Below are 125,185 nucleotides of genomic sequence, written 5' to 3'. Positions count from 1 at the left end.
AACTCTATTTTTTGCGACTTATGTTCTATCCCTGCAGTACAGTTGATAACCATTACTATAAATGCCAAAAATCCAATCTTACTGAAACATATATTACTTGATGGTTTATCCCCCTGTACTGGTACACATCTACTACTCACACCACTCCTCTCACCACTCCTCCTCCCTCCCCCTTGACCCCTCTTCATCTACTTTCTTCACTGCCTCAGCATATGACAACTTCTGCACTACTCTAACCCTGGAAACCTCAACCTGACTCTCTTACACCAGACGATTCTGATCCACAGCCCCATGGGCACCCTTACAACTTACACATACCACTACTTTCCCCAATGCTACACATTCCTTTGTCTCATGCACTTCTGTACAATTTTCACACCTAGGAACCTCCCTCCAACACACTGCTTCCACATGCCCATAAGCTTGACACCTGTAACAACGTAATGTATTCAGCACAAAAGCTCGTACAGGATAACTTATATATCCTAACATCACTTTGTCGGGCAAAGACTCAATATCAAAACTCAAAAGTACAGACAACGACTCACTCACGCCACCCTGTCTGTGTCACACCAAACGACGAGCATCACATACACTGGGAATCTTCCCCTTCCTTTGTTCAGCTTTCACATTTACCGCTACCCCCATTAATCACTCCTTTCAATGGCACCCTTTTCTTGAGAGCAAAATAATTCACATCTCTTGTCCCCATTTGTTTAACATGGAGCGCCTGCTCCCTCTGACCAGCAGAAACACAAACAATTATTAAAATACCACTTCTGGTTGCCCTCACTGATTCCACAGCCCCCAACTCTGTATTCACCTACCCTGAAACCTCAAATGGATCAGCCAAAAAGCAAGGTTCCACTTTTTCCCAAAACTTCACTCCTACTGTCACAGACTCATCTTTATCCTGACCTTCGGTGCAAGCCTCGGGCTCCGAGAACTTCACCACACCTACCACCTCCAATACTTCGCCCTCATTCACTTCCATTTCTCCTCCTGTCTTCAACCCACTCTGCTTACACTTTCTACCATTCTTCTTTGACAAACCATCTCCCTTTTTTCCGCTATTCCTCCTCTGTATTCCAGGTATAACTCTCCTTATGATAATACTGCACTTCTCCTGACATACATCTTGTTATTGCCTTGTCAAGGGACGCCATTTAACCGACTGTCACAATCTCCATACAATCAGCACGTACTCCTCAGGATGTAGCACTCAACAGTGCATCCCACTTGTAAAGCCGGGTGGGGGGCAAGCGCTCAGGTCTTCTTCTTCTATGGTATTATGGCGGTCCGCAAACAAACGTTAGATTTGTATGCCCCCACCAACTGGACGGGGGTGAAAATATTCAATCGACACGGTAGAAGAGTGTGTTTGAAGTGGAGGAAGTACATGGCTTAGTATGTCTCTCGAGGAGGCAAAAAATAGATTTTTTGCTTGAAAAAGTTTAATATTTTCAGAAGGAGTCAGGTAATTGGTTAAGGGAGGAGGATTGGAGGTAAAGAGAGTGGAGGTTGAAAAGACTGAGGTTGGCGCAGAGGATGGGCTTGAATCTGTTGAAGCTAGCAATAACAAGGGAGAGGGTATATAGAGGAGATTGGTGTAAAGTTCAGAGTGAGCCGGACGCCAGTTCTAGCTCTGGAGGTGAAATGGTAGGGGTAGAAGGTCTTGTGAGGAGCTCAGAGCCTACATTAATGGTTATGCTAAGATACGTTTTGTCCAGTGGGAGTGAGATTTTTGAAGAGGGTGGAACCAGGCCTTTTGGCTGATCCATGAGTGGTTTCAGGTTGGGTGGAAAAGGAGGTGGGTGCTGTTGAGCCAGTGAAGGTAACCTAAAGTTGACTTGTGATGTTTGTTTGTGTTTCATCAGAGGGAGCAAGCGCTCCGTGCGAGGCAACTTGGCTAAATACCAGTTTTTTGCTTTGCTCTTAGGAACAGGGCACCATTGACAGGAGTGATTTCTGGGGTAGCGTTAAGTGTGGAGGTGGAGCATTTGAAGTTGAAGATTCCTGGTATTTGTGACGCCCGCCGTTTGGTGCGATGCAGACCCAGTGGTAAGCGTGGCAAAATAGGGAAGTCACTGTCAACCTTTTGAGTTTTTTATGTAAAAAGGTCAGGAAATATCAGTTATCCTGTTAGAGCGTTTGTGCAGAAACCACTGCACTGTTTCAGGGGCAATGTTTATGGTCATGTCACAGTAGTGGGTAGAAGGGAGAGTCCAAGATGTGGGAAGTGTGCAGGAGGGCATGGAAAATAGGATTGTGTAGTTTTGGTGGATAAAATTGTGTGGGTCAACTGTAGGGGTGTGCATGTTGCTTGGGATCAGAAGTGTGCGGTTCGAGAGAGGCAGGTCGAGGTGGCTAGAGTCAGAGTAGTGCAGAAGGTGTCTTATGCTGAGGCAGTGAAGAAAGTAGAGGACGATGGGTCAAGACCGAGGGATTCTGAGAGGATTCCTGTGAATTGTAGATCTGTGACAGCAGAGGAATAGAGCAATGAGTGATACAGTGCCTTTGGAAAGTATTCAGACCCCTTTCCACACTTTGTCACGTTACAGCCTTACACTAAAGTGGATTACATTGTTTTTTTCCATCACTAATCTACACACAATACCTCATAAAGACAAAGCAAAAACAGGTTTGTAGAATTTTTTGGGCAAATTAATTACAAATAAAAAAAAACTGAAATATCACATTTACATAAGTAATCAGACCCTTAGGCTAAGGTCCATTTTTCTCCACTTCCTGTCTGACTGACGTGCCCAAATTAAACTGCCTGTTACTCAGGCCCAGGAGCCAGGATATGCATATAATTGGTACCATTGGATAGAAAACACTTTGAAGTTTATAGAAATTGTAAAATAATGTATGAGACTATAACACAATTGATATGGTAGGAGAAAATCCAAAGAAAAACCAACCGGAAATGGTTTTCTTTTGAGAGCCCATGCTCTTTCAATGGAAAGCTATGGGTCCTATGCAATTCCAGCTTCCAGATTGCAATTCCTATGGCTTCCACTAGATGTTCAAGGTTTCAGGCTTGTTTCTTCCCAAACATGGAAGAATTTTGAGTTTTAGTACTGGGAGTCAGAGTTGGAAATCAGTCTGTGCACGCGACGAAGACGATGCGCACTTGCTAATTTTACTTTTCTATTGAACATACTTCTTTCCGTATAAAATATTATAGTTTAATTACATTTTAGGGTACCTGAGGATTAAGTTGAAATGTAGTTTGACTTGTTTTAACAAAGTTTAGCGGTAGCTTTTTGGATTCCTTTCTCTGCATGTTGAACGAGTGGATTACTCAAATCGATGGCGCCAACTAAACTGACTTTTTGGGATATAAAGAAGGATTTTATCTAACAAAACGACCATGCGTGTTGTAGCTGGGACCCTTGGGATTGCAAATCAGAGGAAGATTTTCAAAAAGTAAGTGAATATTTAATTGCTAATTGTGATTTTACGAAGCCTGTGCTGGTTGAAAAATATTTTGATGTGGGGAGCCGTCCTCAAACAATCGCATGGCATGCTTTCGCTGTAAAGCCTATTGTAAATCGGACAATGTAGTTAGATTAATAAGAATTTAAGCTTTTAACTGATATAAGGCACTTGTATGTACCTAGATGTGTAATATCCATAATTTGTATGATTATTTATTTGAATTGCGTACCCTCCAATTTCACCGGAAGTTGTCAACAGCGGGACGCCTAGCCCTAAGAAGTTTTCAGAACCTTGTTGAAGTGCCTTTGGCAGCAATTACAGCCTCAAGTCTTCTTGGGTATGATGCTACATGCTTGGCACACCTGTATTTGGGGAGTTTCTCCCATTCTGCTATGCAGATCCTCTCAAGCTCTGTCAGGTTGGATGGGGAGTGTCGATGCACAGCTATATTCAGGTCTCTCTGGAGATGTTCGATCGGGTTCAAATCTGGGCTCTGGCTGGGCCACTCAAGGACATACAGAGATTTGTCCCAAAGCCACTCCTGCGTTGTCTTGGCTGTGTGCTTAGGGTCGTTGTCCTGTTGGAAGGTGAACCTTCGCCCCAGCCTGAGCTCCTGAGCCCTCTGGAGCAGGTTTTCATTAAGGATCTCTCTGTACTTTGCTCCATTCACCTTTCCCTCGATCCTGACCAGTTTCCTTGTCCCTGCCGCAGAAAAACATCTCCACAGCATGATGCTGCCACCACAATGCTTCACCGTAAGGATGGTGCCAGGTTTCCTCCAGACGTGACGCTTGGCTTTCAGGCTAAAGAGTTCAATCTTGGTTTCATCAGACCAGAGAATCTTGTTTCAAATCAAATCAAACTTTATTTGTCACATGCACCGAATACAACAGGTGTAGACCTTACCGTGAAATGCTTACAACCCCTTAACCAACAGTGCAGTTCAAGAAAGGGTTAATAAAATATTTACCAAATAAACTAAAGTAAAAACGAATAAAAGAGTACCAAAAAAACTACCAAATACTAATTAAGTGTATATAAATGTCTGACACACTGGAAATGTGATGAAAGAAATAAAAGCTGAAATATATAATTCTCTCTACTATTATTCTGACATTTCACATTCTTAAAATAAAGTGGTGATCCTAACTGACCTAAAACAGGGAATTTTTATTAGGATTAAATGTCAGGAATTGTGAAAAACTGGGTTTAAATGTATTTGGCTAAGGTGTATGTAAACTTCCGACTTCAACTGTAATTATCAACAGAAATGTTCCCACACCTTCAGTAATTTGCAGGCTCTGGGGCCTGAGAGGCTGGGACCGCTCCAGATTGTAGGCGTACTCCATGTAGCTCTTCAGATATGAAATATTTTAATCTCAGATATCGTTCAGCTGCAGAAACAATAATGTAGATCTTTCGTGACTTATTTTCAACTTGAGAAGTGCCGTTTATCACTATTGTTATAAACGAGACTAAATCCAGCTTTACATGAACCATTTCTGGATCCTGTTGATTTCAGGCTGCAGTGTCGGCCTACAGGTATTCACTACCATGGGAAAGCGCTCATGTCAAATGAGGTCTCGTGCATTGAGTGTGTGCAGTAATGTATATCACCACGAGGGGGTGCAATTGTCCTACAAGTGATAAACGGTTGTTCGCATGATCCTGCAGGGTCTGTGCAATCTGAGTTCCTTGGGACATCCCTACCTTAAACCCTAATCTTAACACCTACCCTTACCCGAACCATTTTACATTTTCAACCTCAATGAGGTAGGGACATCCAAAGGATCTCGGTAGCTCTGCCGTTCCTGCAGTGTATTTGATCTGCGCATTTGCTATCTCAAGAAGCGCAGACTCCCTCGTTGGCGTAACTGAGAGTTTTCAAATGTATATTCTCTTTGGCTAGTGTAGACTAAACATATTGGCTAAACCTCCAACTTCAAGTCACTTTTTTGCATCTTTGACAAAATTCCAGGTAAAAAGATATAGGATGAGTATACAAAATGTACATGCGTTTATTATGGTCTCTTAGCTTTGGCTTCCAGGATGCGGCAGAGGCAAGCTCTCTCAATATAGTCCCTATTCCTCTTTCTTCTTCTTTGGCATTTATTTAATCTAGCTATTTAGCCCTTTCCCCTTTCCTCTTCCGTGCTTTTAAACTGCAAAGGGAGAGAGGGAATCGATGGATATTCCTCCATTTAATTATTTGCTTAGTCTCAGTTGCTTCTTTACCCTAAAGTAGCAGAAATTGGATCTTGTTGTTGTGTTGTTTTGTAGGTTGCGGAGAGAATGGTTCTGTCTCAATTCCTGAAAGAGAGTAGGCCTAACAGGAGCAGCCCTCACAAGGAGTAACCTCTGATCCATTCACAGTCCGACGTAAATGTCATTCATGTCATTGATATATTAGTAGATAGACTGTAGCCTATTTGCTCAATGTGTCTTCTGTAAGTCTCTGTGTACACATTGACACTTTCTGCATTTCTTTTCTGCATGTTCTGATTCTACTTTCATCCTATTCCCCAAGGACCAGCTGAGGAACCTCCACAGACAGAACTTGGAAGTCCATGAAACATCCTCCTTCTGGCATATGACAACAGCTTCCACTGGCACAAGAATAGAGTGTGTGTGTGTGTGTCTCTGTGTGTCTCTGTGTGTCTCTCTGTGTGTGTGTGTGTGTGTGTGTGTGTGTGTGTGTGTGTGTGTGTGTGTGTGTGTGTGTGTGTGTGTGTGTGTGTGTGTGTGTGTGTGTGTGTGTGTGTGTGTGTGTGTGTGTGTGTGTGTGTGTGTGTGTGTGTGTGTGTGTGTGTGTGTGTGTGTGTGTGTACATGCATGTGGTCATGTGTACGTGCATGATTAATATTTATGCACAATTGTACTGTCCTGTTTACATTACATATGTCTCGGCTCAGACATGAGAAGTATGTTTCAGGGACTCCAGACAATCACAGATTATAAAGAGAAAACCAGCCACATCGCCGACGCCTTGCTCCCAGATAAGCTAAACACCTTCTTTGCCCGCTTTGAGGATGACACAAGGACTGTGAGCTCTAGTTCTTCGTGGCCGACGTGAGTAAGACATTAACGTGTGTTAAGCCTCGTAAGGCTGCCGGCCCGGCATCCCTAAACGCGTCCTCAGAGCATGTGCAGACCAGCTGGCTGGAATGTTTACGGACATATTCAATCTCTCCCTATCCCAGTCTATTGTCCCCACTTTCTTCAAGATGTCCACCATTGTTTCTGTGCCCAAGAAAGCGAAGGTAACTGAACTAAATGACTATCGCCCCATAGCACCCACTTCTATCATCATGAAGTGCTTTGAGAGGCTAGTTAAGGATCATATCACCACTTTACCCGACACCCTAGACCCACTACAATTTGCATACTGCCCCAACAGATCCACGGATGACGCAATCGCCATCGCATTGCACACTGCCCTATCCCATCTGAACAAGAGGAATACCTATGTAAGAATGCTGGTCATTGACTACAGCTCAGCCTTCAACACCATAGTGACCACTAAGCTTGGGTACCTGGGTCTGAACCCCGCCCTGTATAGCAGGGTCCTGAACTTCCTAACGGGCCGACCCAAGGTGGTGAAGGTGGCAACAACACCTCCACTAATCCTCAACACAGGGTGAGTGCTCAGCCCCCTCCTGTACTCCCTGTTCACCCATGAGGCTGAAGAAATCCAGATTGGCCCCTAAGACACTCTTCTACAGATGCACCATTGAGAGCATCCTGTTGGGATGTATCACCACCTGTTACGGCAACTGCACCGTCCACAACCCCAGGGCTCTCCAGAGGGTGGTGTGGTCAGCCTAATGCATCACCAGGGGCACACTGCCTGCCCTCCAGGACATCTGAAGCACCGGTGTCACAGGAAGGCCAAGGAGATTATCAAAGACCCCTGCGCCCCCAACGGCCTGTTCAGCTCACTACCATCCAGAAAGCGGAGACAGTACAGGTGCATCAAAGCTGGGACCGAGAGACAGAAAAACAGCTTCTACAGTGCCTTGCAAAAGTATTCATCCCCCTTGGCGTTTTTCCTATTTTGATATATTACAACCTGTAATGTAAATGGATTTTTATTCGGATTTCATGGAACGGACATACACAAAACAGTCCAAATTGGTGAAATGAATGTTTAAAAAAACAAATACAAATAAAAAACAGAAAAGGGATGTGTGCATATGTATTCCACCCCTTTGCTATGAAGCCCTAAATAAGATCTGGTGCAACCAATTACCTTCAGAAGTCACATAATGAGTTAAATAAAGTCCACCTGTGTGCAATCTAAGTGTCACATGATCTCAGTATATATATACCTGTTCTGAAAGGCCCCAGAGTCTGAAACACCACTAAGTAAGCGGCACCACCAAGCAAGCGGCAATATGAAGACCAAGGAGCTCTCCAAACAGGTCAGGAACAAAGTTGTCACGACTTCCGCTGAAGTCGGCTCCTCTCCTTCTTCGGGCGGCGTTCGGCGGTCGTTGACGTCACCGGCTTTCTAGCCATCGCCGCTCCATTTTTCATTTATCCATTTATTTTGTCTTGTTCCCTGCACACCTGGTTTTCATTCCCCAATCACACTACATGTATTTATTCCTCTGTTCCCTCTCATGTGTTTGTGTGAGATTGTTTTGTGTTATGTGTCTATTTTGACGCGCTATACTGGTGTGCGTTTATTCCGTGTTTTATTTCACGAGGTATGTTTATTTGTTTGTACATAATTATTGTGACTGTTTACGCATTTTGCACTTTTGCCAATTGGCTGGAGGTTTCGACACAGTGGCGTCTGTTGGTTTCTCCTGCCTAAATAAAGTGTGCGCCTGTTCACAACTCTCTGCTCTCCTGCACCTGACTCCGCTACCAGTACGCACATCATTGACAGAATCTCACACCTACCATGGAGTCAGCAGGAGCAGGTACCCCGGTCAGAGGAGTCGAGGAGCGCGTCCAGGAACACTTGGCAATGCTGCATCATCTCGGTGCCATGATGGATCGCGTTGTCCAGACCATGGACTGCTGGGAGAGACAGGAATTCTCTCCAGCGGCTCGACCAGTGCAACCGGGGTTACCTCTACCCGTCCCATCCCGTCCGGATCCAGTTCCAGTGGGATGTGTCTCTCCCTTCCCAGGGAGTATGATGGGACGGCAGCACAGTGCCAGGGGTTCCTCTTACAACTGGACCTATACCTGGCCACCGTTCACCCAGCTCCCTCGGGAAGGGAGAGAGTGTCCGCCCTCGTCTCATGCCTCTCAGGGAGAGCTCTGGAGTGGGCAAACGCCGTATGGGGGGAAGGAGACACGGCGTTGGACCACTTCGAGGAGTTCACCCGCGGCTTCCGGGCCGTCTCCGACCATCCACCCGAAGGAAGAGTGGCAGGGGAACGACTCTTCCATTGGAGACAGGGGACGATGAGCGCACAGGAGTTCGCACTGGAATTCCGGACCTTGGCTGCCGGAGCAGGATGGAATGACAGGGCCCTCATGAACCACTACCGATGCAGCCTGCGCGTGGACCAGCCTCCTCAAGTTTCTTTTTTGTGAAGAAGAAGGATGGAGGTCTGCGCCCGTGCATTGACTATCGAGGTCTCAATCAAATCACGGTGAGGTACAGTTACCCACTACCTCTTATCGCCACGGCGATTGAGTCAATGCAAGGGCGCGCTTCTTCACTAAACTGGATCTCAGGAGTGCATGCAACCTGGTGCGTATCCGGGAGGGAGACGAGTGGAAGACGGCGTTTAGTACCTTCTCAGGGCATTATGAGTACCTCGTCATGCCGTACGGGTTGATGAATGCTCCTTCAGTCTTCCAATCCTTTGTAGACAAGATTTTCAGGGACCTGCACGGGCAGGGTGTAGTGGTGTATATCGATGACATTCTGATATACTCCGCTACACGCGCCGAGCATGTGTCCTTGGTGCGCAAGGTACTTGGACGACTGTTGGAGCATGACCTGTATGTCAAGGCTGAGAAATGCCTGTTCTTCAGCAGGCCGTCTCCTTCCTAGGGTATCGCATTTCCACATCAGGGCCGGCCAGGGGAGTGGGTGGCGTTCGTGCCCTGGGCAGAGATGGCACAGAACTCCCTCCGCCACTCCTCCACTAACCTCTCCCCCTTTCAGTGTGTATTGGGGTACCAGCCAGTTCTGGCACCGTGGCATCAGAGTCAGACCGAGGCTCCTGCGGTGGACGATTGGTTCCGGCGCGCGGAGGAGACATGGTAAGCCACCCATGGTCACCTCCAGCAGGCCGCGCTGCACCAAAAGACCAGCGCGGACCATCACCGCAGTGAGGCCCCGGTGTTCGCACCGGGGGACCGGGTCTGGCTCTCGACCCGAACCCTGCCCCTCTGTCTGCCTTGCCGGAAGCTGGGCCCGCGGTTTGTGGGGCCATTTAAAGTCCTGAGGAGAGTGAACGAGGTATGTTACAGGTTACAGCTTCCCCCCGATTACCATATTAACCCCTCGTTTTATGTGTCTCTCCTCAGGCCGGTGGTGGTTGGTCCGCTCCAGGAGTCTGAGGTGTGGGAGGTTCCTCCGCCCCCTCTGGACATCGAGGGGGCCCCGGCGTACTCCATCTGATCCATCCTGGATTCGAGGTGTCGGGCGGGGCGCCTTCAGTACCTCGTGGAGTGGGAGGGGTATGGTCCGGAGGAGAGGTGCTGGGTCCCGGTGGCGGATGTGTTGGACCCTGAACTGCTGCGGGAGTTCCACCGTTGCCGGCCGGATCGCCCTGCGCTTCGCCCTCCGGGTCGTCCCCGAGGCCGGTGTCGGCGCACCGCTGGAGCCGCGTGTCAAAGGGGGGGTACTGTCACGACTTCCGCCGAAGTCGGCTCCTCTCCTTGTTCGGGCGGCGTTCAGCGGTCGACGTCACCGGCTTCCTAGCCATCGCCGCTCCATTTTTCATTTATCCATTTGTTTTGTCTTGTTCCCTGCACACCTGGTTTTCATTCCCCAATCACAGTACATGTATTTATTCCTCTGTTCCCCCTCATGTCTTTGTGTGAGATTGTTTTGTGTTACGTGTCTGTTTTGACGCGCTATACTGGTGTGCGTTTATTCCGTGTTTTATTTCACGAGGTATGTTTATTTGTTTGTACATAATTATTGTGACTGTTTACGCATTTTGCACTTTTGCCAATTGGCTGGAGGTTTCGACACAGTGGCGTCTGTTGGTTTCTCCTGCCTAAATAAAGTGTGCGCCTGTTCACAACTCTCTGCTCTCCTGCACCTGACTCCGCTACCAGTACACACATCATTGACAGTTGTGGAGAAGTACAGATCAGTGTTGGGTTATAAAAAAATATCTGAAACTTTGAACATCCCACAGAGCACCATTAAATCCATTATTAAAAAATGGAAAGAATATGGCACCGCAACAAACCTGCCAAGAGAGGGCCGCCCACCAAAACTCACGGACTAGGCAAGGAGGGCATTAATCAGAGAGGCAACAAAGAGACTTAAGATAACCCTGAAGGAGCTGCAAAGCTCCAGAGTGGAGATTGGAGTATCTGTCCATAGGACCACTAAGCTGTACACTCCACAGAGCTGGGCTTTACGGAAGAGTGGCCAGAAAAAAGCCATTGTTTGAAGTAAAAAATAATCAAACATGTTTGGTGTTCGCCAAAAGGCATGTGGGAGACTCCCCAAACATATGGAAGAAGGTACTCTGGTCAGATGAGACAGAAAGTTAGCTTTTTGGCCATCAAGAAAAATATTGTCTGGCGCATACCCAACACCTCTCATCACTACGAGAACACCATCATGCTGTGTGGATGTTTTTCATCGGCAGGGCCTGGGAAACTGGTCAGAATTGAAGGAATGATGGATGGTGCTAAATACAAGGAAATTCTTGAGGGAAACCTGTTTCAGTCTTCCAGAGATTTGAGACTGAGACGGAGGTTCACCTTCCAGCAGGACAATGACGCTAAGTATACTGCTAAAGCAACACTCGAGTGGTTTAAGGGGAAATATTTAAATGTATTGGAATGGCCAAGTCAAAGCCCAGACTTCGATCTAATTAAGAATCAGTGGTATGACTTAAAGATTGCTGTACACCAGCGGAACCGATCCAACTTGAAGGAGCTGGAGCAGTTTTACCTTGAAGAATGGGCAAAAATCCCAGTGGCTAGATGTGCCAAGCTTATAGAGAAAGACCCCAAGAGACTTGCAGCTGTAATTGCTGCAAAAGGTGACTCTACAAAGTTTTGGCTTTGGGGGTGAATAGTTATGCACGCTCAAGTTTTCCGTTTTTTTGTCTTATTTCTTGTTTGTTTCACAAAAAAATATATTTAGCATCTTCAAAGTGGTAGGCATGTTGTGTAAATCAAATGATACAACCCCCCCAAAAGGAAAAATGTGAAGGGGGGTGAATACTTTTGCAAGCCACTGTATATCCAGGCCATCAGACTGTTAAATAGTAACCATCTCCGCCCAGTCCCCTGCCTTGAACTTTAGTCACTGTTACTAGCCGGCTACCACCCGGTACTCAACCTTGCACCTTACAGACTGCTGCCTTATGTACATAGTCATGGAACACTGGTCACTTTAATAATGTTTACATACTGTTTTACCCACTTCATGTGTATAGTACATATTGTATTCTAGTCAAGCCTCATCCTATATAACTACTGCTGTACACAGATTTTCTATTGATATACTTTCCATAATGTATACTGTATACACACCATCATATACATATATATTTATATTCCAGACTTTGGCATTGCTAAATAATTTATTTCAAATATTTTGATTCACATACATTGTTTTGTATTGTTAGGTATTACTGTACTGTTGGAACTAGGAACATAAGCATTTCGCTACACCCCCAATAACATCTGCTAAATATGTTTACACAACCAATACAGTTTGATTTGATTTAAGCACATTTTTGCATAGTGTATTTATGCATGTAACATCAAAGACTTAGAAGCAGTGGTGGAAAAAGTACCCAATTGTCATACTTGAGTAAAATTAAAGATACGTTATTAGAAAATGACTCAAGTAAAAGTAAAGTCACCCTGTAAAATCTACTTGAGTAAAAGTCCAAAAGTATTTGGTTGTAAATATACTTAAGTATCAAAAGTAAAAGTATACATCTTTTCAAATTCCTTATATTAAGCAAACCAGACGACACCATTTTCTTGTGTTTTTAAAATTTACAGATAGCCAGGGGCATGCGCCAACACTCAGGCATTATTTACAAACTAAGCATGTGAGTCCGACCAGATCAGAGGCAGCAGGGATGACCAGGGATGTTCTGTTGATAATTACGGGAATTGGACCATTTTCCAGTCCTGCTAAGCATTCAAAATGTAACGAGTCCTTTTGGCTGTCAGGGGAAATGTATGGAGTAAAAAGTACATTATTTTCTTTAGGAATGTAGCGAAGTAATAGTAGTCAAAAATATAAATAGTAAAGTAAAGTACAGATACCCCAAAAAACGACTTAAGTAGTAATTTAAAGTATTTTTTACTTAAGTACTCTACACCACTGCTTAGAAGCATGTTGTGGTTGTGTGTATTTGCTCTGGGATGAAAGACACAGTAGTTACAGGAATGGAGGTCTGCTGTAGCAGTTCCTTAGGGGAGAAGCTGATGACAGGACAGGATGGAGAGAGGAAGAAAGAAGAATTGAAGAGGGAGGGACAGAGAGTGACAGAGAAATAGAAGGAGGAAATGAGAGGAAGAGAGGAAGAAACAATAAATGAAGAGACAGAGGAGTGACAGAGACATAGAGAGGGGATAGAAGCAGGAGGAAATGATTAGAGAGAAGTGTTACTGACTGTAATGCTGAGTGACTTTTGAAAGCCTCCTCTGATTAGGGGTTTCCTTGAGCACCATGTCAGACAGGCTTTTATAAAATCCACAGTACGTGTGTGTGTGTGTGTGTGTGTGTGTGTGTGTGTGTGTGTGTGTGTGTGTGTGTGTGTGTGTGTGTGTGTGTGTGTGTGTGTGTGTGTGTGTGTGTGTGTGTGTGTGTGTGTCTCTGTCTCTGTCTCTGTCTCTGCGTGTGTATGTGCGTGTGTGTGTGTGTGTGCGCGTGCGTTTAACTCTGTGTGTGTAGCTGTGATTGTGTATTTGGGGTGGATAAAGAGATGGATAGATGAAGATGGAGAGATTGTGTCTCACCCTCTATCTGCGTGTCTTCATTCCTCTCTCTTTCTCTGTGATGATGACCCTTGCACTGTTTTGTAGAATAGTAGTGAGATAACATACTGCAGAATGAACTCTAGAGCACTATAATAGAATGTGACACTCACTTATGAGGAGTTAAACATATTTTATAACATCTTTGAATGTCAGTCGTTGATGACTGAGTAAACAACAATGCAAAGCCAATTGCTTGCAGGGAATGCAGCTGTCAAAAAGGGGAAAGGTAATTATAGGAAACGATAACAGATCATGTTTTTCCCCCATCCAACACACACACACACCCACACACAGACAAACAGTTCCCCATTGTTCCTCCACAGCCACAGGTTGTGTTTCCCAGGGAGAGATTCAGGCCAGTTTAATTACACTGTAATAAGTTGCTGTGGAAATATGTTACCACGGGAAATAAGAAGTTGTGGCATCGCAATTAACGCTCAAAGGACAGCCATGTGTAAGCACACAAACACAGAAATGGGCCAGGGAGACTGGGACTTCTCTTTTGCAGGAAGTCTTGTGTGTGACAAAGAGAGTTGATTGAGAGGCTGTGGCTACAGTACATACATTTTTATGGGTGTGTTTCTGTCAGTGTATCCTTGCTAGTGGGGTATTTAAACACATACATGTATTTTCACAGAGGAAGCACAGCCAATGACAAGCATTTAAGACTCCAAAGAATAATAGATTAGCAAAGCAACAAAAGACAACATATTACTACTACTGGTACTGACAGTTGTGAAAAATCATGCATCTGTGTGTGTGTGTGTGTGTGTGTGTGTGTGTATTTGTGTGTGTGTGTGTGTTAGTATCTATGTCTCTCTTAGTCTCACTCATTTTCAGAAATGATGGAGATGAATTTCTCTGCCGAATAAATGGATTAGAGACAGAAACAATGGAGGGAAAATCCAACGAGTGTTTTTTCTTTTGCCACCATTTCAGAAATCAGGGATTAGTGGCACATTGGGACTGTGCTGAGTAGGAGAGGCCGGTGTTCCAAAACCCATCAGGGATTTGACTGCATCTGTTCCCCTCTCTGCTCCGGCTATGTCCATAACTCACCGAGAAAATTCCTGAAAAGCTTTACAACTGTTTGCCTTATCCAGCCACCGCAGAGCTGTCCAACAACACTCAGTGATGTGTGTGTGTGTGTGTGTGTGTGTGTGTGTGTGTGTGTGTGTGTGTGTGTGTGTGTGTGTGTGTGTGTGTGTGTGTGTGTGTGTGTGTGTGTGTGTGTGTGTGTGTGTGTGTGTGTGCATGCATGGCTGTGTCTGTACTGGACCAAAAAGACAGCAGACTTTATAAGCCCAAACTAATTTCTAAAAAGACCCAACTTTTCTACTTCGTGTGGCGATAACTCTTAAATGTGTTTGTGCACTGAGGCTGCAACCTTGCCTCATCCTCTGACTCAGCTGAAGCTGTTTTGGTGTGTTTGAGAGAGAGGAGAATCGGACGTTTTCTGTTATTAACATCTGTTTGTTTGTTCCTAATATTGTTTCTAGCTGCATGCACCTCTCCGTGTGTGTGTGTGTGTGTGTGTGTGTGTGTGTGTGTGTGTGTGTGTGTGTGTGTGTGTGTGTGTGTGTGTGTGTGTGTGTGTGTGTGTGTGTGTGTGTGTGTGTATATATGAGTGTGTGAGTGAGTGTGACCTATCCCTTTTGTTTGAAGCAATAGCAAATCTACTCAGGGGAGAATAGCTAAATATGGACCCCAATCTTAGCAGCTTGTCTTTTCCCCCATCTCTCGCTTCCCTCTCTTCCCTTTTTCTTTCTGAGTGAGGAACCATTGTGGGGGAGGGAATCAGAGTGGACTCTATTTCTCCTGTACTGTTGTCAGCAGTTGGCTGCTTTGGGATCAAAGTAGTGTGTGTGTGTGTGTGTGTGTGTGTGTGTGTGTGTGTGTGTGTGTGTGTGTGTGTGTGTGTGTGTGTGTGTGTGTGTGTGTGTGTGTGTGTGGTTTGGTGTTTTTTTGTGCTTAAAGAAAACTAGAGTGAGTTTAATTAAAGATGAAAGTGCGGATGATTAATTGATGGAAGTCAGACTGTTCCATTTGGTACTAAACCAGGGGTGTCCAGACTTCCCCATACAGTGAAAAATGTGGACAGCTCCAAAAGATTATACATAAAATGTGATGCATTACCCAAGAAACTGAAGGTTTTCACAAAAATATATATTTAAAATAAATATGTAACAACGTAATGATTACTGTGTTGTCCGTTTAAACCTTTAAAGACCAAAACAAGCCTGGTGCATATTTGTCATTGTCTTTTAGGACTCTGGACATTCCCAAATATATATATATAACACAGGGAAATGTGTCCACCAACTGGAGTGTCCTAAATTGCTCTGTCTGCAAATCCGGGATGTGCGTGTAAGTAGTGAGGCTCAAAGGCTCAGATGGAGCTGCTGAGGCAAAAAAACAGTTTTTCTTGTAGTGATACAGTAAGTAAACTTTCAATTAATTTGTGATCTCAAAGGTGTGTTAGGCTGTTATGGTAGGGCTAGTCTACTAGCAGGAGGTGCTGGAGAATGGCTGTTTAACTCCACTCATATACCTCCCCTCAGTCACTCATCTCCTCCAGCCTCGACCCACTCAGTGTTCCTAGTGTGCCATAGAGACAGATGAGTACCTCTGAAAGTTTTCATCTATGAAAAATGGAGTGTGCAGGCTCCCTCCATCAAGCTGCCTTTCAACAGGAGATTAGAACAGCGAGAATGGAGTGCTCAGGGAGATAACGCGCCTGCTCACAACATCTGTATTGGAACTGTTATCTTCATAGGAAACACATTATGCTGGCAAAGAAAAATAGCCCTCCCTTGCTTGGCCAAGATAAAGTCTTCATAGAAACAGATTTAACTAGGCATTTATAGAGATGTATAGGCTGATATAGAAGTTTTGCAGACTGAGCTCCCATGGTTTGGATAGAGACAGTTTGGCCCTGTGGTTGTGAGTAAGGCAAAGACATAAGTGATCATCAGCTATATTTATTGATGCTCTCAATAATTTCTCCATTAAAATAGTACGAGCCTAAACCCAATTCAAAAACAAGGCAACAGACTGAAACGAATAGTAAGGGACGGGGCATTGAGATTGGAGGTAAATAGAAAAAGAGAGAAAGAGAGATTTACAGGCAAACTGTAAAAAACAAAAAACAAAGAGTAGGCTAAGGGAGTACAGTATAAAGGACATTCAGGCAAAATGTATATGCATTCAAATAAATAGTCATATCATATATTCCTTCTATTATTTCCATATGTAATGGTTAACTCACTACAGAATTGCATGTAAAAAATAACAAAAAAGCTGCAGACGCTGATGACATCATCAGGTAGCGCCACGCTGCGATAAGGGGTGGAGGGGAGGTGGGGCAAAGTAATGGACAGGTATTTAAACAGAGTCGGGCAGTTGGGCTGAGGGTCTTGCTTATGCCTTCAAGTGGACATTCACTTCCACTCTACAGATATTGGAGTGGAGGAGGGGGTCATTCATGCACCTGGTTATGCCAGGATGGGGACAGTGGGGGGTTGTCTGGGGTCAGAGGTGAAAGATCACAGTGGGGAGTCGCGGCAGAGGACGATCTCCAGCTCGGTGCGGTAGAGCTTCCCCGCGTCGGACAGAGCCATGATACTCTTCTTATAGCCCACCAGACCGGTCGAGTCCAACTCCTACAGCAAACGGGGGGCGAAACAGATGTGAGTGCTAGTGCCTCAACCAATGATGTCATTAACTATGGTGTCTATCCTGTAAACAATCATGAGTCATTAGGATGTCCCCAGGATTTCACGAAATGGTCGCCTGAAGTCGTCAGGACTTTGTGTCATGGTCCCCTGGAGGTTTTGTCTAGTTCCTGGGTGGTCCCGGAGACGTCCGTGAGGACATTTTAAGGTTGTTCTTGGGACTTTGTCTCATGGTCCCATGGAGGTTTTGTCTTGTTCCCGGTTGGTCCCGGGGATGCCCGAAGGACTTTTTTCTAGGACTTTCTTGGGATGTTGGGTCATGGTCCCATAAAGGTTTTTGCCTAGTTCCCGGTCGCAAAGAAACATTTCCTCCCCCCCAAAAAAAATCTATCTTGGGCACACGCAACCTAGTTTCATTACACATCACTTCTTGTTACTGTTGCCAAGACAATAAAGGCCCTGATTGGTGAACCACTGATCCAGGCACAGCTGTTTGTATTTTGGCAATGCTATGGATTTACTTATTTCATGACACAACGTCCCAAGAACATGTTAAAAACGTCCTTGGGGACATCCCCAGGACAAACCTGGAACTAGACAAAACTTCCAGGGGACCATGACACAATGTCCCAAGAACGTTCAGGTGACCTTCGGGGGACCATGACACAACGTGCCAAGAACATCCTAAAAACATCCCCAGGTCAATCTGGGAACTATAAAAAGGTCCACCAGAGAATGTTCCCTTGGGAACATCATTCGACATCCTAAGGACTAGTAAAATGAAAGTCCTGAGAATGTACTAAAAAGGTCCTGACATGGTCCTCAGTGACATTCAGGAAACTAGAACATTCTCAGAACGTCAGTGGGATAACATCGCGCAGAAACCTTTAAGAGACCTAATGGGAAAGTCGCCAAATATCCTCAGGACGTCCCCTGTCTGCTGGGTATGGCCCTAACAGTCAATGCAACAACACATCCTGATCCAACAAAAGCTCAGAAGACCATAACCTGTACAAGACCACAATGTTCTGCCAATCATTCTGATCTTGTACACATTCCAGGTGCAGTATGACATAATCAACCAATCAACTAATCAAAAGATGAGTCAGTAAATAAGTGAAGTCTCTTGTTCTTTACCATTTTGTTCTTGTCATGGAGGTCCTTCAGCAGTGCGTCCAACTCCTGCTCATCGATGTAACCGTTCCCATCCTAGTGGAACAGTGAAAAACAGTGAAACAGCAGGAAGGGGCTGGGCATTTCATATTATATTCTCATTACAAGAACAATCAAACACTCAGATATCCTCCCACTCAGACTAAACACAGGCAAGATCAATCATTCACAGACCAACTGCCAATTCAGTCATTACAAAGGCATTAGTATGAGACTCCTGTACACCTGTCTTTCCTACTGTACTGTTTTCTTTGTGGAAGGTTCAGTGGCGTGTATTCATGGGTGCCAAGGGAAGCCAGGCTTCCCCAAAATATTTATATTTTGTCGCTCTGTGTTACATTACATTTCCTTCAATAAGGCAAGAGGCTGAAAATAATGTATCTCACCGGAGAAAGCATCCGACCAAACAAACAACTCCCCTCTGTCTCAATATGTGTAGCGTATCTATCTGATGCTCTCTGGTCAGAAAGAGTATGACATTGTTGCCGCCCATAGCATTGAATTCAAGGGAAGCCAGCGAGCATTTGGCCTCCATTAATAAAAAATAAATTTAATTAAAGTCAATCAGCTTGAGCTAAACTGAGTGAGCTCAGCAGTGAATGGTCCTGGCGCACCAAAAATAAAAGTGTCAAGGGAAGCCAGTTTGGATTTGGCTTCAGACCAATCACATCACAAGGCAAATGTCATTATTGACAGAAAGAAACTTGAATTGTTGCATCTCGTTGTGTTCGGCCCTTTCATAAATTAGGGATTTGGACTCGTGGTTTTACATAATTCTCTGTACTGGCCAATGATTATAACAGCGATTTTGATCCAACCATAAATTCATACATTGTGCCCCTGGCCTGATAGGATGGAAGTTCAACATGTAGCTAGATGTACGCTCTTAGAAAAAAGGGTTCCAGAGAGGTTCTTTGGCTGTCCCCACAGGAGAACCATTTTTGGTTCCAGGTAGAACCCTTTTGGGTTTCATGTAGAACCCTTTCCACAGAGGGTTCTATATAGAACCCTCTGTGAAAAGGGTTCTACATGAAACAAAAAAGGGTTCTACCTGGAACCAAATAGGTTCTACCTGGAACCAAAAATGGTTCTTCAAAGAGTTCTCCTATGGGGATAGCCGAAGAACCCTTTTAGGTTCTAGATAGCACCTTTTTTTCAAAGAGTGTTGTATGCTAATGTTAACTAGCTGGCCTGGTGTGTTGTTGCATATGAAAGGAAGCTAGCGAGCAAGTATTTTAGCAAGATAGCCTAGGACAACAAAAAATAAAAGTGTGTACTGTATGACAGAGTCATAGACTGTTTAGGCAACATGAAAGAGGATGGCATTGGCATTTCTCTACAAGTAGGTTGAGTCAACATGTTTTTTTCTACTCACACACACACACACACACACACACACACACACACACACACACACACACACACACACACACACACACACACACACACACACACACACACACACACACACACACACACACACACACACACACACACACACACACACAAATCAGTAGCCACATCATATTTAGCTTACGATGATTGGACTAAATCGTTTTTGGTATCTTTTAGTTGTCACTGTATTAGACTAAGAATAGGTTATTAGATGACGTTGAAGTTGAAATGGTGCTGGAATAGTGGAGGCAGCTCCTGTTTTCTTTGTGACTTGCGGTATCTCTGTGGTTCTAAATCAATAGTTGTTTAGTAGTCCAAAAATTTCGGAAACATTACCTTGCTTGACCATGCTGTAGGCCATGTAACTGTTACATGCAATGTGTTTCTGGACTTCACTGGACAGATGTTGCTCTCCGGTTTTGTAACGAAACAAATGTGTGGTTGAATTTATTCTGCCACTGTGTCTTCTTATTGTCTCGGCATTAGGCCTATATATCACGGTGGCAAGGCATATGAACTAACAAGTTATAGAGCAAACAGTGCAGATATCACAAAACATAGGTTGTAATATGGCTTTTTTTCCTGGATTGGCTTCCCCCCTGATTTTACCCACGCACCGCTACTAGGAAGGTTACCAAGGTAACACTAACAAAATAATTGATACAGACGCAGGTGTGTCTCTGAAGTATTTACCTGTGCAAGAGACCATTTGCATGGAGCTAGTAGCTTGAGTGACAGGGATACAAGCAATCTCTCTCACACACTCTCCCACCTACACACCGTCCCTGCAAATATGTCTATTGTGCTCATTTACCTTGTCATAGAAGGTGAAGATTACATTGAACTGCTCTGCTGAAAGCTTGCATCCCTGGAGAGACAGAAAAGACAGGGAAGGGAAAATAAAAATATCATATATATTGTACATGATATACAGTTGAAGTCGGAAGTTTACATACACCTTAGCCAAATACATTTAAATTCAGTTTTTCACAATTCCTGACATTTAATCAGTAAAAATTCCCTGTTTTAGGTCAGTTAGGATAACCACTTTATTTTAAGAATGTGAAATGTCAGAATAATAGTAGAGAGAATGATTGGTTTCAGCTTTTATTTCTTTCATCACATTCCCAGTGGGTCAGAAGTTTATATACACTCAATTAGTATTTGGTAGCATTGCATTGAAATTGTTTAACTTGGGTTACACATTTCGGGTAGCCTTCCACAAGCTTCCCACAATAAATTGGGTGAATTTTGGCCCATTCCTCCTGACAGAGCTGGTGTAACTGAGTCAGGTTTGTAGGCCTCCTTGCTCGCACACACTTTTTCAGTTCTGCCCAAAAAATGTCTATGGGATTGATGTCAGGGCTTTGAGATGGCCACTCCAATACCTTGACTTTGTTGTCCTTAAGCCATTTTGCCACAACTGTGGAAGTATGCTTGGGGTCATTGTCCATTTGGAAGACCCATTTGCGACCAAGCTTTAACTTCCTGACTGATGTCTTGAGATGTTGCTTCAATATATCAACATCATTTTCCTACCTCATAACGCCATCTATTTTATGAAGTGCACCAGTCCCTCCTGCAGTAAAGCACCCCACAACATGATGCTGCCACCCCCGTGTTTCACAGTTGGGATGGTGTTCTTCGGCTTGCAAGCATCCCCCTTTTTCCTCCAAACATAACGATGGTCATTATGGCCAAACAGTTCTATTTTTGTTTCATCAGACCAGAGGACATTTCTCCAAAAAGTACGATCTTTGTCCCCATGTGCAGTTGCAAACCGTAATCTGGCTTTTTTAAGGCGGTTTTGGAGCAGTGGCTTCTTCCTTGCTTAGCGGCCTTTCAGGTTATGTCAATATAGGACACATTTTACTGTGGATATAGATACTTTTGTACCTGTTTTCTCCAGCATCTTCACAAGGTCTTTTGCTGTTGTTCTGAGATTGATTTTTACTTTTTGCATCAAAGTACGTTCATCTCTAGGAGACAGAATGCGTCTCCTTCCTGAGAGGTATGACGGCTGCGTGGTCCCATGGTATTTATACTTGCATGCTATTGTTTGTACAGATGAAAGTGGTACCTTCAGGCGTTTGGAAGTTGCTTCCAAGGATGAATCAGACTTGTGGAGGTCTACAATTGTTTTTCTGAGGTCTTGGCTGATTTCTTTTGATTTTCCCATGATGTCGAGGAAAGAGGCACTGAGTTTGAAGGTAGGCCTTGAAATACATCCACAGGTACACCTCCAATTGGCTCAAATTATGTCAGTTGGGTGAATTTTATCAGACGCTTCTAAAGCCATGACATCATTTTCTGGAATTTTCCAAGCTGTTTAAAGGCACGGTCAACTTAGTGAATGTAAACTTCTGACCCACTGGAATTGTGATACAGTGAATAATAAGTGAAATAATCTGTCTGTAAACAAATGTTGGAAAAATGTCCTAACCGACTTGCCAAAACTATAGTTTGAGTGGTTGAAAAACAAGTTTTAATGACTCCAACCTAAGTTTATATAAACTTCCAACTTCAACTGTATATAGTTGACTTATATCCACAGTAAAACGAGTCCTATATCGACATAACCTGGGGGTGGGGGTGGGGTGTGGGGGCGGGGTGTGTGGGTTAGGTCTCACCTCGAATTTGAGCAAGAAATTTTCCTGAACTGGCAGCAGCCTTAAATTAGATAAAAAACAATTGTTCACATTCAGATTCTTTAGTTCAAAATGGATTCAAGTATAACACAGAGAGTCTCTCTAGTGAACAAGACACACATACACTCACCTGGCCATTTCAGACAGGCCCAGTTTCCCATCACCGTTCAGATCAAACATCTTCAGCTGGAGAGTGAAATACAACAGTGAGTGGCGTAACATTACTACACGGTGTTAAACCTGTGTGTTTGTGTACACATGTACAGTGTGTGTGTCACACTCACGATTGTTTGTGTGTATTCGTTGAGTTTCTTGTCATCGTAGTGTCTGTTGGCTTTCTTCAGAAGATCTGACAGGAAACCCTGAGGAAGACAGATCCTCGTTACCCCACTGGTAACTGGCTCAATGACCCAAAATTCAAGTTTTAAGATGAGTGCTCAGGGGTCCTCCTCTGACAACAAGCACAAGTCCTTGGAAATTGACTAATGAAGGTTATGAATGTTTAAAAGCTTGACACATTTGTTTACCTTCAGTTCATTGGCTTCGATGTATCCACTGCGATCAGTGTCATACCTTCGCCATGCCTGTAGACAGAGCATTTTTAACATTTCATTACAGCACAGTACACATGCATTTAAACACAGAGATTAAGAACTCTAAAGCCTTAAAACCCTCTTTACTTTAACAACAAGTGGAAAAGTCATAATGCTATAATTGGTAGAGAGAATGTAGCCAGACGGAGATAGAAGAGGATGAGAGTGAGACAGAAAAGTATATAATTTGTGTTTTAATCTACCAGCTGTCCCATGTCTAGAGCGGAACCTTATCAAAGATGTATGCCCAAACCACATCACCCCTCCCCCCACCCCCCCACTCTCCTGCAGTAAGCCTGCAACCCATCCATAATGTATGGCAGTCTGAGAATAGCTCCTGTGTTCCCCTCCCCCCCACCCTCCACTTTTAACACGGGGTAGCCAGCACACTGGACCACTGCAAAACTCCTTCCTTCTGTCTATCCTCCCTTCTCCTTACTTTGCGTGTCTCCACCAGCAGAGAACCCCCCTCCCTCTCTCTCTTTCTCTCTCTAGTTATTTCTAGATATAAAATGCTTTAGACAAGGAGATGCCTGTTTCCCTGATATTTCTAAGCTCTCTTGGGATTGATTCTGTGTATGTGGATGGATGTGTTTTTGTGTTGATTTTTGTGTATGGGACGAAGTGATCAGACTTTGCAAAACACCAAAAAGTTATCTGTGTCAGAGTGCAATGATAGCAGGAGCCATCTTTAGTGATTGATATACTGTACAGTGCAGTGGGCTTACACACACACCCACCCACCCACCCACACAGACAGACAGACAGACAGACAGACAGACAGACAGACAGACAGACAGACAGACAGACAGACAGACAGACAGACAGACAGACAGACAGACAGACAGACAGACAGACAGACAGCACACACACACACACACACACACACACACACACACACACACACACACACACACACACAGACACAGACACAGACACAACTTACCGCCATGAATTCTGCACTGGATCCCACAAATGTTCTGAAACAAAGCAAGAAATTCTCCTCTGTGGGCAGAATCTGAGCTAACTGGAGAGAAAAAGGGAGAGAGAGAGAAAATATATAGAGAGAGGATTAGTACACTTGGCTAGTAACTCAATATTAAAGCGGATTTCAACAACAACACTGTGTTTACAAAACAAAGAACATATATGCAGATATACAGTTGAAGTCGGAAGTTTACATACACTTAGGATGGAGTCATTAAAACTTGTTTTTCAATCACTCCACAAAATTCTTAACAAACTATAGTTTTGGCAAGTTGGTTAGGACATCTACTTTGTGCATGACACAAGTAATTTTTCCAACAATTGTTTACAGACAGATTATTTCACTTATAATTCACTGTATCACAATTCCAGTGGGTCAGAAGTTTACATACACTAAGTTAACTGTGCCTTTAAACAGCTTAGAAAATTCTAGAAAATGATGTCATGGCTTTAGAAGCTTCTGATAGGCTAATTGACATAATTTGAGCCAATTGGAGGTGTACCTGTGGATGTATTTCAAGGCCTACCTTCAAACTCAGTGCCTCTTTGCTTGACATCATGGGAAAATCAAAAGAAGTCAGCCAAGACCTCAGAAAAAAATGGTGAATTGTGAAATTGTGGAAAAACTTAGTTTAAATGTATTTGGCTAAGGTGTATGTAAACTTCCGACTTCAACTGTAGCATCAGAGGAAAACATAAAAAGTAAGCAGACATTTCAACAGAGGAGTTTGAATGTGCTTGTGTCCAGTATCAGTCTTACTTCTGACATCTCGATTCTTCCGTCTGCATTCTTGTCAAATTTCATCATGAACTCCTTCATTTTCTCTCTAAACGCAGCATGTGTGGGATCCTTGAATAGACAAACACACAAACACACACAGAATAAATCAAAAACAGATAAAACAGAGACTTCCTACCTAACGACTCTCTATGAGGATGAGTTGTTAGAGCATACTAGATCAAATTGTCATTATCCAGTCTATCAGCCTATCTAGAAGTCTGAATACACTGTGGATGATGACAGTCAAGTGGACAATTTTATCATTTAAATACAATGTTTAAGGTTGCCTCGACTAGGATGGAGTCAGTCACTCACTTTAAGGCAGGAAGGAAGGAAGGGTACATTTTCAAAGTATTCAAACCCACTCACCACGCCTGTTCCTCTCCGTGCGGTCTCTAGCTGCCGGAAGAAGTTCTCCAGCTCCTTTCCCTCGATGTAGCCATTTCCTGTAGAACATACCCAAGGGTTAAAGGTCATTCCTGGGATCAGTAAACATAATAGTTAATTATGTCTTAATTAATCTTTCTTTGATTCCTCGCATCCTCTCTCCTCACCTCCTTCGCAAATCCCATTGAAGAAAAAAGTCAGGGGAGGGACCTTGGACCTTCTTCTCCAATACAGTTGAGAAGGAAGTGAGGGGAGGGGATAAGATGCTTGGTATATCACCAAATGTGAATTGAAATAGAACCCTGGTATGTAATGTGTGTTCCATTACTGTAAAAAAAACAGGGTCCAAGATTGAGGCATTTTTTTAAAGCCCTTTGCTCAACATGTAGCTCAATGAAAGTCCAGAACAACGAGTCCACAAGGAGTCCAGAGAGAATGACTGTTTGCATACTCTAAACGATATGGAAACCTGCTGACAAAAACACTCTCATTATCTAGCCTAATGCTACAGTCACACGATATTGTCCATCTGGCCAACACGACGCCCACAGGAGTACACTAACATAACATTGAGTCACATATATACAGTATATCCAACACACACACACGCACGCACACTGCTGAGCTCCCTGGTCCTCACTAGGATTAGTCTGATATCCCAGCAAAACCATCAGGCCCAGTATCTGATGGGGATGAGATAGAGGGAGGAGGAGAGAAAGGGAGAGTAGGTCGGAGGGAGGGATTTGAAAGGGCAGGGGCTTAATGTGACTTATTGTGTCATAGCACCATGGGAATAAAATGATAGCTGACCCCACGGGGAAGAAAATCATTGAAAGGGGAAAGAGAGAACTTGATAAGTGTGTGTCTGTGTATGCGTGTATGTGTGTGCGTGCGTGTGTGTGTGTGTGTGCAACCCACATGCTGTAGATATTTAAGGCTGATTGAGAATATAACAAGTTCATAATTGTCTTGGCTGATCAGATCTCTAACGATCTGTGCTCTGTGACTTCCCCCAGGTCTGTGCTGTGTGAGTTCCCCCAGGTCTGTGCTCTCTGAGTTCCCCCATACTCTCTCTCTCTCTCTCTCTCTCTCTGAGAGAGAGATGTAGAACAAAGGACCAGCTCTAACATCCTTGTAGTTTAGCTCAGTGTTGGGAGAAGGTGGGGGTTCTGCATTAGTCATATGACCAAGGCACTGCCCGCATCTGGAGCCTTTAGGCGGATAAGGATGGCATTTACGAATGGGAAGTGTGGAAATTCTCTGGTAATGCTGCTGCAGAACGATATTTAAAAACAGGAATCGCCTGCAGCTCATATTCACAGTGGAATTGCTTTGTGCCTGGGGGACTGACAGTGGGGGGGTCAGGTAGATGTTTATTGGGGCACTAGATCTTCTGTAGCGACATTCACAAACATGACAGGCATGTGACTGACTACGCATGGGGTACAGCAAGTTTGCTGATGACACCACGGTTGTAGGCCTGAGAACCAACAACGACCAGTCCACTTATAGGGAGGCGGTAAGTGACCTGGCATTGTGGTGACATCATGACAACAACCTCTCCCTCAATGTCAGCAAAACAAAGGAGTTGACTGTTGATTTCAGGAAGCAGAGGAGGGAACATGCCCCGATCTACATCAACGGGACTATAGTAGAGAGTCACTAGTTGTATCTTCCACCAACTCTCAGTTGAGAGTTAGAACAGTAGAAAACACAAAGCGCAATTTCTAAATGTGGTTGTGCATCAGCAGTTTTCCTCTTGTTATGTCAGTCACTGACAGCACTCCATTAGCCCATGAAGCTACGTATTTTTAGATTGGTAAATTGGTCTACCCTGTTATATAAATTTGTAGTAATAATGACCAAATGAGCATACGGGAACGAAGGGCACGTGCGCAGTGGCCCTGCCCTCTAGGGGGCTCCTATTGATTTTGTTTGCCACTCTCACTCACGAATAGAATTGCATGAAATTAGTTAGACATTTGCGATAGTTTCTTTTTCACCCTATGGAAAAATGTGTAGAATTGCAGAAAACCTGCTTTAAAACGGCAACATTTTCTCTATGCCCCATGGTAAAATGTGTAGAATTACAGGAAATGTACTTAAATAAATATCTCTGTGGTCAAGTGGGGAGCCACTCAAATATGTTGCTAGATAGGTGGTAGGCCCCCCCAACCAAATCTATAGGGCCCCAAAAGGCTAGGCCCTGTTCATACAGGCCCCCCAAACAAATCTTGTATAGGGCCCCAAAAGGCTAGGCCCTGTTCATACATTTTCCAGTTATGTTAGACATAGATCTTGTTTCCTTGCATGGAATAATATTTGGTGTGAAGAGTGGAATAATGTATGCACTTCCCAAATATCATAGGCCTATTCTCCAGTCCACACACAGACACATTCTGCACAAACCATAACACACATGCACCATACAAGTCCTGTCCTAAGAGTGAAACATCTAAGGTTTTAAGTCTGAAACGCATCATTGACATTGACCCAAAAATAAAATCTATGATTCTTGAAAAGCATGCTCCACTACCCCAGCTCTAGTCCCACTTCATCATGTATGAGACTATGGACACAGATTGGCACCCGCTTGGCGCCCAATATGTTTCTGTTAACCACCTCTGCCTCCCACAGATGGATCACTGGCACGACATCTCTGTATTCACAGCGAACAATGAGACCTACGTTTACATTCCACAAACTATAATTTGTTGAATGAGAGTGTGTGTTAACTCTACTGTTCTGTCTGTGTGTGTGTGTGTGTGTGTGTGTGTGTGTGTGTGTGTGTGTGTGTGTGTGTGTGTGTGTGTGTGTGTGTGTGTGTGTAATTGCACTCATTCCTCATCCCTGGCTCTACTACTTCTAGGTCCTTCCAGCCCAGTGCACGCCAGGGATGGGTATGGCTTAGTTTACCCGGTGGGCGGATTTAACCCACGGGCTCAGAGAATCCCTGCGCTTGCTCAGGTGTGACTGTTTACACGCTCTAGGTGAGAGGCTGCAGAGCTCAGAGTGAGCGCTATGGGGCGGAAACATGTCAAGTCTGCGCAATGTCACAGACTTTTTGACACATCTTTACACACTTCAACAGGGCGTGTTTAGTAGCCCTAGGTAAGTCTAAACGGGCCTAGTCCAGCGTTTTGCTGCCAAGCAGAACGTCTCCAACGGCCCTAAGGGACCACCATGGGATGGGGGAGAAGGATTCAACATGCTTTGCGCAGTGCAGAAATGAACGCATGGATGGATTAAAGAAACAGAACGCAGTGCTATACCATGCAATATATTTAAATCCAAAGACGTAAATGAGAGATACTGGGGGTCATGGGATTCAGCAATTCGTATAGCTGTTATAATCACAGTTTATAACCTTTCATGATCACCTTTGAGTGCTGTGTAGCGGAGACCAGCTCTGGCGCACAGTGACGCACACCATACCCGCTACTGGGCCCTCGAGCTGCACTACCCCATCCCTCCCCCAATGACTATAAAGGCTATATGGCTATTCCCTATATTCATTCCATCGCTCTCCTTTTCCCCACTTCCACGTTTCCCTCCTCTCTGTCCTCTCTCCCCATCTTCTTCACACACTGCTCCCCCTTCTCCTATCCCCCTTTCCCCCTACTCTCTCTCCATCTCCACTCCCCCCATTCCCCGACCTGACACGGCAAGCTGCCTGTCAATACACGCGCGCCTGGCAGAAGCCCCGGTGATGACATATGCTACTGTAAATTCATTCATAGGAGACGCGCGAATCCGGTTGCCTCGTGGGGATCGCTACAAGCCAGAAACATATATAATTCACAGTGAACAAACAGCTTTAAAAACAGCCACTCCGTAATACACACACGTCACCACATAATATAATAAATGATCACGCAAGAACGCATGTTCAGTCTCAAAGAATGTAATGCTGTATTAGACTTTCGTGTTTTACGCACAGAAAATAGTGACACAAATGTGGTCCAAAGCAGCGCTCTTCTGTTCCATAGCTTGGCGCGGTTCTTACTGATGCGTCATTGAGGAACTAAAAGAAAATGATGATTAACAAACATGGTTCTAGGTGATTATATGTAGCCTACGTGTCGACTGAAATCTCACATAATGCTCGTGTGGGAAAAATGCACAAACTGAACTATTTGAAAATGCTTTTCTACTTTGCTACTTTAAAATATGTTTCCTTATCTGACAGTTCTGCAACAAATATCTACAAATCCCACAAATGCCCCTAAATACAACTTCAATATGCTAATTTTGTAATTAAAGTTAATAAACAAGTGTAACGTTCCAAATCTTTCCAGAAGTGCATGATCACGGAACAGGGCACAGGACACACTCTGACTGACAATCACTGCCAAGATTCCCAAGACGCTGTCCAAATAACAACCCATATTCTCCTGTCCCGCAGCACAACACACAGGACTTCCTGGCCTCGTCTATCACATCTTCTCACTTCCTCTGTCCCGCAGTACAACACACATGACTTTCTACCCTCATCTATCACATCTGCTCACTTCCTCTGTTCCACCAAGCACGAGTCTATCAGTTTAACAACTATCCAACCAGTTCTGAATTTACAACCAGCCTACTCCTATGATATGCCCATAGCACAGTCCTGCCCAAGTTTAACCCCCTGGCCGCAGTACTGACCGTCTGCATCGAAATGTTTCCAGACGTCAAGAAACTGCGTTGCGGTGAGCTCTGCCAGGTGGAGATGAGGTGGCTGCTGTGCTTGAGTCGCCATCGTTCAGTTGCTACTGCTTTTTTTCCTTCTTCCTGGAGCAAGTGGAAATCCCGAGTTAACTTTGTCCCAGTCGGATCTAAAGGCTCTCTAAACTGTCAACAGCTCGCGCTCAGCCGGGGCTTTTAAACCCACCCGCGGCGCATGCACTTCTAACGCTGACAGAACGAGGGCGCAGCGGCTCTGAGCCTGCATGGAGTGTGAGAGCCTGCAGGAGCTGTACGGTTCTCAGCCAGTCCTCTCAGAGGGATGAGAGATGCTCAATGGCACTGTCCATGCAGGCTCCTCGCTCTGGGGGCAGTTCTCTGTCTTGATTGAAATGATGTAAATAGAATCATATAGAGAAAGGCCCCATATACTTGCACTCATGAGCCCAAAATTATATCAAAACATTCCATCACATAGTCTGTCCCATCAAACAGCCAACACCTCAGGAAGACAGTAGGAATCCAACTAAGTGTGTGTGTGTGTGTGTGTGTGTGTGTGTGTGTGTGTGTGTGTGTGTGTGTGTGTGTGTGTGTGTGTGTGTGTGTGTGTGCGTGTGTGTGTGTGCGCGCATGCTCCAGTAACGAGTATTTTGGGTATCAGAGTCACTCCAGCATCTATCTCTCTGCTCTACCAAATGCCTCACTATTGATCTTACTGTAGGTATCAAGTATAACTTTGAAAAAATACTGTACTACCCCCCCTCTCACCGTTCTTCATTTACTCCCATTTTCTCCCCCCATCCATCCATGCATCCCTCTCTCACTGCCTCATCTCCCTCGCAGTAAGCCCAGCTCTTCTATAGGGTCTGTTTAGATTTAAGCTTCTCCTCAGACTCCTTGGCCATTCAACCCCATAGCTGGCATAAATCATATCACACAGTTGGAGAACTATATTGTACTGCCACTAAAGTATGATAAAGCCTCTTTAGGCTCTGGTATGGGGGATATCCCCACTCCTCATTTATCTATTTTCTTCTCACTTTTCTCCCATTCTTTCTATTTGGGGCTCCAGCAGCTTTGATAAAGCTTGAAGGTGTGTGTGTGTGTGTGTGTGTGTGTGTGTGTGTGTGTGTGTGTGTGTGTGTGTGTGTGTGTGTGTGTGTGTGTGTGTGTGTGTGTGTGTGTGTGTGTGTGTGGAGAGAGAGAGAGAGAGAGAGAGAGATAAAGAGAGAGAGAGATAAAGAGAGAGAGAGATAAAGAGAGAGAGAGATAAAGAGAGAAAGATAAAGAGAGAGAGAAATTTGAAGGGGGAAAGGGAGAGAGAAAAGCATTTTATCTCCACGTAGCAGTGTTGTGTGTTGATTAGATATAAATTAAGTAAGCAATGGGAGTGGGGAGTGTGTGTGTGTGTGTGTGTGTGTGTGTGTGTGTGTGTGTGTGTGTGTGTGTGTGTGTGTGTGTGTGTGTGTGTGTGTGTGTGTGTGTGTGTGTGTGCATGTACGTGTGTGTGTACGTTTAAGAACGATTGGGTTAGGCAGTGCTCTCCCTGATGTAAAAAGAGAGTTATTCCAAGCTAGGGGGATGAAGGGGATGGAGAGAGAGAGAGAGAGAGAGAGAGAGAGAGAGAGAGAGATGTAGAGAGACAGACAGTGTGTGTGTGTGTGTGTGTGTGTGTGTGTGTGTGTGTGTGTGTGTGTGTGTGTGTGTGTGTGTGTGTGTGTGTGTGTGTGTGTGTGTGTGTGTGTGTGTGTGTGTGTGTGTGTGTGTGTGTGTGTGTGTGTGTGTGTGTGCGGACCCCTGTTGTGAAATCTATAATGTATGAATAATAATTACAGACAGTGTATATAGGAGTGTTTCCCTCTGCTCTGATCTCTCTGGGGAGAGGAGAGAGAGAGAGAGTCGGAGAGGGGGAGGAGAGAGAGGGGGGAGAGGAGGGAGAGAGGGGAGGAGAGAGAGGGGGAGAGGAGGGAGAGAGGGGAGAGGAGTCGGAGAGGGGGAGGAGAGAGAGAGGGGGAGAGGAGAGAGAGAGGGGGAGAGGAGAGAGAGAGGGGAGAGGAGTCGGAGAGGGGGGAGGAGAGAGAGGAGAGGAGAGAGAGAGGGGGGAGAGGAGGGAGAGAGGGGGAGGAGAGAGAGGGGGAGAGGAGAGAGAGAGGGGGAGAGAGAGAGGGGAGAGGAGTCGGAGAGGGGGAGGAGAGAGAGAGGGGGAGAGGAGAGAGAGAGGGGGAGAGGAGGGAGAGAGGGGAGAGGAGTCGGAGAGGGGGAGGAGAGAGAGAGGGGGAGAGGAGAGAGAGAGGGGGAGAGGAGAGAGAGAGGGGAGAGGAGTCGGAGAGGGGGAGGAGAGAGAGAGGGAGAGGAGAGAGAGAGGGGGAGAGGAGAGATAGAGGGGGGAAGAGGGAAGAGGGGGGAAGAGGGAAGAGGGGGGAGAGGGAGCGATAGAGAGATTGGAGGAGAGAGTAGGGTGTAGTAGTTAGAGTAGATGGACCACTGATCAGCTCTCACGTGAATATACACCTGAACACAACAATGCCCCCACACACATGTATGCACGCACCCACACACACAGTGACCCAAACACACATACTGTACAGTGACCCTCAGACCTACTCCCTTTATTTAACCATCCGGTCTTTAGAAAGGCCATTTCATTTAAAAGAGGAGGACATCTGCTGATAAGAATGTGAGGGTATTATTTTAGCATGCCACTCTCACTGCACCCCCCATGGATCATTTGAAAGTAATTTTTCAATCTGGGTAATGTCATAAAAATAAAAAAAATCTGTATATTTAGCATTTAAATGCAAATTAAAGTGAGGATGAAATGGCTAGAATGTGATAGATATTAATAAAAGATAATGTGCACATTTTAACACAATAGGGGATATGGGGGAGGGAGGGGGCATAAACGTTGTTGGCAGGTGTTTAAGAGGCTTTTCAGACCATTTTAATTTCATTTCTGAAATGGATAAACAAAAAAAACAGCGTAGTTGAGGTAGAGCTATGTGGGATGAGAGTATGCATGATGTGTGTGTTTAGGGTGGGTGTTCAGGGAGTTCCTTCTAAACCAAGAGGTTCATTTTGCTTACTGTAGATCCTGCTCCAGTCATCCCCTCTATGCAGCTGAAAAACTCTCCTTTTCTCCCTTCATCATTTCTCTCTAGTCCCTCACTATCCTTCTATCTCCATCCCTCTCTCCATTTGGTTATTGATCCATGTTATTGATGATGATACCTTTCTTGTCTTCTGTAGTTTCACCACAACATCTCCTGTTTGGATTAATGTGATGTATTCTAGCATCTCTCCATCTCCCCATTCCCACTCTTCCTCCATTCCCACTCTTCCTCCATTCCCACTCTTCCTCCATTCCCACTCTTCCTCCATTCCCACTCTTCCTCCATTCCCACTCTTCCTCCATTCCCACTCTTCCTCCATTCCCACTCTTCCTCCATTCCCTCTCTTCCTCCATTCCCTCTCTTCCTCCATTCCCACTCTTCCTCCATTCCCACTCTTCCTCCATTCCCACTCTTCCTCCATTCCCTCTCTTCCTCCATTCCCTCTCTTCCTCCATTCCCTCTCTTCCTCCATTCCCACTCTTCCTCCATTCCCACTCTTCCTCCATTCCCACTCTTCCTCCATTCCCACTCTTCCTCCATTCCCACTCTTCCTCCATTCCCTCTCTTCCTCCATTCCCTCTCTTCCTCCATTCCCACTCTTCCTCCATTCCCTCTCTTCCTCCATTCCTACTCTTCCTCCATTCCCTCTCTTCCTCCATTCCCACTCTTCCTCCATTCCCACTCTTCCTCCATTCCCACTCTTCCTCCATTCCTTCTCTTCCTCCATTCCCACTCTTCCTCCATTCCCTCTCTTCCTCCATTCCCACTCTTCCTCCATTCCCTCTCTTCCTCCATTCCCTCTCTTCCTCCATTCCCACTCTTCCTCCATTCCCTCTCTTCCTCCATTCCCACTCTTCCTCCATTCCCTCTCTTCCTCCATTCCCACTCTTCCTCCATTCCCACTCTTCCTCCATTCCCTCTCTTTCGATGTAGCATGATCAGAGAAGCAATATTGGTTTAACTTACCAAACCATTTGATGAATAGATTGATGAACTTAAAGGCAGTTGAACATAGAGGTAGACACACATGATCGGAACGGTGCCTTTTATTTCACAAGAGTGTTTCAGAAGAGATGCAGGGTTATAAGCAAGGCAACAACAGCAAGAAAGCAGAAAGATACATTATGTTCATAGAATAATAAACTTTTATATAAATAAATTAAAACTGTCCATACTGTCTGTACTATAACAGATAACAGTATTATAATATAATATATTCATTTATTTTTACAAAGATAGTTACAAAAATGACTTTGGACTGAATGGAATATCAGTGTCAGCTTTTAAAAAAAAATAAGATATTACTTAAGAAAGATTTATCAGTTGTGGACAATAATAAGGTGGAGTTGAGTTCACTGTATTCCAAGTCCTCTCTCTCTCAGGTACATAATAATAACTCAGTCACACACATCTGCACATATCAACATGGCTCTCTGGAGAAGTAAACCCTGAGTTTCTCACATAGAGTGGGGTGTGTAAAGTAGTGCTGTAAACATCTAAACTCACAAATACTGATTTGGATACAGTGTGTGGAATCAGATACACTCGTTCCTCTCGGATTCAAGCTGCCATTGGTTTTTATTGAACATCACTATAAGATAGTGTGTGTATCTATATTCAGGCCAGGAGGTTGATGATGAGTTTCTGCAGGTCCTGTGTGCGTCGCTAGGGGATTTCCAGCACCTCCTCATGGTTGACGCGGTCCTGGCTGCCGTACTCTGACACCACGTGGATGGTGATGAGAGACAGGCCAAACACACGCAGACCACTGTGACGAGCCACTATCACTTCTGGCACTGTACTCATACCTGAGTGAGAGGGAGCGAGAGCCAGGGAGCAAGACAGAGATAAAAGGGAGAGGTCAGAAGGAGGCAGAGGGAGAGAGAGAAAGTGATATAGGAGGGTGTGTGAAGACAGGGGATAAAGAGGGGAAGGGAAAGATAGGGGGAAGGGGAGACCTAGAAAAAGAGTCATGTCAAAGGATAACATGTACAGCTTCCTCCCCTGTCAACCTGTTACCCTCTAACTGACACCACTCAGGGTTCAGATCAATTGAACTGTGACCCCTGAAGCTGACCCCATTGGCATAGATATCTCACTGGGCCTAGACGTTAATTCAACGTCTATTCCACGTTGGTTACATGAAAATGACATGGAAACACTGTTGATTCAGCCAGTGTGTGTCCAGTGGGATGGGCACACCGGGTTTTATTGATTGTGTCATTGGTTAGATAGTATTACAAATTCCAGTGACTGGTATTAGCACCTCACAACCCTGAGCTTCACACTCCACCACCCATCACCCACAACTGGAGCCTGAGAGTCTAGGGGGCCCCATAAACCTGGGGGGGCCCATAAACCTGCCTCTCAAACTCTCCCTGACCTGCATGAGATGTGCCCTGGTTGGTTGCTAGGGAGGTTAGTAGGGGGCCGGACATTTGCCCATCCTCTTGACTATACAGGTCGCACAATACTTGTAGTATCCCTCAAGCAGTGACAGACATCTCTGTCTCTGCCCATCAACAACTGGACTCAATAATATCTCTGGACTTGTGGGATGGTGTGCGTGCCCAAAATCCACTACCATTCCACTACCTCTCCAACGTTTCATCCCCATGTACATTACCATATGCATCAACATACTCCTCTTCCTCAGTGTGTTTAAATAAAGTTCCTATGTGTTCATTCTTGGGCTGCTTTATTCCCCTCTAACCGAGGGCCGGTGTCAGTGAGTCACAAACTAGTAAAATATTTAGAGCCGCGTTGCTCTCTTTCAGATAATAGTGCTCTTCGGGAGAGCCTTCTCCATTTTCTCAGTCAGAAGACAGTATACACGTCAGAGGCCCGATGTGCTCCCTGAAGGTACAAGTTGCCCTTTGGCATAGATCTGAAAGCTGACCATAAATCAGTGTCTTGTACTCACCCACAGCGTCTGCCCCCAGGCTTAGCAGAATCTTGGTCTCTGCCACTGTCTCAAAGGCGGGGCCGCCCACATTGCAGTACACCCCCTGTTGGAGGAAAGAGGAACAGCCCTGCTCCTCCGCCACCTCTCGAGCCAAACGGCACACACACACACACACACACACACACACACACACACACACACACACACACACACACACACACACACACACACACACACACACACACACCTTCAAGCTTTATCAAAGCTGCTGGAGCCCCAAATAGAAAGAATGGGAGAAAAGTGAGAAGAAAATAGATAAATGAGGAGTGGGGATATCCCCCATACCAGAACCTAAAGAGGCTTTATCATACTTTAGTGGCAGTACAATATAGTTCTCCAACTGTGTGATATGATTTATGCCAGCTATGGGGTTGAATGGCCAAGGAGTCTGAGGAGAAGCTTAAATCTAAACAGACCCTATAGAAGAGCTGGGCTTACTGCGAGGGAGATGAGGCAGTGAGAGAGGGATGCATGGATGGATGGGGGAGAAAATGGGAGTAAATGAAGAACGGTGAGAGGGGGGTAGTACAGTATTTTTTCAAAGTTATACTTGATACCTACAGTAAGATCAATAGTGAGGCATTTGGTAGAGCAGAGAGATAGATGCTGGAGTGACTCTGATACCCAAAATACTCGTTACTGGAGCATGCGCGCACACACACACACACACACACACACACACACACACACACACACACACACACACACACACACACACACACACACACACACACACACACACACTTAGTTGAGTTAACACACACTGAACCCTCTCAAACATACACCCCAAAACCTCACATGCCAAAGTGTCCTTTTTTAAAGTCCACACATACCTTCAACAATCAAAGTACCTAATGATGATAATAAGACCTCATCACAGCTAAATGACTCATTATCGTAATAACTCCACTTAGGTTATCGACATCTCATTATCAGTGGCTTAGCGATGACTGCTTAGAGGCACTTGAATTGCTAGTTCAGACTCAAACATGACAAATCTCAAATGACACTCTATTCCCAATACAATAGAAAGTGCATTAGAAAGAATCCCATAGAATAGGGTGTCATTTATGGTCATTTGGCCTCAGTGTTTGGGTGGCTCACTGATGATCAAAGGCACCTGTTTGACTGTCTCAAAGTTTAGGTGTCTCACCTGTCATCGTTGTGTCCCCTCAGAGGCCTGGCATATTGATGTGGTGTCCGATCAACATGATGTCACCAACATTGAACTTAGGGTTCAGTCCTCCTGCAGCGTTGGTCAATATCAACGTCTCCACCCTAACTAGAGTAAACACACGCACCGGGTACGTCACCTGCACAACACACAGAATATACAGTATATATAAACACACGCACCGGGTACGTCACCTGCACAACACACAGAATATACAGTATATATAAACACACGCACCGGGTACGTCACCTGCACAACACACAGAATATACAGTATGTATAAACACACGCACCGGTACGTCACCTGCACAACACACAGAATATACAGTATGTATAAACAAACGCACCGGGTACGCCACCTGCACAACACACAGAATATACAGTATATATAAACACACGCACCGGGTACGCCACCTGCACAACACACAGAATATACAGTATATATAAACACACGCGCCGGGTACGTCACCTGCACAACACACAGAATATACAGTATATATAAACACACGCACCGGGTACGTCACCTGCACAACACACAGAATATACAGTATATATAAACACACGCACCGGGTACGTCACCTGCACAACACACAGAATATACAGTATATATAAACACACGCGCCGGGTACGTCACCTGCACAACACACAGAATATACAGTATATATAAACACACGCGCCGGGTACGTCACCTGCACAACACACAGAGGTCCTGTAGAGTAGGTCCTGCTTAGACAGTATCAGTTGCATATGTTTATTGCACATCTTTATTTTACAGCAATTTGTCTTCAAAATACTTTTTATGGAAAGCATAGCATACACAGCATGGTATGTGCTGTATGTGTGTTGCATTATGTTTCAGAGCGGAAGAGGCAGTCGAACCATGGCAATGCTGTAGCACTCATAGTAATGGAACCTGCCCTGCATACAAACACAGGCCTTCCCTTGCAGCTCCCCAAACACCAGATTCCCAGCACTGATAGAAAGAGAGAGAGAGAGAGAGAGAGAGAGAGAGAGAGAGAGAGAGAGAGAGAGAGAGAGAGAGAGAGAGAGAGAGAGAGAGAGAGAGAGAGAGAGAGAGACAAATACGTGCACAGCACAGGAGGTTGCTGAGGGGAAGACGGCTCACAATAATGGCTGGAATGGAGTGAATGAAATGGTATGAACAACATGGAAACCATGTGTTTGATGTGTTTGATACCATTCCATTATTCCATTCCAGCCATTACTAGCAGTCTGTCCTGCACAATTAAGGTGCCACCGGCTGGTTGTGGTACACAGGCACATTCACACTAAAATGCAACAACTTCCCTGCCAGACTTGGGTCCGACGAGGTGTTGCACACACACGCACACACACACACACACACACGTATGTTACCCTGCATGGGATGGGATTAAGGGAGACAGATGAGGAAACAGGGTCAAGTTGCAGGTCAAAGCACTAACAGACCAGTCTACCTGGTGTGCAGTATGGTGGAGTTTGGTGTGTGTGTATAGTAGGTGGGCCTCTCCCTGTGTGTCTCAGTGACAGAGCCAGTTCCCCTACCGCCTGAGGGGTGATTAAGCCCTGTCCCCCAGAGCTTACGTCTGAGTAGGAAAACAACCCAGCAACCCCCCCCCCATCTACCCACCATGGTCCCTCATTAATGATGTCACCTGGGACCAATGTTGATGACATGGCTTTAGAAATTTATTATGCAATGTAGTCATGTGCTTTGAGGTGAATGAGATGTTAAGCTACAGACTCACAACACTGTGTCAGAGATAAGAAGTCTTCAAGGTTATGCGTGTATACTGTACCTGTGCTCTGAGGGAAGCGAGGGATGTCTTTATAAGGGAAGGCTACACTATTCTCCAGTAAGTCTGCCAGCCCTCCCAGTCCAGAACCACAGATGATGGCCACCTTGGGCATGTGCTGCGTACGCTCCAGCAGCCAATCAGCTGTCTCCTTGTACTGCTTATAGGTGTACCTGCGAGGTGGAGAGAGATAGTGAGAAAGAGAGAGAGAGAGAGAGAGAGGGAGAAGAAAGAAAGAAAGAAAGAGACAAGAGTGAAGGGTTAGGGGCAAAGGGAATGATCTGGGGTGTGTAAATGCAGTTTTGTCCCACTCCTGCAGTGGAGTGTTTAGCTCAGGCCCTGGGCAGGGTAACTTGGCAGGATGGTGAGGAATCACAGGCTGAGAAGCCTCTATAAGCAAATCCACTGGAGCACAGCAAGCAAGCAGTCCCTTACACACACATCAAAATGCGATACTCAACACACATGCGTGGGTGGTGATGTGTGAGTGTGTGTGTGTGTGTGTGTGTGTGTGTGTGTGTGTGTGTGTGTGTGTGTGTGTGTGTGTGTGTGTGTGTGTGTGTGTGTGTGTGTGTGTGTGCCTGCACACACATGCACTTCCAACAAGTGGCCTCTGAAGCCTGATTGGAGGGTTAGGATGCGTAAGTAAACCCCCATCCTTCTGGCCCTGTCAGCCAGCAGGGATAAACGTGCTTGTGATAGCCTTGGTCATGGAGGGTGGGAGGTGGGGGTGGAATGGCTTGAGCAATTCATCAAATTTGATTAATTCAATTCACTGGGTGAGTACACATCTCTCACTCTGCTCTGAAGGCAAGAACAGAGAAAGAGAGCGAGAGAGAGAGAGAGAGAGAGAGAGAGAGAGAGAGAGAGAGAGAGAGAGAGAGAAAGAAAGATGGTCTGTGGGGATGGAGTGGACTAGTTCTCTGACATGAGAAGCCATTGAAGAGAGCGATCAGTGTGGTTAATGCTCTCCCTCTCTCTCTGTGTATAGAGCTCTTAAAGGCAGTAATGGATCAGTGTGGTTAATGCTCTCCCTCTCTCTCTGTGTATAGAGCTCTTAAAGGCAGTAATGGGTCAGTGTGGTTAATGCTCTCCCTCTCTCTCGGTGTATAGAGCTCTTAAAGGCAGTAATGGGTCAGTGTGGTTAATGCTCTCCCTCTCTCTCGGTGTATAGAGCTCTTAAAGGCAGTAATGGGTCAGTGTGGTTAATGATCTCCCTCTCTCTCGGTGTATAGAGCTCTTAAAGGCAGTAATGGGTCAGTGTGGTTAATGCTCTCCCTCTCTCTCGGTGTATAGAGCTCTTAAAGGCAGTAATGGGTCAGTGTGGTTAATGCTCTCCCTCTCTCTCTGTGTATAGAGCTCTTAAAGGCAGTAATGGGTCAGTGTGGTTAATGCTCTCCCTCTCTCTCGTTGTATAGAGCTCTTAAAGGCAGTAATGGGTCAGTGTGGTTAATGATCTCCCTCTCTCTCGGTGTATAGAGCTCTTAAAGGCAGTAATGGGTCAGTGTGGTTAATGCTCTCCCTCTCTCTCGGTGTATAGAGCTCTTAAAGGCAGTAATGGGTCAGTGTGGTTAATGCTCTCCCTCTCTCTCGGTGTATAGAGCTCTTAAAGGCAGTAATGGGTCAGTGTGGTTAATGATCTCCCTCTCTCTCGGTGTATAGAGCTCTTAAAGGCAGTAATGGGTCAGTGTGGTTAATGCTCTCCCTCTCTCTCGGTGTATAGAGCTCTTAAAGGCAGTAATGGGTCAGTGTGGTTAATGATCTCCCTCTCTCTCGGTGTATAGAGCTCTTAAAGGCAGTAATGGGTCAGTGTGGTTAATGCTCTCCCTCTCTCTCGGTGTATAGAGCTCTTAAAGGCAGTAATGGGTCAGTGTGGTTAATGCTCTCCCCTCTCTCTCGGTGTATAGAGCTCTTAAAGGCAGTAATGGGTCAGTGTGGTTAATGCTCTCCCTCTCTCTCGGTGTATAGAGCTCTTAAAGGCAGTAATGGGTCAGTGTGGTTAATGCTCTCCCTCTCTCTCTGTGTATCGAGCTCTTAAAGGCAGTAATGGGTCAGTGTGGTTAATGCTCTCCCTCTCTCTCTGTGTATAGAGCTCTTAAAGGCAGTAATGGGTCAGTGTGGTTAATGATCTCCCTCTCTCTCGGTGTATAGAGCTCTTAAAGGCAGTAATGGGTCAGTGTGGTTAATGCTCTCCCTCTCTCTCTGTGTATAGAGCTCTTAAAGGCAGTAATGGGTCAGTGTGGTTAATGCTCTCCCTCTCTCTCTGTGTATAGAGCTCTTAAAGGCAGTAATGGGTCAGTGTGGTTAATGCTCTCCCTCTCTCTCTGTGTATAGAGCTCTTAAAGGCAGTAATGGGTCAGTGTGGTTAATGATCTCCCTCTCTCTCGGTGTATAGAGCTCTTAAAGGCAGTAATGGGTCAGTGTGGTTAATGCTCTCCCTCTCTCTCGGTGTATAGAGCTCTTAAAGACAGTAATGGGTCAGTGTGGTTAATGATCTCCCTCTCTCTCGGTGTATAGAGCTCTTAAAGGCAGTAATGGGTCAGTGTGGTTAATGCTCTCCCTCTCTCTCTGTGTATAGAGCTCTTAAAGGCAGTAATGGGTCAGTGTGGTTAATGCTCTCCCTCTCTCTCTGTGTATAGAGCTCTTAAAGGCAGTAATGGGTCAGTGTGGTTAATGATCTCCCTCTCTCTCGGTGTATAGAGCTCTTAAAGGCAGTAATGGGTCAGTGTGGTTAATGCTCTCCATCTCTCTCTGTGTATAGAGCTCTTAAAGGCAGTAATGGGTCAGTGTGGTTAATGCTCTCCCTCTCTCTCTGTGTATAGAGCTCTTAAAGGCAGTAATGGGTCAGTGTGGTTAATGCTCTCCCTCTCTCTCTGTGTATAGAGCTCTTAAAGGCAGTAATGGGTCAGTGTGGTTAATGATCTCCCTCTCTCTCGGTGTATAGAGCTCTTAAAGGCAGTAATGGGTCAGTGTGGTTAATGCTCTCCCTCTCTCTCGGTGTATAGAGCTCTTAAAGGCAGTAATGGGTCAGTGTGGTTAATGATCTCCCTCTCTCTCGGTGTATAGAGCTCTTAAAGGCAGTAATGGGTCAGTGTGGTTAATGCTCTCCCTCTCTCTCGGTGTATAGAGCTCTTAAAGGCAGTAATGGGTCAGTGTGGTTAATGCTCTCCCTCTCTCTCTGTGTATAGAGCTCTTAAAGGCAGTAATGGGTCAGTGTGGTTAATGATCTCTCTCTCTCTCGGTGTATAGAGCTCTTAAAGGCAGTAATGGGTCAGTGTGGTTAATGCTCTCCCTCTCTCTCGGTGTATAGAGCTCTTAAAGGCAGTAATGGGTCAGTGTGGTTAATGATCTCCCTCTCTCTCGGTGTATAGAGCTCTTAAAGGCAGTAATGGGTCAGTGTGGTTAATGCTCTCCCTCTCTCTCGGTGTATAGAGCTCTTAAAGGCAGTAATGGGTCAGTGTGGTTAATGATCTCTCTCTCTCTCGGTGTATAGAGCTCTTAAAGGCAGTAATGGGTCAGTGTGGTTAATGATCTCCCTCTCTCTCGGTGTATAGAGCTCTTAAAGGCAGTAATGGGTCAGTGTGGTTAATGATCTCCCTCTCTCTCGGTGTATAGAGCTCTTAAAGGCAGTAATGGGTCATTGTGGTTAATGATCTCCCTCTCTCTCGGTGTATAGAGCTCTTAAAGGCAGTAATGGGTCAGTGTGGTTAATGCTCTCCCTCTCTCTCGGTGTATAGAGCTCTTAAAGGCAGTAATGGGTCAGTGTGGTTAATGCTCTCCCTCTCTCTCGGTGTATAGAGCTCTTAAAGGCAGTAATGGGTCAGTGTGGTTAATGCTCTCCCTCTCTCTCGGTGTATAGAGCTCTTAAAGGCAGTAATGGGTCAGTGTGGTTAATGATCTCCCTCTCTCTCGGTGTATAGAGCTCTTAAAGGCAGTAATGGGTCAGTGTGGTTAATGCTCTCCCTCTCTCTCGGTGTATAGAGCTCTTAAAGGCAGTAATGAGTGAGAGGTTGCAAGAAAAGGTAGCTAGAGGAAGGGCTATAGGAAAGGGAACAATGGCCTACTAGGTTTAGGGGAACTAAACAAGCAAAAGAAGCAAGTAGTCTATTCTAGTCTAGTTCATCCTATAGAACGCAGGAATTGACATTCAGGTCTCAAAGGCATTTGCCCGTCGGGCATGTCAGTCATATATTTTGGTTGCCCAAAGATTATGATTACTTGCCCGAAAATGTAAAATAACTATTTTTCACTACATACAGGGGATGCACACACACACAAACACACACACACTCACAGACATCACCACTCACGTGTGTGTTGAACCAGAAAGACCAGACTACTGGAATTCTTTGCATCTACAGTAGTTGTTATTAGGGAAAAAAATTGCCTGCCACATGGGGCATCCACAGGCTCAACTTGCACGAATGCTCATGTCACTTGTCCTGGGAAATAGGGCAACCCCCGTAACAACAGCCATCTTACCAATGACATAATTGACATAATGGCTTTAGGCCTAGGTGTTTTGCAAGTGTGTTTTTGCGTGAATTTGCTAACATTTCTGTAAAATACATTCCTTGCAGAAAATAAAAGGCTGATTGTATTCTTTAGTATTAGTACTGAGAAACCAGAAAACAAACGATCATTACGGAGTGCGCAACAGGGTGAAACTAGATTGCCCAACATTGCCCCATGCCTTCACTCCCGCACAGAGAAGTCGAAGGTCCTGACGGTCACTCTGGCAACGTTCCTGTCCCTTGCGCTATGAATACGGAAGCGGGACCGACCACAGCACTGCAGCCTCGTTCAGAGCATTTGAATACCAAACAGGCCTAGCCTAATGTAGGCTACAACGAAAAGCCCTGATATATAGTATTTCTTCTCAGGAGCAGCCTAGAGAGGCATGTACTCTGAATTCTAATCTCTCCCTAGCCTAGTCCCTCCTGTAGTTGTGCAGGAAAACAACTCCGTGACTGATGAGTTTTCAAGTTTGAATCTTGAAATTATGCAGCGGAATCCAGCATGTTTTAGCATTGTTTTTTGTAGGGTGAGCAGCTTCTGTAGTTTTTATGCTAAATAGACAGTTACACTTTAATATGGTCCATATTCAACTATTTATAAGGCATTTACAAAAGGATGACACATTATTAAGGATTAGGGTTAGGTTAGGTTAGGTTAGGTTAGGTTAGGTTAGGTTAGGTTAGGTTAGGTTAGGTTAGGTTAGGGTTCTGTAGAAGCCTTTCTACAGAGGGTTCTACATGGAATCCAAAATGCTTCTACCTGGAACCAAAAGGGTTTTACCTGGAACCAGCAAGAGACAGTGGTGGAAAAACTACCCAATTGTCATACTTGAGTAAAAGTAAATATACCTTAATAGAAAATGACCCAGTAAAATACTACTTGAGTAAAAGTCTACAAGTATTTGGTTTTATATATACTTAAGTATCAAAAGTAAATGTAATTGCAAAAATATACATAAGTATAAAAAGGAAAAGTATAAATTATTTCACATTCCTTATATTAGGCAAACCAGACAGCATAATTTTCTTGTTATTTTAATTTATGGATAGCCAGGGGCACACTCTTAACACTCAGACATCATTTACACACGAAGCATTTGTGTTTAGTGAGTCTGCCAGATCAGAAGCAGTAGGGATGACCAGGGTGTTCTCTTGATAAGTGTGTGAATTGGACCATTTTCCTGTCCTGCTAAGCATTCGAAATGCATTGAGTACCATTGGGTGCCAGGGAAAATGTATGGAGTAAAAAGTTGCCAACATTATTTTCTTTAAGAATGTAGAGGTGTAAAAGTTGGCAAAAATATATAGTAAAGTACAGATACCACAAAAAACAACTTAAGTAGTACATTTAAGTATTTTACTTAAGTACTTTACACCACTGCCTATAGGGTCAACCGAAGAACACGTTTGAAACCCTTTTTCTAAGAGAATAGGTTTATAGCCTAATCTTGTGCCTGCATAGCATGCAGTGTTTTGGCTGCAGCGTTGTTTTATTGTGTGCAATATAGGCAAGCTCTCATCGAATTCAAACTGGCTATCTGTAGTCTATTTCATTCCATCCTCCTTGAATCATATGGGAAGGACGTTTTGGCTATCTTCCTGTCACATTGACCGGGGGCGTTATCAGAAACGAGAGCTACTGCCGCCACATAACTCTTGCGCTTTCTCACTGTAATGTCAAGTTCTCTACCAGGAATGATCGCCGTTGCTATGGCAATGATCTGGTTGTGCCCGAGTTAATGGTTAATTCGAATAGGCGAAACAAGTTTATGAGGAGATAGATGAAGGTTTGTTCCTTCTGACCGAGCATAATATCATGTAGTTTATTTATCGTACCTGCTCTCGCTGGTGGATGACATGCGGCGTTTGAGGAAATTGTTAGATTTATTTCTCTCGCTGTCTTGATGCGAAGTGATACAGTTTTTGAAAGATGGGGGTGAAGTGATTTGCTCACTGGGTGGATTGACAATAGTGCAGCACGCGGACTGGTTTGAGGGCCAGGGCCGGTTTTAATGCAAGGGCTTACTGGGGCTGAAGCCCCTTAGCCCAGGCCTGTGGGGGGCCCAAGAGGCCACAAAAAAATAATAATAACAAAACAAAAAAAACAAAAAAATTAATATATACATTGCTCAAAAAAATAAAGGGAACACTTAAACAACACAATGTAACTCCAAGTCAATCACACTTATGTGAAATCAAACTGTCCACTTAGGAAGCAACACTGATTGACAATACATTTCACATGCTGTTGTGCAAATGGAATAGACAACAGGCGGAAATTATAGGCAATTAGCAAGACACCCCCAATAAAGGAGTGGTTCTGCAGGTGGTAACCACAGACCACTTCTCAGTTCCTATGCTTCCTGGCTGATGTTTTGGTCACTTTTGAATGCTGGCGGTGCTTTCACTCTAGTGGTAGCATGAGACGGAGTCTACAACCCACACAAGTGGCTCAGGTAGTGCAGCTCATCCAGGATGGCACATCAATGCGAGCTGTGGCAAGAAGGTTTGCTGTGTCTGTCAGCGTAGTGTCCAGAGCATGGAGGCGCTACCAGGAGACAGGCCAGTACATCAGGAGACGTGGAGGAGGCCGTAGGAGGGCAACAACCCAGCAGCAGGACCGCTACCTCCGCCTTTGTGCAAGGAGGAGCAGGAGAAGCACTGCCAGAGCCCTGCAAAATGACCTCCAGCAGGCCACAAATGTGCATGTGTCTGCTCAAACGGTCAGAAACAGACTCCATGAGGGTGGTATGAGGGCCCGACGTCCACAGGTGGGGGTTGTGCTTACAGCCCAACACCGTGCAGGACGTTTGGCATTAGCCAGAGAACACCAAGATTGGCAAATTCGCCACTGGCGCCCTGTGCTCTTCACAGATGAAAGCAGGTTCACACTGAGCACGTGACAGACGTGACAGAGTCTGGAGACGCCGTGGAGAACGTTCTGCTGCCTGCAACATCCTCCATCATGACCGGTTTGGCGGTGGGTCAGTCATGGTGCGGGGTGGCATTTCTTTGGGGGGCCGCACAGCCCTCCATGTGCTCGCCAGAGGTAGCCTGACTGCCATTAGGTACCGAGATGAGATCCTCAGACCCCTTGCGAGACCATATGCTGGTGCGGTTGGCCCTGGGTTCCTCCTAATGCAAGACAATGCTAGACCTCATGTGGCTGGAGTGTGTCAGCAGTTCCTGCAAGAGGTAGGCATTGATGCTATGGACTGGCCCGCCCGTTCCCCAGACCTGAATCCAATTAAGCACATCTGGGACATCATGTCTCGCTCCATCCACCAACGCCACGTTGCACCAGAGACTGTCCAGGAGTTGGCGGATGCTTTAGTCCAGGTCTGGGAGGAGATCCCTCAGGAGACCATCCGCCACCTCATCAGGAGCATGCCCAGGCGTTGTAGGGAGGTCATACAGGCACGTGGAGGCCACACACACTACTGAGCCTCATTTTGACTTGTTTTAAGGACATTACATCAAAGATGGATCAGCCTGTAGTGTGGTTTTCCACTTTAATTTTGAGTGTGACTCCAAATCCAGACCTCCATGGGTTGATAAATTGGATTTCCATTGATTATTTTTGTGTGATTTTGTTGTCAGCACATTCAACTATGTAAAGAAAAAAGTATTTAATAAGATTATTTCTTTCATTCAGATCTAGGATGTGTTGTTTAAGTGTTCCCTTTATTTTTTTGAGCAGTATATATAGTGAGGGAAAAAAGTATTTGATCCCCTGCTGATTTTGTACGTTTGCCCACTGACAAAGAAATGATCAGTCTATAATTTGAATGGTAGGTTTATTTGAACAGTGAGAGACAGAATAACAACAACAAAAATCCAGAAAACGCATGTCAAAAATGTTTTAAATTGATTTGCATTTTAATGAGGGAAATAAGTATTTGACCCCCTCTCAATCAGAAAGATTTCTGGCTCCCAGGTGTCTTTTATACAGGTAATGAGCTGAGATTAGGAGCACACTCTTAAAGGGAGTGGTGCGATTGGTGCGATTATTCGCAAATGGAAGAAACACAAAAGAACTGTCAATCTCCCTCGGCCTGGGGCTCCATGCAAAATCTCACCTCGTGGAGTTGCAATGATCATGAGAACGGTGAGGAATCAGCCCAGAACTACACGGGAGGATCTTGTCAATGATCTCAAGGCAGCTGAAAATGGGTTATGGATGGGTATTCCAGCATGACAATGACCCAAAACACACGGCCAAGGCAACAAAGGAGTGGCTCAAGAATAAGCACATTAAGGTCCTGGAGTGGCCTAGCCAGTCTCCAGACCTTAATCCTATAGAAAATCTGTGGAGGGAGCTGAAGGTTCGAGTTGCCAAACGTCAGCCTCGAAACCTTAATGACTTGGAGAAGATCTGCAAAGAGGAGTGGGACAAAATCCCTCCTGAGATGTGTGCAAACCTGGTGGCCAACTACAAGAAACGTCTGACCTCTGATTGCCAACAAGGGTTTTGCAACCAAGTACTAAGTTATGTTTTGCAGAGGGGTCAAATACTTATTTCCCTCATTAAAATGCAAATCATTTTATAACATTTTTGACATGCATTTTTCTGGATTTTTTTGTTATTATTCTGTCTCTCACTGTTCATGGGCAGCTGTGAGGAGGAGGGTTTATTCTCCAGCTCTTTAACCATTTTCCCGAACTTCTTGGGGTTAGACCCATAGAGAGAGAACTGCTCCTTAAAGTAATTAACTTTGTCATTCCAGATCGCCTGAGTGCACTTATTTCTCATTTGCCTGAACGAGAGCCAGTCAGCATGAGTATGAGTGTGCCGAGCCTTTCTCCAAATGCAATTCTTGAGGTAGAGTAACTCTGCAAGATCACGGTCAAACCAGGGGCTGAACCTGTTTTTAATTCTCATTTTCTTTATGGGGGCAGGTTTGTTAACAATACCACTGAAAATATCGGAAAAAAAGAAGGTCCAAGCGTCTTCGACAGAGGGGATCATGTCACGGATCCCTCCGGAACTGTCATTACGCACACCTGGTCCCTATTCCCTTTGATTAGTAATTGTATATGTGTGCCCTTTGTTCACCATTGTCCTGTTTGATTATTATTCCCATGTTCGTTGGTCGTGTGAGTACCTATGCGTTGGTGCAGCTGTTATGTTGCGTGCTTTATATATTGTGTATTACGGGTATCGTCCTGTGTCGTTCAACGAGGTTTACCCTCGCTCTTTTGTTTGGGTACAGCTCAGTGTTTTTGTATACGTGTTTGTTTTGGGTGTATTAAAAAAACCTATTGTGTATTCCTGCGCCTGTCTCCAAATCGTACATACCAGCGTGAGAGATCAAGCTGATTCTATACCATTTAACAGAGGCCAGTTCATGAAGGAAGGCTTGCTCATTAAAGTTTTTTAGCAAGCGTCTATGACAAATCAGGACAGGTCATTTCACTGAGCAGCCATTACGAACACAGGCTGTAAAACAGTGATCACTAAGGTCATTACAGAAAACACCAGACTGATACCTATCAGGATTATTTGTGAGGATAACATCAAGAAGAGTAGCCTTTTCTGGGTGTTTGGAGTCATACCTTGTGGGATTGGTAATAATCTGAGAAAGATTTAGGGAGTCCCATTGCGTTAGGACTTGGTCAGTTGGTTTAAGCATGTCCCACTTTAGGTCACAGAGCAAGACAAATTCAGACTTAGTTTAAGGGGCCAGGAGAGAGCTTAGGGCAGGTAGGGTACAGGTCGGTGCTGATGGAGGACGATAGTACCTAGCAACAGTCAACAAAGAGCTATTTGAAAGTTTAATACTTAAAACCAGAAAATCAAATTGTTTGGGGACAGACTTGGTGGAGACAACCGAGCACTGAAGGTGATCCTTGGTAAAGATTGCACTCCCCCACCTTTGGAAGATCTGTCTTGCCGAAAAAGGTTATAACCAGAAAGGTTAACATCAGTATTAAAAACATTCTTCCTTAACCACGTCTCAGTAATGACCAACACATCTGGATTGGAGCTGTGAACCCACACTTTCAATTGATCCATTTTAGGTAATAAGCTTCTAGTGTTATCGACTTGGGGCTAGCCATTGTATGTTCAGAGTCACTCGCCCCAACAGTGCCTGTGTGCTGGAGATGAGCGAAAGCTCGGGAGAGAGGAAGGGGGGTGTGGTGGGGGTACCTGTACCAGATAGGGTGAGAAAACCAGGGCAGACAGTGAGCAGATCGCCAGCTGGAATCCAAGCAGCAGTGCAGCAGGCAACGGGAGTAGGTGTCACCATCCAATATACCATCCAAAGTGATACACCTTCCAAAGTGTAATTAATAACTTCACCATGTTCAAATGGATATTCACTGTCTGCTTTTTTACCAATAGGTGCCATTCTTTGTGAGGTATTGGAAACCTCCCTGGTCTTTGTGGTTGAATCTGTGTTTGAAATTCATTGCTCGACTGAGGGACCTTACAGATAATTGTGTGTGTGGGTTACAGAGACGAGGTAGTCATTCAAAAATCATGTTAAACTATATTATTGCACACAGAGTGAGTCCATGCAACTTATTATGTGGCTTGTTTTTACTCCTGAACTTATTTAGGCTTGCCATATCAAAGGGGTTGAATACTTATTGACTGAAGACATTTCAGCTTTTCATTTTTTATTAATTCTTTTTTTTAAATCCACTTTGACATTATGTGTAGGCCAGTGACACAAAATCTCAATTTAATTCATTTTAAATTCAGGCTGCAACACAACAAAATCTGGAAAAGACAAGGGGTGTGAATACTTTCTGAAGGCACTAAGATACTAAATACTATTTGCATATTAATATGTCTAATGGACATAAATTATTATGTACTTTTGTATTATTTATGTTTCCATCTGATACTGTTCCATACAGTTCACTCCAGCCTTTATGATGATGAACATGTGATTTGCAATTAAGCTCTACTAGCTGCCCCTGCATACACTACGTGGCCAAAAGAATGTGGACACCTGCTCGTCAAACATCTCATTCCAAAATCATGGGCAGTAATATGGAGTTTGTCTCCCCTTTGCTGCTATAACAGCCTCCACTCTTCTGGGAAGGCTTTCCAATGCATGTTGGACACTGCTTTGGGGACTTGCTTCCATTCAGCCACAAGTGCACTCGTGAGGTTGGGCACTGATGTTAGGCAATTAGGCCTGGCTCGCAGTCAGCGTTCCAATTCATCCCAAAGGTGTTCGATGGGGTTTAGGTCAGGGCTCTGTGCAGTCCAGTCAAGTTTAGTCCGTCATTGTAAATAAGAATTTGTTCTTAACTGACTTTCCTAGTTAAATAAAGGTTAAATAAAAACTATTTAAAAAAAGTTATTTCACACCAATCTCGACAAACCATTTCTGTATGGACCTCGTTTTGTGCCCGGTGGCATTGTCATGCTGAAACATGAAAGGGCCTTCCCCAAACTGTTGCCACAAAGTTGGAAGCACAGAATCGTCTAGAATGTCATTGCATGCTGTTGCGTTAAGATTTCCCTTCACTGGAAGTAAGGGGCCTATCCCGAACCATGAAAAACAGCCCCAGACCATTATCCCTCCTCCACCAAACTTTACAGTTGGCACTATGCATAGGGGCAGGTAGCGTTTTCTTGGTGTCCATCAAACCAAGATTCGTCCGTTGGACTACCAGATGGTGAAGCGTGATTCATCACTCCAGAGAGCCCGTTTCCACTGCTCCAGTGTCCAATGGCGACGAGCTTTACACCACTCTAGCCGACGCTTGGCATTGCGCATGGTGATCTTTGCCTTGTGTGCGGCTGCTCGGCCATGGAAACCTATTTCATGAAGCTCCTGACGAACAGATCTTGTGCTGATGTTGCTTCCAGAGGCAGTTTGGAACTCGGTAGTGAGTGTTGCAACCGAGGACAAACAATTTTTACTCGCTATGAGCTTCAGCACTCGGCGGTCCCATTCTGTGAGCTTGGGTGGCCTACCACTTCGCAGCTGAGCCGTTGTTGCTCCTAGATGTTTCCACTTCATAATAACAGCAATTACAGTTGACTGGGGAAGCTCTAGTAGGGTAGAAATTTGATGAACTGACTTCCTATGATGGTGCCACGTTGAAAGTCATTCTACTGCCGATGTTTGTTTATGGACATTGCATGACTGTGTGCTCGATTTTATACGCCTGTCAGCAACGGGTGCTGAAATAGCCGTCCAGACAAACATACCTATCTGGTCGGCCGGATCTATCTGGCTGGCCGCTCGGCCGAACATACCTATCTGGCCTGCCGGCCAACTTGGCCTACCTATCTGGCAGGCCAGCCGAACCTACTTATCTGACCGGCCTGACCTATCTAGCCAGCCTGATCTATCTGGGCGGACCTACCTATCTGGTTGACCTGACCTATCTGGCTGGACTTACTTGTCCGAAAGGACCTATCTGGCCGGACCTACTTATCTGGTCGGCCGGACCTATCTGAATGAAATGCACATATATTTATTGATATATGCTTCATGCTTGTTAAAACACTATGATTGAAGTGTATATGTATTTAGGAAGGGTTGATTTATTGCTGGAATATGTTTATTGTGCATTTCATGCCTTTTTTAAAGTTAATTCTACAAGTGATTTCTGATTGGCTAAGAATGGTATGGTCCAGGTGAATGCCATGTTTGAAATGTATGTCTAGGCCAGAAAGAGGTACGGTGCCATGCTAGCAGTCTACAGGCATGATTGAGGCCTGGTACATTTTTTGAGCTCTATGTTTAAATTTACTTTCAGTTTTCCCCCAGTTTATGTTACCTGTCCAGTCTATGTCCTGTATGTTATTTTGTTGTACATACACGCACATAGTGTACAGTCTTCGATGCCATGATTTCACTTAAAAAGCCCTCATCACGGGCACTGCACTGGATCCATTTGCGTGCCTCCTCACTGAAGCTTCCACTGTAAGGGTGGCCTCCTTTACTCTCTTTTAAAGTTTAATTGGCGGCCATCTTGAAAAATCTGCCATCTTGAATTTTCAACTGGGTCCATTAGAAATAAAAAATACACGTGTTAATGTCTGTTTTTATAGTTGTTACATGATTTAATAACCTACAATGCTCTCAAGGCTGACTACTATAGTTGCTTTATTGAATTATGGCGGCCATCTTGGATATTCATTGTATAGTTATTTTCGCTGTGTTAAAATTCTTCGTCTCAAAATTGTGAAAATAATTATGTAAAGGTTTCCAAACTTATAATACAGTGCATTCGGAAAGTAGTCAGACCCCTTGGCTTATTCCACATTTTGTTACGTTACAGCCTTATTCTACAATTAATTAAATAATTTTTTCCCTCATCAATCTACACACAATAATGACAAAGCAAAAACAGTTTTTTTGGCATTTTGCCTAATTTATAAAAAATAAACAACTGAAATATGACATATATTAGGACCCTTTACTCAGTACATTGTTGAAGCACCTTTAGCAGTAATTACAGCCTCGAGTCTTCTTGGGTATGACGCTACAAGCTTGGCACACCTGTATTTGGGGAGTTTCTTCTCTGCAGATCCTCTCATGCTCTGTCAGGTTGGATGGGGAGCGTCGCTTTTCAGGTCTCTCCAGAGATGTTCGATTGGGTTCAAATCCGAGCTCTGGCTGGGCCTCTCGAGGACATTTAGAGATTTGTCCCAAAGCCACTCCTGCGTTGTCTTGGCTGTGTGCTTAGGGTCGTTGTCCTGTTGGAAGGTGAACCTTCGCCCCAGTCTGAGCTCCTGAGCCCTCTAGAGCAGGTTTTCAGTAAGGATCTCTCTGTACTTTGCTCCATTCACCTTTCCCTCGATCCTGACCAGTCTCTTAGTCCCTGCCGCAGAAAAACATATCCACAGCATGATGCTGCCACCACAATGCTTGGTGCCAGGTTTCCTCCAGACGTGACGCTTGGCTTTCAGGCTAAAGAGTTCAATCTTGGTTTCATCAGACCAGAGAATCTTGTTTCAAATCAAATCAAACTTTATTTGTCACATGCACCGAATACAACAGGTGTAGACCTTACCGTGAAATGCTTACAACCCCTTAACCAACAGTGCAGTTCAAGAAAGAGTTAATAAAATATTTACCAAATAAACTAAAGTAAAAACGAATTTAAAAAAAAGTAACACAATAAAATAACAATAATGAGGCTATACCGAGTCAATGTGCGGGAGTACAGGTTTGTCGAGGCAATTTGTACATGTAGGCAGGGGTGAGGTGACTATGCATAGATAATGGAGGGGGGGTCAATGTAAATAGTCTGGTTGGCTATTTTTTTAATTGTTCAGCAGTCTTATGGCTTGGGGGTAGAAGCTGTTAAGGAGCCTTTTGGTCCTAGACTTGGTGCTCTGGTACCGCTTGCTGTGCAGTAGCAGAGAGAACAGCCTATGACTTGGGTGACTGGAGTCTTTGACAATGTTTTGGGCTTTCCTCTGACACAGCCTAGTATATAGGTCCTGGATGGCAGGAAGCATGGCCCGAGCGATGTACTGGGTCGTATGCACTACCCTCTGTAGCGCCTTACGGTCAGATGCCGAGCAGTTGCCATACCAGGCAGTGGTGCAACCGGTCAAGATGCTCTCGATGGTGCAGCCATGCCAAATCTTTTCATATCTCCTGAGGGGGAAAAGTAGTTGTCGTGCCCTCTCCCCGACTGTCTTGGTGTGTTTGGACCATGATAGTTTGTTGGTGATTTGGACACCAAGGAACATGAAACTCTCAACCTGCTCCACTACAGCACCGTCTAAGTTATTAATGGGGGCCTGTTCGGCTCGCCTTTTCCTGTAGTCCACGATCCACTGTCCGGGCACCACACTCAGAGGTCTCTGACCTCCCTATAGGCTATCTCATCTTTGTCTGAGAGTCATTTAGGTGCCTTTTGGCAAACTCCAAGCGGGCTGTCATGTGCCTTTTACTGAGGAGTGGCTTCCGCCTGACCACTCTACCATAAAGGCCTGATTGGTGGAGTGCTGCAGAGATGGTTGTCCTTCTGGAAGGTTCTTCCATCTCCACAGAGGAACTCTGGAGCTCTGTCAAAGTGACCATCGGGGTCTTGGTCACCTCCCTGACCAAGGCCCTTCACCCCCGATTGCTCAGTTTCACCCCCGATTGCTCAGTTTGGTCTTGGTGGTTCCAAACTTATTCCATTTAAGAATGATGGAGGCCAGTGTGTTCTTGGGGACCTTCAATGCTGCAGACATTTTTTGGTACCCTTCCCCAGATCTGTGCCTCGTCACAATCCTGTCTCGGAGCTCTACGGACAATTCCTTCGACCTCATGGCTTGGTTTTTACTCTGACATGCCCTGTCAACTGTGGGAACTTATATAGACAGGTGTGTGCCTTTCCAAATCATGTCCAATCAATTGAATTTACCACAGGTGGACTCCAATCGAGTTGTAGAAACATCTCAAGGATGATCAATGGAAACAGGATGCACCTGAGCTCAATTTCGAGTCTCATAGCAAAGGGTCTGAATACTTATGTCAATTTGGTATTTCTGGGGGGTTTTTTTATACATTTGCAAACATTTCTGATCTCACTTTGTCATTATGGAATATTGTGTGTAATTTAATCCATTTTAGAATTAGGCTGTAACGTAACAAAATGTGGAAAAAGTCAAGGGGTCTGAATACTTTCCGAGTGTTGGTCATATGGCTTGTGCCATTAGATTAGTCATATTCCTGTCATGAAAGAACCAACCACGTTTCAGAGTGTATATTCAAGAATTTAGGACAAGTGATGTGCTTAGTAGGCCATAAAGCATAGGCTATAGGGAACTTTACGCATAGGCCTTTTGAGCGCATTGATCTGAACCAGTGTGAGTGAGCAAGGCCCGCACATCAAAGGGGATTACTCACCCCAAACCATTTTTTGTCACGTGCGCTTATAGAAAAGGGCGAGTAGTAAAGGAGTGGGTGTATAAATGCAAGGAAATTAAAAAGTCTTGTGGCTCCATGGAAACTGAAGTAGTGTCAATTAATGGAGCCCAATTGGAGCTCTTAAAAGCATTAAAAGCATGAATAAAAGACCCCTTATATGGGGTCAATAAGCGCACTAATGGCCATACTGTAATGCATGAGAGAGGCTTCATGGCAGTAGTTTACACTTTACAGTGACAGGAAGAGAAAAGCCACTTGATGGCTTCGACCCACACACCCTCACTCTGAGCTGGGCTGGGGCCTATACAATCACAACCCTTACTGCAAGGGGAGTGTAAGGCCTCCACTTACCAAGAGAAATGGAAATACAATCCAGCCATATAACAACACAATGAACACACACAACACAGGTTGGGGAAAGGAAGATGTGGAATTTACAGACACATCATCAAAGCTGCACATTCATCCATTTATCACACACTGACACTGAGTTATGACAGTAAATTGTCATGTGAGAAGGAGGAGCGAGACTGCAATAAAACTGAGAGGGGTATTTGCATCAGTTTCTCCAGTTTACAGCACAGAAAACATAAATACAGAAGACTGACCTCAGACCAGTCCCACCAGTACCATTCCTCATCTAATCATATACACAAACACTGAAGCATCTCCATTATGTTGATGGGTGTTAGCTTAAGAGGGATGACTGCAGTAGAGTATTAGAGTGTCAGACTATGCAGGCTCCACTTGGTTGTTAAGAGTGTTTGAATTTCATTCCCAAATATTTGGCTCTGTTCCCAAATACGACCAGTACAGAAGTTCACCTAAGGCACTGTGTGTGTTATGGGACTGCTCTGTGTACCACCATGCATGCATGCACATACACAGTCACACGTATACACACACAGTTGCACATGCACACTTTCAAGTGCACACACACACTCTCTCTCTCTCTCTCTCTCTCTCTCATAAACACACACACACACACACACACACACACACACACACACACACACACACACACACACACACACACACACACACACACACACACACACAGACAACTCGTCACATCAGCACAGATTAGGGGAGAAATGTTAATTAAATCAGTAAATGCTTAATTCAAATCTTTAGGAAACACGAACACACACAGGCCTCATTTGTTCCATACGGCAAATGAAAGACAGAATGTAAATACATGAAGACAGCATTGATGAAGAACACTTTAAAGAGAAAAAGGCATAGACCATCTGGAGTCAGCAATACATATACATTCTAGCATGATGTACATATATATTCAGTCCATAAAACCAGCCGTTTAACTGGGGGGCAGAATTAAATATTTTCAAGTAACGACAAAGATGGATATTCCAATCCAGACTAGGTGTCAGTGGTTAATTTGTTGTTGTTGTTGTTCATTGATGGAAAACACCTGCCATCCAGAGAGATTTGTGACCCCTCCATATCCTCACGCACCTTCACCTTTTCATCTGATTGGTCAGTCTTTGATTTGGCTGGAGACGCCCCCTCTCCTACTCACCCACTTTATGTTTATTACCATAGAAACTTTGTGATGCTGGACAGAACTCCTTCGTTAATCAATGACATAACAGGGGCACCTACTCCTTATTTACCAAACAAGCTCCTCTTGGTTAATCACATACTGGAAGGCACCTCATTAAGGACTAAAGCCCCCCCCGAGCATCGGCTTTTTAATTACTGCAGTTCGTGGCCTGACTTGATTACCAGTCTTTGCCATTGATGATTTCTATTCTATTTTATTTTATTCTATTCTATATTTATTCCTATTTGCATGTTTATTGTAGAGCGAACAGTACAGTGTCCCAGCTCCTCTCACAGTTCTCTTTCAGAAGGCTCTGCCTGTAGCAAGCATCTGGGGAGAAAACAGAATGGGCTCAGCAGAACAACTGCATCTCACAAACCTCTTCATGCGCCTCCCTTTCTTTAAACTCTCTCTCCCTCTCTTCCTGCATCTCCCCTACTTTCATCTTCCTTCATTTTCCTCTGTCTCTGTACTCCCTCACTCTCCTTCCGCTCTCCCTTCCTATGTCTCTTCACACTTCTCTCTCTCTTTTTCTACCTGCTTCCTTTAAATCTATTCTCTCTCTTAACTGAGCAAGTGTAGGAACAAGGATGGTTTGGCTGCATCTAGGGGAGGGTGACTGCCTGCTAAGGGAATTTTCGAATCCCAATGATAATAATTAACAATCAATAAGCCTTGACTAATCCCCAAGGTTTGTAAGACACTGGGTTAATAATAATTAGGCAAGGACTCAGCTTTCTGCAAAAGGTCTGTACAGTTTATTCAGAGAAAGTAAAAAAATAGGACTCAGTCCCGTTCTAAAGTCAAAAATTAGGACTCAGTCCTTTTATAATACACACACATATTCCTATCTTTAGACCACTCCCTTCTCAAACAACCAGTACTTTTCCACTCACCACAAAGAACCATAAAGTTTGCCACATTCTTCAAGGCTTTCACCTCCCCTCCCCCTTTATGACCCTCTTGGTTTGAAACCTCTCCAATGTTTTTCTTTTACCTAATCTACAACTTCACTCAGTTTACATCCCTACTAAAGAATATCACCTCAAAGTTTTACAATCCTAACCGATCTCCCCATATCCTGATTTTATCTTCCCATTATTCTTAAACATATCACCCTATTCTATAATTTCAGAGTGGAATAGTTAAGTCATTTTCCTAACACATACAAATCCACCCTTTGACTAAATGTTACACTCTGATACTTCAATTTTTATTAAACAATAAAATCATACCAAATCAAACCATTAAATGTATATACATCATCTACTCATCAATGGCTGTTTACTACTACTACCAATCCTAACTCTTCTGTTCAGGATTATCATCATGATCTTCATTGAATAAACAGTCTCTAAACATTGAAAATCGTCTCATTAAGTTCTGGCTCCTCAGGATTGAATGTATCAGCGGTGTCCATCAGGTCTAGATCTGTATCTCGTTCATTCAATTGGTCAGACTCTGCGATGGGCCCGTACCTCACCATCTTTTGAGTCACTGCATTCTCCAACGCCTTACTCACCAAACCTCGGACACAGGGAATAAAACAACAACCACATAATACCAGCATACCCATACAAACAATAGCAGCCCCCACAATAGTAGCTACTATGGTTTTCCATTTGCCAAACATTTCATCAAACCATCCGATCACAGATGTATTAACCCCTAAGTTCTCAGCCCGTTCATCACTTAGTGCGGTCAACCCAGCCAAGGCTCTAGTTACAGTCCCCTCTGGTGATGTATTATTTGGAATAAAAGTACAGCAATGACCCCCCACCATTCTACAAACCCCGCCCTTCTCTGCCAATAACATATCGAGAGCCAACCTATTTTGCCAAGTCATGAGAGAGGTGGCGGATAATTGGTCAGAGATTCCCTTCACTGCATCTCTAGTCTGATTTACAAATCTTTGTTGATTATAATAGATATAGTTTATCCAATCCACATTCTTATTTATCGTAACCCACCAAAAAAAAGTAGTTGTGAACCCTTCACCTATTTGATTCAACGCCTTGTATTCATCTGGTACTCCTCTAGGGATCCCAATGGAATGGGGCTACCCTCATCTAGGACCAGACTTCTCTTATTTCTTACTATTTTACTCACCACTGGCCTTTGATGACTAATCCTCACTGATTGTACCAATAACACTGGGGCGCAAGTACCTACCCACCCTTTTGGTAACATCTGCCTTATGCGTCCTTGGTCGGAACATGCCCACCATACATCAGTTATAGGTGCTGTAAGGTTAAGAATCTTCTCCTGCACTTCTAAGTCTGTCACATTCACTACTGTCTTACCTCCATTAAAATCTCCCAAATCCCTACTGCCATTCCTGTGTCTATAACACTGATACTCTCCAGGAGTTAGAGTGAACTGAAGTGGATTGGCTGCACTCTTTAATCTGGCCAACCCCATTCCTGTACAGTTCACCTCCTCCTGATTAGATCCTAAGTCTAACACACAAGAGAGCATAGTCTGTGGCATTGGAGCCGTCAACATAGTTGGTCACCCAGTAGAGCATGCATAACAATTGGTTTGGCCCAGAGCCCTGGCCGTATAATTCATCCATCTTAACCAGATTTTCATCTGGTATTCCTTCTATCTCCCCTTGGTTCCTTTCTTGGAGAAGGAAGTCCTTCACATCAGGTAGACTAATGGATTTTCCACCTGAATTAGCAATTCCTAATAACGGATTTACTACGGTGTATTTTCCTGTAGTGTCTGTCAACTGAAATGATATGCAGGTATCCTTGCCCTACTCATCAGCGCATGCCATATACTTAATTTGCATGTCATTCCTAGTCACATTTTGTATAGTTACATTTGTATAGTTATTCCGTTCAACACCCCACCGTGCACTCCATTTCCAGATATTAGTCTCATATTCCCTGCCCCATGTGTGTTTAAACACCTGTGACCAGGAACACATAGACCTAGTTGGTTGACACAGGTATAAGGGGGTGTTGTCGTCCGTTAGTCATATTTAGTACCCTCATCCTGAATCTCGCGTTTTGTTCTTCTCTAACCCCTATTTTATATGTTAGTCTTCCTTGCCTGTCCTTACTTTGAGTAGTTTGTCTTTTGCTTCTCAACCCTGGTAGAGATTCGGTACGATTTATGCCTACTGATGGTGGATCTGGATGTATCAAGAATATTATTAGTACTATGATGCAGTTTAGGGTCCCCCCCATATTCCCAAAAATCACCAACCCTCTCCTGCCTGCAGCCTATCTGCCCGGAACCACCCCATACTCACACTCTAGGAACACACACAGTGATGACAGGTCGGGTTAGGGAATCTTCGTTAAGGAGGTAACCCCCGAACCCTATTGGTACTCGGTTCTTCTCCTAACTCTGTGTGTGATCAGCAGTGCTTGTATGTGTTCCTACCTTCTTGCAGTGGGTAACGTAGACCCAAGTGGCTCTCTCAGCTATTCTAATGGCAAAGGCGGTAGTTAACAGAACCTGGTAGGGTCCTTCCCAACGGGGCTGTTTCCAGTCTTTTCTCCTCAGGGACTGGATCCACACCCAGTCTCCAAGCTATATTGCATGAATCACCTTCTCCTGTAATTCACCTGTTGGACACAAAATCTTGGACATGTGGATTTGGTTAACAAACAGTCTTCTCATGTGTTTTGCTAGTATATCTTCAACTTCTATGTCTATCTGTTGTGGTCTCTCTAACTCTGGCATTTCTATATGGTCTACCTGATTAGCTGAAATATAATCCATTGCTTAAAGAAATAGATCCTAGTAAACCAACTCTAGGGATAATATCTATCCTATTTTTTTAGCTACCATAATCATGTCCACCAAGTAAGTTGAGAGCGCTTCTACCCATTTACTATTCTTATCTATTATTGCTAAACACCCTTCTTTCCCTCACTCCGGAATAGGTTATAACATATATCAATGAAGTCCATTTCTAATTGTTGGAATGGATATTCTACCTGGGGGTTATTCTCCCAGTGGTGCTCTTCCTCTACCTTGATGATTATTCTATGCACATATAACACATCTTGTACAAAAATATTTTAAAGTCATTTTTAATTCCGTATGCTACAAAGTGTTTCCTAATTATTTCCATCATCCCCCCGTTGATACATGGCTCTGCCCATGTATCAACATAGCTGCATACCTAAACAGAGACTTTGGTAATATAGGTAAATTACCCTGATACCAAATACCATCTTTATTTACCACACCTAATTTTTTTCCCATTTAGAAATTTCCTTTACTGGTGCTCTAGACTGACTATCTTTTAGTAGGGTTTTATCTATGCTCACTTCCTCTTTCAAATATTGCCGTGTGGGAGTCTGTGGTTTAAGGCCTGCCTTCTTCGCTTCTTCATCTGCCTTTCTGTTGCCATTGCTAATTTCATTCGTTCCCTTAGAGTGAGCTTCACACTTACAAATTGCTATCTTTTCTGGCAGCTGTACAGCATCTAATAAGTTCAAAATCACCTGAGCATGTGTAATAGGTTTACCAGAAGTGGTTACCATTCCTCTTGTGGAAGAATTCCCAACTGGGGCTGCTCTCTTTGCCAAAACCTTGGAGAATTGCACTATGCATCACTTTCTCTAATTACACCCCCCTCTGCCAAGTCTTCAAAGGTGGGAGTAATCTCTTTTATGGCCTCGGCTTTCTGTGGGAGTGACAACCACATTCAACAGAATCATTCAACAGGTTATCTAGACATAACCTGGAGTTCAGGATTGGAATACATGCCTGCTCTCCTGACATCCCCTGTTTCATAACCAATGGAGCAGACAGTCTTTCCACTGTCGGATGTCCGGAAGCTGAACAACCAAAATCTTTTCCTCATTTGTTCTACCTCCTTCAGGCTTAAAATATATCCTAAATACTTAAAATAAGTATAGCATTATTAAACTCATTCTTGCTAACTCAATAACCTTGTTCAACAACAAAATATAATAATAGTTATTATATCAATTTCACAGCCTTATTGTGTTCAATTTCTTACACTGCCTTCTCATGTGTTAAATTACAAATATGTCTAAGAACTTTAAACTCCATCATAATTATCAATTACACAAATTACCTTAAAATCAGTATCACAAATGACCTTAAATTCACTATCCAAATGGCCCTCCCATGAGGCTGATCAGACCACAAAGGAACACCATGATAGAGGTCAAGAGTCATACCACCCCTTCACAGAAGTGTTTCCTACTATCTTAGACAAATTAAAGTTTACTTAAAACTCAGAAAATAAAACTTCTAAAATTCCATGTGTGTATACCCCTTTAAGATATCGTGGCTCTAGGAAACTTTCCTAAGAGAGACAATGAAGCACTCATTTTCCTAGAGAAAAAAACCTCTTGGTCAACATTTCATTATACTACACCAATTCAGAAACCCAAACGTTGACTATAAACAAAACTTAATAATAATTCCACTGTAACCCCCTTAAATCATGAATCATTTGTATTAAACTTCCTCAATGGTTATGTGTACTTAATTGAACATGCGCTACCCTTGGATACAACATTTAACTTCAAATCTATGAAATTTCCCTACTTAACCTACTCCTTGACTAGTTTAGCCCAAGCTTGCTTTATAACCTTAAAACCCCTTCAGTCTGTCTTCAAACAGGCTCTCAAAGTGTTTGATAGGAATACTCTGCCATTAGACACACACAACTGTGATTGATGTGCACTGTCCCTGTAAAATAAAATGAACTCAACCTGAGGTCGGTGGTTGGCAATTCAACACTTCACAGTCTGTGTCCTCTGAATCCTCACTGTCATTCCCCTCATCTAGCCATGCCTGTTCTTCCTCATCCTCGGACTCCTCTCGCTCTCTCATTCGCCTACGTTCCCTCTTCTGTCTATCCCTAAACTGTCTCTGTCTACTGTTCCTTGGTGGGGCCTTACAATCCTCTGCCATTTGGCCTGTTTTATTGCAGTTGTAGCACTTTCTCTCCTTGGGTTCTATCCACTTTCTACTCCCCCTGTTTCCCCCTTTTTAAAATCATTCCTGCTCTTTCCTGCAATTTCCCCAAGAGTGGCGATCAAATTTTCTGCTCCTGTCTGTTCTTTCTTACTTTTCTTTTCCTTGCCATTATGCTCATGGTGTATAGCATACCTCTTTACTTCGGCCAATGTGGCTGTTCCCCACCCTATCAGAGTCTCTTTTATGATTTGGCAAATTTCAGGCTTCATACCACTCAAGAAGGCTATTTTTAACTGTTGGTGGTAAGGTCCGTCGTCTCCCTGTCTAGGATCTACCAGTCCACTATTAGCATTGAACACGTCTCAGTCTCTCTAAATACTGGCTAACAGTTTCCCCATCCCCTTGGTTACACTCCTGTATCTTTGAAAAGTCTGCATGTCTATGGTAATTGTCCCTAAGATTATTACAGAGCTGTGTCAATTTGTCTGCATAATCCCCATCTCCTGCCCATGGTAAAACCGGTTCTCCTCCTTGCCCTGGAACCCAGGCTCCCCTCACTGCTGCCCAGTCTTTCCCCACTATCTGTCGGACAGCCCTTTCCAATTCTCCTGTATTTACTTTAAAACTCTCGGTCAGTCCCTCCATATCTCTCCTAAACCCTTCTATTCCTGTTTTTGGATGTACTATTCCCTCAACTGCTCTTGCTACATCTCTCTGAGTCCAGGATCGATACACTTGTAAGGTATCCGATTGATCAGCTTCGCCTGCCCTAGGATTAGGAAACTCTATGAGAGGACTCTGATCCTCCTCCCAATCTGATTGAACCTCCCACAGCCCTGGCTTATTATACGGTGCTAGTCGCTTTTTAAGGTTAGACTCTCTTGGTTCTGGCTCTTCTTTCCTCTCCCTGGCTATGGCTTGCTCTCTCTAATCCTACTTGGCTCTCCCTTCTTTTCACTTTCCATTTTATTATTACCTTCTACTCTATTCTGGGCCTCTGACAGCCACACCCTGGCTGTATCCAAAACTTCTGCTTGTTGTCCCTGGATGTTATTACCACAGGTTTCATGCATCTGTTTTATTATAACCTCCAGCTTGTCCACATCTAGACGCCCCATAAACCCGTATTTCTTTCTCCATTTCGGACCATTATACACATTCCTCTTATCATCAGACTGCATATAGCTCTCGTTCCCGGTTAATTCCTGGTCCTCCTTTGAGGATTTACCATCCATGTTTATTAAATTACTGTTATGCTTATTCTCACAATATGTGTGTACTTACTCAATTACTACATTTATTTTCTAATATGCATTTTCACTTTCTATGGGTGTAACCTCCTTCCTCCTATTTGGAATAATCAGACCTATTTTGCGCGCCTCCGGTAGATCTCGATTATCCCCTCTAAAATGTATTTCGACAGGCGATCTGTATTCATACAAATTATGTCCCTGACCTACTTTCTAATAATTTTGTATTATTATATTTCGCCTTCTATATTACGTTTTCCGTCTAATATATTATTGACCAGTTATCGTTTAGGTCTCAATATTAGCTCCAATTCTCACAATCTATGTGTGTGCTCTACTGTTATCATATTACGTTTTCCGGCTACTGTACTTCAACCAGTTTTACTGTTAGGTCTTACTGTTAGATACTGTACTTCAACCAGTTTTACTGTTAGGTCTTACTGTTAGATACTGTACTTCAACCAGTTTTACTTTTAGGTCTTACTGTTAGATACTGTACTTCAACCAGTTTTACTTTTAGGTCTTACTGTTAGATACTGTACTTCAACCAGTTTTACTTTTAGGTCTTACTGTTAGATACTGTACTTCAACCAGTTTTACTTTTAGGTCTTACTGTTAGATACTGTACTTCAACCAGTTTTACTGTTAGGTCTTACTGTTAGATACTGTACTTCAACCAGTTTTACTTTTAGGTCTTACTGTTAGATACTGTACTTCAACCAGTTTTACTGTTAGGTCTTACTGTTAGATACTGTACTTCAACCAGTTTTACTGTTAGGTCTTACTGTTAGATACTGTACTTCAACCAGTTTTACTTTTAGGTCTTACTGTTAGATACTGTACTTCAACCAGTTTTACTTTTAGGTCTTACTGTTAGATACTGTACTTCAACCAGTTTTACTTTTAGGTCTTACTGTTAGATACTGTACTTCAACCAGTTTTACTGTTAGGTCTTACTGTTAGATACTGTACTTCAACCAGTTTTACTTTTAGGTCTTACTGTTAGATACTGTACTTCAACCAGTTTTACTTTTAGGTCTTACTGCAACCAGTTTTACTTTTAGGTCTTACTGCAACCAGTTTTACTTTTATGTCTTACTGCAACCAGTTTTACTTTTAGGTCTTACTTTTAGGTCTTACTGCAACCAGTTTTACTTTTAGGTCTTACTGTTCGAAATTTCTTACTTAGATCTGTGACCCAGTGACCCAACACTAACATAGATACTTTTGTAATTAGACTTTCTCTATGTTAGATTATATGGATGGTTATTCCAGATACCATTCAATCCCGTTTGATTTAAGAATCAAGCCCTTTCCCACTCTATTTTGACTAATGCAAAGTCCATTTTTTAAGCGATTTAATATATATATATTTTTTTACTTAACCCCCAAACAAATGAATAAAGATTACTGACCTTTTCTTTGCAGCTGAGGTATAATTTTGGTTAGGTCTCGTCACCGTTTACTGTCGTTTTCCAGTTCACCACCGGCCTGAAATGAACCCTCGATTATTAGAGGGCAGGACTTTGTTTTTTACGGATGATTCATCCGCCCGTGCACGGTTTTCAGTGTCCCCTGGAACGACAGTCAACAAGTATATGAGATCTGCTCGAAGGACCAATTGTTAAGGGAATTTTCAAATCCCAATGATAATAATTAACAATCAATAAGCCTTGACTAATCCCCAAGGTTTGTAAGACACTGGGTTAATAATAATTAGGCAAGGACTCAGCTTTCTGCGAAAGATCTGTAGTTTATTCAGAGAATTAGGACTCAGTCCTTTTATAATACACACACATATTCCTATCTTTAGACCACTCCCTTCTCAAACAACCAGTGCTTTTCCACTCACCACAAAGAACCATAAAGTTTGCCACATTCTTCAAGGCTTTCACCTCCCCTCCCCCTTTATGACCCTCTTGGTTTGAAACCTCTCCAATGTTTTTCTTTTACCTAATCTACAACTTCACTCAGTTTACATCCCTACTAAAGAATATCACCTCAAAGTTTTACAATCCTAACCGATCTCCCCATATCCTGATTTTATCTTCCCATTATTCTTAAACATATCACCCTATTCTATAATTTTAGAGTGGAACAGTTAAGTCATTTTCCTAACACATACAAATTATTCTAACACTGCCTCTCTGTCCTGTTAATGTGTTGCTGTGTGTGTGTGTGTTTCAAGTTTAGCGTTTTATTAGTCGTATGTACAGGATACACATGGTATACACCGTTCAACAAAATGCTTACTTGCAGGTTCCTTCTTGACGATGCAACAACAATAAGAAAGAATAAAATAGAAGAATATGAACATAAAGTAATTGGCTCAGTAGAACAGAATAAACTTTTCAGCGTAAGTATAATACAGTAAGGCACAATTTATATATGTACACATGTGCGTATCAGGGAAGGGGGGATTGGGGGGCAAGTTTTTAAATTGTGCATTATTAACAATGGTAATTAAGAGTCTGGTAGCAGCAGTTGTGATATGTGTATCATGAACGAGCATATGTGTGTGTGTGTGTGTGTGTGTGTGTGTGTGTGTGTGTGTGTGTGTGTGTGTGTGTGTTTGTACAGATTGGGATTGAACAGAGCAGTGACAGAGGAACAAATTGGGAGCACTGAAAAGGGATTACACCCAATCACCTGATCAATCTCTATGTCTCTCAACAATTTAAGCCTATCATAACTCATTGTCATCTATCTCGCTTACCCACAAACACTCTCTATTTCACTCTCTGTGACATAAATTAATCTATAGTATATTACACAGACAGAAGTTAATCAGTAAACTCACACGGTCAAATGGACATTGCTTTTCCATGTTCAGTTGATGCCTTTGAAACTCTCCAAGCTATTGTTAGTGTGTCTGCGTGCCTGTGTGCATGCATGTGCACGTTTGTGTGATTCAAACTGTGATTTATTCAGCAAAGGCAATGTGTGGGTAATGACCTAATACCAGGTCAGTGCTTAAACTGTGAGAATGTGTGTGTGACCCTGTAGAACATTAGCCATCCATCATAAGGTTCACCATTTAGCCTCATCCACACAGCAAGATTCTGATAAACCAGACATAGAAAAAGACAAACACTATTCTCTGTTCTGCTGTTGCCTCAACACTCTCTCACCCGCACATTCTGATCTGAGTGAACCTGCAGAGGGGTGGCTTGTTACCCTCTCCTTTTCTGTTCATCCAGACATCTGCTCAGTCCTTCATTAGTAGTCGCTGGCATGTGAATTTTGCCAGGGGAGATGCTCGTTGTTCAAATATTACATAAAGCTGCCGATTCAGCTACTCCCCCCCCTCCAAACCCCATCTCTACCCTCATTCACAGATGGTGAGTGGATTTGGTTAATCGAAGCAAAAGCAGGGATTCTACTTGGAATCATTCAGTGGTTCCATTAAAATGATTCATTAGATCGCACTACACTCACTGAAGCCCTCCACTCCACAGCTATGGAAATCAACAGAGATGAGTTTGTAGTGGGGGAGGAGGGGGGGGCTGAGAAAGAGAAGGGGGAACAGACAGAGCGTGAGATAGAGGAAGAATGTGAAAATGACAAACTGAATGTGTTCAACATTATCAACCTATAACATGTACATTGTACTGTATAAACAACGCTCAGGGCTGTAGCTCAGAAGTTTGATTTATTGTGCTTTTGGATGGTTTTATAAAAACAAATTCAGAGCATAACAAAGAGAAAGAGGAACCATCTCCCAGTATTTTTCTTTATCCTGATTTCAGCAGCTTGTGTTCATTACAGAGCACCCCTGGGAGTTCTCACTCGCTTTGGTAAACCTTTGAAAACCCTCTTCCCGCAGTAGACATAAAGATTGTCCTGACAGCTTCTGCTAATGAAGACTTTTCTTGGTTTTCACAAATGGCTGTGTTCCAGGCTATTTGTTGTGAATATCTTGAAAAGAAATAATCAAACTCTCCTCCGTTTCTGTTCACTAAAGAAGACTAAAGTAAGGCAAAACGAGGTAAGAATTCAGTGAAGTCAATATTTTTTTATTGAGGGAACACCACCTGCACCAAAAAAATATAATCGCTTGAAATATTCAACAGCACATACATTTAAAAAATGTAATGTTTTGTTTGCCTTTGAAAAACTATGTACAAAACCAATACAAAAGTATATGTATAAAACAGATTTCGTGGACACATTGGCTTGCACAACATGTTCCCAAAACCCAAAGCACAACATTTCGGTCCAACCATTTTCTTCAATAAAGTATCTGACCACATAGGCTACCTGGTCTACTGGATGCAGGCTAGACAGATATGAGACATTTCAAGGCCAGCTGTGCGGTGGACATTATCAGATCCTACATATTCAGGTATTCATTTTTAGTTTAACACCAGGTGTAAATGGGGTTTAAGTATAGATGCCGTAGAGGCAAGACTACATTTTCTTCAAACCCCTGCAGAGTGAAACAGCGTATGCACTGCTAGCCTTCACAGCAGTCCCCAGGTAAAAACACAGTCACACAATCTACTGTATTTAGTCACTTCTGGTTAGACAGTGTCAGGAAAATGACACAAAAAAGGCTTTTTAAGTCCTAACAAACTGCATGATAATGTTTTTATTTAATAGTGAAACTAATATGAAAAGTATTTTTTACTTCAAATAACTTGAATCAGCAATACATGAGTTATTGTGCTGTCCTAAAAATACATTAGATCAGAGACCCAGGGAAATGTGACCAAATGTTGTCCTGATTTGAACAGATTAACTGTTGACAATCATGAAAAAAAATAATCACAGCACCAATCAAAAGATATCAAATAGATTTACTTCACCGCATTGCTTGTCTCTAATTTTCATCAAAGCAGGGACCAAATGTGCCCTTATTAAATAATGAAAGTTGCAAGGTCCAAAAACAACCCCATCCCACTTCTGTGATACAGATCTGAAGGGACCAGATGGGATTAAGTTTAGGGGGAGCTTCCATCCATCCACTTCCTTCACATCTGTCAACACTGATGGGGTAGGGGCTAGATAAATTAGCTAGTCAGTGCTTGTTTTCAGGCCAGGTTATGGTACAATCCACCCGAGACACCCAGAGACCCTCTGTTGACCCCAGCTAAGCCTCATGGTCCACAGGAACTCTGTCAGCTCTCCTTTGAGCAGCTCCTCCATGGGAACAAACTGCAGTACCTGTCTCTGGCCTCCAGGAGGCAGACTGTCAGTGTCCTCCTCCCCCCCTGGCCAGGCAGCCCATATGCTCCTGTAGGTCACCGAGGTGGGGAAGGAGTCGAGCGGCAGCCTCTGGCCAGAACCCCACACATACCAGCACCGCCCCCGCAGCACCTGGAGAAGGACACCTGAAGGTGATGGAGCGGAAGGACAGGTGGAGGCAAAGGATGGTTGCCGCGGTTACGCAAGTAAAGGCGGAGAGGATGGGCAGGAGGAGGGCGTCGCCAGGTCCCATGCGGTGCAGGGAGAGCAGGACGCAGGCCAGCAGGTCTCTCTGATACTGCGGCTCCCCGTCATGCAGAGTGGTGCGGGCCGTAGGTGGTAACGAGGGCTCCGAACGGAACTCCAGCGTCAACCCCACAGCCTGCTCCTCACAATCCCCCCACCACGACGCTCTGCCAAAGACTAGGCACTTTCTGTTTCCCTTGCCATTGCAGGGAGTGTTGTCACATAGGGCTGCCACCTCTGAGAGGATGGAGGTGTTACAAACCATTGGGCAGGAGCTACAGGGAGGGACCAGAGTCCAGGCAGCTGACCTGTCCATGCCTGAGCCTAGGGCAGCCTGCTCCAATGCTTCATTGAGGTGGTTCAACAGACCCCCATCACAGAATGGTGAGTTCCTGACTACAGGGAGGGCTGCCCCCACCATCACAAACCAGGTGTCCATATGATATTCTGCCAGCGGCCCTGCCAGCACACAGCATGCCCCCATGCCCTCGGGGCCGTGCCCTTCCACCCAGGCAGCGTAGCGGCCCTTCCCAACACGCTCCTTCCAGCCCAGGGCCTGCAGCTCCCTCCGCTGGTTAAAGGAGCCCATCTGATTCTTCTTGCCCAGGGGCCTCCGACCCGTAACGCTGCAACACATTGGGGCCACTGTGCTACGAGACAACCAGCGAGCCCGTGGCAGAGAACTCACCTACGCACAGGAATAGGAAGAACAGCTCAAGCCTGGCTTGAAATTTTTATGCAGAAGTTTGTATTAAACAATTCACTGATACTAAATGACAGATCCACCAAAAATAAATCCAGGATGTGGCCATCAGTCACTGAATATCTCATATTATACTCATCAAATTATTCTGAAATTGTAGATCATTATTATCCTAGCACTTTATAATGTCTAACTAATGGTCAAAGGCCATCAGCAAACTTTTATCACGCTATAGGCTTCGCTATCTACTTTAATTAACTTTGCACATTTGCCACTCTTACCTGGAAGCGCTGAGGTACTCCTGAGCAGTGCAGTCCCTGATGTTTTCCAGTCGTTGCCTCTGTTTCTCATTCAGGCCCTCAAACAATTTCAGGTTTTCCCCAATCATCCCTGTCTGTAGGGCATGGAAGTAGGAGCACGCCTGCTCATGTTGCGCCAGGAACGACTGTGGGAGGAGCTGGCTGGGGAATAGGGCCTCCCAGACAGCCAGGTCTGGCCCGAAGTGACGGATCAGCTTGGACAGCAGGGACCTCACAGCCTTCCTACCATCGTAGTGAAGACAGACGACGTACACCTCAGAGTTCCCTGCTTTGCTGGTGGCCGGTTTGAAGACGCTGACGGAGCGGAAGCAGCAGTTTAACAGGTAGAGCAGGCAGACGGAGGAGTGCTTGTACAGAGTGAACATCTTCAGTACAAACGAGCCGCCTGGGCCCAGAAGGAAGAGTGCGGCCGCAGCCTCGCAAGTAGTGCAGCGATGACACCAGGGCCTCCTGCTCATCGGGGTTCCCCTGGCAGTCAAAGCTCCCGTCCGCCGTCACCACGTCAATACGGCGCATGTTACCCACAAAGCCCTTTAGATCCAGCAGGTGCCTCTGGCTCATGATGTCTCCTGTGTTGTCCGAGCCAAAGAACCACCAGGGCAGCGTGTTGGCAATGAGGCGGTTGTCTGTGATGGTGGTGCCCCCTCCGTTGGCCTCGTGATAGGGGTTGAGTGTGTTGGCTGCCCAACTCCAGTCACAGTAGCGCGTGTGCTGGCTGGTTTTAAGGTAGTGGTTCAGAGCGGCAACGAAAGCCCCTGGAGCCTCACAGATGAACAGTTTCGCACAGTACCAATGACCTTCCCGGCACGGTTGGTGGAATTGGTATGTTGGTGCCAGACTTCCAGATCCTTATCGCTAAGTCGGTTCTTCACCTCATTTAGTGACGTCTTCAGGGTCTGCAGGAGGACGTGGTCCTGGGCCGGGTGTCTCAGTGCTTCGCTGGGATCAGGGATACACCACTCCCCATTGGCCGGTTTGACGTATGTCCTGACTTTATTGAAGAGTTCTCTGACCTCCGCAACCACTTCCGGATCAAAGGCTTCCACATCGGTGGGCTGCTGCCTGCCAGCTTTCCTCCTCGCTCCACGGCCCCAACTCTTCCTCTCCACTGGACGCCCTGCAGCAAATAAAACAATGTGATTTGATGACATCTACAACACCATGCAATGCCTGCATACGTGCCCTGCATAATGTAGACTATATCAGGCAAATGTATTTTATTTACACCCGTATTTGTTGACCTTTTAGTTTATATGCATTGATGCCCGGTCCCAGCTCTGCGTAACTACTGCCGTCACTCTATATATGCATGGGCAGTGGTTGATTACTGATTCGTATGTCCAGCTACATTGTTGTTAATGTGATTTAACTATGATGGAATAGTAGGCCATGCCTTATGTTAAATGAGCATTTGGCAGCGTACATTAATCATTTTCTGGGGCGGCAGGTAGCCTAGTGGTTAGAGTGTTGGGCCAGTAACAGAAAGGTTGGTGGATCAAATCCCCGAGCTGACAAGGTACAAATCTGTTGTTCTGCCCCTGAATAAGGCAGTTAACCCACTGTTCCTAGGCAGTCACTGTAAATAAGAATTTGTTCTTAACTGCCCTGCCTAGTTAAAGGTTTTAAAAAAATCTCAAGCAACAGGGTGTGTTTGTAAATTCAATCTGGAGTGCCAGAACACGCTCTGAGCGTTTGTAAATTCAGAGTGTTTCACTCTTGTAGCGGTCAGAGCGCACACTGGACGCTCCGGCCAAAGAGTAGAGTTGATCTGAGCGTTCTGACGTCACAACCGCAGTCAATCACCCAAGTGAGCTGGCTAACGTTGGCTAGCTACTTCCAGACACAAATGAGAGAACACCTCACTGGTTAGGCTGTTTTCATATTATTCAGAGCTTTGGTGACTAACTGTGCTGCTGGCAACAATTTAATCACGTTTTTTTGCCGACGTTTGACACCGGCCATATTCAACGGGTGTTGAGCGTTCGTAACTTCATCACTTATTCTGCGCTCTGGCACACTCCGACGAGAGTGCTCTGAAATCGGAGTAATTAGATCGCCAGAGCGAATTTACGAACGCACCCACAGCAAGCAGGCAGGTCAGCTTGCTACAGCTGACTGACTAGCTAGCTAACCTCCTACTAAATAAAGCTAGCTAAACGTTAGGCATTTCATACAATGTGCCTAAAGGCGAAACAAGTAAGCGAAATCATTTATTTAATTGCTGGCTTTAATACATATTTAAGGGATACATAACTTAGCACGTTGTTTAAATGGTCACACACCCCTTGTGGTGACACATCACACGGGCCAGGACATGATTCTGTGAGTTGCTAACAGCACATGTGTGTCCCTCTCCTTGCAGGTGCACCGGCATAGTACAGGTTGCTAAACAGGAAACTACGGGTCGCCTTTTAGGCCTTAACGAATTTCGTTATCTAGCTACGCTAGTTTCTCTAGCGTCAAGGAACATCTCCACCTCTGAATAATATTAACTAGCTACTATACCTTGATTGTTTACTGTACAAACACTTCCATAACAGGCACACGATTACAACGCTTACGGTCGTTACCTTTAGTTTGTAACTTTAACACGTTTACCGCCGGTAATAATACTAACTTTGTTCCATGGTCGTTAACTACACAACTCTGATTCCTACCTAGCAAATGTTAAATCAGCTAACATCCTCTTTGGCTCAGCACAGCTGCCTTCTCAGCAGACACTTCACTGCAGCTGTGTGTGGTTTGTTCCGAGAGTGAGACATATGTACCCCCCGGAATACATTATTATTTTTTGTATTTTTTTCCAGTCTTATTCTTCTTTGGTGAGGTTTAACGGCGGTTGGCATCCAATATGTTGCATTACCGCCCCCAAATGAACTATAGCTCCATTACACTTTAGGACACGAGATTGAAAGGGGAATGAGAAAAAAAATAAAAACGTATTTTTTATTACCCCATCAACTAACTTCATACTCATTTAAACCCATCACCTTATTCCACTACTTTAATTCTCTCTGATCCTACTTGAGGCCAACAGCCTGGGAAGATGGGACACCGCCCCTCAACACAAATCAAATCAAATGTATTTATATAGCCCTTCTTACATCAGCTGATATCTCAAAGTGCTGTACAGAAACCCAGCCTAAAACCCCAAACAGCAAGCAATGCAGGTGTAGAAGCACGGTGGCTAGGAAAAACTCCCTAGAAAGGCCAAAACCTAGGAAGAAACCTAGAGAGGAACCAGGCTATGAGGGGTGGCCAGTCCTCTTCTGGCTGTGCCGGGTGGAGATTATAACAGCACATGGCCAAGATGTTCAAATGTTCATAAATGACCAGCATGGTCAAATAATAATAATCATAGTAGTTGTCGAGGGTGCAACAAGTCAGTAACACAAGAGTAAGTGTCAGTTGGCTTTTTCATAGCCGATCTTTGGGAGTATCTCTACCGCTCCTGCTGTCTCTAGAGAGTTGAAAACAGCAGGTCTGGGACAGGTAGCACGTCCGGTGAATAGGTCAGGGTTCCAGCAGGTCTGGGACAACAGGTCTGGGACAGGTAGCACGTCCGGTGAACAGGTCAGGGTTCCATAGCTGCAGGCAGAACAGTTGGAACTGGAGCAGCAGCACGGCCAGGTGAACTGGGGACAGCAAGGAGTCATCAAGACAGGTAGTCCTGAGGCATGGTCCTAGGGCTCAGGTCCTCCGAGAGAAAGAAAGAAAGAAAGAAAGAAAGAAAGAAAGAAAGAGAATTAGAGAGAGCATATTTAAATTCACACAGGACACCGGATAAGACAAGAGAAATACTCCAGATGTGACAGACTGACCCTAGCCCCCCGACACATAAACTACTGCAGCATAAATACTGGAGGCTGAGACAGGAGGGGTCAGGAGACACTGTGGCCCCATCCGATGAAACCCCCGGACAGGGCCAAACAGGTAGGATATAACCCCACCCACTTTGCCAAAGCACAGCCTCCACCCCACTGGAGGGATATCTCCAACCACCAACATACCATCCCGGGACAAGGCCGAGTATAGCCCACAAAGATCTCCGCCACGGCACAGCCCAAGGGGGGGCGCCAACCCAGACAGGAAGACCACGTCAGTGACTCAACCCACTCAAGTGACGCACCCCTCCCAGGGACAGCATGGAAGAACACCAGTAAGCCAGTGACTCAGCCCCCGTAATAGGGGTAGAGGCAGAGAATCCGAGTGGAAAGAGGGGAAACCGGCCAGGCAGAGACAGCAAGAGCGGTTCGTTGCTCCAGCCTTTCCGTTCACCTTCACACCCCTGGGCCAGACTACACTTAATCATAGGACCTACTGAAGAGATATGTCTTCAGTAAAGACTTAAAAGGTTGAGACTGAGTCTGCGTCTCTCACATGGGTAGGGAGACTATTCCATAAAAATGAAGCTCTATAGGAGAAAGCCCTGCCTCCAGCTGTTTGCTTATAAATTCTAGGAACAATTAGGAGGCCCACGTCTTGTGACCGTAGCGTACGTGTAGGTATGTACGGCAGGACCAAATCGGAAAGATAGGTAGGAGCAAGCCCATGTAATGCTTTGTAGGTTAGCAGTAAAACCTTGAAACACACCCTGTAACTCTTCTGAAGTTAAATCTCATATACCCAAATACTTCTCTGCAGATCCTCTCATGATCCCTCACCCTTGACACATCCTCCTCCACTTTCTTCACTGCCTCAGCATATGACACCTTCTGCACTACTTAGACCCTGGCCACCTCCACCTGCCTCTCTAGCACCGGAGACTCCCGATCCCCAGCAACATGAGCACCCCTACAGTTGACAAACAACTTTATCCACCAAATCTTCACAATCCTCTGTCACATGAATCTCCCTCTTACACACTGGGGCAACATGACCATAAGCGTTGCTCCTGAAACAGCGCAGTAGATTCTGCACAAAAGCTCTAACAGGATAACTGATATAGCCTAACATGACTTTGTCTGGTAGAGACTGACTCAAAAGGTCTGACAATGACTCCTCTGTTTCACCATGCTCCCCACTGGGTCTGCGTGGCACCAAACAGCAGGCATCACAAACACCAGGAATGTTCAACTTCAATTGCTACACCTCCACACTTAATGCTACCACATAAATCACTCCTTTCAACAGTGCCCTATTACTAAGAGCAAAGCAAGAAACAGATTTTGACCCAAGTTGCGTGACACGAAGCGCCTTCTCACTCTGGTCATAAGTAACACTAACAAATTTCACAAGTCCACTACAGGTTACCTTTAATTGATTTAATATTCTTCTTCTTAGGGATTGGGTTGGTGGATCACATCCGACTTTCAAGGTGCATACACCGCCACCTACTGTACTGGAGGGTGAAGCCAGGCACAGCCTAACTACACACAATTGTTCCTTAGTCCTGTTCCTCTAAGAAAGTGAAATAGAGACCTAAACACCACTTCCCTCCCCCCACTACACCACCCAAACCCCAACCAGCCTTTCACACAATCTCTCCCTATCTACGCTATATAATTCCCAAAATATCAACACATGCTCCACCATTTCCTCTACCAAACAGTCATCACACAGACCTGTTTCATGTCTCCCTATCACAATGTGGCATTCAAACCTGTATGCCCAAACCGTAGTCTACTCCACACAACTTCCTCTCACCTACATCCCATACTCCCCACTTCTTCCTTTACTGATTGTTGCACGTGATAAAATTGGCTCCCCTTATACTAGCATCCTACTTCCTTTGCCAAAAATCGAGCCCTTTTGCTCGGATCAAGGACTTGAATTCCCTGCGGCCCAGCGGGACTTGAATATATACCCCCTCTCGCCTCACAGCACTCTTAGCCAACACATCAGCCTTCTCATTACTCTCCACATGCACATGGGTGAGAACCCAGCAAATGCTTACCACCACTCCCATCCTCTCCAATCCCATTAACAGCAACATCATCTCCACAAACAAGTCTCCCCTATCTGACCTGCCCGTCTTCACACTACTCAACACTGCAGCCAAATCAGAGCAGATCACCACTCTGAATGTTTCACCTCCTCCACCCATTTCAAACCTATAATCAAGGCCATCAACTCGGCCGCATACACTGACACATAATCAGCTAACTGCTTGAATACTCAAACATTGTTCTTCTTCTTCTTTAAATGTGTATTGGCGGATCGCGACCGTGATGTGCATACACCGCTACCTACTGTACTGGAGTGTGAGGCCATTCAAGGCCTCCCTATTCATCTATTCCTCTTATTTAGCTCTGTGTTTCCACATACTGTTCTGGAGTGTGAGTTCATTACACTTCGTAGAAAAATTGCAATACCAACTTACCTTACACCCATTAACGCCACCCCAGTTATCACTCCTTTCAACAGCGCCCTGCTCTGGGGAGTAAAGAAAGTCCCAATATTTGTCCCTAGGCGCTTGGGAAGAAGCGTCCATTCCCTCTGGGTGATAGAAACACAAAAAAAATCATCATGAGTCCACTTCGAGTTACTTTCACCCAACAACAGTCCCCAACCTTTTCTCCACCCAACCTGACACCACATATGGATCTTCCAGAAGGCAAGGATCCATTCTCTTTAAAAATCTCAGTCTCAGAATATTTTCTGTTCAAAATAAAACAGATCTGATCCCTACACAGGCTCAAGGGGAGCCTAGGAGGGCGGGCTGTCTTCCGGCGCCAGTACATCTTCAAGTCTTCTGATGTAAACACCTGAAGTCTCAAAAACGTTTCTGCTGCAGCAATAGGTTTCTTTGACTTCTTTGACATTTGAGCCATAAAGTTTATAACTGTGGCGATGAATGCCACAAAATCCACCTTTATAACACACAGGGTATCTTTTGATTGGCAGCAAACATTTACGACAAGGTGTGGTGCATCCACTACCATATCTTCACAAGCATCACTTGTTTTCTCAACTATTTTAATTGCCTCCACATAGGAGATTCGATTGACCGCTCTAACTTTTGCTGCCTCAATCTCTTTCACCCTTACAGGACACTCAAATCAAATCAAATTTATTTATATAGCCCTTCATATATCAGCTGAAATCTCAAAGTGCTGTACAGAAACCCAGCCTAAAACCCCAAACAGCAAGCAATGCATGTGAAAGAAGCACGGTGGCTAGGAAAAACTCCCTAGGAAAAACTCCTTAGAAAGGCCAAAAACCTAGGAAGAAACCTAGAGAGGAACCAGGCTATGAGGGGTGGCCAGTCCTCTTCTGGCTGTGCCGGGTGGATATTATAACAGAACATGGTCAAGATGTTAAAATGTTCATAAATGACCAGCATGGTCAAATAATAATAATCATAGTAGTTGTCGAGGGTGCAACAAGCACGTCCGGTGAACAGGTCAGGGTTCCGTAGCCGCAGGCAGAACAGTTGAAACTGGAGCAGCAGCATGGCCAGGTGGACTGGGGACAGCAAGGAGTCATCATGCCAGGTAGTCCCGAGGCATGGTCCTAGGGCTCAGGTCCTCCGAGAGAAAGAAAGAAAGAGAGAATTAGAGAGAGCATATTTAAATTCACACAGGACACCGGATAAGACAAGAGAATACTCCAGATGTAACAGACTGACCCTAGCCCCCCGACACATAAACTACTGCAGCATAAATACTGGAGGCTGAGACAGGAGGGATCAGAAGACACTGTGGCCCCATCCGATGATACCCCCGGACAGGGCCAAACAGGCAGGAACTCAGATCACTCCAGGAACTCAGATCACGATCCCCACCACAATTGCAACACCGTTGTCCTTCTACACACCATTCTTCAATATACTCCATCCATCTGCACAAACCTGAAACATGGCCAAATTCTTTGCAATTTTCACACTGCAATGGTTTGGGGAAGAAAGCTCTTACAGCGAATCTTACATAACCAAGTTTCACATTCGTAGGTAGGTGCTCTTTATAAATAAATAAAACAGGATGACAGACTTTCTTATTTTTTTCCATTCACCCAGCGGTTAAGGTGCCGGACACCAACTACACCAGGAATTCTCTTCATGTATTCAATGTTAACATCCATCGTCACCCCTGAGATGACTACTTTAACGGGCTCTCTGCTCTGAAGTTCACAGCACGAAACTTCTGTTGTATGGATTATTTAGAGAATTACTGCAATCTTACTCTGTTCTACAGAAACCCAATTAATCCGAATAATAGCACTTCTGGTCACTTTGATAGATTCCACTTTTCCCAGCACATGCTTCACCATCTTCGACACCTCAAATGGGTCTCCCATGTATGCAACCTTAACATACACAAATATCTATCCTCCACTCCAACTTCAGATCATTTCCTTTTTGTTCCATTCTTTGACACGACTGTTGTCCATTCATCTTCACCAATTTTGAGGTGCCAGTACAGTTCCTGTGAGCTTGGGCCCGAGTTAAGCACTGGCAATGGGGCCATTAGAGAAATCCCACACTAAATAGAACTTATCCAGAACCAATTAAGTGAAGTCTGACCTAAGTCCTTCTCTGACTGTACCGAACCATTGGGAAACCAGAAATCCACAACTTCACCCCCATCCCCCAAAGTCTCAGCCTGAAGAGTGGAGCTGCGGGTGATGTAATGGCCTTAATTTGACATGATAATGGTTCGTTTATTAGTCTGAGAGAACAACATGAGAACTGTGTGCATTCTACCCATACTGCCCTGAGGCGTGTACATCTGTGCTCTGTCTCACACTATGTTCCCATATTACTACTGCTGTAACTGTGATAAGAGATAGACATCTTAGAAATTATAACCTTTAGAGACACTTATGCCAGTAATGCCACACTGGTGTCGAAAGAGTAGGAATTATTGTACATCTCAAAATGTTTATTCACTAACCAAAATTATATTGTTTATTTGTGACATGCTTTAGCTTGAGGTAGTCTCAGCCTTTTCTTCACACTTGAAGATGCCATTCTCCTATTCAGACCATTTTAGAAAAGTAAACACAAAATTATTTGTGCGAAATTCATTTATTGCTAAAGTAGACCTGCTAACAAGTTAGTTGTCTGCCACTTTCTATTTTTCTTGCTCTATTGTGTTTCACTCTTCCTCTATAACAATGTGTTTGTTTGTAGTTGTCTATGTCAGTGATATCGATGTCTCTTCATGATGTCACTATCATTGTGTGTGTATGTGTGTGTGTGTGTGTGTGTGTGTGTGTGTGTGTGTGTGTGTGTTAGAGGGAGTAGTGTGTTGGTACTGTAACACATGACAACAGAGACACTGCTGCTGAATGTTGGGAACAGGGCGGAACTTTTGATGCCGTCATACAACTAACTATACACTACATGACCAGAAGTATGTGGACACCTGCTCATCGAACATCTCATTCCAAAATCATGGCATTAATATGGAGTTGGTCCCCCTTTGCTGCTATAACAACCTCAACTATTTTGGGAAGACTTTTCACTAGATGATGGAACATTGCTACGGGGAATTGCTTCCATTCAGCCATAAGAGCATTAGTGAGGTCGGGCACTGATTTTGGGCGATTAGGCCTGGCTCGCAGTCAGCGTTCCAATTAATCCCAAGGGTGTTCGATGGCGTTGAGGTCAGAGCTCTGTGCAGGCCAGTGAAGTTCTTCCACACCGATCTCGACTTACCATTTCTGTATAGACCACGCTTTGTGCATGGGGGCATTGTCATGCTGAAACAGGAAAGGGCCTTCCCCAAACTGTTGCCACAAAGTTGGAAGCACAGAATTGTCTAAAATGTCATTGTATGCTGTTGCGTTAAGAGTTCCCTTCACTGGAACTAAGGGGCCTAGCCCGACCCATAAAAATCAGCCCCAGACCATTATTCCTCCTCCACCAAACTGGACAGTTGGCACTATGCATTCGGGCAGGTAGCTTTGGGAAATATAATTAATCACTCCAGAGAACAGGTCTCCAGAGTCCAATGGCGGTGAACTTTATACCACTCCATCCAACACTTGGCATTGCACATGGTGATCTTAGGCTTGTGTGCAGCTGTTCGGCCATGGAAACCCATTTCATTAAGCTCCTGACGAACAGTTATTGCTCCAGAGGCAGTTTGGAACTCGGTAGTGAGTGTTGCAACCGAGGACAGACGATTTTTACTGTCACATTCTGTGAGCTTGTGTGACCTACCACTTCACGGCTGAGCCGTTGTTGCTCCTAAACATTTCCACTTCACAATAACAGCACTTACAGTTGACCGGGGCAGCTCTAGCAGGGCAGAAATTTGACTAACTGACTTGTTGGAAAGGTGGCATCCTATGACGGTGCCATGTTGAATGTCACTGAGCTTTTCAGTAAGGCCATTCTACTGTTAGTGTTTGTCTATGGAGATTGCATGGAGGTGTGCTCAATTTTATACCTGTCAGCAAAGAGTGAGGATGAAATAACCAAATCCACAAATTTTAAGGGGTGTCCACATACTTTTGTATATATGGTGTATTTTAATGTAGTGGCAGCAAGAGACACACACACGTTCCTTCTGCTCGGCAGTTTTCTTTCCCCCGATGATTGTGAACATCCGATTACATCTGATTAGGAAGAACCGAGCTTTAAGTGTCCTCTAACTGTCAACTCAATTACTGAATAACAGCCTGAGAGAGGCAGAAACAGAGGGAGAGAATGATAGAGAGGGGGAGTGCCAGTTGAAAACACTGCAATATCTTTGAGTAGTTCAAGTACACAATGGTTGTGTGTGATGTCTGCAATGTGCTGTACTGTAGTTGGGGCCCAGCTGGGCTCATTGGTGTGTGTCACACATCCCCATTAGGTGAGAATTTTGGCTCGGATGCAGAAAGTACTGGAGGCTGTGCGTGTGTGTTTGTGCGTGTGAGTGCTTGTATGTATCCTTGTGCTGTGAATACATGTACACTGAGTATACAAAACATTAGGAACACCGGCTCTCTACATGAAATAGACTGACCAGGTGAATCCAGGTGAAAGCTATGATCCCTTATTGATGTCACTTGCTAAATCCACTTCAATCAGTGTAGATGAAGGGGAGGAGACAGGTTAAAGATGGATTTCTAAGCCTTGAGACAATTGAGACATGGATTGTGTATGTGTGCCATTCAGAGGGTGAACAATTTAAGTGCCTTTGAACAGGGTATGGTAGTAGCTGCCAGGCTTTTGTGTCAAGAACTGCAAGGCTGCTGGGTTTTTCACGCTCAACAGTTTCCCGTGTGTATCAACAATGGTCCACCACCCAAAGGACATCCCGACACCTTGTAGAGTCCACCCCCCGACGAATTGAGGCTGTTCTGATGGGTGGTGGATCTCAATATTAGGAAGGTGTTCCTAATGTTTGGTATACTCACTGTACTTCATGCACATACTGTATATTATGTAATTTGTGTTTACCTCCTCTTATCCCAGCTTCCAGTTATTCCATAACTCTTAGAGAAACACTGATGAGCTTCCCGCAGGGACAGCAATCCCTCTCATTACCAATGATGGACGGAGTAGCAGTGAGACGATAATTGCAATATCTGCTACAGATTACAGCGTTAGCATTTTTTCTCTAAATTAACCTATTAACATACAGCCTTCAAAAAGAAAAACACCTAGAAATAGAAGTAGAGAGTTGCTCCTTGATGGTGCCTTCTATTGCATAATCAATCTCTTCATCTGCAGTACAGTCATGTTTTGAAAATGTACTTTATTCGAGCTCGGATGTGTGTTTTAGATACCTCAGGCAGTATAGAGCAATGCAGTGTAGGTTATGATAGCCTGCTTGTGCTTGGATCACAGGGCAATCTGTCAGCGACTAGGTACAGAATTATTGTATATTTGAAACACCCGTACAATCTTCAAATCACACAAACTTCAATACACACACACACCCACACTCACATGCACACTCACGTAGACACACACGTTGCAAGTATTCTCACACAGTCTGACAGCAAGATAACAAAGCAAATGATGTGTGACTAAGAGGATTAAAAGTGTTTCTGATTGATCATCTGAGCAGTGTTTCCCTCTCAGTCACTCCCTGCCAATAAAGATCTGGGGGGAAAAACGCACAAACTCCAATCTCCTCTCCTTCCGTTTGAGCCATAGTAATCATTAACATATTCTACCATCAGCTTGCGAGCTATCAGAGCTGTGTGTGTGTGTGTGTGTGTACGTGATCTTGTGCTGCCACTGTCACATTGATTAAATGCTTGACAGTCTGTTCCATTGTCTTCCTGTTTAATTTACATAATAGTATCCAGTAATTACTCAATTGTCTTCAAATAGTGCCACTTTATTGAATTTAAGGAATTTCATTTGCCTAGGGCAAATTAGGAGGCAGATGTAATGATGTTACACTGTTGTGAATGTGTATAAGGTTTAAAGGCTGTGTGCGTGTGTGTTGTCAGCAGCCTGATCTGTGGTTTCGGCCTATGTCTCTCTATGCATAGATACAGTACATCCCTCATTTCCACACTCTGTCACATAACTCATTCACACACCGACTCACACCTACTCACACACACGTGCTTCACACTCTGCTATAATTCCTGAGTCTGATGTTGGTTAACACTAAAACAGTCATATTCAGCATCTCCACTGTCAGCCTCTACACCGCACCATCACTGATATACCAGTACTCACAGCTGGGATAGAGGGAGGTCAGTGGGGAGGGAGAGCGGGAGAGAAGAAGAGATGCAGAGCAACAAAAAAGAAATACAGTACAAAGGGACAGAAAACGTAAGTGTTTCCATATGTTCTGTCATTCAGAGGAGCAGTCTTTATTTACAATGTCTCATTGTAGAAGAACTCATTCAGTCTTACTGCCTTCATCCCTATGAAACACTGCCCCCTGACACAGCTCTGCAACATGACACACTGCATGCTGACTGGACTGTAGCTGCATATCTGTTGTGATTAGTTGTGATGGCCACAAAGGAAGAATCATTTATGAATGCACGTACATGCCCATGCATACATAAATAGATAGCTCAACTTTCCCATCCGAACATACTATAGATACATTCATGTTGTGCTTTTGGATGAGTGAAGTACATCTCAAACTATTTCAGAAAACAACAAATCTGATAAACAAGGTCATATATGCTCCATACTGAATACATTTGAGATACAAGCAAATAAAATATAATTTGGTTATGTGCCTCACCTGCAGTGTTGATATAACAGCACTACATCAATATCTTATTCTAGACTTCTGACTCCCATAAACGTCAAATTTAAACGTCCCTGTAGCTCAGTTGGTAGAGCATGGTGTTTGCAACGCCAGGGTTGTGGGTTCGATTCCCACGGGGGGCCAGTACAATCATCATAATGATGTTGTTTTATTGATAATGACAGATGACAGTGCTGGTGATATTGGTGGTTCTGATGGTGATGGTCATCACAATTTGTGGAAGATCTCCATAATGGCAATGATAGTGCTCTGTCCCAAAATGAAGGCTCCAACAATTACAGTAATCACACCCCACACAGTGCACACTACCCTGCAGACAGGGAGAGAGAGAGATAGAGAGACAGAGGGACAAAGGAGAAAGAAATGGGTGCAATCAGGGACATTCATGAATGTTTACAATGGTAATGCAATTTATTGGACCAAACCTTCAGTTAACTTATGTTTTATGGGCAGTGTGTGATTAAATTCAACACCAACAGGTGATCTCATAACTTCAAACTACTCCACTCACCTGACTCTGGGCGACACAGGCTCTGACTGCATAGTGAATACCAGGCAAAGCCCTGCAACACATACCTCAATGTTAGTTGACACAAGTTTTACACAAACACAGGATCAGCTCAACACAGGAAGGCTTGTGAGTCACAAACAACCTCAGACACATGCCTACATACACATATACACACATACACACTTTGTTTCATACCAGGAAAGATAAAGATGAAGAAGGCACTGATTCCTCCGATAACACTGATGACCTCACTCATGTCAGGGACGAACATGGCGATGAGGAGGGTGACTGTGATCCAGATGACAGTCAGAATCACTCTGCAGCCGTTCTCAAATGAGTGTGTGACCCCACCGTGCCGACGGCGATGAATTTGCAACAGCAGGTCCAGAATGACAGATTTGTGCAATGAACATAAATTTACACACACAGACTCAGTTACATGGTAACACACAGAAACAACTGCTTGTGCTGTCCAAGTGGGGCCCTACCTTCCCAACAGAAGTGTAATTGGATAGATGGTGATGATTGATATTCCAAATAGCAGTCTGGCAATGATCATGACCACATAATTTCCAGGATATGACATCAGAATATCAGCCCCACTGTACGGCCAAATGTCAGGAAGCCAAAGATGCCTGAGAACAGAGAAAGAGATATGATTGCCTGTCTTGCCTGACAGCTCCCACAATAGCTCCTACAACAGCTGGACATCAGGTCCTGTTTGAATACTTCCTTGTATCCTTAAATCCATCCTTGTTTCCTTGAGGTATTCACTGCTCAACGCTAAAACCCTCCAACTTCACCAATCAACCACTTTGATCAGTGATTACTTCAAGGAAGGAGGGTTCCTTACATGATTGACAGGCCAGCTCATCTGTAAGGGTGTAGATGAGCAGGCAGAAGAACATAGAGATCACAGACATGATCACCCAATGGGAGAGCTTCTTGTTCTCCATGCTGCTGTAGATGGCTATACAGACCTCATGGCCCTGCAACACACATTCATATACATTCTAATAATATACAAACAGAGTATAGGTGCTGTGGCAGTGTAACACACACACAAGCAAAATGCATAACCCTATAGTACAGATACTGTCTCCAGACCTCAAACAGTTAAAAGCTTGTTCTGTACCTAGTGGCAAGTATAGGAACAGAGGAGTGCGGTAGATAAAGGGGCATGTGCCTAAAAGTGATACTAGTGATATTCGTCTAGAATTCGGGTTGACTCTGACTACACAGAGGCCCACTAAGAGTAAAATACGCTCAAAGGAATTCGGCGTTAGAATGACTGGTGCCAACAGCATGCTGACGGCGCACCTGACAACTGCATGGTTTAATGTGGCTTATTTGGACGATCTAGTATCCTGTTGCCATCAAAATTAAATTAATTGTATGATCAGCAGGTAAAAGTTTGTGATTTACAAGTACAAGTTGTAAGTTTTGACAGATGGAAAACCCTCCTTGTTTGTAATGTAAACTTTAGGATCAAGAGCAGGTCAGAGTGTCAACTCTCAGGTGCAGCTCACAAATGGCATGCAGCAGAGGTCTGTCAGACAATAGAGAATGCATTCTCTCAGGTTCTCCTCTTTCATTGTGTGTGGTATGCAATGTACCTGAGAGGTGAAGATGCAGGTGCTGTCTGGAGCTTCAACATCTACATCGTCCAAGTCAGGGAGATCATGTGGAGGGTCAAGTGACCTTTAGTCAAGGGACAAGGCTTTAGTGCTCTAAATTAAAGATAGAATCAAGATCAACATTATATGAGTCTGGGGCAGTCTGTGCTTTTGGATAAGACGCTGATGGAGAGGAACAATCTTTTTGCTGATAATGTAAATGAGTACATTAGCAGTTTAAAACAAATCACATGACATGTAATCAGTTACTCTCCAACCCTGATCTATGATCACCTCAGCTGTCAGATTTTGGCTGGCCACGTACTGACCACTCTCTCTAACGTCTCCCTTTTTTGGAGTTGATTTCTTTTGCAATGCTACCGTACCTGTAGACTTCCAGTCATTGTGCTAACACTAGTTAGCATTGACTTGCGAATCTACCTGCTCTTCATACTGCATGCAGAGACATAAAAATTGTATCTATGAGTTCGTCTGACTCTGGTTAAGGAGGAGAAGGGCTTAAATGCCGTTATTTCGCAGTATCATTACTTTATTCTGCTGCTGTGCTTGTTCTCCCTCTGGCTGACCTCCCACCCTCTTGTTGCTAGCTCTCTAGCTGATCTCTATCCAGATCCTCTTTCTGGATGCAAGATTTTGAGTGTGTGTGTGGTGTGTCTGTGTGTGTGTGTGTGTGTGTGTGTATGGCATATATATCCAACAGTGCATAAAGTTTAACTTTGCATCTTTTATTAAGGTTTGCATTTTTCATTCAACTCTTCCATTTCTGTCTCCAATGGGAGACAGGTCCCTCGGGATCGGAGAACCCCTTGTTCACCATCTGCACGCGTGTGTTCTTCTTGTAGGGAGCCTCCAGGGGCTTGTCTACATGCCAGCTGTACATAGACGATGAGAGGACAGGCACCCGCCTACCCCTTTCCTGGTGCAGCAGGACAAAATGCTTAATCAATCATTGACATCAATAATGGGCAGTAAGAGTACTAAGTGGACTGGCAAAAATGAAGGGACATCTTCAGAAAGATTATGGCCCAGAGAAGAAGCTTTGTAAGTACTTACCTCTGCCCCAACCTGGGCTCGAACCAGGGACCCTTGCACACCATCAACAACTGACACCCCACGAAGCATCGTTACCCATCGCGCCACAAAAGCCACGGCCCTTGCAACGCAAGGGGAAACCCTACTTCAAGTCTCAGAGCGAGTGACGTCACTGATTGAAATGCTATTAGCGCGCACCACCGCTAACTAACTAGCCATTTCACATCGGTTACATAAGGTTCACAGCCTTGTCATCACGTGACACTTTGGGCTCATACCCCTCCCTGAGATGGAACACTGCATCATAAACCCTTCCTTGCTCCTCACTCTGTGTATACAAAAAAACTGTGATTAACAGTTGGCTAATGCCATCATTGGAGGTAGTAGCATCCCTGGAAGCATATTTTAAAGGAAGTAGTGCCATATAGCTTAACTACAGGAGTACTGGTTCAAAACAAGACCTGCCTCGGATGTAATCTCCCTAGATGACTACCGCCACGTAGCACTCATGTCGGTAGCCATGAAGTGCTTTGAAAGGCTGGTCATGGTTCACATCAACACCATCATCCCGGATACCCTAGACCCACACCAATTCGCATACTGCCCCAACAGATCCACAGATGAGGCAATCTCAATCGCACTCTACACTGACCTTTCCCACCAGCTCAGTGTTCAACAACATAGTTCCCACAAAGCTCATCACTAAGCTAAGGACCCTTAGACTAAACACCTCCCTCTGCAACTGGATCCTGGACTTCTAAAAGGGCCGCAGCCAGGTGGTAAGTGTAGGCAACAGAACATCTGCCACGCTGGTCCTCAACACTGGGGCCCCTCAGGGGTGCGTGCTTAGTCCCCTCTTGTACTCCCTGTTCACCCATGACTGTGTGGCTAAGCACGACTCCAACACCATCATTAAGTTTTCTGACGTAAAAACAGTGGTAGGCCTGATCACCGACAACGATGAGACAGCCTATATGGAGGAGGTCAGAGACCTGGCAGTGTGGTGCCACGACAACAACCTCCCTCAGTGTGAGCAAGACAAAGGAGATGATCGTGGACTACAGGAAAAGGAGGGCCGAACAGGCCCCCATTAACATTGACAGGGCTGTAGTGGAGTGGGTCTAGAGTTTCAAGTTCCTTGGTGTCCACATCACCAACAAACTATCATGGTCCAAACACATCAAGAGGACAGGACAACACCTTTCCCCCTCAGGAGACTGAAAAGGTCCCCAGATCCTCAAAAAGTTCTACAGCTGCACCATCGAGAGCATCCTAACCGAATGCATCACCGCCTGGTATGGCAACTGCTTGGCATCCGACCGTAAGACGCTACAGAGGGTAGTGTGTATGACCCAATATATCACTGGGCCCAAGCTTCCTCCTATACTAGGCGGTGTCAGAGGAAGGCCCAAAAAATTGTCAAAGACTCCAGTCACCCAAGTCATAGACTGTTCTCTCTGCTACTGCACGGCAAGCGGTACCGGAGCGCCAAGTGTAGGTCCAAAAGGCTCCTTAACAGCTTCTACCCCGAAGCTAAAAGACTGCTGAACAATTAATCAAATGGCCACCCGGACTACCTACATGTACAAATGACCTCGACTAACCTGTACCCCCAAGGAACCGGTACCCGTGTATATAGCCTCATTATTGTTATGTAATTTTATTGTGTCCATAATTTTTTTCTTTATTTGGTAAATATTTAACTTTATTTCTTGAACTGCATTGTTGGTTAAGGGCTTGTAAGTAAGCCTTTCACGGTATTTTAAGGGCTTGTAAGTAAGCCTTTCACGGTATTGTCTACGTAAGGTTGTATTCGGTGCATGTGACAAATACAATTTCATCCAATCTCATAGACCTTTGTTGGAAATGTGCTCCCTTTTACATTGCGTTTTGTATTTGGCCATGTCTTTAGAGAGGGGCAATAGACCAGCATCTGTTCATTTTGCCTACAGCCTTTGACCTTTTTGGCACAGAGGTAAGGCTAAGGAACTGACTTTCCCATGTTAACTGCAACTCATATCAGATGAGAATAATACAATGTGGTGCAATTATGTAGGCCTAGGTGGATATTCTATGTTTCATAGCAATGCATTTGATTTACCTCCGGTAACATGTGCTGGAAGTAAGAGGAATGGGACACTGCGTCAAGCTCCCTTTGAGTGAAGCTTCGCCCACATGCTCGTGTTGCCCCCTTCTGTCTTGCTCATGTCACTGCACTAGCGTGGAACAACGGGTTGCAACGGTAAGCCTTGATATAGGTGTCTTCATAGAAAGCTAAGCTTTTAAAATAGACCTCTCAATTAAAAAGGTTCACACAACTCTCACTATGTAGCCTATGACGTCAGTTGTAAAAAAAAGTTTAGTTGATTCTGTTACAAATGTTGTGTGCTCAAGCGTTAAAAAAAACATTTTTCCTGCTGACTCTATTTTAGCCTACAATAAATGTAGTTTAGACAGTACAATGATTCTCTACACTATACTGCTTGTCCAAAATTAAGCAAACTATTAGAATTTTAGCAACAAGCAAATGGCGGAGCGATTTCTGCACATTGAACCTTTAAAACGGCAATCAGCAGTTCAAACATTAACAAACCGTCATCCCCACCCCTGTTTCAGTAAAAAGCTGCGGGATAGGGCTGGAGAAATTTAACCACTGTCACATTCATAGACAGAGCTATGGAATCAAGGACTGAGCATCCATGTCAACATTATAGTTCTTAACATGTTTATAGGCTATATAGTGTTTGTTTACATTTACTATGTTTATAAACATTGGATTGAAACAAGCTTGCATTTTGGGTTTTGATGGGGTATGACAGTTGAACTAAACTCATGTAGCATTTCTAAGTTATCTTCTTCAAGAAAGCAATCTGGTTTCCGAGCTGGTCATGGGTGCACCTCACCCACGCTCAAGGTCCTAAATGATATCATAACCGCCATTGATAAAAGACAGTACTGTGCAGCCATCTTCATCAACCTGGCCAAGGCTTTTCGACTCTTGTCAATCACCATATTCTTATCGGCAGACTCAATAGACTTGGCTTCTCAAATGACTGCCTCTCCTGGTTCACCAACTACTTCTCAGATAGAGTTCAGTGTGTCAAATTGGAGGGCCTGTTGTCCGGACCTCTGGCAGTCTCTGGGGGTGCCACAGGGTCCAATTCTCGGGCCGACTCTTCTCTGTATACATCAATGATGTCGCTCTTGCTGCTGGTGATTCTCTGATCCACCTCTACGCAGACGACTCCATTCTGTATACATCTGGCCCTTCTTTGGACACTGTGCTAACAAACCTCCAAACGAGCTTCAATGCTCCTTCCGAGGCCTCCAGCTGCTTTTAAATGCAAGTAAAACTAAGTGCATGCTCTTCAACCGATTGCTGCCCGCACCCTCCCGCCCGACTAGCATCACTACTCTGGACGGTTCTGACTTAGAATATATGGGCAACTACAAATACCTAGGTGTCTGGTTAGACTGTAAACTCTCCTTCCAGACTCACATTAAGCATCTCCAATCCAAAATTAAATCTAGAATCGGCTTTTTATTTCACAACAAAGCCTCCTTCGCTCAGGCTGCCAAACATACCCTCGTAAAACTGACTATCCTACCGATCCTTGACTTTGGCGATGTCATTTACAAAATATCCTCCAACACTCTACTCAGCAAACTGGATGTAGTCTATCACAGTGCCATCCGTTTTCTCACAAATGCCCCATATACTACCCAACACTGTGACCTGTATGCTCTCGTTAGCTGGCCATCACTACATATTCGTCGCCAAACCCACTGCCTCCAGGTCATCTATAAGTCTATGCTAGGTAAAGCCCCGCCTTATCTCAGCTCACTGGTCACCATAGCAACACCCACCTGTAGCACGCGCTCCAGCAGGTATACCCCCAAAGCCAACACTTCCTTTAGCCGCCTTTCCTTCCAGTTCTCTGCTGCCAATGACTGGAACGAATTTCAAAAATCACTGAAGCTGGGGTCTTATATCTCCCTCTCTAACTTTAAGCATCAGCTGTAAGAGCAGCTTACTGATCACTGTACCGTCGCGGATCACGATGCCTTGCTCCCAGACAGACTAAACAACTTTTTTGCTCGCTTTGAGGACAATACAGTGCCACTGACACAGCCCGCTACCAAAACCTGCGGGCTCTCCTTCACTGCAGCCAACGTGAGTAAAACATTTAAACGTGTTAACCCTCGCAAGGCTGCAGGCCCAGACGGCATCCCTGGCCACGTCCTCAAAGCATGCGCAGACCAGCTGGCTGGTGTGTTTACAGGCATATTCAATCAATCCTTATCCCAGTCTGCTGTCCCCACATGCTTCAAGAGGGCCACCATTGTTCCTGTTCCCAAGAAAGGTAACTGAGCTAAATGACTACCGCCCCGTAGCACTCACTTCCGTCATCATGAAGTGCATTGAGAGACTAGTCAAGGACCATATCACCTCCACCCTACTTGACACCCTAGACCCACTCCAATTTGCTTACCGCCCCAATAGGTCCACAGACGACGCAATCGCCATCACACTGCCCTAACCCATCTGGACAAGAGGAATACCTATGTAAGAATGCTGTTCATCGATTACAGCTCATCATTTAACACCATAGTACCCTCCAAACTCGTCATTAAGCTCAAGACCCTGGGTCTCGACCCCGCTCTGTGCAACTGGGTCCTGGACTTCCTGACGGGCCGCCCCCCAGGTGGTGAGGGTAGGTAACAACATCTCCACCCCGCTGATCCTCAACTCTGGGTCCCCACAAGGGTGCGTTCTCAGCCCTCTCCTGTACTCCCTGTTCACCCACGACTGCGTGGCCATGCACGCCTCCAACTCAATCATCACGTTTGCAGACGACACTACAGTGGTAGGCTTGATTACCAACAACGATGAGACGGCCTACAGGGAGGAGGTGAGGGCCCTCGGAGTGTGGTGTCAGGAAAATAACCTCACACTCAACGTCAACAAAACAAAGGAGATGATCGTGGACTTCAGGAAACAGCAGAGGGAGCAGCCCCCTATCTACATCGATGGGACAGTAGTGGAGAGGGTGGAGAGTTTTTAGTTCCTCGGCGTACACATCACAGACAAACTGAAATGGTCAACCCACACAGACAGTGTGGTGAAGAAGGCGCAGCAGCGCCTCTTCAACCTCAGGAGGCTGAAGAAATTCGGCTTGTCACCAAAAACACTCACAAACTTTTACAGATGCACAATCGAGAGCATCCTGTCGGGCTGTATCACCGCCTGGTACGGCAGCTGCTCCGCCCATAACCGGAAGGCTCTCCAGAGGGTAGTGAGGTCTGCACAACGCATCACCGGGTGCAAACTACCTGCCCTCCAGGACACCTACACCACCCGATGTCACAGGAAGGCCAAAAAGATCATCAAGGACAACAACCACCCGAGCCACTGCCTGTTCACCCCGCTATCATCCAGAAGGCGAGGTCAGTACAGGTGCATCAAAGCGGGGACCGAGAGACTGAAAAACAGCTTCTATCTCAAGGCCATCAGACTGTTAAACAGCCATCACTAACATTGAGTGGCTGCTGCCAACATACTGACTCAACTCCAGCCACTTTAATAACGGAAAAATTGATGTAATCAATTTATCACTAGCCACTTGATATAATGTTTACATACCCTACATTACTCATCCCATATGTATATACTGTACGCTATACCATCTACTGCATCTTGCCATCTTGATGTAATGTATCACTAGCCACTTTAAACAATGCCGCTTTATATGTTTCATACCCTACATTACTCATCTCATATGTATATACTGTACTCTTACCATCTACTGCATCTTGCCTATGCCATTCGGCCATCACTCATTTATATATTTGTATGTACATATTCGTATTCATTCCTTTACACTTGTGTGTATAAGGTAGTTGTTGTGGAATTGTTAGGTTATATTACTTGTTAGATATTACTGCATGGTCGGAACTAGAAACAAAAGCATTTCGCTACACTTGCATTAACATCTGCAACCATGTGTATGTGACAAATAAATTTGATTTGACCTGTACACAGCCAATCTGTAAATTGCACACCCAACTACCTCATCCCCATATTGTTATTAATCCTCGTTTTGCACCCCAGTATTTCTACTTGCACATCAGCATCTGCACATCTATCACTCCAGTGTTAATGCTAAATTGTAATTATTTCGCCTCCATGGCCTATTTATTGACTTACCTCCGTACTCTAATACATTTGCACACACTGTACATAGATTTTTCTATTGTGTTATTGACTGTACGTTTGTTTATGTGTAACTCTGTGTTGTTGTTTTTGTCGCACTGCTTTGCTTTATCTTGGCCAGGTCGCAGTTGTAAATGAGAATTTGTTCTCAACTGGCCTACCTGGTTAAATAAAGGTGAAATAAAAATAAATAAAATAAAAAATAATCAATGGGTACATTTCATTAATTCAGAAGTCCAAAAATGGATGAAGCAACCATCGTTGTATCCTTGCATAGGCATACTGTAAAAGTTAGTTCAAATAAGTGCATAGAATTACATAACTAGAAATAAAAATTGATTTATAGGATCTCTGCCTTTTTGTGGTCGACTATACATTTATTATTCAGAATAGGCTACATTGATTACATACACGTTTTATTTTGGAATCGCTGTATGCTGTGTAAATATTCATATTTTTAGCTCCGGGGAAAAATACATTGAATGTCAGTCCTTTTGACCAATGAAAATGTTTAAGCGTAAAAACGGCTCGGCTACAATAGTTTATATCAGAGCCATGGAGGGGGTTCGATTAATCCCGCCCGGAGACGGACAACCGTGTAAACGTGTTTTGCATCGCCTGAAAGTTGATTGTATTCCATTTGGAACCGGGCTGCCTCCTGGTCGTGAGCCAGGCGCCCCGATCAAAGTCCATGGCGAAGTCGGTTCAAAACAAAAGTGACTTAGTTAAGCACGTGTAATAATTACTAGTATTCTGTGTTTTCCCAAGCTAAAGGGATTGCTTTTTATTATAACGGTTTATCTGCCTTCCCAATAAAAAATAGTTATAAAAAGATACGTTGTATGTTTCTGGACGATGCACCATGCTGCATGGGGTGACAAAATGACCGAGCGGTTTCGCCCAATGACGTACGTGACATACCACGATGCCCCGCGGTTTAGCATAATCGAATCCGCACATTAATACTGACGAATTTCTTAGTTTTTTATATAATGTATTTCCTTTAATTTATGTAATTCAAGGCTCATCTGTAAAAGAGACATTGGTCTCAGTATGACTCCCTGATAAAATAAAGTTTAAATTAAATATGACTCTGTCTTGCACAACCAATAATGAGAGGAGGGCGGTCGTCGTTTGACGTTTCGCCGTTGCTATGGAAACACAGAAAAGCTTTACCGGAAAATAGCTGACGGAGTTTATGACAAGTTATTACAACTGGCTAATACGTTAACATAAATTGTTAACTGAACAAGTAAATAGTATATAGAAGTAGTAATCACTTAACTATCGACGATGCATCCTAAACCCCTCGAATCCGGTGAGGTGGAAGAAGAGAGTGGCGAGGAATCCAGTATGACCCTGCAAGCTGGAGATGCAGAAATATTGCTGAACGCGATGTCAACAACTTCCAGTAAACTAGGTTAGACAGTTCACTATAATTTAGCATAATAGTCAGCACATGGCAACATGTTAAATAATCGCATGAGTCTAGCCATGTCTAAAGTTATCCTCCTCTCTCACTTCAGAAGAGGCCCCCACGGCGAACTGCAGCCCCCTGCCAAACGTTGTTATCGAAGGAGACCGTTGTGTGTCCTCACATACAGAAGTCGACAAACTCATACAAGCCCAACAACAAGAGAAAAAGGAAAAGGACTCGGGTCCAAGGTCATCTTAAAAGCTAGGAATTGGCTGTCAGTCGTCTTCTAGCATTATTGTTCATTCTGTCTAGCATTCTAACTAGTGACGTTTTATGTTCCTCAGAATGACAAAGACATTTCTGAAGGACCACTGCAAGCAAAATAAACTCTACATGACACCTCGATTGAATGACACACTGTATTTGCACTTCAAAGGTGTGTGTGGAATTGTTGTTGTTTATGGATGGGTTAGATATATTGTTGCATGAATAATTTATAGAAATTAAAATCATAAGCGTTGTGTGGTCTATATAGAATTGTAGGTGGAATACAACTGCACTGTTAGAGTTCTTTTAGTATTCTAATGTTGTTTGTTTTATGTTTTCCCCACTTAGGCTTCTCCACCATAGAGAATCTGGAGGAGTACACAGGGCTGAAGTGTCTCTGGCTGGAGTGCAACGGACTGCAGCGCATCCAGAACCTGCAGGCCCAAACGGACCTACGCTGCCTCTTCCTCCACCAGAACCTCATACACAATCTGGAGAACTTAGAACCACTCAGCAAGCTCTGCACCCTCAATGTCTGCAACAACTACATACACACCATCGAAAACATTGGTGAGTCTGTCCTCACTCTACGTACCGCACCTATCTCAGTGCGTGTGTGTGTGACTCCATCTATCTGATTTGTGAGTATTTTCCCAGCCTGCCTGCCTGATCTGGGCACCCTGCAGATAGCCCATAATAAGCTGCAGACAGTGGGAGACGTGGAGCATCTGAGTCAGTGCCTCTCCCTCAGTGTACTGGACATGTCCCACAACCTGCTGGATGACCCAGACATCCTCACTGTGCTGGAGAGAATGCCTGAACTGGTGAGAAGACATGCTCACACAGATAAACAGTACTGTATGCTAATAGAGATCATATCATCTTTATTCATTAGTATGCCCATGCGCATGACACACTGACTATAAAATGCAAATACTCTTGCTTCATGCTGATAATATACCCAAGCCTGTGTATGTGTGTGTGTGATTACACCCTTGTTGTTCCCTCCTCCTCAGCGCGTGCTGAACCTGATGGGAAATGAAGTGATAAAAAAAATCCCATACTACAGGAAGACAATGATCATACGTCTAAAACAGCTCACATACCTGGATGACCGACCTGTGTTCCCAAAGGACAGGTGCATTAGCAGTTTGTCTCTGTTTGCCTGTGCATGTCGTACTTATGGTTGAGTCATTGTGTGGTCTGTGATGTTGGTCTTTGGTTGCTGTATGATTGTCATGTGGTTGCGGTATGAAGGGCGTGTGCGGAGGCGTGGGGGACAGCGGGTCCGGAGGGGGAGCGCAGGGAGAGGGAATCATGGCAAACACGAGAGAGAAGGAAGATCCAGGACAGTCTGGACGCCATGGCAACCATCAGAGACCAAGCCAGGGAGAGACTGCGACTCAGAGAGCTGCAAGAGAGAGGTACGCACACACGCACTCATATACACACACACACACACACACACACACACACACACACACACACACACTTGGAAACTCCTTACACACACACAACGTAGGGAGTTTGATAAGGGTGTGTTGACCTTTTCTAGGGGAGTATGAGACCATTACAACTCCAGAACTTGAGAACCCCAGTGAAAAGAACCAGAGGCAGAATCAGAGCCCGGGCAGGGAGGAGAGGATCCAGGCGTTTGTGGAGGACAGTCTGGAGGCCCATGAAGAGTTCCTACAGACACAGAGAGAACAGACAGAAAAGGAAGAGCTAGGGAATGAACAGCCACTGAAGAAGCAGCTAGACAGAGAACAACTAGGAAGAGAGGATCCGGAGAGAGATCGGCTAGAGAGAGAGCACCAAGAGGGAGGTCAGCTAGAGAGAGAGCACCAAGAGGGAGATCAGCTAGAGAGAGAGCACCAAGAGGGAGATCAGCTAGAGAGAGAGCACCAAGAGGGAGATCAGCTAGAGAGAGATCACCAAGAGGGAGATCAGCTAGAGAGAGAGCACCAAGAGGGAGATCAGCTAGAGAGAGAGCACCAAGAGGGAGATCAGCTAGAGAGAGAGCACCAAGAGGGAGATCAGCTAGAGAGAGAGCACCAAGAGGGAGATCAGCTAGAGAGAGAGCACCAAGAGGGAGATCAGCTAGAGAGAGAGCACCAAGAGGGAGATCAGCTAGAGAGAGAGCACCAAGAGGGAGATCAGCCAGAGAGAGAGCACCAAGAGGGAGATCAGCCAGATGGAGAGCACCAAGAGGGAGATCAGCCAGAGAGAGAGCACCAAGAGGGAGATCAGCCAGAGAGAGAGCACCAAGAGGGAGATCAGCTAGAGAGAGAGCACCAAGAGGGAGATCAGCTAGAGAGAGAGCACCAAGAGGGAGATCAGCCAGATGGAGAGCACCAAGAGGGAGATCAGCCAGATGGAGAGCACCAAGAGGGAGATCAGCCAGATGGAGAGCAAGCAACAGAAGAAAGCTTAAAGGAAGAACTGTTAGAGTTAAACCAGTCAAGTAGAGAACAACTACAAAGAAGGCAGCCGAAGAGAGAGATGTTAGAGGGAGAGCAGTCAGTATGTGGCCAGCCAGAGTCTCAGACAGCTGGGGGAATTGTAGAGCACGGTCCTGGACCAATGGTGACTGAGGTAGAGGAGACAGAGGACCTGGAGACCATCCACCTGGGGCCACACCCACCACTTCGTATTGACGTGAGTCAGACTGAGCACCACAGCCAAACATTACCAGTCACTATCACTATAATAGAGTGATTATCACACTGTAATAATGTTTTATTGTTGTTATCTAGTCCCTTTCCATCAGCGTCTTATCCAAAAGCACAGACTGCCTCAGACTCTTTATCATTTAGCTCTTGACTCTAACCTTCATTTAGAGCACTAAAGCCTTGTCCCCTGACTAATGGTCACCTGACTCCACAGGATCTCCCTGACCTGGAGGATGTGGATGTTGAAGATCTAGACAGCCCCTGCATCTTCACCTCTCAGGTACATTACATACCATACACTAGGCTGTAACTTTTATTACCCAAAATTAAGAATAGAATACCTTTAGCATTTATTGTACAATAGTCAGCAGGCATATTCCAAATACACACAATTAGTCTCTAAATGACTCACATGCTAATATTTTATTAGGTCAACACAGCATTTAAGTCAGTACAGAGTGTATTTGTCAGCTGTGTTATGTCTGAATCGACCACCTGTGTTTCCAGCGAGTATTCCGGCCAATGATAGAGGTCGTTTCAGGAGACAACAACGATGTAGATCCAATCATACATCAGAGTGGGACAGTGTGGACCACAGAGACCACACCTACCTCAGGTCCATGCTCATCTTCACTGTTCAGGGTCTGTGACAAAACGTCAAACAAATCGCCCACCAATCACCTAGTAGCATTGGACCCAGAGGCGGGGGATGCCCCAGAGCTGGTGATATCAGAACCTCCTCAGGGAGAACCCAGACAGAGCCCTGAAGCCAGCAAACCAGGTTGTCTCATTGAGGAGCTGGACTAACCCTGCAGAAGGCTGTGATAGCATTAACAACCATAGGTTTAGGTGTTCAATCTGGGAAAGACAGGTACAATGTAAGCACAGAGAGCTGCTATGGAGCTATTTCGCAGCCACGGGTTTACACCCAACACATTTTCCGCTCAAAACAATGTTGTTTTTTTTGTTCGTTTTTCGTAGCTGTTTTGTTACTGGTTATACTTTATATTCTGTATTCTCAGGCTCAGTGTTCTGAATTAAGTGTTCATGAACTGCATTCAAGTCCATTCCAAGATAATCCCGGTCAGATTATTGCCAGGGCTCATAAAATAAAACGTTATAATACAGTATGGGGAATTTGTCTCAGTGCTTGTTGTTACACAAATACTTAAAATATACCACTAGGTGGCACTTAAGTACCAAATATGCACCTCAGATGTGCAATACTCTGGCTCATTATTACAGAAAATAAAACATAAAAAACAAGTTTAGAAAATAGAGTAATGATGATGATGATCATGCATAAATGTGAACCTAAAGAGCAGTTATTTTGTCAAAGTCTTTGCGTGTTTTAGCAGTAGTCTTATTACAGACCTGCTAATGCAAAAACACGTGGAATCTCTTCTGTATCATTTAATCTACCCTGGACTGAGGGTGTGATTTCAGGACTCCCTGAAAGATAACATGGCCCGGTGCCCAGGTCAAATACTGGTCACAGGGAGACTAGAGAATAGATTTTAGTAGATTGGGTCTTTAAATAAAGGTACCAAAAAGAGGATTAACAAAAAATATATCCACCTGTCTACTCATCTGTCTTGTCATAGCCACACACATGCACAAATGGTATTGTCTACTGTTCTCTAAATCTTTGTTTCTGTTCATGACCATGTTCACATTGTAATTCACCATCTCTTCATGTTTTCTCCTCCCTCTTCCCCTCCTCCCTCCCCTACTCTGACACATGGCTAGGATGTGCAGTGTATCCTGGGCTGTCAGGGTGCATCGAGGGATGCAGGGCAGGAACAAAGACAGATTAGATTGATCTGCTCATGACCTTCTGTTATGAAAGGATTTAAGAGCAAAGATTACAAACACACACACACACATACAGGATACACACACATTGCACGTTACATGCTACACCATACATATCCTTGTTAATATATTTTATTACAAATCTAACTGTCTGGATTAATCAGCTGTGTGTCTGATTTCACATTTTACAATTGAATGAAACAAAGCATGCACCCCTTAAAGCAACTGCTCTGAGCAATCTCACATGAAACTATGAAAACAAACATGTATCTAAGTGAAGTGCAGCTTCTGATATCATTTTTACATTATGATGAATCATTACATATTAAGTCCACAGGCACACTGTGTGTGGTGGCTATTCCATGCCCAGTGCCCACACAGGCAATGCACGAATCAATGATTGGGGAATATAGGGATTTAGTCAGGTGGTGGCTGAGTAAAATACATTTTACAGGTGAACTCTTTTATAGCTCATATAAAAACACGAAAGTGTATACAGGTGTAGGGCGGGCCCGCCCCCAAAGTGACTTATCAACTGTGCAAGGATTCCTCTGTGTTGTCTTAGGAATTTAGTATTCTCTGTTGATCTCACCAACCCCCGTTGTCACACCTCTGGGTAGCAGAGGTTCCGTAGGTCTGATATCTGATATCTAATTTTACAGTAATACTATTGGTCAACAACTCAGATTCTGAATCCAAACAACTCAGACGTTATAAAAGGTCTTAGATTCTTTTTTTCAATTTTTTGTTCCTGAACTGCTGTGGTGAGATACTCTGTCTTTCTTTCTTACTTTCTCCCATGAGCTATGTGCCATGGCTCAAGCTATGGTGTCTTTGTCTCTCTCTCTGACCATGCCTAGAATAATGCTTGTTAATGCTTTAGCTTAAGCTTTATGTCTTGTATGTGAATCCATTCATTTTATAAAGTTATTCAGTAATACTTGCTTTGATATTTGCTTCTCGTGACAATTCCTTGATATTAGTCAGCATAATACTTGATTGCACATAGTATAACTGTAGTCTCTTGCATATTGTTATTTATCTTATGAAGTCAGATAATTCATTTAATGGGCTAATTGCTTAGTCTTATTTACAAGTTGCATGTGAGGTATTTATCTCTTAAATAATTATGAATAGATCCACCATTGAGCACAAAAACAACACTTGTTACAGAATATTTTACATAGATGTTATTTCTATCAGACAAACCATGCCTGACAACATGATCCAATAAGACAGAAAAATAGTTGCCCCACATGTCACATATAAAAACAGAGTTCACATAATGTGTAGATTATAGAGCACCTCTATCAGTAATGTCAGTACTTCCCTCTTATCACTGATCGGTGGTATACAGAAAATTGCACAGAGAGGTTGACATGGAAACGTTATTTTACATAATATGCATAAAAATGACGTCCATAACGCTTGGGAGTGCTTTCTTGCGTTTCTGTGTGTGTGTTTGTGTGTGTACATGTACATGCCTGTGTGTGTATGTGTGTTGGAGGAGGTATGCTTTTTGGAGTGAGGGGATGTGTGCTTGCGTATGTGTTGGAGTGAGTTTTTTTTTACCGGTGTGTGTTGGTTCATTTTATGCTCAGTCCAGTAAAACACAAGGCTCACAGAGAACCTATAGCAGTCTGAGGGAGGCCAAGGCTACATCCTGAGCAGGAACAGTAGAGAGATGCATGCTGAGAGCAAAAGCGTGGTGTAGGCAGGTCCAAGGTGAAGTGTGTACCCTTTTAGAGTTTCTTGATTGGTCTGGTCTGATGCTGGTGGGCTCTGGGAGGGTGGCACGGGCACTGTATTGGGTGCCAGTGTGGTGCGGCTGGCACACATGTCATAAAGGTTTCCAGAAAACTGTGTCTTCCTGGACTCTTGCCTCAGAGACTCCCACACAGCCGCTGCGTCTCCAGGACAACCGGCAAGTGCCGCATTCGCACACACATGGAATGCATCCCATGATCTGTAAGGGGGCAAATATGACAACATGAGAGAGTGTGTTTTTTGAAAGTATGTGAAAGGAATACTCCAAGAAAGTCTGAAGGTTGTGAATGAGGGACGTGGGATGTGTGTGTGTTTACAATTGTTGGAGCACATACAGTGAGGGAAAAAAGTATTTGATCCCCTGCTGATTTTGTACGTTTGCCCAATGACAAAGAAATTATTAGTTTATCATTTGAATGGTAGGTTTATTTGAACAGTGAGAGACAGAATAACAACAACAAAAATCCAGAAAAACGCATGTCAAAAATGTTATAAATTGATTTGCATTTTAATGAGGGAAATAAGTATTTGACCCCCTCTCAATCAGAAAGATTTCTGGCTCCCAGGTGTCTTTATACAGGTAACGAGCTGAGATTAGGAGCACACTCTTAAAGGGAGTGCTCCTAATCTCAGGTTGTCTCAGTCTTCCCTGTGGCTCAGTTGTTAGAGCATGGTGTGTGCAACGCCAGCATGGTGTGTGCAACGCCAGGGTTGTGGGTTCGATTCCCACGGGGGGCCAGTACAAATAAATGCATGAAATTAAATGAAATGTATGCATTCACTACTGAAAGTTGCTCTGGATAAGCGTGTCTGCTAAATGACTAAAATGTTAATGTTACCTTTATAAAAAGACACCTGTCCACAGAAGCAATCAATCAGATTCCAAACTCTCCACCAAGACCAAAGAGCTCTCCAAGGATGTCAGGGACAAGATTGTAGACCTACACAAGGCTGGAATGGGCTACAAGACCATTGCCAAGCAACTTGGTGAGAAGGTGACAACAGTGATTATTTGCAAATGGAAGAAACACAAAAGAACTGTCGATCTCCCTTGGCCTGGGGCTCCAAGATCTCACCTCGTGGAGTTGCAATGATCATGAGAACGGTGAGGAATCAGCCCAGAACTACACGGGAGGATCTTGTCAATGATCTCAAGGCAGCTGGGACCATAGTCACCAAGAAAACAATTGGTAACACACTACGCTGTGAAGGACTGAAATCCTGCAGCGCCTGCAAGGTCCCCCTGCTCAAGAAAGCACATATACATGCCCGTCTGAATTTTGCCAATGAACATCTGAATGATTCAGAGGACAACTGGGTGAAAGTGTTGTGGTCAGATGAGACCAAAATGGAGCTCTTTGGCATCAACTCAACTCGCCGTGTTTGGAGGAGGAGGAATGCTGCCTATGACCCCAAGAACACCATCTCCACCGTCAAACATGGAGGTGGAAACATTATGCTTTGGGGTTGTTTTTCTGCTAAGGGGACAGGACAACTTCACCGCATCAAAGGGACGATGGACGGGGCCATGTACCGCCCCGATGGACGGGGCCATGTACCTCCTTCCCTCAGCCAGGGCATTGAAAATGGGTCGTGGATGGGTATTCCAGCATGACAATGACCCAAAACACACGGCCAAGGCAACAAAGGAGTGGCTCAAGAAGAAGCACATTAAGGTCCTGGAGTGGCCTAGCCAGTCTCCAGACCTTAATCCCATAGTAAATCTGTGGAGGGAGCTGAAGGTTCGAGTTGCCAAACGTCAGCCTCGAAACCTTAATGACTTGGAGAAGATCTGCAAAGAGGAGTGGGACAAAATCCCTCCTGAGATGTGTGCAAACCTGGTGGCCAACTACAAGAAACGTCTGACCTCTGTGATTGCCAACAAGGGTTTTACCACCAAGTACTAAGTCATGTTTTGCAGAGGGGTCAAATACTTATTTCCCTCAATAAAATGCAAATCAATTTATAACATTTTTGACATGCGTTATTCTGGATTTTTTGTTGTTGTTATTCTGTCTCTCACTGTTCAAATAAACCTACCATTCACATTATAGACTGATCATTTCTTTGTCAGTGGGCAAACGTACAAAATCAGCAGGGGATCAAATACTTTTTTCCCTCACTGTATTGGGTTACAGTCTGATTCTGTAGGAGTGACTTGGTCTGAAAATGAACATTTACAACACTTATGTGTGTGAGGAGATGGGAGAATATGCAAGGAGAAAAAGAGAAAAAGAGCTGGAGTGATTCAGAGTAGGTGTCAAGTTGGACTGAGAGAGAGAGACTCACCTGCAGACTGTGTCAATGTCCTGTGTGCTCTGCTCTTTCTGTGTGTCACCCAGACTGTCCCCCAGAGTGAGGAGACACTGAGCAAAGCTCTTGTAGATGACACCACAGGAGCTAGGGAGTGCAGCAGCCCAACACACAGGGGCCAGATCTGAGGGAGGGGAGGGAGTGAAGAGTATGAATGTGAATTACAGTAGATACATAAGCTCTGTTGTCCGCTGCTATTAATAGATTACTTTTCATTTGTTTATTTACGTCTGGGGTTTTAGCATCGGAGTAAGGTAATTCATCAGCCTGCATTAGTTACACTGTATGTTACAGTTACATCATGTGTGTGCGTGTGTGCGTGTGTGTGTGCGTGTGTGTGTGTGTATGTGTGTGTGTGTGTGTGTGTGTGTGTGTGTGTGTGTGTGTGTGTGTGTGTGTGTGTGTGTGTGTGTGTGTGTGTGTGTGTGTGTGTGTGTGTGTGTGTGTGTGTGTGTGTGTGTGTGTAAACTACATGTACACACACATTGGCAAACATACAAACAAACAACCACATAATCACACACAAACACACACACACATTAGCGCTGAGAGAGGGTGGAGAAGGAACATGAAGATGAGCATCACCACAGGGGGAAGGTTGGGGTGAATGCAACAAACTCAACAAATGAATCGCTTGCTCTGGTGTCCTAGCACAACATACATGATGTCTCTCTCTCAACGTAACATTCTTATAGCCTTTAGTAACTCCGTAAACTACAGGAGGTACCGCCCCTATCCTCAGCACTAACCTCAGTGGGATAGTATTCTCCAGCTGTCCCACAACTCCCTGAGAGACGACAGTGGGAGGCACACGCACACATAAACACACACACACACACACACACACACACACACACACACACACACACACACACACTGCGCTGTTCGGAACAAGATAGAACAGCATGAATTTCATTAGGATAAGTGCTTCGTAAAACCTCTCTCCTTCATATCCGAATGGATTCAGAAAGAAATACCTTTTCACCCATACCATTGCTCTCCTCTCCTGACCAACTCCTGCTCTGCTATTTATGCCATCCCTTCAGTTTCAAATATTCTAACAAACAAAAACAGTTGAACAGAAAAAATACAGGAAACTAGTAAGAGCAGAGTGAGATAAAGGCTGCCTTTGAAGCATCAAACTGCGCTCACCACACTAAAGTAACATCACTACAACACACACAGACAGACACACAGACATACAATACATAAATAGATAAGGGAAAGGCATCCTTACAGAGGTAAAGAGCAACAGGCAGGAGGAAAGTCACGGTGCAGGCATGGGACCTCATACTCAACTGGCCCAACTGAGTCCAGTGGAGCCCCAGCATACAATTAATGGGCTCTGATCTGATGACGTTCACAGCAGTGTTATAATCCTGGACAGAATGTTGGTGTCTTCTCAGAGTGAGGTGTCCTGTCATTCATTTGTTGGATCATCAGAGCTCAAGAGCAGAGCAGAGAATACAGGCAGATCATAGTGAGTGTTCACTGGATTAACAGAGCAAAGGGCCGACGTGCTGCATCCAGGGGATGTGTGTGTAGGGGAGGGGTGGAGGGGAGGGGAAGCTGTGAAAAGCTTGGGGGCAACGGACCAGGGACGTCACATCATAGCACACTGGATTAGAGCATTCTCATTTCCGATCTCAGTATTAAGGGCATTTAGTGGAGGTAAAATAGCACATGGCACAAACTCACAATGCAGTGTGTTTGTTGGTAGAGCGATAGAAGAGAAAGCGGAGCTCCTGAGAAATATGGGCTTTATATAAACTCAGCAAAAAAAGAAACGTCCTCTCAATGTCAACTGCATTTATCTTCAGCAAACTTAACATGTGCAAATATTTGTATGAACATAACAAGATTCAACAACTGAGACATAAACTGAACAAGTTCCACAGACATATGACTAACAGAAATTAAATAATGTGTCCCTGAACAAAGTGGGGGTCAAAATCAAAAGTAACAGTCCGTATCTGGTGTGGCCACCAGCTGCATTAAGTACTGCAGTGCATCTCCTCCTCATGGACTGCACCAGATTTGCCAGTTCTTGCTGTGAGATGTTACCCCACTCTTTCACCAAGGCACCTGCATGTTCCTGGACATTTTTGGGGGGAATGGCCCTAGCCCTCACCCTCCGATCCAACAGGTCCCAGACATGCTCAATTCGATTGAGATCCGGGCTCTTCGCTGGCCATGGCAGAACACTGACATTCCTGTCTTGCAGGAAATCACGCACAGAACGAGCAGTATGGCTGGTGGCATTGTCATGCTGGAGGGTCATGTCACGATGAGCCTGCAGGAAGGGTATCACATGAGGGAGGAGGATGTCTTCCCTGTAACGCACAGCATTGAGATTGCCTGCAATGACAACAAGCTCAGTCCGATGATGCTGTGGCACACCGCCCCAGACCATGACGGACCCTCCACCTCCAAATCGATCCTGTGCCAGAGTACAGGCCTCGGTGTAAGGCTCATTCCTTCCACGATAAACGCGAATGCAACCATCATCCCTGGTGAGACAAAACCGCGACTTGTCAGTGAAGAGCGCTTTTTGCCAGTCCTGTCTGGTCCAGCGACGGTGGGTTTGTGCCCATAGGTTACATTGTTGCCGGTGATGTCTGGTAAGGACCTGCCTTACAACAAGCCTACAAGCCCTCAGTCCAACCTCTCTCAGCCTATTGCGAACAGTCTGAGCACTGATGGAGGGATTGTGCGTTCCTGGTGTAACTCGGGCAGTTGTTGTTGCCATCCTGTACCTGTCCCCCCGGTGTGATGTTCAGATGTACCGATCCTGTGCAGGTGTTGTTACACGTGGTCTGCCACTGCGAGGACGATCAGCTGTCCGTCCTGTTAAAATATCGAAACACACTCTGAACCAATGTCATTAATTTGGGGACAGGTCGAAAAGCATTAAACATGTATGGCAATTTAGCTAGTTAGCTTGCACTTGCTAGCTAATTTGTCCTGGGATATAAACATTGAGTTGTTATTTTACCTGAAATGCACAAGGTCCTCTACTCCGACAATTAATCCACACATAAAACGGCCATCCGAATCGTTTCTAGTCATATCTCCTCCTTCCAGGTTTTTTCATCTTTGAACTTATATGGTGATCGGCATCTAAACTTTCATAGCATTACCACGACCACTGGCAAAACAGTTTGTCTTTCACTCACCCACGTGAGTATAACCAATAAGGAGATGGCACGTGGGTACCTGCTTCTATAAACCAATGACTGCACCCCCCACAGCAACTCGCCCAAGCCTTCCCCATTTCTCCTTCTCTCAAATCCAGTCAGCTGATGTTCTGAAAGAGCTGCAAAATCTGGACCCCTACAAATCAGCCGGGCTAGACAATCTGGACCCTTTCTTTCTAAAATTATCTGCCGAAATTGTTGCAGCCCCTATTACTAGCCTGTTCAACCTCTCTTTCGTGTCGTCTGAGATTCCCAAAGATTGGAAAGTAGCTGCGGTCATCCGCCTCTTCAAAGGGGGGGATACTCTTGACCCAAACTGCTACAGACCTATATCTATCCTACCCTGCCTCTCTAAAGTTTTCGAAAGCCAAATCAACAAACAGATTACCGACCATTTCGAATCCCACCGCACCTTCTCCGCTATGCAATCTGGTTTCAGAGCTGCACCTCAGCCACGCTCAAGGTCCTAAACGATATTAACCGCCATCGATAAGAAACAATACTGTGCAGCCATATTCATTGACCTGGACAAGGCTTTCGACTCTGTCAATCACCACATTCTTATCGGCAGACTCAACAGCCTTGGTTTCTCAAATGATTGCCTTGCCTGGTTCACCAACTACTTCTCTGATAGAGTTCAGTGTGTCAAATCGGAGGGCCTGTTGTCCGGGCCTCTGGCAGTCTCTATCGGGGTGCCACAGGGTTCAATTCTCGGGCCGACACTTTTCTCTGTATACATCAATGATGTCGCTCTTGCTTCTGGTGAGTCTCTGATCCACCTCTACGCAGACAACACCATTCTGTATACCTCTGGCCCTTCATTGGACACTGTGTTAACCACCCTCCAGACGAGCTTGAATGCCATCAACTCTTCTTCCGTGGCCTCCAACTGCTCTTAAATACAAGTAAAACTAAATGCATGCTCTTCAACCGATTGCTGCCTGCACCTGCCCGCCCGTCCAGCATCACTACTCTGGACGGATCTGACTTAGAATATGTGGACAACTACAAATACCTAGGTGTCTGGTTAGACTGTAAACTCTCCTTCCTGACTCACATTAAGCATCTCCAATCCAAAGTTAAATCTAGAATTGGCTTCCTATTTCGTAACAAAGCATCTTTCACTCATGCTGCCAAACATACCCTCATAAAACTGACCATCCTATCGATCCTCGACTTCAGCAATGTAATTTACAAAATAGCCTCCAATACCCTACTCAATAAATTGGATGCAGTCTATCACAGTGCCATCCGTTTTGTCACCAAAGCCCCATATACTACCCACCACTGCGACCTGTATGCTCTCGTTGGCTGGCCCTCGCTTCATACTCATCGCCAATCCCACTGGCTCCAGGTCATCTACAAGACCCTGCTATGTAAAGTTCCCCCTTATCTCAGCTCGCTGGTCACCATAGCAGCACCCATCTGTAGCACGCGCTCCAGCAGGTATATCTCTGTGGTCACCCCCAAAGCCAATTCCTCCTTCGGCCGCCTCTCCTTCCAGTTCTCTGCTGCCAATGACTGGAACGAACTACAAAAATCTCTAAAACTGGAAACACTTATCTCCCTCACTAGCTTTAAGCACCAGCTGTCAGAGCAGCTCACAGATTACTGCACCTGTACATAGCCCATCTATAATTTAGCCCAAACAACTACCTCTTCCCCTACTGTATTTATTTATTTATTTTGCTCCTTTGCACCCCATAATTTCTATTTCTACTTTGCACTTTCTTCCACTACAAATCTACCATTCCAGTGTTTTACTTGCTATATCGTATTTACTTCGCCACCATGGCCTTTTTTGCCTTTACCTCCCTTATCTCACCTCATTTGCTCACTTTGTATATAGACTTATTTTTCTACTATATTATTGACTGTATGTTCGTTTTACTCCATGTGTAACTCTGTGTTGTTGTATGTGTTAAACTGCTTGCTTTATCTTGGCCAGGTCGCAATTGTAAATGAGAACTTGTTCTCAACTTGCCTACCTGGTTAAATAAAGGTGGAATAAAAATAAATAAATAAAATGACGAGATGGGAGAGGCAGGACTTTCAGCACGATCTGCATCAGAAATAGAAAGGAGTTCTAATTTTGCCCTTGGCATCGCAGACGCTCGTTGGCGCACGCAAGCAGTGTGGGTGCAATAATTGAATAACATGGATTTCAAAATTTATTTTGCGACACTCGCGCACACGACTGGTCCGGTCAGGTCAGCATGTTTTAAGCGTTTCACAGTACGGACATTGCAATTTATTGCCCTGGCCACATCTGCAGTCCTCATGCCTCCTTGCAGCATGCCTAAGGCACGTTCACGCAGATGAGCAGGGACCCTGGGCATCTTTCTTTTGGTGTTTTTCAGAGTCAGTAGAAAGGCCTCTTTACTGTCCTAAGTTTTCATAACTGTGACCTTAATTGCCTACCGTCTGTAAGCTGTTAGTGTCTTGACGACCGTTCCACAGGTGCATGTTCATTAATTGTTTATGGTTCATTGAACATGCATGGGAAACAGTGTTTAAACCCTTTACAATGAAGATCTGTGAAGTTATTTGGATTTTTATGAATTATCTTTGAAAGACAAGGTCCTGAAAAAGGGACGTTTCTTTTTTTGCTGAGTTTAGTTTGCAGAACAGTTTCTTACAAAAGAGGGGAAATACTCCCTAACACAGACCCATAAATTCCAGATTTTTGGACTTACTATTTCTCAATGAACAGAATTTATTCAGTAAATCTGTCCTATCCACCCCCACACACATATACTGTATATTTTGACAGTTTCTGCCTGTGTGGGGCTATGTCTTGTTTTCTAGGGCGGTGAGGGACGATGCTGGGTTAAATAATCTGATTTTTGGGAAGAAGCGGGCAGATGGATGAGATCCCAGTGAGGATTAGAGAATCCGGCCCACCTGGGAGAGATGAGCTCGGAATCACAGGATCCTCTGGGAAACTCAGCCCCCAGAGGACAGGGAGGGGGGGACAGGGTTCAGTCAACATTAGTTACCCACACACAGATCATATATGGAGTTTCCCTCTGCCCCCTGTCTAATGACAGCCCTTCCTTGTTGAGCCTTTGTATTATAGACAGTTACAGACAGTTATAACAACCCACTTCCCACTGTATGCCCCCTGCTCCACCCTCCATGCCCTCCTGATGGCTGGCGCTGGGTGCATTAGTAGATAAGTCCTGTTTCACATCTGTAGACAGTCACACATGGGAGGAACGATATCTCAACAGTAATCTGCGGTTTAATACAACCATTAACTTCTGAATAATCTGACTGCCTGTCTGCCTCTGGAGATACCTGCTATGCCCCTCTGTGTGTGTGTGTGTGTGTGTGTGTGTGTGTGTGTGTGTGTGTGTGTGTGTGTGTGTGTGTGTGTGTGTGTGTGTGTGTGTGTGTGTGTGTGTGTGTGTGTGTGCGTGCGTGCGTGCGTGCGTGCGTGCGTGCGTGCGTGCGTGCGTGCGTGCGTGCGTGCGTGCGTGCGTTACCATCAGAAAGACAATCAGAATGACAACTGGAAGCAGGGATTGAGATTAGGTCCTATACACAATATCCCTGACTATCTGATTGCAGAATAAGGGTCTCAGCATGGCAGGAAGCTGAGAGCCATAATCGTCACACTGCTGTTTAATCTCCCACAGTTCAATGGATGGCATCTTCATATAGATTTGAGGGTCGGGATTGTTTGATAGAGGATTTCATGAATTGTTTGTTTTGTAAAAAATATATAATTCACAGACATTCACATCAAAACACAGTGTTATACTTTAATCTTGTAATACTCTTTAATGACATAGGGTTTCCTCTTGAAAGTACCATGATAGGAGAGTGTAATGGAAATTATATGATTAAAGGTTTGACTAAATGATTTCACCCTGAAAATGTATAACCGAGTGATTATAAGATGAATGTACTAAAGTGTGTGTGTGTAGGAAAAGTTTAAGCTTAATGATTTAGCAATGTTAGACATTCAAGGAAAAGGGGAACTGTTAACAGACAGCAGACAACTTGTGACCACTGTGAAACTAATAACAGGAAAGAGGTCTCCCCACCCAGGGAGGGGAGAAACCATTGGGCTTGCAGTAGATTATGTAACATGGGACAGGATATGATAAGCAATGTATGTGATGGAGAAGACTTGTAAGTAAGCATTGACAGTGTTAAAGAAGAGGAGGGGCATTTGTGAGTATGACATATGGTATGACCAAATGTTAGGTATAAAAGGCTGTGTACATTGTATGATATTCAGAGCTCTCTGAATAAAGAACTAACCTTTTGCAGACTTCTGGGACTTTGTCGAATTCTTCTATTAACCGGGGCCTTACAACCCCCGGGGAATTGGTCAAAGCATATAGTGAGTTTTGAGTTAATAACATTGGGATGAAAATTCTCGTGACAGAGAGGCAGCGGAGTCATGCACATTGTTTTAGGGAATTTGATTCATATTATATAATCAAGAGGCACTAAGGAATAGACAGTGAAATGATTAGACATGAGTGGCTACGCTACGCAGATACTGTGTGTGGTGAAAGCAAGAGAGGGGGGAGAGAGAGAAAGAGGGGATAGGGAAAGGGAGAGAGAGAGAGTTGTGTAAGTTTGATTGACAGGCCTAGATTAAGTCATTACATAACTCTACTGGGACCTGGGGTAGAGAATAAATCCAGATTAGGATCTGGAACCTCCCTCTCTCCATTCATCTCTCTCTCTCTCTCTCTCACTCTCTCTGTCACACATATAATTCCTGTACCCATGTCAGCTGAAAAGGTACATTATTTTGGTGGCAAACGTATGACAAATATACATATATACACAAACTACATAGTGAGTCATCCAGTTTACACACATCATTGATCTTAAAACTCCAAAATAACTAGCAATGCAATGTACACAGAATATTCACACACACACAATTTACACACTCTCTAACAAACATACACACATACAGGTTACCTACCCTGGGAAACAGCTCTGAGCTTTCATGTGAGGGGTCAGCCCTCAGACAAACCCTTTGCTAACCAGCAGTGGAGCCTCAGAGTGGTATGGTCAGATGACTGAGGGTGCATATCAATACTCTTACTTGGCCTCCTCGTCTCCTTTCCTTAATCTACACTGTTATAATTTGACATCCCTCATAGTGGTTTTGACTGTCCAGTGCTTTTTAATCCATACAAATTAAGGAGGTTTCCATTAAACCTTTTTATGCTAGTAAAGTACATGTAGGATAAAACATTTCATGAAGAGCCAGATGAAAACATTCCAAAAGTTGACAAAACTCAATTCGCGAGACATAATGGTATCGTTTTGTGTCGGTAAAATGAATTATGCGAGATATGTCGATGGAAACGCTTTTATGCGCGAATATTTATACAATAACCATCATATCAAAGTAAACTTGGAGTCACGCGATGACATGTGCAGTCCTCCAACTACGATTTGGGAAACCATGCAGTTTATTAGACTACAGATTAAATAAATTATGCTGAATTTCACAGGGTGGTGAAAGTGCAAGGTGATTAGCTTGATGCTCCTTTCCAACAAATATCGAGGGTCTTGTTATGGTGACATGATAATCGATGTTTGGCTGCCATTTGACAAATAAAAATAATCTCGCTCTTTCGTCCATAATAATAATCTCGCTATGTAGGCTATATGTGAGCTCTAGCCAACACCGCTAAAGCGCACGTCCCAAGAGTGCGCACACTCGCTATATAACGCAACATAGTTTGTGATAAAACCATCAGTTGAGTTGAAAATGCGGTGGAAACCTATTTAACTTCTCCTTTTTATTTGGTGCATGGTCATTTAACCACAAAGGGTATTTTTACGTGTATTACGTCATCACACACAACCTTTTATCAGTGACAAGTTAATTTGATGGAAACATCTCTGTTGGGAAAATGTGCGTATTGTTTTTATGCGATTTTAGAATATTCGCATGAAAATCTGTCGCCACGCCCCCTACGTTGCAACGCTAATCACATCTCTCTCTCTCTTTAATTTTTATTTTTTTAATTTAACCTTTATTTAACTATGGTAAATGGATTTGAATTAGTCTTTGCTAAAGATAAGTCACTCACTAATAGATAGAATCTACAACAAAATAATACAATAGAAAGTAACAAAGATTCTTATAAATGTACAGTTTACTGATGCTAAGGACAGGGGTAAGAATGCATAAGGTCCCATATAACAGAGGAAGGTAAGATAGTGGACCATGATCCGCCAAGGGAGATGCAGAAAGATAGAGAAAAGGTGACCTATAGGGATGCTCACTAGACAGACAGAATGTGGAGGGGAAAGTCCAGTGACATTGATGTCCAAGCTGTTGTGTAGTGCCATCTATAGTCTCTGTAGAGTGCAGCAGGTCTGGTGAGAGGATTCAAACTTGATTTTGAAAATGAACTCCCCATACCAGATATTCCTTAATGTGAGCTAGTCATTTAATTTGATTTATTAGGATCCCCATTAGCGACAGCTAGTCTTACTGGTGTCCGACGCTTACCGACGCTTAACGAAAAATACATTACAGACAAAAGACTTTACAATTTACATTTAAAAACATTATCATGTAGTGTGTGTATCTATCAGTTACACATGAATGTCAGTACAAACACACACAAGTAGGTCACATGGGGGACAGGCATTGTGCCATCAGGTGTTGCTTTATTTGTCTCTTGAAACCAGGTTTGCTGTTCACTTGCGCTATATAAGATGGAAGGGAGTTCCATGCACTCATGGCTCTGTATAATGCTGTACATTTACTTGAATTTGTTCTGGACCTGGGGACTGTGACTCCTAGTGGCATGTCTGGTGGGGTAAGTGTGTGTGTTAGTGCTGTGTGTAAATTGACTATGCAAACAATTAGAAATGTCCAACACATTTCTTATAAAAACAAGAAGTGACCCAGTCAGTCTTTCCTCAACTCTTAGCCAAGAGAGACTGACATTCATAGTATTAATATTAGCCCTCTGATTACAATGAAGAGCAAGACGTGCAGCTCTGTTCTGGGCCAGATGCAGCTTAACTAGGTATTTCTTTGCAGAACTTGACCATACCTCAGGCCAATAATCAAGATAAGATTAAGTCATGATTCTAGATCCCTTTGATGTTCACTATAAGTGGATTTCTCTAAGAGAAAGTATGCTTCAATTGAAAAGGGGAATAGAAATGAGACATCAACTGCATGATATGATCACTGCACCAATGTCACTATCCAGCCTACTGAGCTATATCCAAGAATAACACTCATGCATCAATTTAAACAGATAAAGAAACAACTCAGGATATATTATTTCAAAATGAAATTTACTTCAAATGGATATGGTTTAAGTTTCAGAACAGTCACTGCTGTCAGGTCAAAGTTCAACAGTCAGAGGTTAACATAATATCCATATGTGAGTGGCAACTGCAGATACTGTATCAAACCATTTGGGAGAAGGTTGAGACACAGTCACAGTGAACCTTTAGGTGGTGTAAAAGCCTTGCAACCAGATAGAGCCATTGATCAAGACAGGTCTCTTGTGGAAATAGGCACCTCATAAGCACACATACTTTTATGATGCCCAACACATCTTCCCACAGTTAGAGTCACAAAGCAACCTTGTTTTGGAGGATGGCCTCTGAGCTGAAAAGCTGGTGTTTAATATATACTGCAATGAGAATTCAACTGCAGACACTGACATACAAACAGCTCAACAACAACAACAAAAATGGCCTAATAATTTCCCCATCTCCCTGTTCTGTCGAAAGTAGGCTACAGAGTTGCAGCCAGGCAATCCACAAGAACGCATTCGTCAATGTTTTTACACTCCCCTAAAAGGCTGCTTGCACTTAGCAAACACACGGGTGGACTAAATTGGGCAATGTTTTATAGGCAACTATGGGATTATTACTATCAACTAGCTAGGCAAAAATAGCATGAGTAGACCAACAAGTTGCTATCTCTTCTATTGAAAATAAATTGTCATCGCTTTCGTAAAAAAAAGAGGGTTTGCTCTGTTCTCCACGGACCCCCTTCATCTCACGTTAAAGTCTTAGGTCGCGACGGTCTTTAGCTATCCATCCTTTGGGTGGGAATGATGGTCACATTTTCTTTACCGCTGCTCCTGCCGACAGCAAACGGTCCCGCTCTCGCACCTCCTCCTGTAGCTTGGCCTCGGTCACGCGCAGCTGGCGGATGGTTGCCTTCATCTCCTTCATCTTCACTTCCATGAGTGCGATGATGTCCCGCTGCTCGTTCAGCTTCCGAAGTAGTTCGGCCGAGGTGGTCCCGGTGGTCAGCGAGTACGCGTGGTCCAGCGGGTTGCTGACAACGCTGTAATACTGCACCGTCTGCTGCTGGGCAGCGGCGTCTGTAGAGGGATCGTCGCCCCCAGCCAGGTCAGTGGAGCTGGAGACGATTGCAGTAAAACAGGACCCGTCACCCTGCGCGCCTGGATTTACAGGTCCGATGTATTCGCCGTCCGGGCCGATCTGCACCACGATAGGGCCATCAGTAGCAGCTGTGTAGGTGACTGCATCGCTCTGAGCGGTCTCAGCGGCACCTGGGGCTGTCGAAACAACGTTTGTGATGACAATACTACCTGGACTGGGGGCTGTAACAGGAGCAGAGGCAGACGCTTTCCTGTTCCTGCCCCTTCGGTTCTTGCGTTCATTCACTCCTCTCAGCGGGAAGAGCGTCGGTACTCGAACGGTATAGGTCTTTCTGCCACCGGGAAAGTGTACGCTACAGACGCGGTGTCCAGTAGTGGGTTGGAAGGTACTAAAACAGCCGCTCACCCCGGCCCGGGAGATGTTCTTGAGCCAAATTTCCCTTTGCGTGGTATCCTTTGGAAATGTGTAGAACCGTAGCTCTCTGTCCCGATGAGAGTTGTTGTAGCAGCCAGGGACACAGCAGGTGAATCCAGGCATATTTATTCCAACGAAAATATGATAAACTTGTTATTCTATTGAAGTTTTATCTAATTTATTTTTGTTTCGTTCTTCCTCGCGTTGATATCAAGCCCATCGGCCTCGAAGCGGAACTACACGTCCCACAATGCTTCCAACTTCCTGTTTTGTGTCCTAAGCAGGCAGGTCCCAAAAAGATGACATTTTGTTTAGTGTTGCGCACAATTAATATAGTTTTAGACGTATTTGTGTATAATATCTCAGAAGTTTATTATGTTGACAGATGTTTTACTATTGTATCCATTATTACTGCTTTCCAAGCAAGCGTGTATCAGACCTAAGACCTTAAATAAACTACAAGTCCCATAATGCATACCCGAATAGCGCTTTGGCTTCCCCAAATTCTCATCTCGCGAGTTTTCACTTAAATTTTAAACGCGGGAGCCATCCGCTAAAAGGTAAACACTAGCTAGCAAGCTTTTTATTGTATATATAGTTTTTCATAGTATCCTAGCAAGCTTAGGATACTATCATAAAGTAGCACATCAAAACGTTGTTTTTCCACATAAAGAGGCGACACGAATCTAACGTATCGTGAACACGACTCGGTAGAATTCCTTGATTGTGTCAGTCAGTACCAGGTTAACGTTTACGCGTTAGTCGCCCCACTTACTTACTTTCAGAAGTAGTAAGTTATGTGTTTATTTGCATTAACGTTAGCTAGCAAGTACTAAGCCGGTAGTGAGCTAGCTAGGTAATTAAAACTGACAGCATGTCAATTATTTCCAGAATATCGATAAGACGTTGACTTCTTCTGTTTCGACAGACTGAACGTTATGCCATGGATTCTGTAGACGAGGACGTGTCTGCTCGAATTCTCCTGCAAGATGTAATTCAAACGGAGTATTCCAGGTCCCCAATTACCCGCAGGTAAATCAACACTGTCGGAAAGTGACCCACAGTACCTACTACTATCGATCAACTAAACTTGCTTTGGCTAGCGGTTGTCCACTGTTAGGTTGACAGGCTCTCTCTTGTCAACTGGGATATCTCCAGATAAAATTTGTAATTTTAATGGAATAAGCCATGTGTGTTATGTCCTCTCTAGTGCCTCCCAGGCTCAGTTCCAGTCCCCTGGGTCCAGAGTCAGACATAGTATCAGACTAAGGAGGAGTGATGTTGGGGCCCTTACCCCACAGGACGCCCTCAAACAGAGCATGAAAAAGAAGCTTCGTGAGGTCAGGTTAAGCCGGATGTACACTATGTGATTTTGGCCCCAATTTTAGCTGTCCCAGACAAGTTTTTGAGATCGGAGACAAAATCCCCATGTCCTTGCCTACTCTGGGTGAGCGGCCATCAGCTACGCTTGATTAATGTGAGCGGGTCAGAGATGAAATCAGAGGGCTACCGATCCTGTCTTTGAGCAGTCCCAGACATCCCAATATTTTTTAATTATTTTGATTTTATCTGCACAAAATCTGCAATGCTCTTGTAGTGTGACATATGTAATGACAAGATTTGAGAACGGTGATCAGCAATAGTGTGTGTGCGTGACCTCCCCTCGTTTGTGCCACATCGTTTAGTTTGCGCACCACTATGTTGGCAAGACAACTACAGGAAAGACGGACATTTAATGTGAGAGGCTCAGGGATGTTAGGATTTTAAAGTTGTGTAGTGTCCGCCCGGGATTACTTTGAAGATCTGTCTTTCTGTCTGTTTGTCTGTGTTGGGCAGAGGAACTGTTTTAAACAAGGCTTGTGTTGAGTTCATCAGCATCTTTGTCTTTTCTTTTACAGAGCACTTCCAGGTCTTCCCTGCCAGAGCCACCCAGTAAGAGGCGGGCTGTATCAGAGGGAGTCAGGAAGATAAACACGCCTGCACCAGCCACAGCCTCACTTCTCTATGATGATGACATCACACCTAGATACCTACTCAGGGGGATCCTGCAGACAGGTGAGTGTTGTCATATCACAGTGAGAGTGTGTGGGTCAGCGTTTTTATTATTGACTAGCGGTAAGATGGATGTGTTATTATATGCTCATCATGGGCACATTATGGCCCGTTGTTCAGTGATCTTTGTTTTTGTTGCTCTTCTGTCTCCTCTCTGATTGGTCAGAGCCGGAGACATCCCTTCTGGTTCAGGACCGGCCAGTCAGGAAGGAGCCAGAGCTGCCCTCCACAAACTCCAGTCTTCACAGCAACCGCCCAAGGTATGCTGACAGACAAGGACGATATCCTCAGAGGTGCACTCAGGACACACAGCCCTCTGCATTATTGGTGTGGTGATTAGTTTGTGCGTTCACACCTTGTTTTTGTTTGTGCCTCCTAGTACAGGGCTATCTGAGTTGGATCTCCCTGACATGACCACCACAGTAAACCTGTCAAATACGGTGAAGGGACTAAGCAGGAAGCGACCACGTCGGAGTCTCAACATAACAGCATTCAACAGGCAGCTTGAACATGAAGGTAAGGTCATGGTCGGCACTGTACAGTGTGTGCGCATGGTTGAGTTTGTGTGACATCTGTAACTGGAGCATGTTCTGAATGTGCTACAGGGTGTGATTAAACATACTGGTTAACTGCTCTAAATGAAGACATTTTCTGTTCCACTCATTTTGACCAAGTGACAATCCCACTTTTCATGGGTTCAAGTTTAAATGAAATTGTATTTTCGGCAAATACAACGGGTGTAGTAGACTTTACCATTAAATGTTTGATTACGAGCCCTTCCCAACGATGCAGAGTTTTAAAAAAATAATACAAATAGTAACACGAGGAATAAAATACACAAGAATGGAACTATTAACAGGGAGTACCAGTACCAGATCAATGTGCTGGGGTATGAGGTATTTGAAGTAGATACTGTATGTACATGTAGGCAGGGTAAGTGACTAGGCATCATAATAGATAATAAGAGTAACATATGATGTGTGTGCGCGCGTATGTAGTGAATGTGTGTGGGTTTTATGTGAGAGTCTGTGTATATAGTATTGTGAGTGCATAGAGTCAGTGCAAGAAAGGATCAATGCAGATAGTCTGTGTAACCATTAATTAACTATTTAGTAGCCTTATGGCCATTTAGCAGTATTATGTCTTGGGGGTAGAAGCTGTCTCGGAGCCTGTTGGTTAGGAGTCTGATGGATGTATTCATTTTCTGATAGAATTTTATGTGTGTGGATTCCTTGTTTGCAGATGGAGAGGGTGAAGGTGGCAGTGCAACAGAAAAAGACCTCTCATCCCTGTCTTCTGCCTCTCCAAGGTAAAGAGCTGCAAATTAGAAAAACTTCTGCTCTCGCATTGAATTTCAGTAGTGAATGTCAGAAATGTAAATGAGGCTGTTTTTTCATATTTTCTAGCTCTATCACCTTCTCTCTGAAAACACCCTTTGTGGACGTTCGGACTGAGAAAAGGGGATTTCAAAGGAAGGTAGCAAATCGTAAAAAAATTTGCCTTGAGGAGTTTGACGAGGCCCTACGGAATCGACAGGCGGCGATGGGTGGTGACCCTGGTAAGCCCTTTCCTCTGCATCCTTTCTCATTTCTTGCCCCTTATATCTCTGCTTGTCTTTTGTTCGGTGTATTCTATTGTTTGATATGTACTTAAATTATCTGGAACGATATGAGAGAGACTCTCTTATGTAAGACTACATTTTGTGTGAAGAGTAGAACTTAAACCTAGTACTTCCACCTCTTTTTCTCTTCCTACGCCCACCTCCCTTTCCCTGTTTTTTTTAGAGCTGAGTGTTAGGGAGGATCAGCAGGGTCTCAGTGAGACCGTTCGTTCTGAGGGGTTCACCTTGGGACTGAGTGACCTCACCGCTCCTGACATCACCCATGACATCATCACCAGCAACACAGCGCTCTACGCCCCGCCTGATGACACAGCAACAACCTACATTATTGCCACCCAGGACAAAGACACCATCACAGGAACACAGATCCAGCGAGAAATGGGAGTAATGAAGAATGAGAAAGATATGGAGGAGGTAGGGGAACAAAAGGAGGACAAGATGGAAATAGGCAACAAAGATGGAGAGGATTTGGCTGGAGATGCTGGGCAGAGAGAGGCCTCGGTGAGACAGGGGGAGTCCAAATCACAGACCGAAGAGGTAGCTGACTCCCAGACAGGAGAAGATGAGGAGCTGGCTAAATCAGAAGGAGAGGTGTCCGAGTCTCAGGCAGAAGGAGAGGTGTCCGAGTCTCAGGCAGAAGGAGAGGTGTCCGAGTCTCAGGCAGAAGGAGAGGTGTCCGAGTCTCAGGCAGAAGGAGAGGTGTCCGAGTCTCAGGCAGAAGGAGAGGTGTCCGAGTCTCAGGCAGAAGGAGAGGTGTCCGGGTCTCAGGCAGAAGGAGAGGTGTCCGAGTCTCAGGCAGAAGGAGAGGTGTCTGGGTCTCAGGCAGAAGGAGAGGTGTCCGAGTCTCAGGCAGAAGGAGAGGTGTCCGGGTCTCAGGCAGAAGGAGAGGGGAGTTAGGCAGGAGAGGTGTCCGAGTCTCAGGCAGAAGGAGAGGTGTCCGGGTCTCAGGCAGAAGGAGAGGTGTCCGGGTCTCAGGCAGAAGGAGAGGTGTCCGGGTCTCAGGCAGAAGGAGAGGAGGAGGAGATGACTGAATCTCAGACAGAAGGAGAGGTGTCCGGGTCTCAGGCAGAAGGAGAGGTGTCCGGGTCTCAGGCAGAAGGAGAGGTGTCCGGGTCTCAGGCAGAAGGAGAGGTGTCCGGGTCTCAGGCAGAAGGAGAGGTGTCCGGGTCTCAGGCAGAAGGAGAGGTGTCCGGGTCTCAGGCAGAAGGAGAGGAGGAGGAGATGACTGAATCTCAGACAGAAGATGTAGCAGATGAAGGGGGACAGGTAGTGGAAGAAGGGCAGGAAAAAGGCTTGACATCACAGAGTTTAGCACACAATGCGATGCACATCAGTCGGAGAGCTTATTGCTCAGAGGGCGGTGTCAAGGTTGCTGGAGTGATGGAAGGAGGGAGGGGCTACAAGAGCATGGGAGCAGAGCTCCATCCTACAGAGACTGGTGAGTCAGGTTGGTAATGAAAGCCTGATGTGATAATGAAAGATGTGACATTGGCCGATGTGGACAGTATTCCACTTGGCTCAAATACTGCTTGTCAACAAGACTGTTCAGTCTTTTTTAAGTTTGAAAAATAATCTTAGTGGGTCTATTCTATTTTCTATTCTATTATTTAATGTAGTATTTGTGAGACTGTTTTATTGATGTCTTTGTGTGTGTTTTGTAGGGTGGGCAGGCAGAAGGTCAGAGGGGGACACTGCTGGTGAGTGGCACAGTGGGCCGGTGGTGGGAGCTAGTGAGAGCGCCCACACTCGCACAGTAACCCTTGGCAGCGCCCCTCCCTCCCCGTTGCCCCAGGAAGATGAGCAGGAGCTGGAAGGTTTGAGTAGAACAGGCACCAGCCTTGGAAATGAGGAGATGGAGAACTCCATGCCTCCTTTAGAGATTACCTTTGAACCTGAGAACAACGCCCCTCACAGCACCATCTCATCCCTGCACCCCATCACTGCCCAGAGCCCAGCTGACCATGAGGAGGACTGGGATGATGTGGAAGAGGGGGATGGTATCCAGAGTGAAGGTTAGATCCACAAAATCTGTATTCAGGTGTGTGCGAGTGCGTATATGTTGTGATGACTAACCCCTTTCCTACAGAGCTGTCCATGAAGACTCCTGCGTTTGTCAGAGAGAAGAGGAATGCTCTGCCTATTGACCCCCTGGCCACACCCACTATTCTCAAAGACCTTCAACCAAGGCAAGTCACACACAAACACATGCAATAATTTTAGTAGTAGTACTGTGTGTTTATAAGTGTGCTAGTTTGTGTGCAAGCTTGTGACCTAATCTGTTGTCTTTTGGGGCCTCAGTTTTTCGGCTGGTGCTGCAGCGGCGGTGAAGCCCAAAGCGGTGAGGGGAAAGCGGGCTGGATCAGCCAAGAAGGATCCTGGTCTCTCTAAGAGCTACATCATGAGCGTGTTCAAACACTTTGCTAAGACCAAGGTGTCTACAGATGTCTACCCTGTCCTAAAGGAGATGTAAGAATCTACATCCATCTTAGGGAAAAGTGCTTATGTTCATTAACCTGCACATTAAGTGATTTAGTGATGTACCGATCTGTTTAACTTCTATGGGCTAGTCCCACCTGCGGGACACAGCCAGTGAAATATCAGGGTGGAAAATTCAAAAACAACAAAATGTCATAATTCAACTTTCTCAAACATACAACTATTTTACACCATTTTAAAGATAAACTTCTCGTTAATCTAACCACATTGTCCGATTTCAAAAAGGCTTTACAGCGAAAGCAAAACATTACATTATGTTAGGAGAGTACATAGACAAAAATAATCACACAGCCATTTTCCAAGCAAGGACATGTGTCAATAAAACCCAAAACACAGCTAAATGAAGCACTAACCTTTGACGATCTTCATCAGATGACACTCCTAGGACATTATGTTACACAATACATGTATGTTTTGTTCGATAAAGTTCATATTTATATCCAAAAACAGCATTTTACATTGGCGCGTGATGTTCAGAAAATGTATTCCCACAAAAACGTCCGGTGAATGTGCACATCAATTTACAAAAATACTCATCATAAACGTTGACAAAATATATAATAATTATTTTAAGAATTATAGATAGACTACCCCTGGATGCAACCGCTGTGCCAGATTTTAAAATAGCTTTACGGAGAAAACACATTTTTCAATATTCTGAGTACATAGCTCAGCCATCCCGGTGAGCTATTCAGACACCCGCCAAGTTCGGGGCAACCTAAACTCAGAATTAGTATTAGAAATATTCTCTTACCTTTGCTGATCTTCGTCAGAATGCACTCCCAGGACTGCTACTTCCACAAGAAATGTTGTTTTTGTTCGAAATAATCCATATTTATGTACAAATACCTCCGTTTTGTTCGTGCGTACAGATCACTCATCCAAAGGCATAACGCGCGAGTGCGGAACTTGAGACAAAGTCAAAATGTTCCATTACCGTACTTAGAAGCATGTCAAACGCTGTTTAAAATCAATCTTTATGGTATTTAACGTAAAATTGCGATAATATTCCAACCGGACAATAGCATATTCATTCAAGAAGAAAAAGGAGGGGCGTGCTCGTGGGACCAAGCATATCCAATCCCTTTGTTGCCAGGCAGACCACTCAGTGAATGCTCCTATTATCTGCCCAGTGACAGGACAATGCTCAAACCACTTTCTGAAGGCTTTAGACAGCCAATGGAAGCCTTAGGAAGTGCAGCGTCCCCCAAAGACACTGTAGTTTCGATTGAGAATTGTAGTTCTTCTTTTGATTCTGACTTTCCACTTCCTGCTTGGAATTTTCTCAGGTTTTTGCCTGCCATTTGAGTTCTGTTATACTCAGACACCATTCAAACAGTTTTAGAAACTTCAGTGTTTTCTATCCAAATCTACTAATAATATGCATATTCTAGGTTCTGGGCAGTAGTAAGTAGTAACCTGTTTAAATTGGGTACGTTTTTCACCCCTAGCCCAGACAGGTTAAAGACAGGAAAGCATCAGAATGCAACTGCTCTTTTATCATTGACGTTAAATTATATGTATTAGTGACAGAATAGAGGACTTACTTAATGATAATGTATTGATGGATGAATGCATGTGTAACATTTACTTGCCAGAATGGAGCTCTACTTTGACCGACTAGCTGATGACTTGGAGATGTTTGCTGCTCACGCCAAGAGGAAGACCATTGAGGTGGAGGACGTAGAGCTGCTGATGCGGAGGTTTGTTTATAGCTCTGGTTCGTCAGGTGTTTAAGTGTACAGTAGGTACTATAATCTCCTTGTCATGTGTGTGCCTGCATTCTTCTTTCTTTAACTCTGTTTTTCTCTCCAGGCAGGGGTTTGTGACTGACAGCATGCCAGTGAATGTTTTGATTGAGAAATATCTCCCAATGGAATCTCAGAAGCTCCTCATTCCTGTGGCAAATAGTGGTAACTACGTCATTCCCAAACCGAGGAGAAAATGATCAGCCTATACTCAGAATGATTAGCCCAAATCATGTGTGCTCATGTTGTATATTTGATTGAATATCTATTAATAGCTGTTCATTTATTATTTGTACACTCATTCAAACACAGCCAGGACAAGACCATGTAACCTGGTGTAAATGTGTTGTTTTTGTTGGAATATGGCTTCGTCTTTTGTTTTGTTTGTTTATATTTGTCAAATATTACTGCAATAAAATTGATTTGATTTATTCAGCAGTCTGGACTGGCATTTGTAAGGGCCTTTGGATGAGAAAGGAGACTGGAGTTAAAGCCCTGAGGTTAGGAGTGCCTTTGCTTCCATCAGAGAATCCTGAAAGACACAACCAATACAACAAGCACTATAGTTTGTAGACACTAATCTAATGCCCTCTGTCCTCATGCTGCCCCCAGTTTTCACAATCGACCCAGCTAATCACAGTACAGTCAGAATAAAATAAAGCAATCATTCAAACTTTCGCATTCGTTACTTTGGGGTGTGATCATTAGGCAGATTCTGTTTCAAAACATTTTTGCAACAAACCGTTTACACCAAACAGAAAGCAAACGACCGTTTCAAATTCAGTTAGGCCCATTTTCGTTCGCCTTGATTGCTTCCGTTTGGTTCTTTGCTAACGGTCAGCTTTCAAGCAATATGCTTCGAACACACTGATTGTGATTTGCGTTTTGGTACACCAGAAGTACATTCATTTTCAATGGATCGCTGCGTTTGCCTTGCAGCATTGCGTTGCAGAGGCAGTTGTAGTGCGTTGTGTGGTAAATCAAATTGTATGCGTAGACTTGACAGAAAGTAGAATGTTGAATTTTTGTTGCACACATATCCAGTAAAAAGGTGGGATTCCATAAAAAAGTTTGATTGCATAATTTTACATATTTTATTCATTTGCCAAGTAGCATACATATTTATTCGATGACATCTAAAAATGTATTGTGCGAGCCTATAATATAATTTCCCTCCAAAATTGCATAGTTAATAAATAGTCAAGATAGCAGAGAGTAGGCTCTTTCAACATTGAGACCAAACGGTGAGGAAGGTGGTCTTGATCGCGCTGTTGGGCGGGTGTAAGGGACCAGCCCTGCCGAAAGCGCAGGTCTGTGTGGGTCCAGAGATGGTTGAAGTCCCGAAAGCATGGAGGGGAGTTCCACCGTCTCATTCAAGAGCTTCAACTGTTTGGAGAAGAATTTCTAAGTTACTTTCGTCTGGACCGAAGCCAGTTCGATCACCTGCTCCATCGGATTCAGCTTCGGAGTTGGACGGTCCACGGTGGCAGGCATTGTCCCCTCTGTGGCACAAGCCCTTTGGGACTGTCTGGTTGGTGAATACATGCCTGTCCCCAAGGAGGAAGACTGGAGGGCCATTGCTACCGAGTTTCTGGAGAGGTGGAATTTCCCCAGCTGTCTTGGCTCCATTGCTGGGAAACATGTAGTCATCCAGGCTCCACTAAGCTCGGGTTCGCAATTCTACAAGGATACATATTCAGTTGTACTCTTGGCTGTTGTAGATGCCATCTACTGTTTCCATGTAATCGATGTTGGTGCTTAAGGGAAGTGATGGTGGGACCCTCCTGGACTCTGCCTTCGGCCAGGCACTTCAGGATGGCACCCTGGAGATTCCACCACCTGCATCACTCCCTGGGGCTGAAGACCTGGGACCCGTTCCCCATGGCTTCGTCGGTGACGAGGCCTTCCCTTGAGACCTAGCCTCATGAGGCCCTACGCTGGACGCCAGCTGCCATTGCCATAGTCTGTAAGGATCTTTAACAAACGACTATCCAGGTAAAGGTTA

General features: G+C 44.4%; 10 protein-coding genes and 1 long non-coding RNA gene across 11 annotated transcripts; 4 read left to right on the top strand and 7 right to left on the bottom strand.

Annotated features, from left to right (window-relative positions):
* Nucleotides 1-16,573: 16,573 nt before the first annotated feature.
* Nucleotides 16,574-30,143, bottom strand: LOC106587405 (calretinin). The gene is made up of 11 exons (XM_014175761.2): nt 29,894-30,143; nt 25,229-25,305; nt 24,839-24,928; nt 24,038-24,118; nt 23,026-23,082; nt 22,783-22,860; nt 22,629-22,684; nt 22,481-22,520; nt 20,665-20,718; nt 18,420-18,491; nt 16,574-17,270 (listed from the first exon to the last, which is right to left on the bottom strand). The coding sequence occupies exons 1-11, from the start codon at nt 29,985-29,987 to the stop codon at nt 17,154-17,156; spliced, it is 816 nt and encodes a 271-aa protein (XP_014031236.1). The 5' UTR covers nt 29,988-30,143; the 3' UTR covers nt 16,574-17,153.
* A 4,543-nt stretch (nt 30,144-34,686) lies between these two features.
* On the bottom strand, nt 34,687-45,438 carry LOC106587406 (purine nucleoside phosphorylase-like). Its single transcript, XM_045709125.1, has 4 exons — nt 45,309-45,438; nt 38,959-39,128; nt 35,945-36,070; nt 34,687-34,829 (listed from the first exon to the last, which is right to left on the bottom strand). Exons 1-4 carry the CDS (start codon nt 45,329-45,331, stop codon nt 34,687-34,689), a joined length of 462 nt encoding a protein of 153 aa, XP_045565081.1. The 5' UTR covers nt 45,332-45,438.
* Nucleotides 45,439-57,617: 12,179 nt separating this feature from the next.
* On the bottom strand, nt 57,618-66,187 carry LOC106587407 (uncharacterized). The gene is made up of 2 exons (XR_001324440.2): nt 65,470-66,187; nt 57,618-60,463 (listed from the first exon to the last, which is right to left on the bottom strand). It is a non-coding gene; the product is annotated as an uncharacterized lncRNA (long non-coding RNA).
* Nucleotides 66,188-68,049: 1,862 nt separating this feature from the next.
* LOC106587360 (cap-specific mRNA (nucleoside-2'-O-)-methyltransferase 2-like) lies at nt 68,050-71,661 on the bottom strand. Its single transcript, XM_045709124.1, is given in 4 exon segments — nt 68,050-70,175; nt 70,472-70,932; nt 70,934-71,289; nt 71,292-71,661. Coding segments are annotated over 4 exon segments (1,191 nt in total). The 3' UTR covers nt 68,050-70,171.
* An 11,633-nt stretch (nt 71,662-83,294) lies between these two features.
* On the bottom strand, nt 83,295-84,703 carry LOC106587364 (putative sodium-coupled neutral amino acid transporter 8). The gene is made up of 3 exons (XM_014175708.2): nt 84,341-84,703; nt 84,146-84,197; nt 83,295-83,944 (listed from the first exon to the last, which is right to left on the bottom strand). Exons 1-3 carry the CDS (start codon nt 84,414-84,416, stop codon nt 83,842-83,844), a joined length of 231 nt encoding a protein of 76 aa, XP_014031183.1. The 5' UTR covers nt 84,417-84,703; the 3' UTR covers nt 83,295-83,841.
* Nucleotides 84,704-94,159: 9,456 nt separating this feature from the next.
* LOC106587361 (dynein axonemal assembly factor 1) lies at nt 94,160-97,146 on the top strand. Its single transcript, XM_045709123.1, has 9 exons — nt 94,160-94,448; nt 94,555-94,693; nt 94,790-94,881; nt 95,061-95,282; nt 95,370-95,536; nt 95,729-95,850; nt 95,970-96,136; nt 96,268-96,751; nt 97,053-97,146. Exons 1-9 carry the CDS (start codon nt 94,322-94,324, stop codon nt 97,144-97,146), a joined length of 1,614 nt encoding a protein of 537 aa, XP_045565079.1. The 5' UTR covers nt 94,160-94,321.
* Nucleotides 96,947-100,149, top strand: LOC123730809 (dynein axonemal assembly factor 1-like). Its single transcript, XM_045708860.1, has 3 exons — nt 96,947-97,370; nt 97,599-97,664; nt 97,892-100,149. Exons 1-3 carry the CDS (start codon nt 97,215-97,217, stop codon nt 98,189-98,191), a joined length of 522 nt encoding a protein of 173 aa, XP_045564816.1. The 5' UTR covers nt 96,947-97,214; the 3' UTR covers nt 98,192-100,149.
* On the bottom strand, nt 99,320-105,053 carry LOC106587365 (neuritin-like protein). Its single transcript, XM_045708859.1, has 3 exons — nt 104,517-105,053; nt 103,256-103,403; nt 99,320-101,165 (listed from the first exon to the last, which is right to left on the bottom strand). Exons 1-3 carry the CDS (start codon nt 104,701-104,703, stop codon nt 100,856-100,858), a joined length of 645 nt encoding a protein of 214 aa, XP_045564815.1. The 5' UTR covers nt 104,704-105,053; the 3' UTR covers nt 99,320-100,855.
* An 8,709-nt stretch (nt 105,054-113,762) lies between these two features.
* tha11 (THAP domain-containing protein 11) lies at nt 113,763-115,494 on the bottom strand. The gene is given in 1 exon segment (NM_001140484.1): nt 113,763-115,494. A coding segment is annotated over 1 exon segment (828 nt). The 5' UTR covers nt 115,387-115,494; the 3' UTR covers nt 113,763-114,558.
* Nucleotides 115,495-115,757: 263 nt separating this feature from the next.
* Nucleotides 115,758-119,833, top strand: LOC123730836 (centromere protein T). Its single transcript, XM_045709121.1, has 9 exons — nt 115,758-115,823; nt 116,192-116,295; nt 116,474-116,603; nt 117,162-117,318; nt 117,482-117,575; nt 117,695-117,831; nt 118,558-118,624; nt 118,722-118,873; nt 119,100-119,833. Exons 2-9 carry the CDS (start codon nt 116,207-116,209, stop codon nt 119,831-119,833), a joined length of 1,560 nt encoding a protein of 519 aa, XP_045565077.1. The 5' UTR covers nt 115,758-115,823; nt 116,192-116,206.
* An 8-nt stretch (nt 119,834-119,841) lies between these two features.
* Nucleotides 119,842-123,611, top strand: LOC106587408 (centromere protein T). The gene is made up of 6 exons (XM_014175764.2): nt 119,842-120,374; nt 120,598-120,948; nt 121,023-121,122; nt 121,235-121,402; nt 123,031-123,135; nt 123,248-123,611. Exons 1-6 carry the CDS (start codon nt 119,960-119,962, stop codon nt 123,378-123,380), a joined length of 1,272 nt encoding a protein of 423 aa, XP_014031239.2. The 5' UTR covers nt 119,842-119,959; the 3' UTR covers nt 123,381-123,611.
* The last annotated feature ends 1,574 nt before the right edge of the window (nt 123,612-125,185 follow it).

Source organism: Salmo salar, chromosome ssa26, assembly GCF_905237065.1.
Source record: "Salmo salar chromosome ssa26, Ssal_v3.1, whole genome shotgun sequence".
NCBI classification, from domain to species: domain Eukaryota; kingdom Metazoa; phylum Chordata; class Actinopteri; order Salmoniformes; family Salmonidae; genus Salmo; species Salmo salar.
Note: the sequence above shows the minus strand (reverse complement) of the source record. Positions and strands in the feature narration are given on the sequence as shown.

Coding starts and splice junctions, on each gene's coding strand:
- LOC123730809 (XM_045708860.1), top strand. CDS start 97,215: ATGTTAGAGGGAGAGCAGTCAGTATGTGGCCAGCCAGAGTCTCAGACA. Junction 97,371..97,598: donor ACCCACCACTTCGTATTGAC/GTGAGTCAGACT, acceptor CTGACTCCACAG/GATCTCCCTGACCTGGAGGA. Junction 97,665..97,891: donor CCTGCATCTTCACCTCTCAG/GTACATTACATA, acceptor CTGTGTTTCCAG/CGAGTATTCCGGCCAATGAT.
- LOC106587361 (XM_045709123.1), top strand. CDS start 94,322: ATGCATCCTAAACCCCTCGAATCCGGTGAGGTGGAAGAAGAGAGTGGC. Junction 94,882..95,060: donor ACTGTATTTGCACTTCAAAG/GTGTGTGTGGAA, acceptor TTCCCCACTTAG/GCTTCTCCACCATAGAGAAT. Junction 95,537..95,728: donor TGGAGAGAATGCCTGAACTG/GTGAGAAGACAT, acceptor CCTCCTCCTCAG/CGCGTGCTGAACCTGATGGG.
- LOC106587364 (XM_014175708.2), bottom strand. CDS start 84,416: ATGTTCGTCCCTGACATGAGTGAGGTCATCAGTGTTATCGGAGGAATC. Junction 84,198..84,340: donor CTTCATCTTTATCTTTCCTG/GTATGAAACAAA, acceptor TATGTGTTGCAG/GGCTTTGCCTGGTATTCACT. Junction 83,945..84,145: donor CCTGTGTCGCCCAGAGTCAG/GTGAGTGGAGTA, acceptor CCCTGTCTGCAG/GGTAGTGTGCACTGTGTGGG.
- LOC106587405 (XM_014175761.2), bottom strand. CDS start 29,987: ATGGCGACTCAAGCACAGCAGCCACCTCATCTCCACCTGGCAGAGCTC. Junction 24,929..25,228: donor CACGGAGAGGAACAGGCGTG/GTGAGTGGGTTT, acceptor TGTCTATTCAAG/GATCCCACACATGCTGCGTT. Junction 17,271..18,419: donor TCCATGACAAGAACAAAATG/GTAAAGAACAAG, acceptor CGTTTGCTGTAG/GAGTTGGACTCGACCGGTCT.
- LOC106587406 (XM_045709125.1), bottom strand. CDS start 45,331: ATGTCATCCACCAGCGAGAGCAG. Junction 39,129..45,308: donor TCATCCACCAGCGAGAGCAG/GTACGATAAATA, acceptor TCCACCTCGCAG/GTACACCTATAAGCAGTACA. Junction 34,830..35,944: donor CCTGGGGGCAGACGCTGTGG/GTGAGTACAAGA, acceptor CCTCTCACTCAG/GTATGAGTACAGTGCCAGAA.
- LOC123730836 (XM_045709121.1), top strand. CDS start 116,207: ATGGATTCTGTAGACGAGGACGTGTCTGCTCGAATTCTCCTGCAAGAT. Junction 116,604..117,161: donor TGAAAAAGAAGCTTCGTGAG/GTCAGGTTAAGC, acceptor TTTCTTTTACAG/AGCACTTCCAGGTCTTCCCT. Junction 118,625..118,721: donor CTGTCTTCTGCCTCTCCAAG/GTAAAGAGCTGC, acceptor CATATTTTCTAG/CTCTATCACCTTCTCTCTGA.
- LOC106587365 (XM_045708859.1), bottom strand. CDS start 104,703: ATGACAGGACACCTCACTCTGAGAAGACACCAACATTCTGTCCAGGAT. Junction 103,404..104,516: donor GCCTGTTGCTCTTTACCTCT/GTAAGGATGCCT, acceptor CCCCTCCCTCAG/ATCTGGCCCCTGTGTGTTGG. Junction 101,166..103,255: donor GACATTGACACAGTCTGCAG/GTGAGTCTCTCT, acceptor GCCCCCTTACAG/ATCATGGGATGCATTCCATG.
- LOC106587408 (XM_014175764.2), top strand. CDS start 119,960: ATGACTGAATCTCAGACAGAAGGAGAGGTGTCCGGGTCTCAGGCAGAA. Junction 121,123..121,234: donor CTCAAAGACCTTCAACCAAG/GCAAGTCACACA, acceptor TTGGGGCCTCAG/TTTTTCGGCTGGTGCTGCAG. Junction 123,136..123,247: donor GTAGAGCTGCTGATGCGGAG/GTTTGTTTATAG, acceptor TTTTCTCTCCAG/GCAGGGGTTTGTGACTGACA.